Source organism: Mastacembelus armatus, chromosome 21 (assembly GCF_900324485.2).
Source record: "Mastacembelus armatus chromosome 21, fMasArm1.2, whole genome shotgun sequence".
Lineage (NCBI taxonomy): Eukaryota > Metazoa > Chordata > Actinopteri > Synbranchiformes > Mastacembelidae > Mastacembelus > Mastacembelus armatus.
Window position 1 is genome coordinate 27,162,734 of NC_046653.1, and position 131,702 is coordinate 27,294,435.

A 131,702-nucleotide genomic window follows, 5' to 3' on the forward strand; every position below is an offset into this window, starting at 1 on the left:
AAACCTAAAATAAACTGTGTTGTTGCTGTCAGGTAGTTATTTCCTCATCATGGGCTCGTCTGCATCTGCAGAACACACAGTGGGACACACACACACACACCAAACCAACACTGAGGGAACCAGAGTCCAACAGCCTGAGTCTGGTTAATGTTGGATGGACCTTTGTCAGTCATGTTCACTGTAACTGTCCAGGGAGGGGGGTCTGTCTTTGAAATGTGTTTCCTGAAATTTTTCCCTTTTGTCTGATGTTTTTAAAATGAGCTCAACATATTTAGATTTAGTTCAATGCTGCGTTTGTCTGATGTAATAATTTAATATTGGGCCAGTTACCGTCAGACGATGGAACACATGAAAAATTAAGATTTGGTGGTTTCTGCTGGTAGACAATCATTGTCTGACCTGTTGATGTACCTGTGATTAACAAGTGTTTGTTAATGGACAAATTAACCAAAGAAGGATCAGGAATTTGTAGAAACTGACTATGAAACTATCACTGATTTAGCAGGAAAGTGCCATTACATAAATAATAAGATAAGGTAAAGTTTATTCATCCCTCAAGGAAATTCAGGTGGTCGTGTAGTTAAGTATGTCAGTAGTGAGAGTCGTCAGCTGTCATCTGCCTTTGGCTAAGGTGAATGAATGAATAAACAGAAATGAAATAAATTAAATGAAATTATATAAATAAATAAATAAATTGGTAGCAGTTGCTTTAAGGGCTCCTCTAATTATCCCTCAGGCCGTAGTCATTTGTGTAGTGTACCTTAGTATCATTATTGCCAGGAATTTAGCTATTTATACATGTATGTATTTTTATTGAATAAGTCCAATAAACAGTCTGTTCTTATAGTTGTTTATTTTAATATTCAGATGTACTAAATATCATAATCTTGGGGAAATTCATGTTTTTCAAGAATTGGTGTGAGTTTAACTGGTTTTATGGTGAACTTTCAACTAGTTCAAAGCCGAGGTTTGGGCCTTGTCCACTGCCCGGCCACATAACACGGGTCTGCCATTAGATCCTAACGACCCTCAGCTTTGCTCACATCTATTGTTCATCTAATGAGCCTATTCGGGTGTTGGGGTTATAAGGACAAAAGTTTAAAGGTTGCCATTGTGGAATTAGATCTGAAGACAGGATGTTTATGTGAGAGGTCTGTTTCTCCAGCTGACCTCCATAACCTTATGACCCATGATGAACTGAAATTTTATTGCACCCATGTATCCTGTGTCTGGTTTTGTACCCTACTATACAAATAAAGGACTGCTAACTGAAGAGGAGAGGAGAAGGGTGTAAGTCGCATGGGGAGAGAAGAAAGTCTCTTCTCTCCGTTTGCAACTGAGGCGGTTCTCACTTGCGGAGTATATACTCGGTACAAAGTTGTCGTGTGTTTCATTGCTTTCAGGGAAAGAACCATGTCAGTGTAGCGTAAACCTGACATTGGGTCAGGTGCGAAGTGAAACAAACTCAGGACTGTCGGCGTTACGACTCACCCAATTTACATAGCTCACCTAATGAGCCTGTTTGGACTTGCACTGGAGTGAAACCAACCTGAAGGAGAAATTTGAGATCCCATACCAGCTTTTTCTTAGACTGATGAAGGTACTTGGATGAATAGTGAAAAGTATTGAGCTAAAAACTAAAAGTCCAGTTGCCTTGACGGGTCTTGGGAATTTTTCCATCTGACCTACATTATTTTGTGGACTTGGAGAAGGCTTACGATTGGGTTCTCTTGGGAGTCTTGTAGAGGGCACTGCAGGAGTATACAACTCTCACTACACAAGTTCATCCTTGTATAGTGAGAGTTGTGTTTGCATTCTTGGGAAGAAATCAAACACATTCTCAGCCCCTTGTCTGCGATACAGTTTTTGATTTTCAATGTGCAGTCAATTGGTCCTGTGGGCTTCAGCAGACCATAACTTTCAGCAGGTACTGGGGCAGTTTTAAGATGAGGTCAAAGCAAATTATCCATCAATTGATGTTCTAAATCTCACCTATGGCCATAATCTTTGAGTAGTGACTGAAAGAATCAGACTGCAGCTTAATGTGGAAGTAATGAGTTTTGTTTGTGGGGTTATGACATGCAAAGAGTGTTCAGAGTAAAAACAAGAAGCCAGCTGAGGTTGTTCAGGCATCTGATTAGGATATCTCCTATATGACTTTAACTACTTTAACTGGAAGTTGCTTGGGCACGTCCAACTGGTAGCAGGCAGACCCAGAAGGCACCGGAGAGATTACATAAGTCATCTGGCCTGCTAATGACTTGGGATCCCAAGAAAGAGCTGGAAATTGTTTTTGGGGAGAGGGACATTTGTACCGCCTTACTGAACCTGCTGCAGTCCAGGAGAAACAACAAATTGTTCGATAGATGATTTCATAGATAGATATAGCCCAGATTCATCTGCATAGCAGTGGTGATTAATACAGTGCTTCCTAATAACACTAGCTAAGGGAAACATTGTTTAAGGTGAAAAGAATCGGTCCTAGTACAGAATCTTGTGGAACTCCATGACTTATTTTTGTGCGCGTGGAAGGTTCTTCATGAACATGAACAAATTGGAATCTGTCCAATAAATTGGAACCACTTTAATGCTGTTCATTTGATTCCAGTCACATGCTCCAGTTTCTGTAATAAGATCGTTGGTGACTTTTAACTGCTGTTTCTGTGCTATGATGTGCTCTAAGTCCTGATTCAAAATCTTCAAATAGTTCAGTCCTGTGTAAGTGGTCTGATAGCTGCTTAGCAACAGCTTTTTCTAGGATTTTAGAAATAAAAGGCAGGTTGGATATTGGTCTATAATTAGCCAAGACTCCTGAATCAAGACTAGGCTGTTTGAGTAAGGGTTTGATTACTGAAGTCTTATAGGCCTGTGGTACGTAGCCTGATACTAGAGATAAATTTACCAACTCTAATAAAGATGAGTTTATTAATGGCAGGGTGTCTTTAAGCAGTCTAGTCGGGATGGGGTCTAAGAGACACGTTGATGATTTCGATGAAGCAACTACTGATGTAAATTCAGAGAGATCTATGGGAGAGAAGCAGTCTAAACATAACTGAGGTCCTACAGATGATTCAAGAGCTACTGTAGTAGAAGATTCATTTATTGCAGGTATAGGAAGCATCTGCTGAATTTTATCTCTCATAGTTGTGATTTTATTTGTAAAGAAACTCATAAAGTCATCACTGCTGAGAGCTAAGGGAACACTGGGCTCAACAGAGCTGTGACTTTTTGTCAGCCTGGCTACAGTGCTGAAAAGAAACCTGGGATTGTTCTTATTTTCCTCTATTAGTGATGAATAGTATGCAGTTCTGGCTTTACGGAGAGCTTTTTTATATGTTAGTAGACTGTTTTTCCAGGCTAGAAAATATTCCTCTAAGTTTGTGGAACACCACTTCCTTTCCAGCCTTCGTGATGCCTGCTTTAAGGTACGAATATGTAAATTATACCATGGGGCTAGTCTTCTCTGAATCACTAACTTCTTTTTCAGAGGGGCTACAGAATCAAGCGTTTCACACAGTGAGGCTACAGCGCTGTCAACAACATGATCAATTTGGTAGGGAGTGGGATTGAAGCAACTGCCCTCCACTATGTTTATACTTGGCATAGATGTAAATAAAGATGGAATCATTTTCTTAAATTTATTAACAGCGTTGTCAGATAAACATTTGCTGTAGTGGAATTTTCTTCCAAACGCTGCATGATCCATCATTTTAAATTCAAAAGTTATTAAAGAATGATCTGACAAAACAGGATTTGGGGGAAAAACTGTTAGATGTTCAATTTCGATGCCATAGGTCAGAACAAGATCAAGGGTGTGATTGAAACAGTGGGTGGGTTTATTAACGTTTTGAATGAAACCAATTGAATCTAATATAGAATTAAATGCAATGCTGAGACTGTTATTTTCAACATCTACATGAATGTTAAAATCTCCCACTATAATGACTTTATCTGATCTAAGCACTAAATCAGACAGGAAGTCAGGGAATTCAGTTAAAAACTGAGTAAGGGACAGGTGGACGGTACACAATGACAAGTAGAACTGGTTTTTGTGTTTTCCAGTTTGGATGTGAGAGACTAAGAGCGAGGCTCTCAAATGAGTTATAACTGTTCTGAGGATGAAAGTTTAATAATAAGTTTGAGTGGAAGATTGCAGCTACTCCTCCACCTCGACCTGTGCTTCGAGGAACATGATAATTTTTATGACTGGGGGGGGTTGATTCATTCAGACTGACATATTCATCCTGCTGTAACCAGGTTTCAGTAAGATAAAGTAGGTCAATTTGGTGATCAGTTATCAAATCATTTACTAACAGAGACTTAGGTGAAAGAGACCTAATATTTATAATCCATATATGACTGTTCTGTTTTTCTGTTCAATAAGAGGAGTGGTCTTAATTTTTATTAAGTTTTATAACTCCTCTTCTGTTAACTTCTGATTTATTTTATTATTATTTATGTCATTTAAATGTTCCAGGGGCAGACACAGTCTCTATGTGGTTTGAGGGGGGTGGCGGCTCTAAGGAAACTGCAGAGAGGCATTTTAGACTGAGTCTCTGTGTCCCAGTCCCCACCCTGGATTGTCAGGTTTTATGTTAGTTAATAAACTAATTTCAAATTTCTAGAGATGAGAGCTGCTACCAGACCGGGTTTTCACCAGAAAGTGACCGAATTGTCTATCAAGCCCACATCGTTTGCTGGACACCACCTAGACAGCCAGTGACAAAACGACGACATGCAGCTAAACATGTCATCGCTGGTCAGATTGGGAAAATTTCGGAATCCGACATTAATTTGGCAAAGTTACACACTGACTCAACATTAATTTTAGTGACCTCCGATTGGCGTAATCGGGTGTCATTGCTGCCGACGTGAATAATAATTTTTCCATATTTACGGTTAGCCTTAGCCAGCAGCTTCAGATTTGACTCGATGTCGCCCGCTCTGGCCCCAGGAATACATTTGACTATGGTCGCTGGTGTCTCTATTTTCACGTTCCTGACTATGGAATCGCCAATTATCAGAGTCGGTTTTTCAGCGGGTGTGTCGCTGAGCGGGGAAAAATCTATTAGAAACGTGAAGTATGTCAGTAGTGAGAGTCGTCAGCTGTCATCTGCCTTTGGCTAAGGTGAATGAATGTGTTAGGTAAATTCTTTTACCAAATAGACTCAGAGGACGAACTTTGGTAAGATTATATAGAAGTTTTACTTGCAAGGAGTAACAGGGTCATGAGGGTCACTGGCTGCTTCCAGCCCAACACATCAGTCTTCATGGTAACACAAAATGGAGGTGATTTCCCACAGAAAGACAACTGGGCCCTTATCAAACAGTCAAGGTTAGAGCAAACTGTTCTCACTGAGAGCAACAGTTATATTTCCACAATACACAATAGGCCCGATTCAGAAGTGTTTCAGTGGGCCATCTCCGCTCCGTGGTGAGCTCAGTGATGGTCCCGCTGCAATTCACCTACCGACCTGGCATCGGAGTGGAGGACGCCATCATCTTCCTGCTTCACCGTGCTCTGGCACACCTGGAGAAGCCCGGCAGTGCTGTGAGAATTCTGTTCTTTGACTTCTCCAGCCCATTCAACACCATACAGCCGGTGCTTTTAAGGGACAAACTGGAGAAGGCCAGCGTGGACTTTGACCTGTTGGAGTGGATCCTGGACTACCTCACAAACCGACCCCAGTTTGTGAGAGTCCGGGACAGTGTGTCCGACATCCTGACCTGCCGTGTGGAGACCCCCCAGGGGACCGTCCTGGCCTCCATCCTCTTCACCCTCTACACTGCAGACTTCAAACACAACACGGATGGCTGTGTTCTGCAGAAGTTCTCTGACAACTGTGCGATTGTCGGGCTCATCACGGAAGACGATGACGCAGAGTACAGAAGACTGACGCAGGACTTCGTGGACTGGTGTCAGCAGAACCGCCTCCTCTTTTTAGATTGAACTTAAACATTGCCAGAGATGAGGCTTGTCTAACATCATCAGGAAGACTATTCCAGGTTTTAGCTGCATATAACTGAAACGCTGCTTCTCCCTGTTTAGTCCTGAGTCTGGGCACGAGCAGAAGGCCTGTCCCTGATGTTCTCAAAGTTCGAGATGGTTCATATGGCATCAGGATGTCAGAGAAGGACTGCAGTCGCAGCGGTCGTTGAAGGCCAAACCTGGTTTTAAGGGGATTTCAGAAAGGCTGCAGAGAAGAACTTTTGTTTGATCTCAAGGAAATTTTTGCAAACCATGGGATGACTCAGGAAGGGAAGGCAGGGTCTGATGCAGGTTGTGTTCTGCAGGGGGGAGAACTGCTGACCCAGACTAGCAATATCATCAGGTGGCGGAAGGATCATTTTGAGGAACTCCTGAGCCCAATGTACATGTACTCTAATGGTTTTTGGTAGTTGCTGATGTAGTTGAGATACTCATCGGTGGCAAAGATGCTGAAAGCACTGGACATTGTGGGTGTTTCTTGGATGACACACTTCTTCAGTGTCACACAGAACATGGGGACAGTGCATATGGAGTGGCAGACTGGGGTGGGGGTTCCTATCTTTAAAAAAGGGAAGTCAAGGGTTTTTGCCAATCACAAAGGCATCACAGTGCTCACCCTCCCTAGGAAAGCCTATGCAAGGGTGTTGGAAAGGAGGCTCCAATCAATTACTGAAGGAACAATGCAGATTCAACCCTGCCGTTAGTGATACGCGGATGGCGGTTACATTTGTGGGCGCTGCAGATAATCCGCGGGTGAAGTTGGTGAAGTAATAAGAAAATGCATTCTGATTAATTATGGGTGGGTTGTGGGTGGTTGAGATCAATCATTATAACATCATGCTTAAAACAAAGAATTAGAGTAATTAAACTGATGATCTGCTGCAGGTCGAGTGCACAGATCCATATCAGACAAAATTATAGGTGCGGGTGAATAATTTATTTTCAAGCAGCAGATGCAGGCAACATTTTAGTTCATCGGCACATCATTAACTGCCGGTGAAGCAATGGACCAAGTCTTTACCTTTGCTTATGACTGGGTTTCCTTGGGAGTCTTGAAGGGGTCACTGCAGGAGCAAAGGGTACAGGCAGTCTTGCTATGAGTCTTTCATCCTTGTATAACCGGAATGAGAGTAGTATCTGCATTCTTGGGAAAAAATGAAACACATTCCCAACCCCTTGTCTGCGATCCAATTTATGTTCTTCAATGTGCAGATGAGGTCCTGTGGGCTTTAGCAGGCCATGACTTTCAGCAGCTACTAGGGCAGTCTTTGTGACTTAAAGTTGGAATAATGGGTTTTGTTCATAGGGTTCTGATATGGAAAGAGTGCTCGGAGTAAAACTGCTGCTCCTTTGCACCCAAAGAAGCCAGCTGACATGATTCAGGCATCTGTTTAGGATACCTCCTGGATGACTTTTACTGGAGGTTTCCTGGGCACTTCCAAATTGTAGCAGGCAGACCCAGAAGGTCTGCTTATGATGATGGATCCCAAAGGAAGAGCTGGAAATTGTTTCTGGGGAGAGGGACATTTGCAACATCGTACTAAACCTGATGTGATCCAGGAGAAACAGCAGCAAATGTTGGGTAGATGATTTCATAGATAGATATAGCCCAGAGTCATCTGCATAGCAGTGGTAATTAATGCAGTGCTACCTAATAACATTGGCTAAGAGAATCATGTATAAGGTGAACTGAATCGGTCCTAACACAGAACCTTGTGGAACTCCCTGACTAACTTTTGAGTGCATGGAAGGTTCATCATGAACAAATTGGAATCTGCCTGATAAATAAGATTGTAATCAATTTAATACTGTTTCTTTGATTCCAATCACATGCTCCAGTCTCTGTAATAAGATGCTGTGGTCGGTGGTGTCGAAAGCAACACAAGTACAGAGTTGAGTCCATTATCTTAGGATAAAAGATGGTTGTTGGTGACTTTTAACAGTGCTGTTTCTGTACTATAATGTGCTCTAAATCCTGATTGAAGATCTTCAAATAGTTTATTTCTGTGTAAGTGGTTTGATAGCTGCTTAGCAACAGATTTTTCTAGGATTTTAGAAATAAATGGGATATGGAAACGTGACTTATACACTGAAGTGACTTATACACTTTTTTTTTTTTCCTTCAAAAAGGCTGTTTTTGTTGAAGGCAACTCATAGTCTGGAAACCATGGTAGTAGCTGATACTTTATTACAGGATGCATGCGGAAGTAAAATAGATCAAATGGTGCAGTAATCTCAGGCCTCCAGGGTTTGATTAAGTACTTTGGATATCTTTTATGGTGGAGACTTTAATGAGATCCATGGAGGGTAAAGCAAACTAATAAAAACTTTCCACAGCTTTAAACACTTCACTCTCTGAAGGGAGCAGGTCAACACACAAGTGCAGTGAAAGTCATTGGTCAGTGAATGGATAAGATGCTCCAGTACAGGTTGGATGTTGATAACATTGTTATCATGAATGATTATTGGAATAAGATTTTTTCTTTATCTGCTGTGATTATTGAACATTAGTTACAGGCAACATTAATGGAGAATGAATTAAATATTACACATATAAATCTTGATGGTTATGTAGAAGTTCACAAATACAGATATGTTTATTTTTTGCTAATGTTTACTGTTTATATTCTAATAATCTGCTTTAACTCTACTATTGTGTGTCTTATCTGGATTCACAAAAACCTCCATGAGCCTATGTACATTTTCATTGCAGCTTTGTTAATGAACTCTGTTGTTTACAGCACTAATATCTACCCAAAGCTACTGATCGATGTTTTATCTGAAAAACAGATCATATCATATTCAGCCTGTCTTGTTCAATTCTTTACAAATTATTCTTTAGGCAGTGCTGAGTTTTTACTGTTGACAGCCATGTCCTATGACAGGTATGTGTCTATATGTAAACCTCTGCAGTATCCAACTATCATGACAAAAACAAACATCTGTATTTTACTGGTTCTTGCTTGGTTTTTAGCTGCCTGTCATACTGCTGTCCCAACAATACTGAGTGCTGAAACTAAACTGTGTAACTTTACTTGCAAAGGAATCGTGTGTAACAATGCAATTTATGAGCTTCACTGTGTAAGATCAAATATAATATCTGTATATGGTGTAGTTGCTTTAGTAGATCTCCTAATGCTCCCTTTTCTCTTCATAGTTTTCACATACACAAAGATATTTATTATCACGTATCGAAATGGTAGAGAAGTCAGGAGAAAAGCTGCAGAGACCTGTTTACCTCACCTGATGGTTTTAATCAGTTTCTCCTGTTTGAGTGGGTATGATATTGTTATAGCTCGAGTTGAATCCAGTTTTCCAAAAACTGCACGTTTAATAATGACATTACAAACAATTGTGTATCACTCTTTGTTTAATCCACTGATATATGGGCTGAAAATGAAAGAAATTTCTAAACATCTCAACAGGTTGTTCTGTCCAGCCAGAATCATCTGATGCATTAACAGTGAAATAATGATTAACGTGTCTGTTCTCCATAAGTGTCTTTACTGTTTACTACAGACACTCTTTACTTGAGACTGAACAGCACAATGTGTAAATAATAACCAGTAAAAATCATATTTACTGTTCCCAGCTGTGTCTGTCACTGCTGCACATGCTGACACCAGAGAAATTCATTATTTTTCACGTCCAGCTGGGACCTGAATGACCCTGTGTGCCTGGACAAACAGGAGAAGAAAGTTTGAGTGTGTGTGGTGGTCGGTGCTGGAGCATGTCTGATGGTTTTCATGTCAGATGTGGCCTTTGACCATGTTGAAAGGACAGGTTTGTTTGTAACTAAGCATTTCTGACATTTGTGATGAGAAAAAATGTAAAACACAATAAACCTAAAATAAACTGTGTTGTTGCTGTCAGGTAGTTATTTCCTCATCATGGGCTCGTCTGCATCTGCAGAACACACAGTAGGATACAGACCAAACCAGCATTGACACACTCTGGCTGTCTCTCTAAGATGTGAAACCATGGCAAAAAGAAACACATTTACTCTCGTACCAGGGAATGGAGAACAAAAAGGAGAATGTGTCTTGAACACCACTTTATTAAAAGATCATCTATGGTCAAGCTACACAGATTCACCTTTTTCGCCACAGTGTTGAGAAAAGCTATTCTCTTCTGTCGTACACTCATGGAAACAGATGCAGGACTTAATCCTGACTGACTACATCAGATTAAAAATGCTGCTGACCTGATTGTAACACACCTAAAGAGAACAGTCCTTACAGGCCTTCACTGGATACCCTTCAGTTTTAGGACTGATTTTAACACTGTGTGTTGGAGGTTGCATGAACCTTGTGGAAGACATGGATTCATGTCCATATAATCAGACATAATCCACAGTGGGAGCACCTTGGACTACAGTCCAAAGGTCCTAGAGAACAACAACATCGTAACATTTGGATAATGAAATGATCCATTTTTGACACATGCACGTTCTGTGATTATTGTCCCATCGTTCCAGTTTCAGCCCCCAAACCACAGGTGGGAAACACTGAGGAGACCTCTGCTCCAGGCCCAAACTTGTCTTCACTTTGTTGTTGTTGGGATTGAGTTTGCCATGTTACACTTTGTCCAAGCAGGCCATAACCTTGAAGTTATTCTGGACAGTGTTTTTAATTTTTTTAAATTGTTGCAACAAGAAAATACATATATTTGCATAAAACACCAAATGTATCCAATCCCATTTTGATAAAACCTGAAAGTAATTAATTAATGCTACATTTACAACAGATAAGAAATGTGTGATTACATGAGTTACCTATAGACATCATAAATCTCGATTAAATATTTAAATTGATTGAGAGCACTAGAAAAAATGCACAGACCAATTTAAAAAGATCTGTATGTTCAGGAGGATCAATGTAACAATGTTAACTTGATCCATTCATTATCTTTATGTTTATTCCTGTGAAGGCTTGGATGGGACGGGGCTGGAGAGCCCACCCCAGGAGCGTATGATGTTTGAACCCAGAACTTTCTTACTGTGCTAATCTGTGCATCACTGTACCATCCATGTTTATTTGCTGATCTATTATGATGGAATTCTGGTCGGAAATGTTGAGTTTCCAAGGTCTTGGTGGATTTCAGTGGAGAATCTTCAGTGAAACGAGAAAGATGCACTGATTAAAATACAATATGAAAACAATAATCTGGAAACAGACAGGGACAAAATAATTCATCCTCAGTACACGTTGCATTTTTTGATCAATGGAAATTTTTTTTATAATGCTACTCTGCAAACAAGACAAATATTTATCAAAGGTAAACTTTGTTTAAATGAGAACTTCACACTCTTGCACATATTTTTCATTTGGTTCACTGTCCTTTAAAATCAAAGCAAACAAATGTCACTGCACAAACCACACAATCAAAAATATAGCTCAAAATTACAATCGTCACAACATGAATGTCACAGCTGCAATGAAGAAGCCATCTAAGAAGTGCTGGAACGTCTCAGGCAGGTCCAAGAGAACAATCTGGCAGTGCTGGGTTTTAACACAGAACTGCTGGTACTGTGGTTCAGCAATCAGGTGGTCTCAGTCCCCCTGCCAGGGACAGGATCAGCATTCCTGAGCCGTTGTGACAATATGGTAAAGAGCTATGATACAAAAAAGAAATCTGATATATATGAACAATCCCAGTTTGGTTGGTGCTATATTGGTCTTTTGGTTTGCAAATCAGAATTTATCCACTAGGGACCTTGAATATCTGCAACAAATTTCATGTTAGTCTCTCCAGTAATTGTGAAGATATTTCATATATGACTGAATGGAATAATTCATCCTTTCTGCTAATAGTGGTGTGTGTTTGATGACCTGCTTGTGGTGGGTGCATTCAAAGTTAGGCAGGTTTAGAGGGTGTAAGGGTTTTCCCACCTTTGGGAGTATGGAAGTGAAGAGTGAAACACATGTTTCATTAGTAGATCTTCAGGCGAGTTTAATGAGATCCATGGAGGATGAGGACGTGATAAAAAAAAACAACCCATGGATCAGAAGAGTTCTGGACTCTGAATGTGAACATTCACGGCCTGAAGGTAACTGTAAATGAAACAATCTGTTTTAAACACTAATATCAGTTTTATGGATGAATCAAATGCAACGTATATAACTCTTGGTGGGCATGTGGAACTACACAGATACAGATATCTTTATTTTGTGATCATGTTTACAGCATATATTCTAATAATCTGCAGTAATTCTACTATTGTGTGTCTGATAGTGATTCACAAAAACCTCCATGAGCCTATGTACATTTTCATTGCAGCTTTGTTACTGAACTCTGTTCTTTTCAGCACTGCTCTTTACCCAAAGATTCTGTTTGATGTCTTATCTGAAAAACAGATCATATCACATTCAGCCTGTCTCTTTCAGTGGTTTCTCTATTACTCTTTAGGTGCTTCAGAGTTTTTACTGTTGGCAGCCATGTCCTATGACAGGTATGCGTCCATATGTAAACCTCTGCAGTATCGAACTATCATGAGGAAAACTACAGTGAGTATGTTTTTAGGTCTAGCTTGGTGTGTGCCTGCTTGTCAGGTTGCAGTACCAGTTGCAGTGAGTGCCAACGCTAAACTGTGTAACTTTGTAATGAAAGGAATGTTTTGCAACAATTCTGCTTATAAACTTCACTGCGTGAGTTCAAGAGCATTATCTGTGTATGGTGTGGTTGTTTTGTTAAATGTTACAATTGTTCCCATGCTCTTTATATTTTTTACATACACAAAGATATTTATAATCACTTACCAAAGTTGTGGAGAAGTCAGGACAAAAGCTGCTCAGACCTGTTTACCTCACCTGCTGGTTTTGTTCAATTTTTCTTGTTTGGTTACTTATGATGTTCTTATAGTTAAACTAGAAACAGATTTTTCATCAACTGCTCGTTTAATAATGACTTTACAAGTTATACTGTATCACCCTCTCTTTAATCCAATTATATATGGACTAAAAATGAAAGAAATATCCCAAAAACTCAAAATGTTGTTCTGTGAACGCAACCGGAACTGATATATGAACAGTTAAGTAATATTCCATCAATCATCCTGGTATTTTTTTCTTTTATTAATTTTAATCTCAAAATGTTTAATGACATGGTCTGTTGCAGTGACTCAAAAAACTTTGGATTCTTCTGTGTTGAAATGGTAGATTTGTCTTTGTCTCACAGGAACACCCTGTGAGACAAAGCTTGTTTTCAATTTAAGAATCCAACATGCATGTTAATAGTGATGTTAGAAGAAAATATGAATAAAAATGTGACACTATCATAAAAATGGAAATGTTTTACTAAGTAACGCAAAGATTTTCAGATGAAATCATGAATAAAATCATGTTTCATATATATATTTATATGTGTTACAGTGTCATTGTTAGCCCTTAGATGTACAGCATCTTAAAGTAAACAACCATTCTGGTCCCAGTGTAGGTGTGCGGCTGTGGATAAAGTGCTGTAGCCTCCCTGGTGTTTTATTCTACAAATTTTACTAGTCCAACATGAAGCCTGTTGGATTTTCACATTTAATGTCCCCTGTTGGTTTAAGTTTGTAGTAATTTGACTTGTCTGCTTAAAAAATGTTTTATTTGTATTGGCCTAATCTGTAAATTTGTTAGTCTGTAGTTCTCTGAATGACCCCATGATTACAGAGGGGCACCTGTTCCACCCGGTGCTGATTATCAGTAATTGTTAGTGAAATGTTAAAAGGACTCGATCATGAAACCACACTGAAGGCAAAGCTAAAGCATTTGTATATTTCCCCCCTGTGCAACTGTAAGACAGGTTGAACTAAGTTAAAGAAAACATCTGTTTGATTTGGATTTATGTAAATGTTCCATTTTAAGACAATAAGGTCACTTTGAAATTGATGGCAGCAACATGTCTCAAAGGATTGGATCAAAGACGACAAAAAAGCTGGAAAGGTATAGTGGTATTAACAGGGAAGAACTGGAAGATAATCTTTCATCTAATTAGATTAAGGTCAGCAACAGATTGGGTATAAAAAGAGCATCTTAGAGAATCAGTCTCTCAGAAGTAAAGATGTGAAAAGTTGCGTCTACAAATTGTCAAACAACTATCAAGTATCAACATAAAACGGCAAAGACTTTAAATCATCATCTATATTTTACATCATCTACAATACATAATATCATCAAAAGATTCAGAAAATCTCTGTGCTCAAGGGACGAGACAAGACAAGCCCAGTCCATGACGGAGAGTCCTCCAGGAGTTTAGGCCTATAGCAGCATAACTAAGGGATGGTTCAGGGTTACCTGAAGCCAGCCCTAACGATATGCTTTGTCAAAGAGGAAGGTTTTAAATCTGGCCTTAAAAGAATAGAGTGTGTCTGCCTCCTGAACCCAGACTGGGAGCTGGTTCCACAGGAGAGGAGCTTGATAGCTAAAGGCTCTGCCTCCCATTCTACGTTTGGAAACTCTGCACAAGTAGACCTGCACTCTGAAAGCGACGTGGTCTATTGGGATTATGTGGTACTATAAGGTCTTTAAGGTATGAAGGAGCTTGATCATGAGGGGATTTGTATTTGAGAAGAAGGATTTTAAATTCTATTCTGTATTTTACAGGGAGCCAATGAAGAGAAGCTAATATAGGAGAAATATGATCTCTCTTGCTAGTTCCTGTCAGGACTCTGGCTGCAGCATTCTGGAGTAACTGGAGGCTTTTTATGGAGTTACTGGGACATCCAGATAGTAATGAGTTACAGTAATCTAGCCTTGAGGTAACAAATGCATGGACTAGTTTTTCTGCATCATTTTGAGACAGGATGTTTCTAATTTTGGCAATGTTGTGCAGGTGAAAGAAGACAGTTCTAGATATTTATGTGCATGTTAAAGAACATATCTGGAATCAGGAGGACTGGTCTGATTAAACTCTTTCTTTTACATCATGTGAATGGGTGGGTGGGTATGAGTTGTTTACCTGGAGAAGTGCTGGAAAAACTTATACATGCAGGTCCCACCACATACTGTAACTCACAGAGGTTAAGGATTTGTTGCTGATGTCTTGCCCAGCCACCCTGCGAAGGAAGCTCATTTCATCCAATTGTATCCGAGATCTTGAGCTTTTGGTCATGACCCACCTCATGACCATAGGTGAGAGTAGGAATGTAGATTGACCGGTAAACAGAGTTTCGCCTTTTAGCTCAGCTCCTTCTTCTTCCCAGCAGACCGGTAAATTGACCTCGTTGCTGCTGCCAATGCACCGTTCTTCCCTCTCTCATGAACAAGATCCCAAAATACTTAAACTCCTCCAGATGAAGCAGGATCTCTCCCCTGACCTGGAGATGGCAAGTCACCTTCTTCCGGTTGAACAGAACCATGGCCTCAGACTTGGAGGTGCTGATTCTCATCCAAGCTGTTGCAAACCGCCCCCAGTGCACACTGAAGTTCAGGACAACATCATCTGCAAAAAGCAGAGATGAAATCCTGTGTTCCCGGAACTGGACTCCCTCCGGCCCTTAGCTGCACCAGGAAAGTCTGTTTATAAAAATAATGAATAGAACCGGTGAGCACCCTGAAGTAGATATAGAGCTGGTACAGTGTTCAGCGACTGGAACAAAGACTGCATTGTTCTTCCTGGATCCAGGGTTCTACCATTGGCTGGATTCTCCTCTCCAGCACCCTGGCATAGACCTTCCCAGGGAAGCTGAGGAGTGTGATCCCTCAATAGTTGGATAGTCCCTCAATAGTCCCCTTTCTTAAAAAAGAGGGACCACCACCCCGGTCTGTCACTTCAGGGGTACTGTCCCCAGTTGCCATGCGATGTTGCAGAGGTGTGTCAGTCATGACAGCCCAACAACATCCAGAGACTTGATACACTCAGGGTGGATCTCATCCACTCCAGTCATGTGTCGGGGTTATAATTATTATTAGGACCAATTATTTTGCCCACTCTGGTACCTCAAGGTACAAAACAAGGACTTTATTTTAAACAGGGAACCAAATCAAAGCAAGGAAAACCAGAAACAAGAAAACAGGAAACTAGGGGACAAGGAACAAAGATACAGGGCTTGGCGGGGAACACAAGGACACAGGAATCCAAACAAGGGACAAGGCACATGAATTACGGGGACAGGACATGAACACAAGGGGAACAAGACATGAAAGTCCTGGTCACACAAGCATTCGGGGACACACCAGACTCACCAGGAAACATGAACAAAGCAGGGAGGGATGAACAAAGCAGGACTACAGGAAACATGAACATGGGTTACAGGGACAAAGCAGGACTGCAGGAAACATGAACAAGAACTTTACAAGGACAAGATACATCCACTCAGACAAAGGGAAACAAGAATGCAAGACAAGGGCAAGAGTTTCAGGAAAAACACATGCAAGGAAAAAAGGCTACTTAACAGAAATGAGGAAGTCCATGAACAAAAAATCCAAAAGGGAAATCCAGGCATGGGAAAACAAAATGCAAAAACAAACTTGGAAAACACTTGGAAAACACTTGGCAAACAAATGGCAGTTCTTGGCAGTTCTTGGCAGTTCGTGGCAGAGCTGGGCAGAGCTGGGCAGAGCTGGGCAGAGCTGGGCAGAGCTGGGCAGAGCTGGGCAGAGCTGGGCAGAGCTGGGCAGGAATGTAGTCAGATAACCCGGCAAAGACTGGCAGAGAAGGGAGTATATAAACCAAAGGAACTAAACAAGGCACAGTTGAAAACAATTAACTAATTGGGTCAAAGTAAAGAGGAACAGAACAGAACAAAACTAAATCCAGGATGATTCGCCAAAATAAAAGTCCAAAACAGGAAACTGAAAACACGGATCATGACAACTCCTGGTGCCTTGCCACTGAAAAGCTGATGAACTACCTCAGTGACTTCTGTTTGATGGATGGACAGATCAACCTCCAACTCCACAAAGGCAAAGGCAAAGGCAAATTTATTTGTATAGCACCTTTCATACACTACGCAATTCAAACTGCTTTACAAGGCATATAATTACATTAAAAGCATTGAAAAGAGCATTTAAAAGTAAAGACATTTAACATAAAATAAATTTAAATCAAGTAAAGTAAAATAAAACATAAAAGCACATTAAGAAATCAAGGATGAACAATTATTTGAAAGCAGCAGTAAACAACAGAGTTTTCAGTCCTGATTTGAATGAGCTGACAGTTTGAGCAGACCTCAGGTGTTCAGGAAGTTTGTTCCACAAGTGAGGAGCATAGTGACTGAATGCTGCTTCACTTTGTTTGGTTCTGGTTCTGGGAACACACAGTAGACCTGTCCCAGATGACCTGAGGGGTCTGGAAACCTCATAGGGAACCAATATATCTTGAATATATTTTGGTCCACAACCATTTAGTGCTTTATAAACTAGCAATAAGATTTTAAAATCTATACTTTGACTAACGGGAAGCCAGTGTAGTGGTCTGAGAACTGGTGTGATATGGTCCAGTTTCTTGGTGTTTGTAAGGACTCTGGCAGCAGCATTCTGGATTAGCTGCAGCTGCCTGATTGACTTTTTGCTAAGACCTGTGAACAAGCCATTACAATAATCTAACCTACTGAAGATAAATGCATGAACAAGTTTTTCTGCATCTTGTGTAGAAAGAAAACCTTTTATTCTAGCAATGTTTTTCAGGTGGTAATAGGAAGATTTAGTGATGGATTTTATGTGGTTGTTAAAATTCAGGTCTGAGTCAATGATTACACCACGGTTTCTGGCTTGATTTGTAGCTTTCAATGACATGGAGTCAAGGTGAGCAATGACCTTTGACCTTTCATTTTTGGGGCCAAAAACAATCACTTCTGTCTTGTCTGTATTGAGCTGGAGAAAATTCTGGCGCATCCATTCTTTGACTTGATTAATACACTCACATAATGAAATTAGAGGACTATAATCATGAGATGATACTGATATATAAAGTTGGGTGTCATCTGCATAGGTATGGTAGTCAATGTTGTAGTATTCCATAATCTGAGCAAGGGGCAGCATGTAGATATTGAATAAGAGAGGGCCAAGAATAGACCCCTGAGGAACCCCAGGGGCTGCTACCTCTGTGGAAGATGTGTCAGTAGGTTGAGGAGATCCTCAAAGTATTTCTTCCACCGACCTCTGACTGCAGACAATTCCAGAGTAGAGACTATTCCACAGTCCAGGCTGTGCATGAAGGTGAGCCCAACTATCTGTAGTCGGTACTGCTCAACCTCCGGCACAACCACAGGCCTGGCTCCAGGGTGGGGTCCTGGCCTCACCGTACTAGGTGATGTCACGATCCCTGTTTTCATCTTCTTCATAAGGGACCATTGAACTGCTCTTGGTCTGATCCATCAACTAGGACCAGTTTGCCTTGGGAGACCCTACTACGGGCATATAGCCCCCAACAACATAGTTCCTAAGACCATTCAAACACTCAAGCCCCACCACCACGATAAGGTGGCAGTTCAGGGATGGGAGGTTACTTCATGTTTTGGCAATTTTTACACGTCTCTTTTTTTTTTTTTTTTTTTGCTGGATCCTGCCTACTCACTTTGGGTATTTTATTCAAACAGGACTTTTGTGGCTGTCATAACTTTAGTACTTCTCAGTTCCAGCAGTCTTACTATCTGTTTGCTCCTGTATCCTAAATGTATTGTGTTTGGTAACTTTGACTGATTCCTTGTGTTTGTAATTAAAACCTCCTCAACCTTGCTTTTTCCTACCCCTTGGATTTATTGTTTGTCTTGGACTTTTAAGGCTAGACTTAAAACCTTCCTCTTTGACAAAGCGTATAGTTAGGGCTGGCTTCAGGTAACCCTGAACTATCCCTTAGTTATGCTGCTATAGGCTTAAACTGCCCGAGGACCATTGGTGCACTGAGCTCCCCTACCCGAACCTTCCCCTCCCCTCCCTCTTCTCCCCCCTCACATGTATATTCCACCATTGAATGTCACTGACCTTGTGCTCTCTCTCTCCCCTAGTTTGTGCTCTCTCCCTCTCTCACTCTCTCTCTCTGTTCTCTCTGTACCTTCTGCAGGTGTCCCTGGTCCTGGAGCTGTATATCGCTGATGTGCAGTTACTGGTCCCACCAACCTGCAGTGTCTATTTGTTGTTTATTGTTGCTGTTCTTTTCTCTCTGCACTATCCACTCACCCCAACCGGTCGAGGCAGGTGGCCGCCCAAACTGAGCGCGGTTCTGCTGGAGGTTTTTTCTTCCATTAAAGGGAGTTTTTCTTCTCCACTGTCACCAAGTGCTGCTCATAAGGGATTTGTTGGGTTTTTAGTTTTAGTTTTTGTAAAGTGCCTTGAGATGATTTGTATTGTGATTTGGCGCTATACAAATAAAACTGAATTGAATTTTATTGAACTGAATACTTTGGTCACACGTTCTCATTCAGTTTATTAGTAAAGTGTGTCAAAACTTTTGACTGGTAGTGTATGTCTAGGTTCTTTCCCATCCATGTCTGTCAGGGACATGTATCAGGCTCTGGTGTGAACACCCTGAGCTCCTAAACTGCCACCATGCACAGACTGAACTGAAATGTGAAGAACAACAACGTCATTTGTGTACAGTTTCCTCCAAAGCTGCTGGGTTCCCACATGTTCCTTGCAGTTTGGCTCCATTAGAAGCTTCTCCACAAATGTCCAACCAATGTGAAGTGTTCTGGTCTCTCCACTGCCCCCCCTCCTCCACATTGATGTTTCCCACACTGAATGATGACGACAGGCGAAGTGCAGAGGAGGGAGACGTTAAAACAACCACATGTATTCTGATCTGACCGTTCTGACGGCCCTCACACACTCATACATCAGATAGGACTCTAATCTAGGACCAGACATGCAGGTGGCCCAGATCTGGTCTGAGAACATCTGGTCTGGTCTGTTAACGCTGTGGAAAAATCAGGTTTTAGTCACCTTGAGGGTAAAATACTGAAATTGGGCCTTTTCAGTAGGCACTGAAAACACATTAACATTTAGAAGATCAGGTCTCTAGAGTTTGGAGTAAGTTGGTGCAGAGTCTAATGAGATCCATGGGGGTGAGTCCATTTGATAAAAACATTGCACAGACTCAAACCAACCACTGTCCAATCTCTGAGCTTCTGTGCTTGTTAGACCACACAGGTGCATTTCAGGGTCAGTAACAACTACTGAATAAGACGATCTGATGCAGGTTGTATGACACTTGTGAGAAGTTCTGTACATGTTTCACTGACTAACTCTTTGTTTCAGACATCTTTAATGGATAATAACTTAAATGTGACATATTTAACTCTTGATGGTTATGTGGAAGTTCACAAATACAGATATCTTTATTTTGTGATCATGTTTACAGCATATATTCTAATAATCTGCAGTAATTCTACTATTGTGTGTCTGATCGTGATTCACAAAAACCTCCATGAGCCTATGTACATTTTCATTGCAGCTTTGTTACTGAACTCTGTTCTTCTCAGCACTGCTGCCTACCCAAAGATTTTAACTGATGTTTTATCTGAAAAACAGATCATATCATATTCAGCCTGTCTCTTTCAGTGGTTTATCTATTACTTTATATCTGGTTCAGAGATCTATCTGTTGGCAGCCATGTCCTATGACAGGTATGTGTCTATATGTAAACCTCTGCAGTATCCAACTATCATGAGGAAAACAAACATCTGTATTGTCCTTGTTGTAGCTTGGCTTCTGCCTTTTTGTCAGACAGCAGTGCCAGTTGTTATTAGTGCTGATGCTAAACTGTGTAAATTTAATTTCAAAGGAATCATTTGCAGCAGTGCAGTTTTGAAACTTCGATGTGTGAGTTCAATAGTTTTGTATGTAAATGGCTTAGTTGCTTTAGTAAATGCTATAATTCTCCCTGTGCTTTTCATCCTTTTTACCTACATAAGGATATTTATAATCACCTATCGAAGTGGTAGAGAAGTCAGGAGAAAAGCTGCACAGACCTGTTTACCTCACCTGATTGTTCTAATTAATTACACATGTCTTTTTGGATTTGATGTACTTATAGCTCGATTAGAGATTGATTTTCCAGCAATTGTCCGTTTAATAATGACATTACAAATGATTTTGTATCATCCTCTTTTCAATCCAATCATATATGGACTAAAAATGAAAGAAATTTATAAACACCTCAGGAAATTGTTCTGTCCAGGTAAAATAGTCTAATGTACTAACACTGATAACTGTTGTACAGTCATTGTTTAGTTTCAGAATAAAGAAGATGTGAGGCTTTTAAAGGCACTGATTACAAAGATTTATTTCTAAAGCACTAGTACATAGAGCATCATCCAGTTCAACTGTGTAAGTGTGCTTTTTTTAGTTGAGTCCCAAGTACTGTTAAAATATTAAAGTTTGTTTTTAATAATCTAAAAATCTAGCAACCTCTTACAAGGAGTGATGTGATCATTGTCTCTTAGTGTATGTCTAAGGCTTAGTTGCCTCAGTAAATGTTATGATTGTCCCTGTTTTTCATCCTCTTTACCTACATAAGGATATTTATAATCACCTATCGAAGTGGTAGAGAAGTCAGGAGAAAAGCTGCACAGACCTGTTTACCTCACCTGATTGTTTTGGTGCATTTGATGTACTTCTATATCAAATGGAAACTGATTTTCCAAAAATTGTGCATTTAATTATAACACGACAAGCAATTTTGTATCATCCTCTTTTTAATCCAATCATATATGGACTAAAAATGAAAGAAATTTATAAACACCTCAGTACATTACACTATTTTACGTGGACAGAACAATTTCCTAACACTGATAACTGTTGTACAGTCATTGTTTGTTTTAATCATAAAACAGTGATACACTTTTTCTCGGCTGTTAAAAGTTTTTTTTTAATTTAAAAAAAATTTTTTTTGAAAACAGTAGTGCATAGAGTATCATCCATTTCAATGTAAAGGTGTTTCCAGTTTGATTTTAATGAACTACAGCAAAATAGAAACATGTTACCAGTAATGATGTGTCTGAGTGTTTTGTTCATATAGTCAGTAGTTTATTGTGAATATATTTGTCACATGGATGTATAATGACTCTTCGTTCTCTTATAGGGCTATGGCTTATAAAATATTTTATACCGTCTGTCAATGGTAAAAAAAAATCAGACAAAAGACTTTATGTAGATGGGGAATCAATCCCAACAGTGCTGGAGAAGCCAGTCAGTTTAGGCAGCTCTAAATAATAAAGAGCAGGTTTAGGGCCTGAGGCAGCAGGCTATTGATCGTATTCAGAGAACAGACACGTCAGGCCTTCCAGACAAACTCCAACTGTGGTTCCTGCAGTTTGGTCTTTTAGTACAGTTGTTATCGCCCTTGACAATTTATCATGTACCCACCTCGAATGTATAGAGGCTAGAGAGAACATTTAGCCTTACATTAGAAGGTGGCTGGGAGCTCCACGGGCAGCTCTTAGACATGGGGATATTGTAGGGCATGTACAGTAAAGATATGTTGATTTTATTCAAGTACATCACAGGTTGGGTTCTGCAATACAACAGCAACTGACAGGGGGAAACTGGTTGTTGAGGAGATTAGGAGACTGGAACAGGCTGGTAGAAAAGAAATTAACTTGGAGAGACGTGTGGGATATGGAGGCAAAAAGGATTAGCTATAAATTAGGTGCATAGGCCTGAAATGATGAATTGAGTGCTGTCTACCTTTTCAGATCTCCATCTGCTATGTTTAAATTGACATTTTTGATAGCAGTGTAGCTAATGTAGTTCTGTGCCACAGTCCCCTACGTTTCTGTCAAAGTATCATTTCATTATTATACATGGAGTGTATGAACTTATGTTGGTTCATTTTACAATTTCCAATAAAATAAAAATGCAAACAGAATCAGCTGTACAGTCCAGATTATTGTCATGACCAGTGTCTGCTGCTGTGTTCACATCTCAGGCTTTAAGGTCCATATGTTTACAATACCAGTCAATAGTCACCAACGATCTTCTCTTAGCCTCAGATAATGGACTTGTTTCTATACTTGTCCTCCTAGACCTTAGTGCTGCATTCGACACTATCAACCACAGCATCTTATTACAGAGACTGGAGCATGTGACTAGTATCAGAGGAACAGCATTAAAATGGTTCCAATCCTATTTATCGGACAGATTCCAGTTTGTTCATGTCCATGATGAACCTTCCACACGCACAAAAGTTAGTTATGGAGTTCCACAAGGCTCTGTGCTAGGACCGATTCTGTTCACCCTGTACATGCTTCCTTTAGGCTATGTCATTAGGAAGCACTCTATTAATTACCACTGCTATGCAGATGACACTCAGCTGTATCTATCTATGAAACCTGTTAACACAAACCAGTTAACCAGACTTCAAACATGTCTAACTGACATAAAGGCCTGGATGACCAGTAACTTTTTACTTTTAAACTCAGAGAAAACAGAAGTTATTGTATTTGGGCCTAAAAACCTCAGAAATAACTTTTCTAAAATTATAGCTACTTTAGATGGCATAGCCCTGGCCTCCAGCACTATTGTGAAAAAGCTTGGAGTTATTTTTGACCAGGACATGTCCTTTAACTCACACATAAAACAAATCTCTAGAACTGCCTTCTTTCACCTGCACAGCATTGCCAAAATTAGGAACATCCCGTCTCAAAATTATGCAGAAAAACTAGTCTATGCATTTGTTACCTCAAGGCTAGATTACTGTAACTCATTATTATCTGGATGTCCCAGTTACTCTCTGTACTTTTAAGGCTAGACTTATGTTAGAGAAATTAAAATGTTACCCTCAAGTTTATTAATCTGCTTTACTTCAATGTAAGTCAAAAACACTTTTGAGTAGGGCCTGTTACCTCTTGCCTCTTCCTAAGGTCAGTCTGTTCTGACCTTCACTTTCTGATAAGACACTTAGTATCGAAACCCAGATGTTTTGCAGTTCCATGGGAAACTGCCTCCTCTTTCTTCTTCTATCACATGACTGTTTGTATCATAGTATTAAAATGATGTGCTGCCCAGTTAAGGGCCAGTGACCCTCATGCTGTACCAAGGTGCTGTGTGACTGTTACTCCTTGCAAGTAAAACTTCTATATAATCTTACCGAAGTTCGTCCTCTGAGTCTATTTGTTAAAAAGAATTTACCTAACAACTTACAACCTTCCTTTTTGACAAAGCGTATAGTTAGGACTGGCTTCAGGTAACCCTGAACCATCCCTTAGTTATACTGCTGTAGGCGTAGACTGCCCAAGGACCATCAGTGCACTGAGCTCCCCTACCCTAACCCTCCACTCCCTTCCCTTCCCTTCCTCTCTCTTCCTCTCCTCCCCCTGACATGTATATTCCACCATTGAATGTCACTAACCTTGTGCTCTCTCTCTCCCCTATTTTGTGCTCTCTCTCTCTCTCTCTGTTCTCTCTGTACCTTCTGCAGGTGTCCCTGGTCCTGGAGCGTATACCACTGATGTGCAGTTACTGGCCCCATCAACCTGCAGTGTCTATTCATTGTTTACTGTTGTTCTCTCCTCGATCCACTCACCCCAACCGGGTGTTTTTTGTTTTTTTTTGTAAAGTGCCTTGAGATAATTTGTATTGTGATTTGGCGCTATACAAATAAAACTGAATTGAATTTTATTGAACTGAATACTTTGGACACACGTTCTCATTCAGTTTATTGGTAAAGTGTGTCCAAACTTTTGACTGGTAGTGTATGAGGAGAAACAAGCACATGGATTCTGATCTGACCGTTCTGACGGCACTCGCACACTCACACATCAGATAGGAATTGGATCTAGGACCACATATGCAGGTGGCCCAGATCTGGTCTGAGAACATCTAGACTGGTCTGCCAATGCTGTGGAAACATCAAGGCTGAATCACCTGGAGGGTAAAAAAAATCAGATACACTACAGCACATGATTAAACTTTATTTGTATGGCACTTAAACACAACTCAACATTGACCAAAGTGCTTCTATAACACAACAAACAACACAACACTTCCATTAAACAAAGAAACACTGAAGAAAGCACCACAGTAGCAACTAAACACAATACGTCAGTAAATAAACAAAGCCAAACAACTGTGAGGTCTCTGGAGTTGTAAGTTGGTGCAGAGTCTAATGAGATCCATGGGGGCGAGTCCATTTGATAAAAACATTGCACAGACTCAAACCGACCACTGTCCAATCTCTGAGCTTCTGTGCTTGTTAGACCACACAGGTGCATTTCAAGGTCAGTAACAACTACTGAATAAGACGATCTGATGCAGGTTGTATGACACTTGTGAGAAGTTCTGTACATGTTTCACTGACTAACTCTTTGTTTCAGACATCTTTAATGGATATTAACTTAAATGTGACATATTTAACTCTTGATGGTTATGTGGAAGTTCACAAATACAGATATCTTTATTTTGTGATCATGTTTACAGCATATATTCTAATAATCTGCAGTAATTCTACTATTGTGTGTCTGATCGTGATTCACAAAAACCTCCATAAGCCTATGTACATTTTCATTGCAGCTTTGTTACTGAACTCTGTTCTTCTCAGCACTGCTCTTTACCCAAAGATTCTGTTTGATGTTTTATCTGAAAAACAGATCATATCATATTCAGCCTGTCTCTTTCAGTGGTTTATATATTATTCTCTAGGCTGTTCAGAGTTTTTACTGTTGGCAGCCATGGCCTATGACAGGTATGTGTCTATATGTAAACCTCTGCAGTATCTAACTATCATGAGGAAAACAAACATCTGTATTGTCCTGGTTTTAGCTTGGCTTCTGCCTGCTTGTACATTTGCAATTTCAGTTGGGCAGAGTGTTGATATTAAACTCTGTAACTTTGATTACAAAGGAATCATTTGCAGTAGTGCAGTTTTAAAACTTCACTGTGTGATTTCAAGAGTAGTATATATTTATGGCTTGATTGCATTGGTAGATCTTGTAATTCTCCCTGTACTGTTCATCCTTTTTACCTACATAAGGATACTTATAATCACCTATCGAAGTGGTAGAGAAGTCAGGAGAAAAGCTGCACAGACCTGTTTACCTCACCTGATTATTCTAATCAATTATTCATGTCTGTTTGGATTTGATATACTTATAGCTCGACTCGAAACTGATTTTCCAAGAACTTTGCATTTAATAATGTCATTACAAGTAATGTTGTATCACCCTCTTTTTAATCCAATCATATATGGACTAAAAATGAAAGAAATTTATAAACACCTCAGGATATAGTTCTGTCCAGGTAAAATAGTCTAATGTACTAACACTGATAGCTGTTGTTAAGATAACAGTTTTATTGTGTATCATACTAAAACAGTGCTGTGGTTTTTCTTGGCCTTTAAAGGAATTGATTATAAAGTTTGATTTCTAAAACATTTGTACATATAGAATCATCCACATAAACAAAGTAATGCAGTAATAAGTAAACTAATACGTACTGAGGAAGACAACAAAAGTGCATTTTATTCTAACCAGAAGTTTCTTTATGATTTTTCTAATTCTTAATGAACCACAAAATAGAAACTGGTTAACTATAATTATTTGATCATTTTCTCTATGTGGCCCTGTGATGGACTGGTGACCTGTCCAGGGTGTACCCCTGCCTTTTACCCAGAGAGAGCTGGGATAGGCTCCAGCAGATCCCTGTGACCCTGGTTAGGAATAAGGGGGTACAGATGATGGATGGATGGATGGATGGATATGTCTGGGTGTATTGTGTAAACAGTTCATAGTTTATGAAGTAAACATATCATTTTTTGAAATTAACAATCTTGAAAGTAGGAGCACATGTACATCTACTATTTGGCGATGTATGCAGCTGTAATAAGAAAAATAAACAGCTAAACCATCTTCTTGTTTCTGAGCTACCATTGTTATTATTATTATTATTATCATACGTTTTGTCATCTTTTTGTGTTTTTCCTGAAATGTGCAACAGGTTGTTACTGAACGTGTAGTTTGCACGTTCAGTAAAATGTATGACACGTGTTTCAGATTCAGATTCAGATTCAGATCACTTTATTGATCCCTTTAAGGGCAATTCACTGCAGCTATACCTCAGAGCATATCACACACATATATGAGTATATACAAATATGTACATATACAAGCACACATACAAACATTCTGTGTCCGTCCAATTAGTCCAGACAAAATACATCATCCAAAAAATAATCCACTAATACCCTAAAATTTATAACATTTAGTTTGCAAGCCCCAACCCCAACCAAGTTTACTCACTTAAGGGACTGAAGAAACAAGAAAAACACCAGCATCTGAACTTAACAGTTTCGTAGCAGAAGGAATAAAAGAACTTGAAAAACAAATTGTTCTCAAAGATAGACACATAAAAATGTTGTCCTGAGGGCATCAGTGAAAACTTGAAGAGGTTGTTTCCGGATACACCTGAGGAGGCACAAGTCCCTCTGTTTGAGCAGCATGTCGATATTGAATAAGAGAGGACCAAGAATAGACCCTTGAGGAACACCACATTTAATTTCTGTTCGCTCAGACTCATAATTACCAAGTGAGACAAAATAGTCTCTATCTTGTAAGTAAGATTTTAGCCAATTTAACACTGAGCCAGTAACTCCCACGTACGCTTCTAGTCTATCAAGCAGCACATCGTGATCAACTGTGTCAAATGCAGCACTAAGATCCAGTAGTACTAAAACAGAGGTTTTGGATTCATCATTATTCAAATGTAAATCATTTAAAATTTTAATAAGTGCAGTCTCGGTGCTGTGCATTAAAAAGATTGTTTTGCTATACATGATATACTCCTTCGCTGTATGGCAACAGACAATCCGGCAATTTGTGTTCACACGATCCCTGCTATTTAAGCCTAGGTCACCGGTTGACACAAATCAGCCATTAAGCAAAGTCAAATGCAACTTGCCCAAGAACTTCCCGTAGACCCTTCAAAATAAAACCCACAAAACCGGAAATCTAATTTCCGGAACATGACAGTACTCCCCCCTCAAAGGTCGGCTCCTGACGACCCACCCGGCTGGTCCGGGTGAGCCCTATGAAAATCCGTTATCAGGGTCCAGTCCAGGACGTCCCTTCTGGGGACCCAGGAGCGTTCCTCTGGTCCGTAACCTTCCCAGTCCACCAAATATTGAACCCCCCTCCCCCGCTTACGTGATCTCAATAGTCTTCTGACCGTATACACTGGACCGCCGTCAACCATCCTAACCGGTGGAGGAGGCTTAACCGGCGGCGACAGGGGGCTGGAATTCACCGGCTTGATGCGGGACAAATGGAACGTTGGGTGAATCCGCATTGCTGATGGTAGCTTGAGTGTGACCGCTACGGGGTTTATCACTCGTGTGATGCGAAAGGGACCGATGAACCGCGGGTTCAGCTTCGGGGATGCGGACCTCAACGGAATGTCCCGAGTGGACAGCCACACTCGCTATCCCACGCGGTACCTCGGGGCCGCCGCCCGTCTCTTGTCGGCCTGTGAGGAATAGGAAGACACAGACCGGAGGAGTTGTTGTCTGGCCTTACGCCAGGCCAGATGGCAGCGCCGCACAGCCGCTGCCGCCGACGGGACCGAGGTATCCAGGTCCTGATTCTCAAATAAGGGGGGCTGAAAACCGTGCACCACCTGGAACGGGGACAAACCTGTGGACATGGTATAAAATGCTGTTGTGGGCGTACTCCACCCAGACCAGTTTACTCACCCATGACACAGGGTCGTCAGCACATAGAATCCTCAGTCCAGTCTCGAGCTCTTGGTTAAGTCTCTCCGCCTGTCCGTTGGACTGAGGGTGAAAACCGGAAGAGAGGCTCACCGTAATGTTCAGGAGCCTACAGAACTCCTTCCAAAAACGAGCAACAAACTGAGGTCCCCTGTCCGACACGATGTCCTCGGGCAATCCATGGAGCCGAAATGCATGCTCCGCCAGGAGTTGGGCCATGACCGGAGCCGAAGGCAACTGCGGGAGGGGCACAAAGTGGACCATCTTAGAGAACCGGTCCACGACCGTCAATATAGCGGACATACCTCTAGAAACGGGCAAACCAGTCACAAAATCCACCGAGATATGGGACCACGGGCGTCTGGGCATCGGCACCAGGTGTAACAACCCCGCCGGTGGGCGATGTGAAGGCTTGGCCTTGGCGCAGGCAGTGCAGGCGGAGACGTAGTGCCGAACATCAGTCTGCACCATCGGCCACCAGAACCGTTGCGAGATGACCTTCAACGTCCGGTAGAAGCCCGGGTGTACGTGCAGGTGGGAATCGTGACAAAACTCCAGGACCTTAGACCGGAAACGAGCTGAAACAAATAAACAGTTAGTCGGGCATGCACTGGGTCTGATGTTACCTGCAGCCTGGACGATGTCCCGTTCCAGGGAGGTCCTGGCAGCTCCCAGTCGTGCAGGTGCAGGAAGGATGAACTTTGGTTCCTCCACTAGATCTGGGGGAGCGTGAAGTCGGGATAAGGCATCAGCATTACTGTTCTAGGAACCGGGTCTGAAAGACAATGTAAAGTCAAAACGTTCGAAAAATATAGCCCAACGGGCCTGACGTGCATTCAACCTCTTAGCAGACCTCAGGTACTCCAGATTCTTATGATCCGTGAACACCGTAAAAGGGTATTTGGCCCCCTCTAGCCAATGTCTCCACTGTTCTAAGGCTAATTTAACCGCTAGCAGCTCCTTGTTACTCACGTCATAATTGCGTTCCGCATCCGAGAGCTTCCTGGAAAAAAACGCACAAGGGTGAACCTTCGAGTCCTCCGGGTCCTTCTGGGAAATAACTGCGCCCACCCCAGTGTTGGAGGCATCTACCTCCACCACAAACGGTAGATCCGGATTGGGAAACCTGAGGAGCGGTGCAGAGGTGAACAGAGCCTTAAGTCTCTCGAAGGTTTCCTGGGCTTCCACCGACCAGGAAAAGCGGTTCCTGGTGGAGTTCAGCCGATGAAGAGGGGCAGCCACCCCGCTATAATTTCTAATAAATCGTCTGTAAAAGTTAGCAAATCCCAGAAAGCTCTGCAACTGTTTCCGGGAAGTCGGTGTTGGCCAATCCCTTACCGCTCGCACCTTGTCTGGGTCCATGGCGATCTCCCCAGGCTGGATCATGAACCCAAGGAACGTAGTCCTATGGGTGTGGAACTCACACTTCTCTAGCTTGGCGTACAGGCGATTCTGCAGCAGGCGCTGCAAGACTGCCCGTACGTGCTGGATGTGCTCGGTCTCAGAGTTGGAGTAAACAAGTATGTCATCAAGGTACACAAAGACGAACTTGTTCAGCATGTCTCTAAGTACATCATTGACCAGATTCTGGAAAATGGCAGGGGCATTGGTTAACCCAAACGGCATCACCAAGTACTCGTAGTGGCCAGAAGGGGTATTAAAAGCCGTCTTCCACTCATCACCCTCCCGGACCCGAACCAAGTGGTAGGCGTTCCTCAGGTCTAGCTTGGTGAAAATCCTGGCGTCCTGTAAAAGCTCGAAGGCCGACGCCAACAAAGGTAGGGGATACCTATTCTTAATACTAATGTCATTTAAGCCCCTAAAATCTAAGCATGGTCTTAACCCCCTGTCTTTCTTGTCCACAAAAAAGAAACCTTCCGCTGCTGGGGACCGGGAGGGTCTAATAATCCCTGAGGCCAAGGACTCCTGGACGTAACTGTCCATGGCCTCCTTCTCCAACCGGGACAGGGGATACAGACGGCCCTTAGGGGGAACCGTCCCGGGGTAGAGGTCTATAGCACAGTCATAAGGTCTATGGGGAGGGAGAGACATTGCCCTATCTTCATTGAACACTTCTAATAAGTCGTGGTAGTATTCCGGCACCAAGGATAAATCGGGCTTATATAAGGCTTGTGGCTGAGCCGGCACCGTCGTGATAGCATTAAATGAGCAGGTGCTTAGGCACGATGGGTTCCAGCTGAGTACCTTCCCCGAGTTCCAGTACATATGGGGGTTGTGTCTTTGGAGCCACTTGATTCCCAGTACCACCACGGGGCTGGGAGTGTCGATCACATGGAAGGTGGCCATCTCCTGGCGGATGAAGCGTGATCCATGTTCTGGCCGGATTGTTCTGTCATGGTTTGTATACTAGATTGTATGGATCACGGCTCCATCAACAACAAGACCCGGAAGCAGAGTAAAAGTTTTCGACAGTTTTATTTGGAAGAACAGAAAGGAAAGCGTGGAGATGTTCGACAACCTGGAGTGATGACTGTCAGTCCAGGAGAAGAAACTGTAGTAAGTGGTTGCTCCGATGACCAGACCCGGTACCGCCTAGTTGGTCCTCGGAGATGAGTAGTGTCGTCCGTATAGGGCCGCAGAGCAATATCTGGCGGAGTCCTTTTCCCTCGGTGGTCCGACCGATGTCCGAGTAGTGTTGAGACTCAGAAAAAGAAGAAACACACAAGAGATGTGACTACCAATGAGAAAAACAGTACAACTGAAATGGTGACGCACCTGACTCTCCCGGGTAGAGGAGATCACAGTCAGCGCCACACCGCACCCTTCGGGTGTCCTAAAAACAAGTCAGGAAATAATCCGCTTAAGAAAATGCGTCCCCCTCGCCGAGTCAAAATCCTCTCCGTGGAGACAACAGAAACTGAACACACAGAGCTAACTCCTCTGGTGCTGTACCTCCAGTCATTGGTGTAAGCAATCCGGCTGCCGTAAGAAACTGGGGATTCCTCCGATCCTCCCAGTAGTACAGACCGCTTCCCTGCTTACTAAACTCCAATGTCAGTGAGAAAAGTGAAATAGTACCTGCCGTAACTGATGATTCCTCCGATCATTCAGTGGCCAAGATTTCGAGCACATCCCATCATGATATACTCCTTCGCTGTATGGCAACAGACAATCCGGCGATTTGTGTTCACACGATCCCTGCTATTTAAGCCTAGGTCACAGGTGACACAAATCAGCCATTAACCCTCTGGGGTCGACTCACGCGCCGGCGCGTTTTGACGCATCTTTTTCTGATAAGGCCGAAACAAACTTAAATTACTCCGTCAATTCTGATCGTACAGATAAAGGAAGTATATTATTCAAATCTGTAAAGGGTCTAGTTTTAGTGGTATACCATCATAATAACAACAAAACGTTGTGCTTTTTTTAAATAAAGAAAGCTGACAGGGTGTGCTCTCGGACTTTTCTGTCTCTGTCATTTCTCTTCACAGACGCGTAAGTAAAACAACCAGAATCTCAGCGAATACTTGGCTCATAAAAATAAGAATTATATGGCTAGAAAGCTTGAAATGTTTTCTTTTGAGTGAAACAATTCAAGTCAAAAACAAATCATCACTTTTTATTTAATCCGTATGAACGTAAGGAGAAGTCCGTTTTTTCCCGTCTCACCTCATTACAGGTAATGCGACCCCCCCTTGTACTCTGTTCACTGTTCACATGTAAATAATCTCAGGTGAACCAGGTAAATATGTGCACGCCCCCGAGAAATGACACAAAATATCAAACTTCATCATAGAATTTACTCACTTTTTCGGCGCGTTTGGTTGATGGCGCGTTACGCACGTGAAGCGGCGCTCCTTACATTCCACACAGAGACAAACAGAGTAAAAACACTGATTTTAACTCAAATGAGGATCGTTTGGCTCCTCATTGTGTTATATTGTGCTGCACTAATCCGTCCCATCTACATTGACTGAAAGGCTCATTATGCGCGCCTTTGTCTGGACGTTCAGTGCGTCTTTTGTGTTCTCAGGTAAATCACATGACTATTCATCCTCAGACACACCCTCTTGCATATGGCCTTTCTGGACAAAAAGTGTCTTAGAAAATTTAAATCAGTGTATTGTTTACTGTGAATGTGTGAACAAGATGACATTCACAGCACTCTGAAGTAAACACTTTAGCCTACAACATGCTGGTCTCCAAAGTCTTGTGAACCAATGTTCTGTTTGTGTTTTATGGTCTTATTTCAGTGAGTAAAAAATTGTAGTTTTTCACTAACCATGCATAAACACTTTTTTCTCAAAAACACAATAATGTATAAACTTGCTGCTCATATATTATTGTAGCCAATTTTGTGCTGATTACAGTGTTATCAGACTTTAGACATTAATATGTTTAAAAAACACTGAAAAAAGCACAAATGTCAGGACATGTCAAAATTTGTCCAGGCCCCAAAAACCCCCTCAGACCCCAGAGGGTTAAGCAAAGTCAAATGCAACTTGCCCAAGAACTTCCCGTAGACCCTTCAAAATAAAACCCACAACACCGGAAATCTAATTTCCGGAACATGACACTGTGATCAAGGAGATCAAAATGTTCTAGATTCACTGGAGAACAAGGAGGCACAGGTGATATTGTCATGTTCCTAGGACTGCAGCTAGAGATATCTTATCTTTGATATTTTGTCTGTGAAAAAGGCTGCAAAATCATTGCATGACTTTTTGGACAGCAGTTCAGAAGGAACAGATGCTGCTGGGTTTGTGAGTCTGTCTACAACAGAAAACAATGTGCGGGCATTATTACTGTTTCTATTGATAACCTGAAAAATGATTGCCTTGCATTTTTTGTCTGCATATTCTTTTCTGGATTTTAACCACTGATGCATTTCTCCAAGGTGACTTTTTTCTTGCTGACAATACCTTGGTCTTAACTGGGGCAATGGAATCAATAACATCATAATCATAATCATAACTTTAGAGCTGAAACTGCTTACAAGATCATCAACAGGGGCTGATGGCATGGTTGGTGATGGTGCAAAAGCCTGAATGAATAATGCACAGCTCTTCTCATTAATATTCTGCTTTTTGACTACCTCTGTTTCACCTGTGTTCAAAACAGCAGGGGTGGTTGTTTTAAAAAAAACACAGTAATGATTGGAAAGAGCAACATCGATCACCACCACCTCAGAAATATTAAGACCAGTGTGTGTCCCTTGATGTGTGTTGGATCTGTTTCATGCTGAGAAAGCCCAAAGTTGTCCAGGATGTTCAAGAGTTCTTTTGCACTTGCATATTGAGATTATCAACATGAATGTTAAAGTCACCACCTAAAACAATACAATCAAAATCAATGCATACAATAGATAGTAATTTAGCAAACTCGTCAAAAAAATGTGCATTGTACTTTGGGGGTCTATAAATAGTTACAAATATTGCTCGACAGGAGGATTTGGTATGAAGAGCAACATATTCAAAGGAGTCAAACTTTCCATATGATATGTTTTTGCATTTGAGGCTATCACTAAATAAAATAGCAACTCCACCTCCTTTCTTATGTATTCTTGTTTCACTCATGAAACTGAAATTTGGAGGGGTTGATTCAATAAGAACTGCAGCATTATTATCTTGTCCTAACCATGTTTCGATTAAAAACATAAAATCAAGCTTGTGCTTAATAATAAAATCATTGATTAAAAATTATTTGCCTACCAAAGACCTGACATTTAAAAAAGCTAAATTTAGTGTGTTAAAAACATTGTTTTCCCCATGTTCTGGGACATACTGTGGTTGGCAAGGGATACATAAATTTGCAGGATGCGTTGGGTAAGTCTTATTTCTCTGTAGATTTACCAAACTTTTTCTGTTACCTGTTAAAACTGGGATTGAAACAGCTATTTGCATACTGGGCCCCGGCTTTTCCTGGAGAGAGCCATGACTAACAGTATTGCAGCCTGGACCCAGCACATATCAGTTAGAGCTTACTGTGCTGTTATCAGGCTGTGGAGACAAAGAATGATTTTGGTGACGGCGTGGAGGAGGGGTTGGTGGATGCTGCAATTGTGATTGCAGCAGAGCTTGCTGAGGAATCGGTGGGGCATGCCACTTTGAGGGGCTTCTGGGGGTGAAAATGACACTGGGGAGGAGGTCAGTTTGGACCCATTAGTGATGTGCTTCATCAGGTTGGTGATGTTCTTGGTGATGGGCAATGGGATGCCTCAGGAAGATGGTGAACTAGGTAGGGTTTGCAGGGTTGTGGGAAGTGAATCCTCACAGGCAGTGTCTGCTAGTGGAGGGGGTGTGGCCTCCTCATCTTTGCTCTGACTTCTCTCCATGTTAGAGTATTCGGGGGAGAGTGTTGGCTTTGGATGTTTTGATGTTTCTTCATTTTGTTTAGATTCCCGTATCTTGTCCTTGGCAGAGGGAAGATTGTGGCGCAAGAAGAAAAACAGGTTGGAGGTGAAAGCTTTTACTCCTGATTTATTTAGGGACAATCCATCTCCCTTAAAAAGATGCCTGCAATTCCAGAAATGTTTAAAATTGTCAATACAATGTACTGAGTGGACATCACATGCAGTTGAAAGCCATGTGTTCAGTGCTAGTAACCTGCTGAATTTCTCGGTTCCTCCTCTGACTGGTGGTAGAGGTCCACTGATAAAAACTTCTGCATTTAGTGACCTTACTGTGTTTAGCAGATTATTAAAGTCCTTTTTGAGGATTTTGGACTGCTGCTTCACAATCTCATTTGCCCCTGTGTGTAGTACGAGGTTTTTCACAGTTGGGTTTTCTGCAACAATGCTCAGGATTTTGTCAGTAGTGTCAGAGACCATATCTTTTGGGAAATACAGCACTTTTGTGTTGTTACTGCACATCCGTCTCACATCTTTTATGGCAGAGTCGCCCACAATCAGATTCTGAGGCCCTGTTAGCTTTCCTCTTAGTCTTCTGTTGAGTTTTCAGACCTTACCCCTCTCTGTGGATGTGGAGGATTGTCCAAGTGATCAGATCCAGGGTCCTGCAGTAGTGGAGCGAATCTGTTTTGTAGCTGTACAGTTAGTTTCTTAGGAGTTTTGTTGCTCCTTTTCCCTTTAGCTGTTATCCATGGCTGTGCTTTCCTCTGCACAGGAGTTGAGGAGGATGGTAACGCTGGCCAGCCTGTCGCATCACAGATTTCTGGGCGCTGAGTTCTGCCTGTTGCTTGTCCTGATTTAGTCTTTGGCTTTGCTCTGAGAGCGTTCCTGGGAGGACTGATACCAGTAGTTTTATTTACCCGGACACAACCATCCTGTTGCTCGGTCTTGTTAATGCTAGTTAGCTGTATACTAGTATGCTCTTGTCTGCTACTATGGTAGAGTGGTAGAGTAGTGTCCTCTTTCCCAGATAGTCCATTTATCTCCACGTACATCTCTAACCTTGGCACTTTAGTTTCCAGCATAGTGATTTTCTGTAGGAGTTTGCTGTGATCGTCCTCAGGGAAGGGAGGCATGGTAATCGGAGGTTGATCAAAAATTTAAAAAAAAAATAAAATCCTCACTAAAATTCCAAGTGCAGTTAAAAAAGGGGTAAAATAATGTTTAAAAGTGTATTATAAAATCATTGGGTAAGAATGCATGAAATAAAAAGGAATAAAAGCAAAGTAAAACTGGCAGAAGCAGGAGCAAGCAGAAGAGTGTCTGCACTTTTCAGAAGCAGGAAGTATTCTCATATATTCATAAAAATATGTATGTTTGTCAACCACTTCCTTTTTACAACTTTATCAGAGATTTTGAGATACAAGGTCATGGACCGATCTGGTCCTTTGTTGTGTATACTGCTTTGTCACCCACCCATTGCTAATAAGAATATTTTCTTGACTTATTGTGAAAAAAACAATAGGATGCTGATGTGCAGGGATTTTCATGCCCATAAATGTAGGCCTGTGATCTTGGATTCCTTTGATCTGACTCAGTCTGTACAGAGATCTGCACATCATCATGGTCATTTATTGGACTGATTGCTCATGAGTTCTTGAGCTCCACTTACCTGTATATTTGATCATTTTTGAAACTGCTGTTCCACTGTGTTCAAAAAGTCAACATTCGTATACAGTTCACTGTCGCTGTACTATTACTCCCTCATTTTAATGTGTGTGCATAGACCTTGAGGGCAGCCCTGAGGTTTCAGTTTTCTGTTTTGATTCTACATGTTCTTCTGTCTTTGATAATTTTTCTTCTCCTTCCTTCTAATGCAGTAAACACATAATGACGTGACCCCTGGCTAAATGACCACACATGGACAGTTTAGACAGAAGTGTAGGCATCCTGAGTGTTGATGGAAGAAGGAGAGGCCATATGTGTCCATTGAGATAGAAGCTGCATCATGGCAACTGGACTTGTTGAGTCAAAACGTTTCATCCTTCATCTTCAGTCTGAGGGAAGTTGGTTAGAGATTTCAGTTTATCCTCCAGGTTGGTTTCACTTCATACCAGGCCTGAATAGGCTCATTAGGCAAACAATATAAGTGAGCGCAGGTGGGGATTGTTAGGATGCCAACCGTACTTGACTCTAGCCTCAAATGATTAATTCTGTTATTAATCATCGTACTGATATTCTGCCTGATGCAACCACTACTACCTGAGAGAAGTTTCATGGGGATTTTGTTAATAAAGTGAGCTTGGTCAGATTGTCAGTTTGAACATATCTATGAGTTTAATGCCTTTTCATCCTGAATGTAGTTTCCCATAATCTGCTTAAAGATGTAGTCAGACATATGAAGTCGACTTAGTCTTGTTTATACAAGTCCTTGCATGATTTTTTAAAGAGGTTTTTAATACTGTTGGGTTATTCATCCTGGTTGTATTTAATAACTTTTACGCTGTGTGTGCATTTAAAGGATGAGGACCCACACGCAGATACCAAGACAAATAAAAGTTTATCAAAGGTTGTGCTGGATGAGACGAGTAGCATCTAAATCCAGCAGCGAGATGGTCTCTCGAGCAGTGGGGCTGGAACGTGGACCAGGTCACAATGAAGAAGCCCAGCAGGGACACTGTTGGTGAATAGTAAATCCACAGATAAAGGAGCACAGGTGGCAGAGACGAAATAGGCAACCTGTGGAGAAATATGCTCATGTTAGAGAAAGGTAGTCAAATTGGTAGAAAGCCAAGGCGAGACACTACCGTGGAGGTAGACTGACGAACTGGCGGTCTCAATGAGGAAGGCCGAAGCTTTTATGGAGAGGTAAATGAATCTGGGGGCGTGCCATCTCACCTCGCGCACCTGTGAACAATTTTGACATACGAGGACGACAAGACACGTGAGGAAAAAGGGAAATGAGACACAAAAGGAAAAAAGGGAAATGAGATGCCCAGCCGCCTCATGACAATAACTGTCTTACCCTAGGGCTCGTCCCAAGTGCTTTCAAAGATGCTGCAATATCTCAAACAATCAAACCTTGATCCCATGGTTTTAGAAAATTTTTGTCTGATCTCTCAATTACTTTTTTATCCAAAGTTTTAGAAAAATTTGTTCTTCTTCAGCTATAGTATTTTATGGAGTGTAATTCTTAGTCTGGGTTTATAATGTGGCCTTATAATGATGGTTCTCCTAGATCTCACCTCAGCATTTAATACAGTTGTTCCTGATTCAGTGACTTGTACACTGTGACGACCCAATTTACCACCCTCAATTGGGTTTAGTCCTATTTATCTAAGAGGTCCTTCTCTTTCATGATTGGTAATCACTCCTCCTCCGCTACTTCTTTTTCTCGTGTTGTTCCACAAGGCCCTATAGACCCCACTTTCATCAATTTACTTGCTCTGTCTAGGTCGAGTTATTGAAAAATATATTTTCTAATCTCCCCTTTTATTGCTACACCAAGGACTGTCTGTTGTTTTTGTCTCTGTGCGCTCCTGAAGGCACTTCTCTGTCCACTTCATAAAATTTTATTTAAGAGAGCAAAGCTTGGCTGAGTCAAACCTTCTTTGATTTGAATGATAATAAAAATGTGTCATTTACATAATTTGGGTGACCACCAGGGTCTTGTTTCAAATCATCTACCTAACTATTTTTCTTCAAAAGTCTGTCAAGAATCCACCCAGGCTGCAGAAGCAGATACCTTTCTTCCTCTTCGTGTATTCCCTTAGCTACTCTAATCCTGTGTTCTAATTGTGTTCAAGAATACATACTCAGATAATGTGGCAACTGTCTGTGAAGCCCCTTCCTCCTCAACAGGCACAGAGCATATCCAGACCACTACCGAGAGACTGTCATGTTCCCCAACTGGATGCCGACTTGGCATTTAAAACCCTTGGACTATGTCACCAACTTTACATATTATGTGAAGGCACACAACTCTGACATGGTAGCTTGCAGTACAGGGGCCCAGCAGGGCACAGTCTTTGCACCATCCCTCTTCACCCTGTATACTGCAGACTTCAGGTACAGCCCACTGAACTGTTTCATGCAGCCAATATCAGCCAATAATGATGGGGAGTACAGAGGACTGAGCCAGGACTTTGTGGACTGGTGCCTGCGGAACAATCTCCAGACCAGTGCAGAGAATACCAATGAGCTGGTCATGAACTTCCGCAGGCACAGACACCCTTCACCAACCCCAGTGAACATCTAGGGAATGGAAATACAGTGTGTTGAGAGAGTGGACTAATAAGTACCTGGGTGTTCATGTCAACAATAAACTGAACTGGTCAAATAACACAGATGGCCTTTACAAAAAAGTCTTCAAGTTGCAGTACAGGGCCCCAGCAGGAGACAGTTGCTTCATCAATCTCAGACTGATGCTGTCGATGGTCACTCCCAGGTATTTGTACTCCTCCAACACCTCCACATCCCTCCCTAGGATGCAGAGGGGCTTCGAAGCCGTTCCCTTCCTTCTGAAGTCAATCACCATTACTTTGGTCTTGTCCAGATTAAGAAGCAGGTGATTCCCTCCAGCCCATTCCACAAACCTGTCCACCAGCCCCCTGTACTCCTCCTCCTGTTCATCTCATATACACCCAACAACTACAGAGTCATCAGAAAACCTCTGTAAATGACATGACTCTGAGTTGTACTGAAAGTCTGAGGTGTATAAGGTGAACAGGAAAGGAGAAAGCACAGTGCCCTGTGGGGTTCCTACACCACTCATCACCATATCAGACAGGACACCACCCAGCCGTACGAATTGTGGGCTGTCTGTCAGGTATTCAGTGATCCAGGAGACAGTGGACCTGCCAACACCCTTCAACCACAGCTTCTCTCACAGTATTGGAGGCAGGATGGTGTTGAAGACACTGGACAAATGAAAGAAAAAGATTCTCACTGTGCCACCACCGCCATCCAGGTGTGACAAAGCTCGCTGCAGCAGATAGATGACAGCATCACCCACCCCCAGACGTGTCCGATAGGCAAACTGTAGACGGTCAAGAGATGATCTCACCTGTGGCCCAAGGTGGGCCAACACCAACCTCTCCAGCACCTTCATCACATGAGATGTGAGCGCAACTGGACGATAATTGCTGAGGCCAGATGGAGACGACTTCTTGGGTACAGGAACCAGACAAGAGGTCTTCCAGAGAAGCGGCACCTTCTCCAGGCTGTAGACTGAGGTCCCATATTCTGTTTCTGTGGGATCACCATGGGGAGGGGGCGACTACAAGAGCATTAGAGGAGGTGAGGGGAGGTGTGTGGAGGCGGGGGGGTAGAGGAGACAGGGGCAGTCTGAGAGCTAAACCTGTTTAAATAGGTGTTGAGCTCATTAGCTCTCTCTCTGTTACCGGCAGACTGCCTCTCCCCCAAATCCTGTGATCTCCTTCATTCCAGACCACACCTTCCTCATGTTGTTTTGCTGGAGTTTAGTTTCCGGCTTCCTGTTGTAGGAGTCTTTACACTCCCTCACCTTGTCCTGCACCTTTTTGTTGGGGAAACAGTGAACAATCCGTGAGGGCATGACGGTGTCCTCACAGAATTTTATGTAGTCTGTGATGCAGTCCATCGTGCCGTTGATATCCTCCCTGTGGGACTGGCAGAGTGCCTCCTAGTCTGTACACCCAAAGCAATCTTGCAGGGTCTCCTCAGCCTCCAGTGTCCATCTCCTCACACTCCTTTTGGACACAGGCTGCCACTGCACAAGACGACCATACCTTAGTGTGAGCAGGACTAAGTTGTGGTCTGATCTGCCAAGGGGGGGAAGGGCAGTGGCACTGTATGCATCCTGTGAATTTGCATTCAGTAAGTCCAGAGTTTTATTATCCCAAGTGGGGCAGTCCACATACTGGGTGAAATCAGTCAATCCAAATTAACATGATTAAAGTCCCCATTGATAATCATGAAAGCATTTGGGTGCTGCGTCTACAGACAGCAGATGGTGTTGCACATGATGTCAGCAGCGTCATCGGCAACAGCTGATGGGGGGGTGTAACCAGTCATCACAATGGGGGATGTAAACTCCCTCGGCAAATAATAAGGACGTAGCCCGACAGCGTGGCAGTTCGACGTTCGGGCTACAGAGACGTTCCTTGACATGGATATGTCTAGGATTGCACCACTGTTCACTCACATACAGCACAATGCCGCCTCCTTTCATGTTCATGTTAAACTCTAACTTCTAGTGTAACAAGTGAAAATACCACCCACAACAAACAGTTGTACTGCAGCCTCCAAAGTGCAGGTAATAAAGTCTGCAGCTGAAACACAGTTTGCAGTGAGTGTTGACATTCAGACTGAGAGAGGAGGAGGAGACGCTGCTTCAGCTTCCCCTGATTCTTTACTTGACATGGAGGAATGATTATAGTACTGCGCTGCTGCTTGTTGTCATGCTTAGCCTACGTTCTTCATAGGATAGTTCAGACTGTAATTAGTATCATTAGAAATGCGACTCATACACTGAAGTGCTGTATATATTTTTTTCTTTTCAACAAGGCTGTTTTTGCTAAAATCGACTTATACTCCGGTGCGACTTATAGCCAGGAAAATACTGTATATGTTTTTTACTTAGAAAAGGGTGATTTGGATGATGGATCCCTTGGTAAGGAGCGAGGTGTTTGTGGTGTGGACAAGGCACTGCTGGTTGTGAGCTTAGCAAACTTAGCATATGTATATATATATATGATATGTGATAGTACAAAAAAACTACTTCATATAAAGTAATTTATGTTATTGCCCATTCACTATTTATTCCAGCTCCTTCTGCCCTATACTCTTGTATTACTGTATTCTTCTTACAGTTGTTTACAGTTTACAGACGTTTGACTTCCACTATATGTAGATGTTGTATGTTGCTCATTGTTGTTGTATAGTTTTGTATATATTAGGTGTGTACTTTTCCCCACACTAACAACAACAAAACAGAAAGTCACATTTCTCATGAGTGTACTCATGAGAAATAATTTGGACAATAAAGCTGATTGTGACTGTGTCTGTTTTAAGGAAATGGCAATGAACCAATAAAAGCTCATACAGTGTGTGTATAAAAATAAAATAATAATTTGACAGAGACATGTTGCGTTCAATATGTTTTACTGCAACAAACTACAATTACATACACTGCTGTCAAATGTGTCAATTTAACATAGTAGACAGAGCTGAAGAGATGAAGTGACCTCAGTTCATCACTTCAGGCATTTTGCTATAAAGATATAATGCCTGGTACAATAAAGCAGAGCACCACAAAGAACAAAACTATTTTACACAGGTATGTAAATTTATACTCCATGGGTAAACAACAACGGAGTCCTCACTTGTCTGGACACCTGGACCCTCACAGATTGTTTACCTTTCCCATTCATTAATGGGCAGACAGGACAAAACATCTGGAATTATCTGGAATGAGTTTTATGCAGTGCAGAGTTTTATTGGTCCTACACTCTCATCAACTTATTTTTCATAGAAAGTCTGAGACATGGTCAGTATACAGTAGAAAAAGTATCAAAAGCTAAAGAATGATTATACATACATCGATATATTTCCTAAAAACTATGGAAAAATTATGACTGTACAACAGTTATCAGTGCATTAGAGCACATTACATTAGTACATTAGACTATTTTACCTGGACAGAACAATTTCCTGAGCTCTTTATAAATTTCTTTCATTTTTAGTCCATATATGACAGGATTAAAGATAGGATGATAAAAAATTACTTGTAATGTCATTATTAAACGCACAGTTGTTGGAATATCAGTTTCCAGTCGAGCTATAAGTCCATCAAATCCAAATAGAAATGAATAATTGATTAGAACAATCAGGTGAGGTAAACAGGTCTGTGCAGCTTTTCTCCTGACTTCTCTACCACTTCGATAGGTGATTATAAATATCCTTATGTAGGTAAAAAGGATGAAAAGCACAGGGAGGGATACAAGATCTACCAATGCAACAAAACCATGAATATATACTACTCTTGAAATCACACAGTGAAGTTTCAAAACTGTGCTGCTGCAAATAATTCCTCTGTAATTGAAGTTACAAAGTTTAATATTAGCACTCACACCAACTGGCAATGCCGTCTGACAAGCAGGCAGAATCCAAGCTATAACCAGTAAAATACAGATGTTTGTTTTCCTCATGATAGTTGGATACTGCAGAGGTTTACATATAGACACATACCTGTCATAGGCCATGGCTGCCAACAGGAAAAACTCTGAACTGGCTAGAGAATAATATATATGCCACTGAAAGAGACAGGCTGAATATGATATGATCTGTTTTTCAGATAAAACATCAAACAGAATCTTTGGGTAAAGAGCAGTGCTGAGAAGAACAGAGTTCAGTAACAAAGCTGCAATGAAAATGTACATAGGCTCATGGAGGTTTTTGTGAATCACTATCAGACACACAATAGTAGAATTGAAGCAGATTATTAGAATATATGCTGTAAACATGATCACAAAATAAAGATATCTGTACCTGTGAACTTCCACATAACCATCAAGAGTTAAATATGTCACATTTAAGTTATTATCCATTAAAGATGTTTGAAACAAAGAGTTAGTCAGTGAAACATGTACAGAACTTCTCACAAGTGTCATACAACCTGCATCAGATCGTCTTATTCAGTAGTTGTTACTGACCTTGAAATGCACCTGTGTGGTCTAACAAGCACAGAAGCTCAGAGACTGGACAGTGGTCGGTTTGAGTCTGTGCAATGTTTTTATCAAATGGACTCACCCCCATGGATCTCATTAGACTCTGCACCAACTTACAACTCCAGAGACCTCACAGTTGTTTGGCTTTGTTTATTTACTGACGTATTGTGTGTAGTTGCTACTGTGGTGCTTTCTTCAGTGTTTCTTTGTTTAATGGAAGTGTTGTGTTGTTTGTTGTGTTATGGAAGCACTTTGGTCAATGTTGAGTTGTGTTTAAGTGCCATACAAATAAAGTTTAATTGGAATCATATTTACATTATGTGTTGTAGTTTCTCAAATAATATTTTTTATCCACCCAGCTGACTCAGACCTGATGTTTCCACAGTGTGAAACTAATTCAGATGTCAGATCAGATCTGGCCTACTTGCATATGTGGTCCTAGATCCTGCTGAACCCAGTCTGGGTTCAGGAGGCAGACACTCTCTGTACTTTTAAGGCTAGACTTAAAACCTTCCTCTTTGACAAAGCATATAGTTAGGGCTGGCTTCAGGTGAACCTGAACCATCCCTTAGTTATGCTGTTATAGGGTTAGACTGCCCGAGGACCATCGGTGCACTGAGCTCCCCTACCCTAACCCCCCCCTTCTCTCCAACCTCACATGTATATTCCACCATTGCATGTCACTAACCTTGTGCTCTCTCTTTCCCCTAGTTTGTGCTCTCTCCCTGTTCTCTCTCTCTGTTCTCTCTGTACCTTCTGCAGGTGTCCCTGGTCCTGGAGCTGTATATTGCTGATGTGCAGTTACTGGCCCCACCAACCTCCAGTGTCTATTTGTTGTTTATTGTTGCTGTTCTTTTTTCTCTGCTCTATCCACTCACCCCAACCGGTCGAGGCAGATGGCCGCCCAAACTGAGCCCGGTTCTGCTGGAGGTTTTTTCTTCCATTAAAGGGAGTTTTTTCTCTCCACTGTCGCCAAGTGCTGCTCATAAGAGATTTGTTGGGTTTTTGGTTTTTGTAAAGAGCCTTGAGAAGATTTTATTGTGATTTGGCACTATACAAATAAAATTAAATAGAAATTAATTAAATTGAGGATGTGACCTAACCTCAGCATCCTTTTACCAATGCATTCATTGTCCCTCCTCTGAACATTCCAAACCATCTCAATCTGGCACCTGCTGCCTGATATCTCCCACCTCCTAGTTCATATTTGGCACAAAAACACAGAAGATGCATGACCCAAAGACGTGGAATCATAACTTTACAGATCATAAACAACCAATAATCACTAATGGGCAGACAGGACAGAACATCTGGAATGAATTTCATGCTTTGCAGAGTTTTATTATTCCATAGCAGTCACTGTGACAGTCCTACACTCCAACCCACTTTTTTTTTCATAGAATTTCTGAGAAATAATTTTCATACCTGGTCAATGTGTAAAATATTACATAATTTATATCAAATGAGTGAAAGTCAATATAAATCAATCTGAAAATGAGATTCACCATAAACTATATAAACAATACACTCAGAGACAATGATCACGACACCACTGGTAACAGGTTTCTATGATGCTGTAGTTTGTTAACACTAAACTGGAAAATTTTTAATTGACCTTTTGACTAGAATAAAAATGTACCTTTACATTGTAGAAGTGGATCAACCTTTATGAACTAGTGTTTTAGAAACAAATCTTTATATTCAATTTCTTTAAAGGCTAATACCATCTCTGTTTAATTCTGCAACTAAACAATGACTGTACAACAGTTATCAGTGTTAGTACATTAGACTGTTTTACCTGGACAGAACAATTTCCTGAGGTGTTTATGAATTTCTTTCATTTGTAGTCCATATATGATTGGATTAAAAAGAGGATGATATAAAATCATTTGTAATGTCATAATTAAACGCACAGTTGTTGGAAAATCAGTTTCCAGTCGAGCTATAAGTATATCAAATCCAAACAGACATAAATAATTGATTAGAACAATCAGGTGAGGTAAACAGGTCTGTGCAGCTTTTCTCCTGACTTCTCTACCACTTCGATAGGTGATTATAAATATCCTTATGTAGGTAAAAAGGATGAAAAGCACAGGGAGAGTTATAGTATTTACCAAAACAACAAGTCCATATACGTACAAAACTCTTGAACTCACACATCGGAGCTTCAAAACTGCACTGCTACAAATGATTGCTTTGAAATTAAAGTTACACAGTTTAGCATCAGCACTCACTACAATTGGCGTAACTGACTCACAAGCAGATAGAAGCCAAGCTACAACCAGTAAAATACAGATGTTTGTTTTCGTCATGATAGTTGGATACTGCAGAGGTTTACATATAGACACATACCTGTCATAGGACATGGCTGCCAACAGTAAAAACTCTGAACCACCTAAAGAATAAGTTATAAACCACTGAAAGAGACATGCAGGATATGATATGATCTGTTTTTCAGATAAAACATCAAACAAAATCTTTGGGTAAAGAGCAGTGCTGAGAAGAACAGAGTTCAGTAACAAAGCTGCAATGAAAATGTACATAGGCTCATGGAGGTTTTTGTGAATCACTATCAGACACACAATAGTAGAATTACTGCAGATTATTAGAATATATGCTGTAAACATGATCACAAAATAAAGATATCTGTATTTGTGAACTTCCACATAACCATCAAGAGTTAAATATGTCACATTTAAGTTATTATCCATTAAAGATGTCTGAAACAAAGAGTTAGTCAGTGAAACATGTACAGAACTTCTCACAAGTGTCATACAACCTGCATCAGATCGTCTTATTCAGTAGTTGTTACTGACCTTGAAATGCACCTGTGTGGTCTAACAAGCACAGAAGCTCAGAGATTGGACAGTGGTCGGTTTGAGTCTGTGCAATGTTTTTATCAAATGGATTCACCCCCATGGATCTCATTAGACTCTGCACCAACTTACAACTCCAGAGACCTCACAGTTGTTTGGCTTTGTTTATTTACTGACGTATTGTGTTTAGTTGCTACTGTGGTGCTTTCTTCAGTGTTTCTTTGTTTAATGGAAGTGCCTCAGAGCTAGGGGATATCTGGGCCAGCAGCAAAGGATACACAGGCGTTAGGCACAGTGGACCGGTAAGTAAACTGTGAAAAAACACGAGAGGACAAGAAAGTTGCGTCTTAACACAGCGGCATTCAGTTTATTACTCAGATCAGGTCTCTTGAAATTCTGAAAAATATTCAACACTTCACAACTAGTGAAGTTTCCAATGTTTCCTAGTTTCCTAGTTTCCAATGACAGAGTATCAACAAAAATACACGCAGCAATTGTCAAGATACCAGGAAGTCTAAAAGACCAGATTTCACAAGAAAAATACTACAGATTTCCTTGCACTTGAAATATTCATTTGTTATGATTCTTTTCTTGTTTTCATGTAACTCCTGCACATGCACACACGAAAACAACACATGTGCTGAACAAGCAAAATGGCGACTGAACCAAGAATACAACAAACATGGAGAAACATGGTTCCTAAAACATACAATAGACAGCACTGACACGGCATCTCAGTCTGACAGTCTTGAAATATTTTCATACCTGTGAAAAAACACGAGAGGACAAGAAAGTTGCGTCTTAACATAGCGGCATTCAGTTTATTACTGAGCCCTCTTACCAGGGGGAAGTAACTGTCTCGCGTCTTTCACAAGCGCTCAGTGTGCCATCTATTGGCATGGCGGTGTAAGGCCACACAGATATAATGTTTTACATTAGAAAAGTTTTCGTGTTATAAAAAAAATAAAAAAACGGTACACACAAATACACACATATGGGCGTCACTCATAAATAGCATTTTCTCACCCCATTACATGTTGTTTGTTGTGTTATGGAAGCACTTTGGTCAAGGTTGAGTTGTGTTTAAGTGCCATACAAATAAAGTTTCATTGGTTTCATAGAATAACCTTTGTTTGCCCCACAGCAGCAAACAATAGCAAAAAAACATAAAAAGTACAATCTGACAATATTGTACTTATGTATGTTGTATATTTACAATTTTTTAAAGTCTATAGCTTTTGCTTTGAGAATGCTGATGGAGAAGTACAGAGAAGGCCAGAAGGAGCTGCATTGTATCTTTGTAGATTTGGAAAAAGTGTATGACAGGGTGCCGAGATAGGAGCTGTGGTTTTGTATGAGGAAGTCTGGAGTGGCAGAGAAGTATGTTCGAGTGGTGCAGGACATGTATGAGAGCTGTAAAACAGTGGTGAGGTGTGCTGTAGGGGTGACAGAGGAGTTCAAGGTACAGATGGGACTGCACCAAGGATCGGCTTTGAGCCCCTTCTTGTTTGCTGTGGTGATGGACAGGCTGACAGATGAGGTTAGACAGGAATCTCCGTGGACCATGGTGTTTGCAGATGACATTGTCATCTGTAGTGAGAGCAGGGAGCAGGTGGAGGAAAATCTAGAGAGGTGGAGGTTTGCTCTGGAAAGGAGAGGAATGAAGGTTAGCCTCAGTACAACAGAGTACATGTGTGTAAATGAGAAGGACTCAAGTAGAACGGTGAGGTTACAGGTAGTAGAGGTGAGTCTTTGAGCAAATTTATGCCTTCCTGGATTCAAATAGCATATTTGAAAATTTCAGTCTTGTTTTCGCAAGAACCACAGTACAGAAACTGCATTGTTAAACGTGACAATCTTTTAATGAATGCTGATGCTGGTATGTGCTCTTCTCTTGGACCTGCTGTTGGACCTAAGTGCATCTTTTGATACAATTGACCATGTAATTCTTCTTAATAGATTGAAGCACTGGGTGGGCATATCTGGTACAGTTTTAGAGTGGGTTGCATCTTATTTAGATAATAGGAATTTTTGTGTCCAAATCAATAATTTCAGGTCCACTTCCTCCTCCTTGGACTTCGGTGTACCACAGGGTTCTATCCTTGGTCCATTGCTGTTTTCATTGTACATGGACCCCCTGGGTGAAGTCATTCATAGTCATCACATTTCCTTCCATTGTTATGCTGATGACACCCAGTTGTATCTCCCCATTAAGCCTGTGGATCTTAATGCATTGAGTTCATTACAAAATTGTCTGACGGATTTGAAAACTTGGATGTCTGCAAACTTTGTACAGTTGAATGCTAGTAAGACCGAGATTGTTCTTATTGGGCCACAAAATATCACCAACCAAATATTGCCAACACTAGGTGAACTAGCTCAGTATGTTAAACCGGTTGCCAGAAACCTAGGGGTACTATTTGATAGTAAGTTAGGCTTTGGGCACCACTTTACGCAGTTAGTACAGTCCTGTTTCTACCATTTTAGAAACATTGCCAAGATCAGATCTATACTTAATCCGAGTGATCTGGAGACTATTATACATGCATTTATTTCCTCATGTTTGGATTATTGTAACAGCCTGTTTTCTGGCCTTAATCATCATAAACCGTTCAGAATGCAGCTGCCTGACTGTTAACTGCAACAAGAAAATATGATCACATTACACCTACTCTTGCCTTTTTCCACTGGCTCCCAATTAGATTTAGGATTGATTTTAAGATTCTATTAATTACTTACAGAGCCTTAAATGGCATGGCCCCGGCTTATATTATTGAGCTATTAACACGAGCCTTCCCGTAAACTGAGATCCTCTGAGAGTAAACAGCTGGTAGTACCAGTCTCCCGGCTGAATTCTAAAGGTGATAGAACTTATTCTATTATTGCCCTAAGGCTATGGAATGATCTGCCTGAAGATATTAGGTTATCTGAGTCACTTTCTTCTTTTAAATCTCGTTTAAAAACTCATTTGTATCGTATTGCATTTTTATTTTACTTGATAGTTTTATTAATTCTTTTTATGTTGATTGATTTTATGCTCTTTTATTCTTTTATGTTAAGCACGTTGTTCTTTTGATGAAAGGTGCTATATAAATAAAGTTTATTATTATTATTATTATTATTATAAGAACGTGGAGGATTTTAAGTACCAAGGGTCAACAGTCCAGAGCAACAGAGAGTGTGGAAAAGAAGTGAAGAGACGTGTGCAAGCAGGTTGGAACGGGTGGAGGAAAGTGTCAGGTGTGATGTGTGACAAAAGAGTGTCAGCAAGAATGAAAGGAAAGGTGGACAAGACAGTGGTGAGACCAGCAATGTTGTCTGGTTTAGAGACAGTGGCACTGAGACAAAGACAGGAGGCTACAGAGGATACAGAGGATAGGGTTAAATGGAGGCAGATGATTCACTTTGGTGACCCCTGAAACAATTTCAAGTTACACATGTTGGAAACATTACATTGAGATTTTGCTCCATGTTGATCTGGTGACTTGGAAGGCCACTGACGTACACTGAACTCATCATCATGTTCATGAAACCAGTTTGAAAATGCATTGCTGGTACATGATGGTCATATTGAATAACTTCAAGAGTAAACGGGCGTATAGCTGTTCATAATAAAGGGGACATACACAATGTTAGGCAGGTGGTTATAATGCTGTGACTGATCAGTGTACACCAGCTAGTTCTACCTGCCCCTTGTCAGATCACTGAATACATTTTCATGCACATACCAATTTTCTGAAGGTTTGCTCATTGATACATGGCAGAAATAAATGATTGCCTATAATAGGTACATGGAGAGAAGCTTCAGATAGACCATATTGTTGTCTAAACTGTATCCAAATCTTAATTGAATTATTAACTACAGGTTGCAAATCTTGTTCTTGTGGAGTTGCTCAAGGTTCTATTCTTGGTCCTATTCTTTTCTCATTATATTTATTACCACTTGGGTCAATTATAGCCAGGCATAATTTGTCTTTCCACTATTATGCAGATGATCTGCAAATCTATCTACCTTTAAACCCAGAGCAAAATGATTCACAAAATCATTTATTTGACTGTATTAATGACATCAAGTGGTTAAGCCAACATTTTCACACTATCCTCAAGGTACAGCGTAACCGTCAGAAATCTGGGGGTGCTATTTGACAGTTATTTGAAGTTTGATAAACATATTGATAACGAGATGAGTTTTTATGAATTGCTTGTTGGCCAAATCTAAACCCTTTCTGAGTTGTGATGACCTTGAGATAGCCATCCATGCTTTAATCAGTTCCAGACTTGATTACTGCAATGCACTATATGTTGGTGTTTCTCAGTTCTCCCTCAGTTGCACAAACTTTTGTTTGTTTCAGAACAGTACTGAAAGAAACATTTAATAGCACTTAAACACAACTCAACATCAAACAAAGTGCTTCCATAACATAATGAACACACTACACACAATACATCAGTAAATAAACAAAGCCACTGTGAGGAACTGTGAGGTCTCTGGAGTTGTAAGTTGGTGCAGAGTCTAATGAGATCCATGGGGGTGAATCCACTTGATAAAAACATTGCACAGACTCAAACCGACCACTGTCCAATCTCTGAGCTTCTGTGCTTGTTAGACCACACAGGTGCATTTCAGGGTCAGTAACAACTACTGAATAAGACGATCTGATGCAGGTTGTATGACACTTGTGAGAAGTTCTGTACATGTTTCACTGACTAACTCTTTGTTTCAGACATCTTTAATGGATAATAACTTAAATGTGACATATTTAACTCTTGATGGTTATGTGGAAGTTCACAAATACAGATATCTTTATTTTGTGATCATGTTTACAGCATATTTTCTAATAATCTGCTTCAATTCTATTATTGTGTGCCTGATAGTGATTCACAAAAACCTCCATGAGCCTATGTACATTTTCATTGCAGCTTTGTTACTGAACTCTGTTCTTCTCAGCACTGCTCTTTACCCAAAGATTTTGTTTGATGTTTTATCTGAAAAACAGATCATATCATATCCTGCATGTCTCTTTCAGTGGTTTATATATTTTTCTCTGGGCTATTCAGAGTTTTTACTGTTGGCAGCCATGGCCTATGACAGGTATGTATCTATATGTAAACCTCTGCAGTATCGAACTATCATGACAAAAAGAAACATCTGTATTTTACTGGTTGTAGCTTGGATTCTGCCTGCTTGTCAGTTTGCAGCCCCAGTTGTAATCAGTTCTAACATTAAACTCTGTAACTTTAATTACAAAGGAATAATTTGCAGCAGTTCACTTTTGAAACTTCACTGTGTGACGTCAAGAGTACTGTATATATATGGACTGGTTGTTTTGATAAATCTTTTAATTCTGCCTGTACTTTTCATCCTCTTTACCTACATAAGGATATTTATAATCAAGTATCAAAGTGGAAGAGAAGTCAGGAGAAAAGCTGCACAGACCTGTTTACCTCACCTGATTGTTCTAATCAATTATTCATGTCTGTTTGGATTTGATGTACTTATAGCTCGAATGGAGACAAATTTCCCAACAACTGTGCATTTAATAATGTCGTTACAAGTACTTTTGTATCATCCTCTTTTTAATCCAATCATATATGGACTAAAAATGAAAGAAATTTCTAAACACCTCAGGAAATTGTTCTGTCCAGGTAAAATAGTCTAATGTACTAACATCTATAAGAGTCCCATTTTATTTCATCCTAAAAACAGGGCTGTGGTTTTTCTGGGCTTTCAAAAGAAAAATAGTGTCTCATTGTCGTTGCTTGAACCTCCTGCTGTGTAATATCAATTCCATTATAGAGGGTCCCTGGTCCTGTTTTGGATCAGTCAGTTTCTGGATTATCAGTTTTAAAAGCAATAACTCTTTTAAGGGTAAATCTTCTCCATATGGGTTATATGCTTTTAATTTAAATCATATAAATATTTTATTATATATAATGTATTTACAATATATTTTTTTCAATTATCAATTAAGATCATCCAAGTGCAGTAAAGGGAACATACCTAAATCTAATTAGTATGTGAAGATCTCCTCTTAAACGCTTTAAACAGCAGCAGTTCTCTTTGGTTGGACCTGACAGAGTTTCTCCTAGTACTTTGAAGCACCTTGAAGAAACTGCTGTAGTTCTGTAGATTCAGGCTGTCCCAGTGTCTTCTGTCTCTTCATGTAATCCCAGACTCAGACCATGTGCTGCTGGACTCCTGCTTCTTCTTGCTTCTGAAAATAGTTCTTCATGAACTCTAGTGGGTTCTTTATGGGCTTACTTTCCTGCTCAATGAACCAGGAACCAATCGCACACCTGATGGTGTTGTGTGACAAGAATCTAAAACATGAAAACTGCCTAAAATTCTGCACAGTGCTGAATATATAGGTCAGCAGTGTGCTAATAAACCTGCTAGTAGGCTGAGAAGGCTGTTATCACTCATTAATTTCATTAATCCATTGTGCCGTGCTTCACAGCCAATTTGAGTGTTAGTGTAACAATGACATCAAAAACTTTTGAGATGATAATGACCTAGTGAACCTTCCAATAGGTAGGTAGGGGCATTCTGAGCCATAAATATGGTCTCACAAGTAGTGATAATGAATGAAAACACTCCAATCAGTTGCCAGAGTATGTGATTCCCATAATTTTCAGACTCATTTAACCTTTCAGTGACCTCTCATGCCCTATGGATGCTGGAATCCTAAGACCACTCCCATCAGGAAAGAAATGTTTTATCACAGGACAAAGATAATCTCTCAGAAAATCTTAGTATTTCTCTGAAGTGACTCTTTCCTCGAAGGAGACAAGTAGACTCATACCATGCCAGAAAACTTCCCACAACAGCATAAAAGATCCACCACATCTCCTCTAGTCATGTATAAAGGTTTTACCTTCATCACCTGTCTTCATCCACTAGTCTTGCATTATGCATTCCAATTGCACAACAAGAGTCCTTTTGAAAGTAGTCAAAGTTCAAAGATAGAAGGTAAATGTTTGAAACATGCGATATTAGATAATGAAAACAGTGAAAACACATTTGAGTCGGTTTTTACAAAGGTCAAAAATGGACCCTCAGGATCATTTTCCTATCACCGAAAGGACCACAGATCTTAAGCAACGCAAAGAGTTGATGGCCTACTAATGGATGAATGGGGCCTATTGTGTATTGTGGAAATATAATTTTTGCTCTCAGTGAGAACAGTTTTGCTCTAATCTTGACTATTTGATAAGGGCCCAGTTGTCTTTCTGTGGGAAATCACCTCCTTTTGTGTTACCATGAAAACTGATGTGTTGGGCTGCAAGCAGCCAGTGACCCTCATGACCCTGTTACTCCTTGCAAGTAAAACTTCTATATAATCTTACCAAAGTTCGTCCTCTGAGTATATTTGTTAAAAGAATTTACCTAACACATTCATTCACCTTAGCCAAAGGCAGATGACAGCTGACGACTTTCACTACTGACATACTTAACTACACGACTACCTGAATTTCCTTTAGGGATGAATAAAGTTTACCTTATCTTATTATTTATGTAATGGCACTTTCTTGCTAAATTCAGAGCTTTTATCCAACAGTTGATCTGCAACCAGTTTCTCATGGTGTTTCCCTAAAAACGGAAGTTTAGAAATTGGTCTAAAATTAGTAAAATCACGGGGATCTGTTTCTGCTGTCTTTAATAAGTGCCCTATTAGAGAATTTTCAAAATATAAAGGCACAGTGCATGATGAAAGTGAACATTAAAGATGTTGTAGATAACAGGGATTGCTGTATTGAAAACGTCCTTGAAAAATTTAATAGGAATATGTTATGGTTCGGGAGAATTAGGACCAAATAATCGCCAACACTAAACTCAGATTTTAAAAGTTTTATTTCTTTGAATTGTCAGGAAGCAGGGATTATGATAACAAAAAACTCCTCCGACAGAAAAACTCAACAACTCTCATCGGAGGGAAAAAGGCTGATGGTTTAAGTACACAAAAGGAAACGAAAGAACTGAACTCCTCGAGATTCAGAGGCTTAAGTGATGTTCCTTCTTCCCATTACGTTGTCCAAACTAAAGTTCCTTGGAAACCAGATTCCCGAGTGAGAGCGGGAGTCCGCTTGAACAAAAGCTTATTCCTTTTCTTAATGACATGAAGAGTCAAAAAAGCTTACTTGAATCAGCATGATATTTCTCAACAGAGCAGAGTCAGCATAGTTTCTCAGACCTGGATACACAGAGTAATCAGACAATCCGGCAACTTATCTATGGCTGATCATTCACAGTCCGTAAGGATGCAAGCTAGCATTGTCCCCGTAGAGAGCCTGGCCGGCTGGAAGAAAACCTGAAACCTGCACCTGTCCGCTCCCACTGAACTTCTGACCAGGACCGCTCCCGCCCACAATTTTTGTGTCCACTTTGGCCCGCTCCTGTGGACTTTCTCTCAGAGCTTGTGGAAAACGCACACAAATTAACGTACGCACACACACGCCAAATCCCACCTTTCCCACAAAATCTTCTGACCGCCCACTCCCACTCGCAGCAAAGGTCAAACTGCCCGCTCCTGCGACTTTCTTGTTGGGTCCCACAGGAGCCCAAACCCAATGAAGCCCTCTAATTCTAACCTCCCCTTGTTAGAGTTCAGATGCAAGAAATTTTGAACTGTCCAGCTTTAAATCTCAAGTAGCCATTCATGTAGACAATTCAGCATGGTATAGTCTGAGACTCTAACAGGAAGGTACAGCTGCATTTCATTGGCATAGCAGTGAAAAGGAAAGCCATGTTTGCGAATAATATGTCCAAGAGGGAACATGTGCAACTAGAATAGAATTGGTCCCAACACTGACCTTTGTGGGACATAATACTTTACTGAGGTGAAGGATGACACGTAAGTATTAATAAAAACACTGAATCTTATATCTGACAAGTATGAGGAGAATCATTTTTATGTGATACCTGTTATTCCAGCCCAGTGCCTCAGTCTCAATAAAATGCAGCAATCTACTGTATCATAGTCAGCACTGAGATCAAGTAGGATGACAATGGAGCACCAGCATCAGAAGCTAATAAAATGTTATTTGTTGTCATTTGAGTAGGGCAGTACTTATGAAAGCCAGATTGGAATTTATTAAAAATGTTACAATTTGCTGCTGCTAAAAACAAATGTTTAGATCAGAATCAGAAACAGGTTTATTGCCAAATAAGTGAGGGGTTCACATTATAAGGAATTTGTTTTGGTGAGGTGGTGCATACATTGAGCATAGACATGACGAGTTACATATAACATTTAATAAGTGTCCTAAATAAGCAGCATAGATAAAATAAAATAAGTAAGGTGCAGTGAAATAAATACTGTATGTAAACTTTTCTTATTTACAAGGTTAATTTACGCAATATGACTAAGTAGTGCAGTGGGATAAACAGTGCAAAAGTCATCAGGTGGATGACGGAACAAGGTACAGTGACTGTGCTAAAGTGACAGAGCAGAGCAGTGTTGTTTGGTGTTAGCGAGTCTGATGGCAGATGGGAAGAAGCTATTTTTGTGGCGTGAGGTTCTAGTCCGAATGGACCATAACCTCCTGCCTGAGGGAAGTGACAAAGGGTCCGTGTCCAGGGTGGGAAGGATCAGCTGTGATCCTGCCTGCACGCCACAGAATCTTGAAGAGGTACAGGTCATCAATAGATGGGAGGTTGCAGCTGATCACCTTCTCAGCAGAGCGCACAATCTGTCTGTGCTTGTCCCTGGTACTGCCTCCAGCATACCACACGGTGATGGAGGAGGTGAGAATGGATTCGATGATGGCCGTGTAGAACTGAACCATCATCTTGGCTGGCAGCTTGAGTGTTCTCAGCTGCCGCAGGAAGAACATCCTCTGCTGGGCCTTCTTGATGAGGGAGCTGATGGTCGGCTCCCACTTGAGATCCTGGGTGATGGTGGTGCCCATGAAGCGGAAGGAGTCCACTGTGGATATTGGGATGTCTGTCAGGGTGAGGGGTGTTAGTGGAACTGAGACTTTCCAAAAGTCAATGATCATCTCCACTGTTTTCTGGGAATTCAGCTCCAGGTTGTTGTTGCTGCATCAGAATTCCAGACGGTCCACCTCCCTCCAGTAGGCAGACTCATCTCCGTCCGAGATGAGTACGATGAGGGTGGTGTCATCCGCAAATTTAACCATTTAACCAACCTTTAACAGGGAGAAGAGCAGAGGGGAGCACTTTTGTAGTTCTCTCTGTCCCCACTTTTAAATGCCAATTCCTTCTGTAGCCTCAGCTGTCTGAGTGTAGCTGTGAACTAGGGTTTGTCATTGTTGTAACTCATCCTGGTTCGTGTTAGTAAAATACTGTCCTCACAGAACTGTATACAGTGGGTACGGAAAGTATTTAGACCCCTTTAAATTTTTCACTCTTTGTGTCATTGCAGCCATTTGCCAAAATCAAAAAAGTTCATTTTATTTCTCATTAATGTACACTCAGCACCCCATCTTGACAGAAAAAAACAGAAATGTGGAAATTTTTGCAAATTTATTAAAAAAGAAAAACTGAAAAATAGACTGGAAACTGATGTTCGTTTAATTATGACATTACAAATGATTTTATATCATCCTCTTTTCAATCCAATCATATATGGACTACAAATGAGAGAAATTCATAAACACCTCAGGAAATTGTTCTGTCCAGGTAAAATAGTCTAATGTACTAACACTGATAACTGTTGTACAGTCATTGTTTAGTTGCAGAATTAAACAGAGATGGTATTAGCCTTTAAAGAAATTGAATATAAAGATTTGTTTCTAAAACACTAGTTCATAAAGGTTGATTGACTTCTACAATGTAAAGGTACATTTTTATTCTAGTCAAAAGGTCAATTAAAAATTTTGCAGTTTAGTGTTAACAAACTACAGCATCATAGAAACCTGTTACCAGTGGTGTCGTGATCATTGTCTCTGAGTGTATTGTTTATATAGTTTATAGTGAATCTCATTTTCAGATTGATTTATATTGACTTTCACTCATTTGATATGAGTTATGTAATATTTTACATATTGACCATGTGTGAAAATTATTTCTCAGAAATTCTGTGGAAAAAAAGTGGGTTGGAGTGTAGGACTGTCACAGTGACTGCTATGGAATAATAAAACTCTGCAAAGCATGAAATTCATTCCAGATGTTCTGTCCTGTCTGCCCATTAGTGATTATTGGTTGTTTATGATCTGTAAAGTTATGATTCTGCGTCTTTGGGTCATGCATCTTCTGTGTTTTTGTGCCAAATATGAACTAGGAGGTGGGAGATATCAGGCAGCAGGTGCCAGATTGAGATGGTTTGGAATGTTCAGAGGAGGGACAATGAATGCATTGGTAAAAGGATGCTGAGGTTTGGGCGGCCACCTGCCTCGACCAGTTGGGGTGAGTGGATAGAGGAGAGAGAAAAGAACAGCAACAATAAATAACAAATAGACACTGCAGGTTGGTGGGACCAGTAACTGCACATCAGCGATATACAGCTCCAGGACCAGGGACACATGCAGAAGGTACAGAGAGAGAGAGGGAGAGAGCACAAACTAGGGGAGGGAGAGAGAGAGCACAAGGTTAGTGACATTCAATGGTGGAATATACATGTGAGGGGGGAGGAGAGGAAGAGAGGGGAGGGGAAGGGAAGGGAAGGGGGGGGGGATTAGGGTAGGGGAGCTCAGTGCACTGATGGTTCCCAGGCAGTCTAGGCCTATAGCAGCATAACTAAGGGATGGTTCAGGGTTACCTGAAGCCAGCCCTAACTATACGCTTTGTCAAAGAGGAGGTTTTAAGTCTAGCCTTAAAAGTCCAAGACAAACAATAAATCCAAGCGGTAGGAAAAAGCAAGGTCGAGGACTTTTTGATTACAAACACAAGGAATCAGTCAAAGTTACCAAACACAATACATTTAGGATACAGGAGCAAACAGACAGTAAGACTGCTGGAACTGAGAAGTACTAAAGTCATGACAGCCACAACAGTCCTGTTTGAATAAAATAGCCAAAGTGAGTAGGCAGGATCCAGCAAAAAAAAAAAAAAAAACAGACGTGTAAAAATTGCCATCCCTGAACTGCCACCTTATCGTGGTGGAGGGGCTTGAGTGTTCGACTGATCTTAGGAACTATGTTGTTGGGGGCTATATGGCCATTGTAGGTTTCCCAAGGCAAACTGGTCCTAGTTGATGGATCAGACCAAGAGCGGTGCAATGGTCCCTTATGAAGAAGATGAAAACAGGGATCGTAACATCACCTAGTATGGCGAGGCCAGGACCCCACCCTGGAGCCATGCCTGGGGTTGTGCCGGAGGTTGAGCAGTACCGACTACAGATAGTTGGGCTCACCTTCATGGACTATGGAATCAAACTCATTGAGACAGATTAGTCTCTCTTTTCTTCTACTCTGGAATTGTCTGCAGTTAGAGGTCGGTGAAAGAAATACTTTGAGGATCTCCTCAACCCACTGACACATCATCCATAGAGGCAGCAGCCCCTGTGGAGTTGGAGGTTGATCTGCCCATCCATCAAACAGAAGTCACTGAGGTAGTTCAGCAGCTTTTCAGTGGCAAGGCACCAGGAGTTGTCATGATCCGTGTTTTCAGTTTCCTGTTTTGGACTTTTATTTTGCCGAATCATCCTGGATTTAGTTTTGTTCTGTTCTGTTCCTCTTTACTTTGACCCAATTAGTTAATTGTTTTCACCTGTGCCTTGTTTTGTTCCTTTGGTTTATATACTCCCTTGTCTACCACAGTCTTTTCCGGGTTATCTGACTACATTCCTGCTCAGCACTGCCCAGTACTACCCAGCTCTGCCACGAACTGCCAAGAACTGCCATTTGTTTGCCAAGTGTTTTCCAAGTTTGTTTTTGCATTTTGTTTTCCCATGCCTGGATTTCCCTTTTGGATTTTTTGTTCATGGACTTCCTCATTTCTGTTAAGTAGCCTTTTTTCCTTGCATGTGTTTTTCCTGAAACTCTTGCCCTTGTCTTGCATTCTTGTTTCCCTTTGTCTGAGTGGATGTGTCTTGTCCTTGTAATGTTCTTGTTCATGTTTCCTTGTGAGTCTGGTGTGTCCCCGAATGCGTGTGTGACCCAGACCTCCCTGCCTTGTTCATGTTTCCTGGTGAGTCTGGTGTGTCCCCGAATGCGTGTGTGACCCAGACTTTCATGTCTTGTTCCCCTTGTGTTCATGTCCTGTCCCCGTAATTCATGTGCCTTGTCCCTTGTTTGGATTCCCGTGTCCTTGTGTTCCCCGCCAAGCCCTGTATCTTTGTTCCTTGTCCCCTAGTTTCCTGTTTTCTTGTTTCTGGTTTTCCTTGCTTTGTTTTGGTTCTTTGTTTAAAATAAAGTCCTTGTTTTGCATCTTGAGGTACCAGAGTGGGCGAAATCATTGGTCCTAATAATAATTATAACCCTGACACATGACTGGAGTAGATGAGATCCACCCTGAGTATATCAAGTCTCTGGATGTTGTTGGGCTGTCATGACTGACACACCTCTGCAACATCGCATGGCAATTGGGGACAGTAACCCTGAAGTGACAGACCGGGGTGGTGGTCCCTCTTTTTAAGAAAGGGGACTGGAGGGTGTGTTCTAACTATTGAAGGATCACACTCCTCAGCTTCCCTGGGAAGGTCTATGCCAGGGTGCTGGAGAGGAGAATCCAGCCAATGGTAGAACCCTGGATCCAGGAAGAACAATGCGGTCTTTGTTCCAGTCGCTGAACACTGTACCAGCTCTATATCTACTTCAAGGTGTTCACCGGTTCTATTCATTATTTTTATGAACAGACTTTCCTGGTGCAGCTAAGGGCTGGAGGGAGTCCAGTTCGGGGAACACAGGATTTCATCTCTGCTTTTTGCAGATGATGTTGTCCTTTTGGCTCCATCGAGCCATGAACTTCAGTGTGCACTGGGGGCGGTTTGCAACAGCTCGGATGAGAATCAGCACCTCCAAGTCTGAAGCCATGGTTCTCAACGAGAAGAAGGTGGCTTGCCATCTCCAGGTCAGGAGAGAGATCCTGCTTCAGGTGGAGGAGGTTAAGTATTGTCATCTTGTTCATGAGAGAGGGAAGGACGATGCATTGGCAGCAGCAATGAGGTCAATTTACCGGTCTGTCTCATACACACCTACCCATTCACATGATGTAAAAGAAAGAGTTTAATCAGACCAGCCCTCCTGATTCCAGATACAGTGGGTACGAACTTTTTTGATTTTGGCAAATGGCTGCAATGACACAAAGAGTGAAAAATTTAAAGGGGTTCTGAATACTTTCCGTACCCACTGTATGTTCGTTAACATGCACATAAATCTCTAAGATCACTATAACTCATTACTATCTGGATGTCCCAGTAACTCCATAAAAAGCCTCCAGTTAATCCAGAATGCTGCAGCCAGAGTCCTGACAGGAACTAGCAAGACAGATCATATTTCTCCTATATTAGCTTCTCTTCATTGGCTCCCTGTAAAATACAGAATAGAATTTAAAATCCTTCTTCTCACATACAAATCCCTTCATAATCAAGCTCCTTCATACCTTAAAGACCTCATAGTACCATATTATCCCAATAAACCACTTCGCTCTGAGTGCAGGTCTGAGTTTCCAAATGTAGGATGGGAGGCAGAGCCTTTAGCTATCGAGCTCCTCTCCTGTGAAACCAGCTCCCAGTCTGGGTTCAGGAGGCAGACACACTCTATTCTTTTAAGGCCAGATTTAAAACCTTCCTCTTTGACAAAGCATATCGTTAGGGCTGGCTTCAGGTAACCCTGAACCATCCCTTAGTTATGCTGCTATAGGCCTAAACTCCTGGAGGACTCTCCGTCATGGACTGAGCTTGTCTTGTCTCGTCCCTTGAGCACAGAGATTTTCTGAATCTTTTGATGATATTATGTATTGTAGATGATGTAAAATATAGATGATGATTTAAAGTCTTCGCCGTTTTATGTTGATACTTGATAGTTGTTTGACAATTTGTAGACGCAACTTTTCACATCTTTACTTCTGAGAGACTGATTCTCTAAGATGCTCTTTTTATACCCAATCTGTTGCTGACCTTAACCTAATTAGATGAAAGATTATCTTCCAGTTCTTCCCTGTTAATACCACTATACCTTTCCAGCTTTTTTGTCGTCTTTGTTCCAATCCTTTGAGACATGTTGCTGCCATCAATTTCAAAGTGACCTTATTGTCTTAAAATGGAACATTTACATAAATCCAAATCAAACAGATGTTTTCTTTAACTTAGTTCAACCTGTCTTACAGTTGCACAGGGGGGAAATATACAAATGCTTTAGCTTTGCCTTCAGTGTGGTTTCATGATCGAGTCCTTTTAACATTTCACTAACAATTACTGATAATCAGCACCGGGTGGAACAGGTGCCCCTCTGTAATCATGGGGTCATTCAGAGAACTACAGACTAACAAATTTACAGATTAGGCCAATACAAATAAAACATTTTTTAAGCAGACAAGTCAAATTACTACAAACTTAAACCAACAGGGGACATTAAATGTGAAAATCCAACAGGCTTCATGTTGGACTAGTAAAATTTGTAGAATAAAACACCAGGGAGGCTACAGCACTTTATCCACAGCCGCACACCTACACTGGGACCAGAATGGTTGTTTACTTTAAGATGCTGTACATCTAAGGGCTAACAATGACACTGTAACACATATAAATATATATATGAAACATGATTTTATTCATGATTTCATCTGAAAATCTTTGCGTTACTTAGTAAAACATTTCCATTTTTATGATAGTGTCACATTTTTATTCATATTTTCTTCTAACATCACTATTAACATGCATGTTGGATTCTTAAATTGAAAACAAGCTTTGTCTCACAGGGTGTTCCTGTGAGACAAAGACAAATCTACAGTTTCAACACAGAAGAATCAAAAGTTCATGGCTTTTTTGAGTCACTGCAACAGACCATGTCATTAAACATTTTGAGATTAAAATTAATAAAAGAAAAAAATAACAGGATGATTGATGGAATATTACTTAACTGTTCATATATCAGTTCCGGTTGCGTTCACAGAACAACATTTTGAGTTTTTGGGATATTTCTTTCATTTTTAGTCCATATATAATTGGATTAAAGAGAGGGTGATACAGTATAACTTGTAAAGTCATTATTAAACGAGCAGTTGATGAAAAATCTGTTTCTAGTTTAACTATAAGAACATCATAAGTAACCAAACAAGAAAAATTGAACAAAACCAGCAGGTGAGGTAAACAGGTCTGAGCAGCTTTTGTCCTGACTTCTCCACAACTTTGGTAAGTGATTATAAATATCTTTGTGTATGTAAAAATTATAAAGAGCATGGGAACAATTGTAACATTTAACAAAACAACCACACCATACACAGATAATGCTCTTGAACTCACGCAGTGAAGTTTATAAGCAGAATTGTTGCAAAAGATTCCTTTCATTACAAAGTTACACAGTTTAGCGTTGGCACTCACTGCAACTGGTACTGCAACCTGACAAGCAGGCACACACCAAGCTAGACCTAAAAACATACTCACTGTAGTTTTCCTCATGATAGTTGGATACTGCAGAGGTTTACATATGGACACATACCTGTCATAGGACATGGCTGTCAACAGTAAAAACTCTGAACCACTTAAAGAGTAATAGAGAAAACACTGAACAAGACAGGCTGAATATGATATGATCTGTTCTTCAGATAAAAAATCAATGAACAACTTTGGGTAGATATTAGTGCTGTAAACAACAGAGTTCAGTAACAAAGCTGCAATGAAAATGTACATAGGCTCATGGAGGTTTTTGTGAATCACTATCAGACACAATAGTAGAATTACTGCAGATTATTAGAATATATGCTGTAAACATGATCACAAAATAAAGATATCTGTATCTGTGTAGTTCCACATGCCCACCAAGAGTTATATACGTTGCATTTGATTCATCCATAAAACTGATATTAGTGTTTAAAACAGACTGTTTCATTTACAGTTACCTTCAGGCCGTGAATGTTCACATTCAGAGTCCAGAACTCTTCTGATCCATGGGTTGTTTTTTTTTATCACATCCTCATCCTCCATGGATCTCATTAAACTCGCCTGAAGATCTACTAATGAAACATGTGTTTCACTCTTCACTTCCATACTCCCAAAGGTGGGAAAACCCTTACACCCTCTAAACCTGCCTAACTTTGAATGCACCCACCACAAGCAGGTCATCAAACACACACCACTATTAGCAGAAAGGATGAATTATTCCATTCAGTCATATATGAAATATCTTCACAATTACTGGAGAGACTACCACGAAATTTGTTGCAGATATTCAAGGTCCCTAGTGGATAAATTCTGATTTGCAAACCAAAAGACCAATATAGCACCAACCAAACTGGGATTGTTCATATATATCAGATTTCTTTTTTGTATCATAGCTCTTTACCATATTGTCACAACGGCTCAGGAATGCTGATCCTGTCCCTGGCAGGGGGACTGAGATCACCTGATTGCTGAACCACAGTACCAGCAGTTCTGTGTTAAAACCCAGCACTGCCAGATTGTTCTCTTGGACCTGCCTGAGACATTCCAGCACTTCTTAGATGGCTTCTTCATTGCAGCTGTGACATTCATGTTGTGACGATTGTAATTTTGAGCTATATTTTTGATTGTGTGGTTTGTGCAGTGACATTTGTTTGCTTTGATTTTAAAGGACAGTGAACCAAATGAAAAATATGTGCAAGAGTGTGAAGTTCTCATTTAAACAAAGTTTACCTTTGATAAATATTTGTCTTGTTTGCAGAGTAGCATTATAAAAAAAATTTCCATTGATCAAAAAATGCAACGTGTACTGAGGATGAATTATTTTGTCCCTGTCTGTTTCCAGATTATTGTTTTCATATTGTATTTTAATCAGTGCATCTTTCTCGTTTCACTGAAGATTCTCCACTGAAATCCACCAAGACCTTGGAAACTCAACATTTCCGACCAGAATTCCATCAAAATAGATCAGCAAATAAACATGGATGGTACAGTGACGCACAGATTAGCACAGTAAGAAAGTTCTGGGTTCAAACATCATACGCTCCTGGGGTGGGCTCTCCAGCCCCGTCCCATCCAAGCCTTCACAGGAATAAACATAAAGATAATGGATGGATCAAGTTAACATTGTTACATTGATCCTCCTGAACATACAGATCTTTTTAAATTGGTCTGTGCATTTTTTCTAGTGCTCTCAATCAATTTAAATATTTAATCGAGATTTATGATGTCTATAGGTAACTCATGTAATCACACATTTCTTATCTGTTGTAAATGTAGCATTAATTAATTACTTTCAGGTTTTATCAAAATGGGATTGGATACATTTGGTGTTTTATGCAAATATATGTATTTTCTTGTTGCAACAATTTAAAAAAATTCAAAACACTGTCCAGAATAACTTCAAGGTTATGGCCTGCTTGGACAAAGTGTAACATAGCAAACTCAATCCCAACAACAACAAAGTGAAGACAAGTTTGGGCCTGGAGCAGAGGTCTCCTCAGTGTTTCCCACCTGTGGTTTGGGGGCTGAAACTGGAACGATGGGACAATAATCACAGAACGTGCATGTGTCAAAAATGGATAATTTCATTATCCAAATGTTACGATGTTGTTGTTCTCTAGGACCTTTGGACTGTAGTCCAAGGTGCTCCCACTGTGGATTATGTCTGATTATATGGACATGAATCCATGTCTTCCACAAGGTTCATGCAACCTCCTACACACAGTGTTAAAATCAGTCCTAAAACTGAAGGGTATCCAGTGAAGGCCTGTAAGGACTGTTCTCTTTAGGTGTGTTACAATCAGGTCAGCAGCATTTTTAATCTGATGTAGTCAGTCAGGATTAAGTCCTGCATCTGTTTCCATGAGTGTACGACAGAAGAGAATAGCTTTTCTCAACACTGTGGCGAAAAAGGTGAATCTGTGTAGCTTGACCATAGATGAGCTTTTAATTAAGTGGTGTTCAAGACACATTCTCCTTTTTGTTCTCCATTCCCTGGTACAAGAGTAAATGTGTTTCTTTTTGCCATGGTTTCACATCTTAGAGAGACAGCCAGAGTGTGTCAATGCTGGTTTGGTCTGTATCCTACTGTGTGTTCTGCAGATGCAGACGAGCCCATGATGAGGAAATAACTACCTGACAGCAACAACACAGTTTATTTTAGGTTTATTGTGTTTCACATTTTTTCTCATCACAAATGTCAGAAATGCTTAGTTACAAACAAACCTGTCCTTTCAACATGGTCAAAGGCCACATCTGACATGAAAACCATCAGACATGCTCCAGCACCGACCACCACACACACTCAAACTTTCTTCTCCTGTTTGTCCAGGCACACAGGGTCATTCAGGTCCCAGCTGGACGTGAAAAATAATGAATTTCTCTGGTGTCAGCATGTGCAGCAGTGACAGACACAGCTGGGAACAGTAAATATGATTTTTACTGGTTATTATTTACACATTGTGCTGTTCAGTCTCAAATAAAGAGTGTCTGTAGTAAACAGTAAAGACACTTATGGAGAACAGACACGTTAATCATTATTTCACTGTTAATGCATCAGATGATTCTGGCTGGACAGAACAACCTGTTGAGATGTTTAGAAATTTCTTTCATTTTCAGCCCATATATCAGTGGATTAAACAAAGAGTGATACACAATTGTTTGTAAAGTCATTATTAAACGTGCAGTTTTTGGAAAACTGGATTCAACTCGAGCTATAACAATATCATACACACTCAAACAGGAGAAACTGATTAAAACCATCAGGTGAGGTAAACAGGTCTCTGCAGCTTTTCTCCTGACTTCTCTACCACTTCGATAGGCGATTATAAGAATCTTTGTGTACGTGAAAATTATGAAGAGAAAAGGGAGCATTAGGAGATCTACTAAAGCAACTACACCATATACAGATATTATATTTGATCTTACACAGTGAAGCTCATAAATTGCATTGTTACACACGATTCCTTTGAAAGTAAAGTTACACAGTTTAGTTTCAGCACTCAGTATTGTTGGGATTGCAATATGACAGGCAGCTAAAAACCAAGCAAGAACCAGTAAAATACAGATGTTTGTTTTTGTCATGATAGTTGGATACTGCAGAGGTTTACATATAGACACATACCTGTCATAGGACATGGCTGCCAACAGGAAAAACTCTGCACTGCCTAAAGAATAAAATATAAAATACTGAAAGAGACAGGCTGAATATGATATGATCTGTTTTTCAGATAAAACATCAGCTAAAATCTTTGGGTAGATATTAGTGCTGTAAAGAACAGAGTTCAATAACAAAGCTGCAATGAAAATGTACATAGGCTCATGGAGGTTTTGATGATTGAAGATAAGACACACAATAGTAGAATTAAAGCAGATTATTAGAATATATGCTGCAAACATGGTCACAAAATAAACAAATCTATATTTGTGAACTTCCACATACCCATCAAGTGTTATATAAGTTACATTTAATTCAGCATCCATTAATATAGTCAGAAATTAAACAATGAATAATATGAACAAACTGTATGACAGGCATTTAGAAACTAGTCTCACAATGAGAATTTTATACACATTGAATGTGATTGTCTCTTTCAGATACCTGACCTGTAGTTTATGTCCAGATCGGAGAAAGTGAACTTTAGGAGTCTGCAGAAAGACTCTATGAGTCGTCCTCACCCTCTGTGGGTCTCATTAAAATCTCTACAAAAATATTTTCATGTCAACAACGTCTTCAAGCTCTGGAGGCCTGGACTCATTAGATCTTGTGTGTTTACGTCTTGCTTAATTTGGTGACAAACTGCCAGCTGACCACGGATACAGAGGACTGTATCTTGCATTTGCTTTCTCTTTTTCAGAGAGAAGAATAAAAACTCATCTGATTGAAATCATGTTTCTGCTGAGCACTATAAGAGCTTGTCATTACTGAAAGCTGTTTAATGCAAGGTCGTGTTCCCCCAAATTTCTACATCATGCCACTGAGGTGGTCACATGATGCATTTTTATTGGAGGACTGGAAGGTGCTGACTCTCATCCTGGTGCATGTTGAATGTTATGGTCTCATGAAGCCAACTGAACCACATCATCAGCAAAAAAACTGACAAGCAATGCTGAGTTTCCCACCGTTCCCAACCCTAACTCCTATCGCAGTAGGTGGTGGCCCCACATGTGAGTTATTTTTCTGAATGGGCTCTAAAGGTAAAGTCCTGGCAACTAGATGGTCACTGCTGATCTTCCTTCCCAAATCCAGCTCTAGAAATGGGCCAGACTTTCCCTAATCTGAACGAGGTGACACAACTCTAAATAGTCTACTTCCCTGAAGTGTTTCTGAATCACTCTTGGTCTGGGCCCTGCCATGACATGATGCAGACTGGATGGTTAGTGTTTTCTAGCTTTAACCTGATGACTATCCAGGCCCCCTTGAGAGGCTCCAGTGACAACAGCAGTGGAAGTGGGTAGTGTTTATATACTGCAATGTGGTTTAGTCCCCAGTAGTCAGTGCAGGGTCTCAAGCCACTGTCCTTCTGCATGAGGGAAAGCCTTACTACTGCCAGGGGAGGAGGAGGGATGAATTATACCAGCCTCTAGGCCTTCTCAAATGCGTCACAGTCTCTGGTTGGGACAGGAAATAAAGCTTCCTTCTGAGGGGGCATAGTTCCTCGCAGAAGATCAATGGTGTAGTCATACCATCGATGAGTGACTGAACACTCCCTTCAAGTCCCAGTACTCGAGTCAAAGTCTGTAATTCCATGGGGTCTTGGTACAAAGCACGTCTGGCGGCAGCCTGAAGACAGATGACCAGAGTAGTTATATAATGGTTTATCTAGTGGTGGGCACACGAAGGGGGGTTAAAAATTGAGCATATGGTATCATAAATTAATAAAATAATAAAATGATGATACTCTCTCCGCCTACCGGGTGACACTAACTGCTATTGGTAGCGTGACGACATGTAGGCAGTACGTATGAGCGTGTTACGTAGCATCCGGTCCGTGGTATTTAATACCTGCGGGAGGAGCGGAGCAGAACTTTTTTCGGACGTGGCCGATAGTAAAATTAGAGGAAATATACTGATCTTCCCTTCAGGTATGTGGGCCCTTTGTTTGACTGCTTTATTGTGAGTGAGCGCGGGGGTTGAGTGTATTGAAATTATATTATTATATTTGAAAAAAGCTTAAATCCATCAGGTGCTGCTTCGAAAGCATTGGTGGACCGCGAATCGACAGACCAGATGGTTGTTGGAGGTATGTATGCTTTATCTTTTTATTCTACAATGTTTTTATAAAGTTGTATAGGTTTTTCACAGTCTGATACTATGGGTCTATTGAAAATGGTTGTTTCAACAGGTAACGGTGTTGACGGTGAGAATAATATTAATTTAAAGAGAATCAGTGTTTTAGTGCCAGCATCGTTGATAATCTTACTATGTTTTGTGGTGCAGACAGGAACAATCAAGCCCCGTTTTCTAATACCAAAGCGACAGGAGGATGTGATAACTCCCAGTGTACACCAGAGGGATTATGACAGTGAGAGTATGAGAAAAAAATGCATCTCATCACTAATTTTAGTTTGGTAAATATTCATTTATAAATTCTGTGTTTTTAATTGGTATATCTGTGTGTACATCTAGATGATTTTCAGCCTGATAAGAGACTGAGAGGCGCCCTATCATACAGGACCCCTGCAACAGAGAGGAAGAAGGAGGAGAATGGGCAGGAGCAGGAGAATAGTGCTGATGAATCAGGATCTAGGGTTGATGATGAGTACGAGCTGTGGGCCTCAGAGACAGCATCTGCAACACGATTCCTGGAGCATCTGATTTCACCAACACTACTGTGTGAGCAAGAAGATATCACTGCAGCTGTTTCATCTCAAAGTGATGTGGCTACATTATTCCCTACAGTAGACTTTGGCGCTTTGACCAATACAGCGCAAGTCAGGGTTTCACAGAGCCGTCTGAGGGGCTGTGTGAGAGGTCACTATTGCAAACACCCTGTGTGACCCCACCTGTTGATCTATGGGCACGGCTGAAGCTGGGTCGTGTACCTTATGGTGAAATTTTGTCAAGAAAGGGAAAGCATTTGTGCAGTCATAATGACACTTCAGACAATAATGTATGTTTCAGTGTGTGTGTTATCTGTTCAGAAAACCCCTCATTGGGGGATCTGGAAATATTACACCATGCTAAAGAACTACATGAATCTTTAGGTCTCCAGCACACACAGCAGGTGGCTTTTAGTGATGTAACTAGATTCGAAAGAGAATTAGGGGTAAAAATTATAATTTTTCATCATAGTGGTGGTAGAAAATGGCCGCTCTGTTTCCAAACACACAACTCCCCTCATCCACGAACCATCTGGCTGTAGCTACATGATGCCCACTATTATCTGATAATAAACCCTAAGGGTTTTTTGGGAGCCTCATATGTCTGTGAGTACTGTTACAACACCTTTGAGACACCACTGTTACATAATTGTAAACGCAAGTATAATGTTTGCTTCGCAGTATGTGAGCAGTACCCTGGGCCCACTGTCAAATGTTATAAGTGCAGGTGCATTTATAAATCCATGCACTGTTTTCAGAATCACAAATTGCTGGACCCTGATCACCATATGATACCTTGTGCTACTATGAAATATTGTGAGGAGTGTGGAAAAATTTACAGGAGTTGTAAGCAGAGCCCTAGACACAGTGTGCAGCGCCCCACTGCATGCACTGTGGGGCACTCAGAGGAGGCATGGTGCATCAGTGCTAAATACAGCCCCCACCCCTTAAAGAGGCAGAAGAGTAACCCCGTGACAATTATATTCTGTATGACTTTGAAACCAGGTACAGTGATGGGAAGCATGAGGCCAATTATGTCTGTGCCATGGAAATGAATGAGATGAGCGACCCCTACCCATTTTGTTACACTAGTGTTAATTGCGTGGCTGCGTTTGGATGTAATATGTATAAGGGGTACACATTCATTGTTCATAATGCTTCCGGTATTGATAGCTATATAATACTTGAATACTTTGTGATTATGAAGGGCAGCAGAGTAATTCTGATGTACGATGACGATTACAGTCAGCGATGGATTGACTCGTACAGCTTTCTGCCTATGAGCCTGGCTAAAACACCGGCCGCCTTAGACTTTGATGGTATAATGAGGTTAAAGACACACCATTTAAAATGCAGGGTGAGCTGAGCCATTACTGCCACAATGATGTGGAAGTACTGTGGAAGGCCTGCATGATCTACCGCACAGCATTTATGCAGTGTACACAGGTGGACCCTTTTGCTTTCACAACTCTGGCATCAAGCTGTATGGGAGAATTTAAGAAGCTCTTCCTGCCTCATGATACTCTTGCTCTCACATACGGGGCGATGTACATTAAGTGTAATAAAGTATTTTCAGATGTGTCTGTGCAGTAGCTGGAATATCTGGCTTATTCTGAAAAGCGAGTGATTAGACGCGCTCAGAGGGGGTGAACACAAGGTGGGTTCGTACTGGGTGGATGGGTTCGATGTTGCCTCAAACACATGTTTTGAATTTTCTGGCTGTTACTTTTATCGCTGCATCAAGTGTTACCCAGAATCCTCTGCTAATAATGTGGGGCTTTATGCACAGTTTAACAATAAGGTCGAGGCTCTATGGATTCTTCCTGGGCTCACTGTGATTGTGATGTGGGAGTGTGAGTGGAATCAGTTAAAATAGACAAATTCAGCTGTCAAGACATTTCTTGCGGATTACAAGAAACCTGAGCGCCTGAACCCTAGGGATGCGCTTTTCGGCAGCAGGACAAAATCTATGAAACTCCCACATGTGACAGACTGTGCAGTAGGGGAAAAAGTACACTATTATGACTTCACAAGTCTTTATCCAATTGTGCAGGCCAAAAAAGATTATCCGATAGGCCACCCAGAGATAATAGTAGGCAATTTTGCCAGTACTGAAAATTTTTTTGGGCTAGTCTTACCACCTAGAGGGCTGTACCATCCTGTTCTGCCCCACAGCTGCCATCACAAGCTCATGTTCCCTCTCTGCCGGACATGCAGTGAGGAGTTGAATCAGGTCAGTGAGTGAAAGCACAGTGACCATGAGAGGCAGCTGACCGGGACATGGATTTCTTTTGAACTTGAAAAAGCAGTTGAAAAGGGGTATAAGGACCCTTTGCATTAATGAAGTGTGGCATTTTCCAAAAAAGACTGACACTTTGTTCAAAGACTATGTCAAGACATTTCTAAAATGGAAACAAGAGGCATCGGGCTGCCCCAAACACACCAAAACAGAAAAAAAATATGTCGCAGACTATTTTGCTCATGAAGGCATCAGACTAAACCCTGACAAGATAGCTGTCAATAAGACAGTCAGGAGCTGCAACAAGCTACTTCTAAACTCCCTGTGGGGAAGGTTTAGCATGAGAACCAATTTGGGGTCATGTGAGTTGATTACAGAGCCTGAGAGATTCACGCTAATTCAGAGCTAATGTTTAGTGACCATTTTGATGTTAGACAGTTCTGTTTCATCTCCGATGAAATAGCAATGGTTCAGTGGTGCGGTAGATGATGTGAATGTGTTCATTGACGCAGTGACAACAGCTCATGTTGTACGACCTACTGGACAAGTTGCAACAGAGAGTTCCGTACTGTTATACTGATTCTCTTATCTTCACATCTAGACCCGGGGAGTGGACCCCTCCCCTAGGACCATACCTGGGGGAATTGACAGATGAGTTGTGTGGTGAGGACGGTGAGGATGATTTCATCAGAGAGTTTGTGTCAGGTGGACCCAAATGCTATGCTTACCATACGCAGAGAGGGAAGACACAGGTAAAATGTAAAGGGGTAACTCTGAATTCTGCTAACGTGGCTGTTGTGATTCAGGAGTCACTGGTGGGGCTTGTCAAATCATTCGTGGCTGATCAGAAATCAGACCGTCACATCACCAGATCTACCAGGTTGCCCTTTCATCTATTCCCAGGAAATTGAGGAACAAATCAAATGTTTTCCAGGGAGGACACATTCTTGGTGAATCAGAGGGGTCACATGAGTCTACCATTAGAACCTAACGACCCCCACCTGAGCTCACTCCTTTTGTTCACCTAATGAGCCTATTCAGGCCAGGTGTAAAGTGAAACCAACTCAGGAGTATGGGTCTAACGATCTTTACATAGCTAACCTAATGAGCCTATGGCACTAGGGTGTATTGAAACCAACCTGGGAGATAAATTAGAGTTTCCAGACCAGCTTTTTCTCAGATTGATGAAGCCACTTGGATGGGTGGTGAAATATTTCGACTTAAAAAACTGAAAGTCCAGTTGACATGACTCAACCTTTAGATAACTTCCCCTCGACAACTGAGAATCTTCACAGACATTCTGACTAATTGCAGGTGTGTTGTGGGTTGTGGGTGGATGAGATCAATCATTATAACATCATGTTTAAAACAAAGTATTAGAGTAATTGAAGTGATGATTGGCTGTGGGTCGGGTGCAGAGATGTATATGTTATGGGGATGGATTTTTGAGTTCCGGTCTTGGACTTTTATGTTAGTTAGTTTCCTGTTTATCCTGTGTCGATCTTGGGTAGCTTTATGTTCATCAGTAAAGATTAGCTTCACCTGTGTTAATTAGTTCTGTCCCGAGTCTATGTATATCACCTGTTTTTCTTTGTTCAGTGTTGGAGCATTAATGTGTGTATTACCTTTGTCGAGGAGTGTGTTTCGCCTGTTTTTAGTTTTTTGTGCCTGTCCGCCGAGTGGCAGAGATATTTAGTTTGCTTGCCTGAGCCTGGTTGATCCAGGTTTAATAAAGTTTGTGTCCTGCATTTGGGTCCTCTCCTCTCTTCGTTCACCACCACCACAAACACATTCATAACACTATATCAGAGAACATTATAGGTGCGGTTCCAGGAATCAGAACGGGACCCAAGTGCAGATTCAAAAGGTTTTATTTAACACAAAATCACTGGAGAACTTAAAGAGAATGAAGGATCTCCAGGAACGAGCAGGGATTCAGCATGTACAGAGTTCCAGCCGCAGATCACGGAACACCGGCTTTAACCGGGAGGCGAGGGATCTGGAAAAGGGTGAAAAAAAGACCAGGTAAGTAATTAGCAACAAAGTTAAGTATCTCAAACAGAGGGACTTTCCACTACCGCGTGGGTAAATGGACAAACTGGCGCCAAGGTTGTGAAGAACCAGGGCTTTTATGGAAGCAGGTGAAGGTGACTCAAAGGAAAAGAAATGTATATAAGTCACTTCAGTGTATAAATCGCGTTTCCATATCCCATTTATTTCTAAAATCCTTGAAGAAGCTGTTGCTAAGCAGCTATCAAACCACTTACACAGAAATTAACTATTTGAAGATTTTAAATCAGGATTTAGAGTCATCAAAGTACAGAAACAACACTGTTAAAAGTCACCAACGATCATCTTTTAGCCTAAGATAATGGACTCAACTCTGTACTTGTGCTGCTTTTGACACCACCGACCACAGCATCTTATTACAGAGACTGGAGCATGTGATTGGAATCAAAGAAACAGCATTAAATTGATTCCAATCTTATTTATCAGGCAGAATCCAATTTGTTCATGATGAACCTTCCATGCACTCAAAAGTTAGTCAGGGAGTTCCACAAGGTTCTATGCTAGGACCGATTCTGTTCACCTAATATATGTTTCTCCTAGCCAATGTTATTAGGTAGCACTGCATTAATTACCACTGCTATGCAGATGACTCTGGGCTATATCTATCTGTGAAATCATCTACCCAACATTTACTGTTGTTTCTCCTGGATCACAGCAGGTTTAGTAAGATGTTGCAAATGTCCCTCTCCCCAGAAACAGTTTCCAGCTTTGGGATCCATGATCATAAGCCAGTGATTCTCAAACTCTGAGGTGGGGCGTGACGCCGTGACAGGTGAGACGCAGCGAACGGGAGTCTAATTTTGTGTATATCCTAATTCATAATTTTCTTTACTGACAAACACCATACGCGCAAAATAAAACAACCACATACAAAGAAACATGTCATTAAAAAACACAAATAGAGGGAAACAAGAGGAACCATGGTGTGGGAAATAAATGTTTAACATCGGCACTTAATTGTAGCGGACAATAAGCAAACCTTAACACAGCGACGCAATGATTAGTGGGCATAACAATGGATAAATTTGTTACACAGACGCCTAAAACAGCAGGCGACTCCACGCCAGCAGACAAAAACACGACAGACAGTAAGGTAAATCAAGCAAAAAGCCAGCCAAAAAGAAAATACAATGAAGCCATCATTGATAATGGCAGAAATAAATGATTGCCTATAATAGGTACATGGAGAGAAGCTTCGGATAGACCATATTGTTGTCTAAACTGTATCCAAATCTTAATTGAATTATTAACTACAGGTTGCAAATCTTGTTCTTGTGGAGTTGCTCAAGGTTCTATTCTTGGTCCTATTCTTTTCTCATTATATTTATTACCACTTGGGTCAATTATAGCCAGGCATAATTTGTCTTTCCACTGTTATGCAGATGATCTGCAAATCTATCTACCTTTAAACCCAGAGCAAAATGACTCACAAAATCATTTATTTGTGTTACGTGTTTGGAGTGCTGGAGAGAGGAAGGAGAGACAGGACCCAAATGCAGGACAACAAGGCTTTAATAATTCTCCTGGAATTGCCAGGGCTCAGGAAAGAAACATAAACACAACCGGATGTCCCAGTAAACAAATGCTAGCCGGATAGGCGGCGCAGTCTGCCACGTGAGGCATATAACAAAAAACTCACTATCCTCAGACAATCTGCAACCATCTACACATGTCAATGCTTCAGCAGAGAACAAAGGAGTACAGGGAGTACTTATAGAGGCTGAGACAACAGATAAATGAGCACAGGTGAAAATGATCAGTGACAAACGTAAAGCTGCCAGGGACCGATGCAGAGGGGAAAACAGGAAGTCCCTTCAGCATAAAGGTCCCCCGGCAGGAAGTTCCAAAAGGGGACTCATAACAATTTGACTGTATTAATGACATCAAGTGGTTAAGCCAACATTGTCTTTGTTTAAATGAAGATAAAACAGAGGGATTCTGTGATGGCTGGCTTTGGCACACTGTCCTCAAGGTTCAGCGTAACCATCAGAACTCCGGGGGTGCTATTTGACAGTTATTTGAAGTTTGATAAACATATTGATAACAAGATGAGTTTTTATCAATTGCTTGTTGGCCAAACCTAAACCCTTTCTGAGTGGTGATGACCTCGAGATAGCCATCCATGCTTTAATCAGTTCCAGACTTGATTACTGCAATGCAAACATTTAATAGCACTTAAACACAACTCAATATCAAACAAAAGTGCTTCCATTACATAACGAACACACTAAAAACAAAACCAACTGTCAGGTCTCTGGAGTTGTAAGTTGGTGCAGAGTCTAATGAGATCCATGGGGGTGAGTCCATTTGATAAAAACATTGCACAGACTCAAACCAACCACTGTCCAATCTCTGAGCTTCTGTGCTTGTTAGACCACACAGGTGCATTTCAAGGTCAGTAACAACTACTGAATAAGACGATCTGATGCAGGTTGTATGACACTTGTGAGAAGTTCTGTACATGTTTCACTGACTAACTCTTTGTTTCAGACATCTTTAATGGATATTAACTTAAATGTGACATATTTAACTCTTGATGGTTATGTGGAAGTTCACAAATACAGATTTGTTTATTTTGTGATCCTGTTCACAGCGTATATTCTAATAATCTGCTTCAATTCTACTATTGTGTGTCTGATAGTGATTCACAAAAACCTCCATGAGCCTATGTACATTTTAATTGCAGCTTTGTTACTGAATTCTGTTCTTCTCAGCACTGCTCTTTACCCAAAGATTCTGTTTGATGTTTTATCTGAAAAACAGATCATATCATATTCAGCCTGTCTCTTTCAGTGGTTTATATATTATTGTCTAGGCTATTCAGAGTTTTTACTGTTAGCAGCCATGGCCTATGACAGGTATGTGTCTATATGTAAACCTCTGCAGTATCCAACTATCATGACAAAAAAAAATATCTTTATTTTCCTGGTTGTAGCTTGGATTCTGCCTGCTGGTCAGTTTGCAGCCCCAGTTGTAATCAGTTCTAACTTTAAACTCTGTAACTTTAATTACAAAGGAATAATTTGCAGCAGTTTAATTTTGAAACTTCACTGTGTGATGTCAAGAGTAGTATATATATATGGACTGGTTGTTTTGATAAATCTTTTAATTCTGCCTGTGCTTTTCGTCCTCTTTACCTACATAAGGATATTTATAATCACCTATCGAAGTGGTAGAGAAGTCAGGAGAAAAGCTGCACAGACCTGTTTACCTCACCTGATTGTTCTAATCAATTATTCTTGTCTGTTTGGATTTGATATACTTATAGCTCGAATGGAGACAAATTTCCCAACAACTGTGCATTTAATAATGTCGTTACAATTAATTTTGTATCATCCTATTTTTAATCCAATCATATATGGACTAAAAATGAAAGAAATTTCTAAACACCTCAGGAAATTGTTCTGTCCAGGTAAAATAGTCTAATGTACTAACATCTATAAGAGTCCCATTTTATTTCATCCTAAAAACAGGGCTGTAGATTTTCTGGGCTTTCAAAAGAAAAATAGTGTCTCATTGTGGTTTCTTGAACTTCCTGCTGTGTAATATCAATTCCATTATAGAGGGTCCCTGGTCCTGTTTGGGATCAGTCGGTCTCTTGATTATCAGTTTTAAAAGCAATAAATAAGGGTAAATCTTCTCCATATGGGTTATATGCTTTTAATTTAAGTCATATACATATTTTTCTATATATATAATGTATTTACAATATATTTTTTCAATTATCAATTAAGATCATCCAAGTGCAGTAAAGGGAACATACCTAAATCTAATTAGTATGTGAAGATCTCCACTTAAACACTTAAAACAGCAGCAGTTCTCTTTGGTTGGACCTGACAGAGTTTCTCCTAGTACTTTGTAGCACCTTGAAGAAACTGCTGTAGTTCTGTAGATTCAGGCTGTCCCAGTGTCTTCTGTCTCTTCATGTAATCCCAGACTCACACCTCATTGCCCAGATCCGGGCTCTGTGGGGTTCAGACCATCTGCTGCCGGACTCCAGCTTCTTCTTGCTTCTGAAAATAGTTCTTCATGAACTCTAGTGGGTTCTTTATGGGCTTACTTTCCTGCTCAATGAACCAGGAACCAATCGCACACCTGATGGTGTTGTGTGACAAGAATCTAAAACATGAAAACTGCCTAAAATTCTGCACAGTGCTGAATATATAGGTCAGCAGTGGGCTAATAAACCTGCTAGTAGGCTGAGAAGGCTGTTATCATTCATTAATTTCATTAATCCATTGCGCTGTGCTTCACAGCCGATTTGAGTGTTAGTGTAACAATGACAGCAAAAACTGTATAGCAAGATGATAATGACCTACTGAACCTTCCAGTATGGTTCATTGGCATTTTCCTTACAAGAGATACGCAGTCACAATCAACTTTATTGTCCAAATTATCTACAGTTTAAAATTGCATTGCTACTACATGACAGTTAGACTGTATATTTGGAAGACTAAACAGGTGTATAGCTGTGATAATAAAAGGCTCAGTAAAGGTCAACTAACACTAGACATGTTCGCCCTGTACGGTGCCTGAGTGTGATTGCTCCTGTCCCCAACCTTCTCCCCTGCCAGCCTGCACTCTCACTGAACTTGAAACAATCTGGGCCTGAACACACTGATGTCAATACTATACCACTGAAGAGAAGCACTCTGGCAGAGCACATAGTGCAGGTGATATCATCCTGGAATGGCTGTTGCACTCTTCTTCACAGTTTCCCTGTAGACTTTTGCAAATGTCTGTTTCCTTCTTTGTTTGCAGCAGTATGCTACAGAAACACCCATGACAGGTGACTACACACTTAGCATGTACAGACACTAGGTAGTCCATAACGTGGCTGAGTTTGATCATCAAAGCCTAGTTCATCTGACTAGCTCTGTGCAAACTTGCAGAGAGTGACCAATCAGTTAGTGAAGTTGATGTGTTGGAAACATGAAAAAGGGCAGTATAAGGATCTAAGTGACTCTGACAAGGCCCAAGTGTTGATGGCTACATGACAGGGCCAGTGCAGCTCCAGAATAGCAGGAATTGTAGGCTCTTACAAAGGGCATCTGGACTGGTCTGTTCACACTGGGGAAACATCAAGGCGGAATCACCTGGAGGGTAAAAAAAATCTGATACACTACAACACATAATGTAAATATGAGTCCAATTAAACTTTATTTGTATGGCACTTAAACACAACTCAACATTGACCAAAGTGCTTCCATAACACAACAAACAACACAACACTTCCATTAAACAAAGAAACACTGAAGAAAGCACCACAGTAGCAACTAAACACAATACGTCAGTAAATAAACAAAGCCAAACAACTGTGAGGTCTCTGGAGTTGTAAGTTGGTGCAGAGTCTAATGAGATCCATGGGGGTGAGTCCATTTGATAAAAACATTGCACAGACTCAAACCGACCACTGTCCAGTCTCTGAGCTTCTGTGCTTGTTAGACCACACAGGTGCATTTCAAGGTCAGTAACAACTACTGAATAAGACGATCTGATGCAGGTTGTATGACACTTGTGAGAAGTTCTGTACATGTTTCACTGACTAACTCTTTGTTTCAGACATCTTTAATGGATAATAACTTAAATGTGACATATTTAACTCTTGATGGGTATGTGGAAGTTCACAAATACAGATATCTTTATTTTGTGATCATGTTTACAGCATATATTCTAATAATCTGCTTCAATTCTACTATTGTGTGTCTGATAGTGATTCACAAAAACCTCCATAAACCTATGTACATTTTCATTGCAGCTTTGTTACTGAACTCTGTTCTTCTCAGCACTGTTCTTTACCCAAAGATTTTAACTGATGTTTTATCTGAAAAACAGATCATATCATATCCTGCATGTCTCTTTCAGTGGTTTATATATTTCTTTCTGGCCCGTTCAGAGTTTTTACTGTTGGCAGCCATGTCCTATGACAGGTATGTGTCTATATGTAAACCTCTGCAGTATCCAACTATCATGACAAAAAGAAACATCTGTATTTTACTGGTTATAGCTTGGATTCTGCCTGCTTGTCAAACATCAGTGCCAATTTGTATAAGTGCCAATATTAAACTGTGTAACTTTAATTTTAAAGGAGTCATTTGCAGCAGCACAGTTTACAAACTTCACTGTGTGAGTTCAAGATTACTGTATGTATTTGGCTTGGTTACGTTGGTAAATCTTTTAATTCTCCCTGTACTTTTCATCCTTTTTACCTACATAAGGATATTTATAATCAGCTTTCAAAGTGGTAGAGAAGTCAGGAGAAAAGCTGCACAGACCTGTTTACCTCACCTGATTGTTCTAATCAGTTACTCATGTTCGTTTGGATTTGATGGACTTATAGCTCGACTGGAGACAAATTTCCCAACAACTGTTCATTTAATAATGACATTACAAGTGATTTTGTATCATCCTCTTTTCAATCCAATCATATATGGACTAAAAATGAGAGAAATTTATAAACACCTCAGGAAATTGTTCTGTCCAGGTAAAATAGTCTAACACTAACACTGATAACTGTTGTACAGTCATTGTTTAGTGTCAGAATAAAACTGTGGTGTGTTTTATGGGCTTTAAAGAATTTGATTGTGAAGATTTATTTTTAAAACACTAGTGCATTAGAGTATCATCCACAATATAACGGTTTGTTTTATATGAAGTAGTTAGTTGTGTTCAGGACATTATGTGCATTTATACATATCAATATATACAGTGAGCCTGGATTTATATTTGACAATATTGAGTATGATATAATATACATAACAGCAGCATGTATCTAGAATAATAAATAATTGTAGTAGCAATGCATGTATACTATATGTGTTCCTAATAAAGTCCTCAGTGAATGCACAGTATAGTCAGCGGTCACAGGTTTATCTGCAGCTTACTGCCTCACACAAAGAGGGAAACACAGGCATTTGCTTTTAATCAATGTCCAAAGGTGAAATTTGATTCTTAACACATGTCATTGAACACCTGTTTATTTTGGCCTTTCTGCCACTCTCCTTTCATTCCTTGTCCAGCCACCACATGCCTCTGGCTTTCCTTCATGGTCTTGATCAAGTACCAGAAACAGGAACAATTTTTTCATCAGTAGCCTCCATATTTATACCGACCGGCGACAACTCATTCTGTCATTAGATTCATTATCTTGGCTCCTTTCAGGGAGTGGGGTATATTGGACAGCAAGTGAACAGTCAGTTTTCTAAGTTGACAGGTTAGAAGCAGGAAAAAGGGCAGCATAAAGATTTGAGCAACTCTGACAAGTTGTAGTGGTCAGTAGCAACCAAACGTGTTCAAAGAAGGACATCTGGTGAACCAGCAACAGGGTCATGACTGCCCAATTTTCAATGGTGGGCGTGGGGAGCAATGGCTAACCCATCTTGTCTGATCACACAGAAAAGTTGCTGTAACACAAACTGCTAAAAAAATCTTCCTGTTGGTTTATTGTTTCTCTTGGACTGGTTTAATGTCTTTAACCTTCCTTTGGTCTCTCACTTTGCCTCTGTTTATCCCTGACTGGGTTTGTCTGCCCAGAAAAGTAAATGTTGAAATCTCTTGTGCTACAATACATTTGTCAACGAGGAGGACAGAGACCAACCACCCCGAAAAAGGGGCCCTTTTAAAGTGGGTATAAGTTCCCCACCTGACTATTCGAATTTCCTTTCACGTAACCCAAGTGGGAGCAGCAGTCATTCAAGGAACAACCAAAGTCACACTAATCTGATTTATTATATCAACTTAGCCAAAAATATTAAAAATTCAAATAACATAAAAACATATCCGGACAATAAAACCCCCCCAAAGTACTGGACCAATCACAGCGGCTAACAAATCAGACGGGCGATGTCTTCGTCTTCTCGGGTCTGCTCAGTTCCGCATGCAGCCTTTCTTCAAGATCCACGGCGACCTCGGCACACAGACACAAAAGGCAGAATCACTGTCCTTTAACACTTTAGACTCGGCTCCCCACTGTTACGATCCCAGAGTACTACGATCGGTCAGCAATACTCACACATTTGCGGGCAGAGTATACTCTCTGCCCTGCTGACCCAATCTGGCGTTGTGCTCAATACGGCGTCTTCATCGGGTGTCGCTCCGTTTGACACACGGCTCCCTCCGTGTCACGGCGCCTGGTCCGGTATCGGTCACGTTAACTCCTCCGTATCACCCTCAGACGAGTCCCCAACTTCCCGTTTCTTACAGGTCCAGCGATACTCGTCCTAACTCCCGGAACCTCCGACGGCCGACTACCTGTGGGCCTCTCACCGCGTCTCTGTCCCCGTGTGCTCCGCTGTTCCAATGTATCTATCTGAGCCGAATGTTAATCCACCACGCTCCCCATCAGTCACAGGTGCATTCAATTCTCAATCAGAGTACAAGGCCGGAAGTTCACTCAAAACCACACATATACAAAATAAAGCATGCAATAGAAAAATAAAAATCACAACACAATTATACCATGCAATCTGAAAACAATCCAAACACAATCAAAAAAAATGTAAAAGAAAAAACCTTCCCCCTAAAGAGATTTAAATTAAGGTCCATCTAACCTGTGACAAATTATTTATTTGCCACCCTGTTTGCCTGAACCCTGACATGGGGAAAGTGCACAACATTTCTACTTTGCCTTCGGTGATGGACAACAGTGCTGAGGATTCACATATCTTAGCAGTAAGGGCACGCCACAAAAATAAAGTGATTAGCTTAAAGCACTATAACTACATGGTTAGTTGTTTATGCACAGGTGATTCTGGGTGACCAAAGTAAACAATGTCTGAGGCTGTGTTCACATCCCAGGGTTTAAGGTCCTAATGTTTATCTGTTTGTTCTTTCCCATCCATGTCTGTCAGGGACATGTATCAGGCTCTGGTGTGAACACCCTGAGCTCCTAAACTGCCACCATGCACAGACTGAACTGAAATGTGAAGAACAACAATGTAATTTGTGCAGTTTCCTCCAAAGCTGCTGGGTTCCCATATGTTCCTTCCAGTTTGGCTCCATCAGAAGCTTCTCCACAAATGTCCAACCAATGTGAAGCGTCCTGGTCTCTCTGCCCCCCCTCCTCCATGTTGATGTTTCCCACACTGAATGATGACGACAGGTGACATGTGCAGAGGAGGGAGACGTTAAAATGACCACATGGATTCTGATCTGACCGTTCTGACGGCACTCGCACACTCACACATCGGATCTAGGACCAGACCTGCAGGTGGCCCAGATCTGGTCTGACAACATCTGGACTGGTCTGTTCACACTGTCGAAACATCAAGACTGAATCACCTGGAGGGTAAAAAAAAAATTAGATACGCTACAGCACATAATTAAACTTTATTTGTATGGCACTTAAACACAACTCAACATTGACCAAAGTGCTTCCATAACACAACAAACAACACAACACTTCCATTAAACAAAGAAACACTGAAGAAAGCACCACAGTAGCAACTAAACACAATACGTCAGTAAATAAACAAAGCCAAACAACTGTGAGGTCTCTGGAGTTGTAAGTTGGTGCAGAGTCTAATGAGATCCATGGGGGTGAGTCCATTTGATAAAAACATTGCACAGACTCAAACCGACCACTGTCCAGTCTCTGAGCTTCTGTGCTTGTTAGACCACACAGGTGCATTTCAAGGTCAGTAACAACTACTGAATAAGACGATCTGATGCAGGTTGTATGACACTTGTGAGAAGTTCTGTACATGTTTCACTGACTAACTCTTTGTTTCAGACATCTTTAATGGATAATAACTTAAATGTGACATATTTAACTCTTGATGGGTATGTGGAAGTTCACAAATACAGATATCTTTATTTTGTGATCATGTTTACAGCATATATTCTAATAATCTGCTTCAATTCTACTATTGTGTGTCTGATAGTGATTCACAAAAACCTCCATAAACCTATGTACATTTTCATTGCAGCTTTGTTACTGAACTCTGTTCTTCTCAGCACTGTTCTTTACCCAAAGATTTTGTTTGATGTTTTATCTGAAAAACAGATCATATCATATCCTGCATGTCTCTTTCAGTGGTTTATATATTTCTTTCTGGCCCGTTCAGAGTTTTTACTGTTGGCAGCCATGTCCTATGACAGGTATGTGTCTATATGTAAACCTTTGCAGTATCCAACTATCATGACAAAAACAAACATCTGTATTTTCCTGGTTGTAGCTTGGATTCTGCCTGCTTGTACATTTGCAGCCCCAATTGTAATCAGTTCTAATATTAAACTCTGTAACTTTAAATTCAAAGGAATAATTTGCAGCAGTTCAGTTTTGAAACTTCACTGTGTGATGTCAAGAGTAGTATATATATATGGACTGGTTGTTTTGGTAAATCTTTTAATTTTCCCTGTGCTTTTCGTCCTTTTTACCTACATAAGGATATTTATAATCACCTATCGAAGTGGTAGAGAAGTCAGGAGAAAAGCTGCACAGACCTGTTTACCTCACCTGATTGTTCTAATCAATTATTCATGTCTGTTTGGATTTGATATACTTATAGCTCGACTGGAAACTGATTTTCCCACAACTGTGCGTTTAATATTGACGTTACAAGTAATGTTGTATCATCCTCTTTTTAATCCAATCATATATGGACTGAAAATGAAAGAAATTTATAAACACCTCAGGAAATTGTTCTGTCCAGGTTAAACAGTCTAATGTACTGTTGTGGCAAAACCCGTTGGATGAGTAATAAAGAGATACAGATTGTCTTTTTCTGAATATATTTCTTGCAAGAAAGGAGCAAACCAGAATAGAACACAATCGATCAGATTCTTCCCCAGTTGATCAGCTCCTATCAGGCTGAGGCCTCTACTTATACAGACATGCAAAGTAAATGCAAATAATCATTCACATAATCAGATAATTAAGTCTGTTCTTCCCTGTTGTTCTACAAAGTGATTCCCTAATAAGGCTGTATTCTAAAACTCTATATTCTCATTAGACAGTTAACCCTCCATCCTGGGCCTGCTCTGTTATACTGGTCCCTTTATCACACCTGGTGTCCCAAGGAAACTTTCTCCCAGATACTCCTCACCAACATCCTTGAGAACACTGTGTCCCTTAGTGTCAGACTGTACTAGGTCAGGAAGAACATAAACATCACATATGATTATGAAAACACATGAGCCTTAGTGAATCAACCTGGAAATGAAAGGATGTGAAACCTGAAAACCAAGAACACAGTGAGAAACAATAAAAATCGTAATCAGTAACAATAATCAATCATTGAAACTAATTTCTCCATTACAGGACTAACACTGATAACTGTTTTACAGTCATTGTTTAGTCTCAGAAAGAAACAGTAGTGTTGTTTCTCTTGGCTTCCAAAGGATTTGATTATAAAGATTTGTTTCCAAGACACTAGTGCATAGAGTATAATCTACTTCAACAATATCAAGGTGTCTGTCTTTTATTCTAGTCACAAGTTCAAAATGTCTGAAATGATAAACCAAGGTCACTTCATCTCTTCAGCTCTCTGTCTACTATGTTTAAATCAACACACTTGAAAGCAGTGTATGTAATTTCCTCGGTTGGACTTTTACTTTGTTGGGTTGGTACACTTTTTGCTTCCCCTGGTGTTTTTCCATTAGCTTTACTTCCATGTTCTAGTCATGTGAGAATCCTTATGTGTACTTATACCTGTTATTTTCTGCTCCCCAATATTTTCAGGTTTTTGTGTCATATACAGTGCGTTCAGAAAGTATTCAGACCCCTATCACTTTTTTAAAATATTGTTGTTACAGTGTGATACTACAATTGTTTCAAATATTTTTTTCTCATTATTCTACACTCAGTGCCACGTAATGACAGTGAAAACTGAAATTTAGAAAAATTTGTAAAGTTATTAAAAAGTAAAAAAATGAAATATCACATTTAAATAAGTATTCAGACCCTCTGCAACAACACCTGAAAATTAGCTCAGGTGCCTCCCAATACTCTTGATCATTACTGTGATGTTTCTACACCTTGATTGGAGTCCACCTCTGGTAACTTAAATTGGTTGGACATGATTTGAATAGGCACACGCCTGGCAATGCATATCAGAGGAAAAACAAAGTCATGAAGTCAAAGGAACTGCTTGCAGAGCTCAGAGACAGGATTGTTGATAGGCACGGAGCTGGGGAAGGCTACAAAAAAATTCTGCTGCACTGAAGGTTCCCAGGAGCACAGTGGCCGCCATAATACTAGAATGCAAGAACAAGAACCAGATGGTCACTCTCTTACAGATGGTCTATTACAAACCATCACTGCAGCCCTTCACCGATCTCGGCTTTATGTCATAGTGGCTAGATGTTAGCCTGTCCTCAGTGCAAAACACATTAAAGCTGCTTGGAGTTTGCGAGAAAGCACCTGAAGGACTCTCAGACTGTGAGGAACAACATTATCTGGTCTGATGAAACCAAAACTGAACTGTTTGGCCTCAATTCTAAACATTATGTCTGGAGGAAATCAGGTACCTCTGATCAGCTGCCTAGTACCATCCCAACAGTGAAGCATGGTGGAGGCAGCATCATGCTGTGGGTGTGTTTTTCAGCAGCAGGGTCTAGGAGACTGGTCAGAGCTGAGGGAAAGCTGAGTGGAGCAAAGTGCAGAGATATACTCAATGAAAACCTGTTCCCCAGCACTCAGGACCTCAGGATGGGCTGAAGGTACATCTTCCAACATGACTACGACCCTAAATCCACAGCCAAGGAACACAGGAGTGGTGTATGAACTGAAAGAATTTCTCCTGTGCGGATTTCCAATAATTGAACGTGCTTACAGCAGTTTCCTCCAAAGCTGCTGGGTTCCCATATGTTCCTTCCAGATTGGCTCCATCAGAAGCTTCTCCATAATTGTCCAACCAATGTGAAGCGTCCTGGTCTCTCTACTGCCCCCGCTCCTCCATATTAATGTTTCCCACACTGAATGATGACGACAGGTGATATGTGCAGAGGAGAGACACGTTAAAACAACCACATGGACACACGGTGCTCGCACACTCACACATCAGATAGGAATTGGATCTAGGACCACATATGCAGGTGGCCCAGAGCTGGTCTGACAACATCTTGTCTGGTTTGTTCACACTGTGGAAACATCAGGGCTGAGTCACTTGGAAGGAAAAAAGATGGGATTTGAGAAACTACAGTACATAATGTAAATATGAGTCCAGTTCAACTTTATATGTATAGCACTTAAACAGAACTCAGTGCCGACCGAAGTACTTACAGCAAGTAAACACAGTAAATAAACAAAGCCAAATGTAACCCGGTGATAAAAAGAAACAGATAAAAACTAGTAAACACAAGTTCATTAGAACATTAGTATTAGTCAACATTATGAGCAACCAATGATGTTATTTAGTGTGTGATCTCATATTAACCAATAAGGTTAATTGTCCCGCCCTTGAGCCGGAACATCCGGTTTTGCGTGCCTTACGTGGTGTCAGACATTTACGAGCTTCATGCGGTCGAGACACACCGAGCCGGAGAATTTAGTGGATGAAAAAATTGAGCTGAAGGAAGGCTGTGAGCCAACCGAAGCTTGGAACCTACACCATTGTCTGTCTAGAACGTATTCGCCTTGCACTGGTGAGTTACATGTGCAGGAATATAATACGCTAGCTTAGACGCTAATTAGCGATAGCTGCGAATGCCAACTCACACTAGCAACTAGCTAACTCCCATTGAAATTGCTGTTCCCAAGGCTAAAGCCATTTTTATGTGACAATTCCCTTGCGAATTGAATGGTATTTGAATATTTGTTACAGATAGTGTCTTATGATTGTTCTAGACTGTTATATTAGCCACCTTTAATTGTTAATGTTTTGATGGTGCTAATATTTAATGTTTTATTGTAAATACGAACATAATAGAGCACTTTGCTTGCCAGCATTTGGTGAGATTTGAAAGGTGACATGCTGTGTATTTACTATGCACTGTTAAAATTGACGATGTTATTAGTCCATTACCTCACTGAAGCTAATGCTATTGGGTTCTTAATGTGATGGTAATCGCTAATTTTGAATATTGTGAACTTTATGGTTGTACAACGTGTGAACAATTGTAAAATTGCTTTTGAAATTCTTGAGTAGTTTACTATAGGCAATTAGTTTGTAGATGTGATTAAGCTGTGATATTCTGACCTTTTGCACTGGTCAGGTTTTTTTTTGTGTTTGGATCCAAATTGAAGCTACGCGGCACAGCGAAGGATGGACATCTCTCCAGTACTGGATGGCGAGCCCAGCCCAAGGACAAGAACACAGTGGTAGCTAATGACTAACCAGGTTACCGGACATTGGACTGAGAATACTTAACTGACTCTATCAAAAAGAAAAACAACAAAGGGACTGAATTTAGTAATTTTTTAATTTTTTTTGTTTACATGCGCGCTAACTCATGAGTGTTATTTTTGTTGAATGTTGGAATTTTATGTCAATTGAAATGACGACAGTAAAAGTCACATGTTATCCCCTCTGTGTGTTGACTGTTTCATTGCAGTTGCTCACCTTTCGGCTCCCACGAACCTAGATAAATCTGATTGGGCCCACAATCATTTCCTGGTATTGGGTTTATTGGGAAAAATAATTAGAAACACCATAGCACCCAGTTAAAGAGAGTAACAGACATTGAGTACACGCTGTCAAAAGCGGTTACAAATAGTGGCGAGCCAACCAGGAGCCTGGAGTAACTGCGGTGGAGCAACATTTACACACTGAAGAACTGTGGACACCTTGTTAGAATGGATTTTGTTGAAAAATTCGGTGTTAAAATACCGAATGCTGTGATCGTTAGCGGCATCACCGGATCAGAGAAAGATGAGGTTTTTCAGTACTTACAGCAGTATGGTTCTGTAAGTAGGATACTGACCATTGAGGATGACTCGTCGGAGTACAACAACAGTCAGATTGTAGAGTTTAACTCCGGTGTAGCTGTTCAGACATTAGCGCCCACATTGCCTTACCTCTTCCCGTCCAGTGAAAACCCTGATCTTAAATATTGTGTTAGAGCCTTAACAGATGTTTACACACAAACTGTAGGGGGTAGTGTAACTGACACTTACCTTACCGAACTGAAGGGTTTAGCCAAGTTAAGTGGGAAGGGTTTTGAGGATGTGCTGCGGGAGGTCATGTCAAAAATAGAGAAGTCCATTGGGGCTGCTGAGGCAGCTGAACTCAATCCAGTTCCTGAAGCAGAAACTGCTGAATTTACTGAGCCGCTCACAGAGCCTACACAAAGTACAGTTTCCCCTCCGCACCCAGCTCATGCACCTCAACCTCCTAAACTCGTGCAGATTCCACTTGCAAGTGCTATAAGACCAAATCAGAATCCCCTCACTTTGGGTCCAATTGATCTTAACCCACCAGACATTCAACGAATAGTTGTTGAGCATGTTGTTAGAAGTTGAGAAAGGCTTTCTAATGTTCATTCCCCACTGAAGCTGAAACCCTTTTCTGGGAAGATTCCCAGGTCCTACAATGAAGCAGATTATGAGACTTGGCGTTCTCATGTTGAGCTAATGATAGGGGACACTTTGCTTTCTGACTTGGAAAAAACTCGGAAGATCCTTGAGAGTCTTCTTGCTCCAGCTTCAGACGTGGTTAGACCCAGTTAATTATCTGAGCCTTTTGGACTCTGCTTATGACACTGTGGACGATGGTGAGGAACTGCTTGTACGATTTATGAACAATCTACAAAACCCTGGGGAGAAACCCTCTGCTTACCTGCATTGCCTGCAAGTGGCGTTGAACCTTACTGTCCGTAGAGGTGGTATCGAGCACCATGAAATGAACCAACAGCTCCTTAAGCAGTTTTGCAGGGGCTGTTGGGATGAAAATTTGTTAACAGAGCTCCAGTTGGAGTTGAAGAAAAATGATCCACCCACATTTGCAGAATTATTGCTCCTTATTCGCACTGCAGAAAACCGCCAGGAAATAAAAACCACAAGAATGAGAAAACATTTTGTTGCCACAAATCAGAAAGCAGTCTCACATGAACAGACTACCACCGAAACCAATAAAAGTCAAACAGATCCAGAATCACACAGCCTAAATGAGTTAAAAAAACAGGTAGCCGACTTAAAAAGCCAATTGGCTGCAGTCCTGAAACAAGTGAAACCAAGCACACCTAAGAAAAACCTGCCAAAGAAAAGTGAAGCTATAACACCTGACCATGCAAACCCTGAAGTTAGCTTACCTTCACACGGTCATCCTACTACAAGGCCGAAGCCTTGGTATTGTTTCCGCTGTGGAGAGGATGGGCACATTGTTGCCATCTGTGAGGCAGAGCCAAACCCCGAACTTGTGGCAGCCAAACGTAAAGAACTAAGAGTGCGCCAGCAGATATGGGAGAGACAGCATAGCAGCACTTTCCCTTTAAACTAAAACCAGCCTCTGTTGTGGGACAAACAGGGGCAACAGCTGAGCCAACCCGTCCCGCTGAGTCTAAGCCTAGTGTGCCTATCAGAAAGCGTGCTATGTTAAAGGCACATACTAAAACTGACAGTTTTAGACTACCTCAAGGATTGATTGGTACTAAAAGTACTGCACAAGTTCAGATTAATGGCGAATCTGTGCACTGTTTATTAGATACTAGCTCCCAAGTAACTACAGTTCCTCAGTCGTTCTATCAACATCATCTGTCCGCTCAAGAGATAAAACCACTTTTTGAGCTGCTAGAGGTTGAGGGAGCCAATGGTCAATCTGTACCCTACTTGGGCTACATCGAGATGGATGTAATTTTTCCTAAAGATTTCCTAGGCCTCGAAGCTGAAGTGCAGACACTTGCTTTAGTTGTTCCTGACATACGCGCACCTTCCCAATCACTAGTTTTGATTGGGACCAATACACTCGATGTACTTTATGAGCTTTATAGTCAAGCATGCTCTGAAGTGCAGCCAAATACAGCACATGGCTATAGGGCAGTGTTAAAAGTTCTTGAGTTGAGGCACAGGCAGTCCAAAGACAGTAACCTTGGCTTAGTAACCATACACAGCAAAGAACCCCAGTTAGTACCAGCAGGCCACACTGTTGTCCTTGAAAGTTCTGTAGCTGTTGCAGCCAATAATACTGAGAAATCTGTCCTCTTAGAACACCCTTCTGTGTCAGTTTTACCTGGTGGTATCCTAGTAAAGCCATGTCTTGTAGACTTACCTGAAAGATCACCTTATCTGGTACCAGTCGTATTGACAAATGAATCGGAACATGATGTGACAATTCCACAAAAGTGTGTGATTGGAGAAATCAGTGCATTCCAGCGAGTTCTTTCACAAGAACATTCAGTGAGACCGCAGGCACCTCATGTTAGCCAAGAGCCCAGCTTGAATTACAACTTTGACACTTCTCCAATTAGCTCTGAATGGAAAGAGCGCATAACCCAAAAACTCAACAGCATGTCAGAGGTTTTTGCGCAAACTGATCTAGACTTTGGCAGAACAGATCAAGTGAAACATCAGATCAAAATGTCAGACGAAACTCCTTTCAAGCACAAGGCACGTCCCATACACCCAAATGACTTGGAAGCCGTCCGTAAGCATCTACAAGAGCTCCAAGAAGCAGGTGTGATCAGAGAATCCTCTTCTCCCTTTTCTTCGCCCATTGTCGTCGTACGAAAAAAAAATGGTGAAGTCCGCCTCTGTATAGACTACAGAAAGCTTAACCTGCAGACTGTAAAAGATGCTTATGCTCTCCCCAACTTGGAGGAAACGTTTTCCACCCTGAACGGATCGCAGTGGTTTTCCGTCCTCGATTTGAAATCAGGCTACTACCAGATCGAGGTAGAGGAGCTGGACAAACCAAAGACCGCATTCGTATGTCCTATCGGCTTCTGGGAATTCAACAGAATGCCACAAGGCATCACAAACGCCCCAAGCACATTCCAGCGCCTTATGGAAAAATGTATGGGGGACATGAACCTTAAAGAAGTGCTTGTGTTTCTTGATGATATTATTGTGTTCTCCAAAACGCCTGAAGAACATGAGTCCCGCTTAATGAAAGTTCTTAATCGCTTAAGAGAATACGGATTAAAACTCTCCCCCACGAAATGTACATTTTTCCAGACTTCTGTCAGATATCTCGGGCACATAGTATCTCACAAGGGGGTAGAGACCGACCCTGAGAAAGTGAAAGCCCTAAGCACCTGGCCTGTACCCTGTGACCTCAAACAACTCCGTTCATTCTTAGGCTTCTCAGGGTACTACAGGCGATTTATTAAGGACTATTCAAGTATTGTCAAGCCCCTCACCGACTTAACTGCAGGCTATCCACCTTTACGCAAAAGTGCAAAGCTTAAAGCCAAGCCTGTCAAGTATCATGACCCCAGAACACCATTTGGTGACCGATGGACTTCCTCATGTGATGATGCTTTCAAAGCAATAATTGAAAAGCTCAGTACGGCACCTGTCCTGGGTTTTGCTGACCCTAAGTTGCCATACACGCTCCACACTGACGCCAGCACTACAGGGCTAGGAGCTGCACTCTATCAAATCCAAGATGGCCAGACTAGGGTTATAGCTTATGCAAGCCGGGGTTTGTCCAAAAGCGAGTCCCGTTACCCCGCCCATAAATTAGAATTTTTAGCTCTAAAGTGGGCAGTGACGGAGAAATTTGCTGACTATTTATATGGAAACCAGTTTACTGTCATAACAGATAGTAATCCCCTTACATATGTCTTAACTACTGCTAAAATGGATGCTATGAGTTATAGATGGCTAGCTGCTCTGTCTACTTTCAACTTTAAGCTCCAATACCGAGCAGGCAAACTCAACTCAGATGCTGACGGTCTTTCGAGGCGACCACATGGCGAGTTACTCAATGACGCGGTGTCCCAAAAAGAGTGCGACCGCATACAGCAGTTCACCCAGACTCACCTGTCACCGCTAGAAAGTAGTTTAAGTCCCGAGGTAGTGTCTGCCATATGTGATAAGCACCTTGTCAATAGCTCCTACGATGACACCATCCCATTAGTAGCCATGTCTGTAACTGTCATTCCAGATGGTTTTGTCAATGAAAATGAGTGTGGTGGTCTCCCGATCATCCCTCATATGTCCCCAGAGCAACTTAAAAATGAACAGCGATCTGACACCTGTCTGCGAGAAGTCATAGCCCAAATTGAAACTGGAGGAAAAGTTCCACCTACAGTAAGAGCAGAGCTTCCTAATATCAACCTGTTGCTGAGGGAGCTCAGTCGCCTTGAAATCCACAATAGCGTTCTGTACAGAACACGCCAAGAGGGTGGGAATGTCACTTACCAGCTCGTCTTGCCTGAACAGCTTCGTGATACAGTGTTTCGGAGTATTCACAGTGATATGGGCCACTTAGGCATTGAGCGCACTATAGACCTTGCCAGGAGCAGATTTTATTGGCCTCGCATGGCGGTGGACATTGAAACTAAGATCAGAACATGCAGCTGCTGTGTTAGAAGAAAGTCTACCCCAGAAAAAGCTGCTCCACTGGTTAATATAAAGTCCACCAGGCCCCTCGAACTAGTGTGCATGGATTTTCTGTCCATTGAGCCCGATCGAAGCAATACAAAGGATGTGCTCGTCCTAACCAATCACTTCACAAAATATGCAGTGGCCATCCCCACTGCTAATCAACGAGCTCAGACCGTAGCAAAAGCCATCTGGGATAATTTCATAGTGCACTATGGAGTCCCAGAACGGTTACATAGTGACCAAGGACCCGACTTCGAGTCCCACCTCATAAAAGAATTATGTAATATTATGGGATGTCTATTGGTTCAAAGAGACACCCCCACAAGAGCCAACTATTGTCACCAAAGTTTATGAGATCCCAAAATCACAAACTCACCGTCACACGCGAAGCCCAGCTGAAATTCACCTACCCGTAGTCAATCCTGCTGGAAACAACCTACTTGGAAATGACAACTTACCTGGAGAGGAACCTGTAGCCCCTGCTGGAGTGGACATACAATCCTCAATGGATGAGGTACGGTCGACAGATGCAGATGGTTCATGCAGTGAACCCAACTCACCTGATGTACCAGGAGGATGTCAGGGGGATGTCCTTTTGGAAGGAAATCAACCTGAGGATGACCTTATGAACCAGAAACACGATGGAAATCCGCTGAATCTTGAGGAGGAGGCAACTAACACTATAAGGCGCTCAGCAAGAGCTAAAGTCCAACCAGACAGACTCCGATACACTCACCTGGGAAATCTGGTATCCATTGCCCAGTCGTTGTTCCATGGGCTAAGCCTAGCTTTTACCAATGCCTTATCAGAGTCTAATGATGAATTCATGCAGGAAGGGTCTAGCCCTCCTGTTATTTCTGTGCAACCGACCCCATGCAAAGGGACTTGCATGATTCTAAGGGGGGAAAGTGTAACCCAGTGATAAAAAGAAACAGATAAAAACTAGTAAACACAAGTTCATTAGAACATTAGTATTAGTCAACATTATGAGCAACCAATGATGTTATTTAGTGTGTGATCTCATATTAACCAATAAGGTTAATTGTCCCGCCCTTGAGCCGGAACATCCGGTTTTGCGTGCCTTACGTGGTGTCAGACATTTACGAGCTTCATGCGGTCGAGACACACCGAGCCGGAGAATTTAGTGGATGAAAAAATTGAGCTGAAGGAAGGCTGTGAGCCAACCGAAGCTTGGAACCTACACCATTGTCTGTCTAGAACGTATTCGCCTTGCACTGGTGAGTTACATGTGCAGGAATATAATACGCTAGCTTAGACGCTAATTAGCGATAGCTGCGAATGCCAACTCGCACTAGCAACTAGCTAACTCCCATTGAAATTGCTGTTCCCAAGGCTAAAGCCATTTTTATGTGACAATTCCCTTGCGAATTGAATGGTATTTGAATATTTGTTACAGATAGTGTCTTATGATTGTTCTAGACTGTTATATTAGCCACCTTTAATTGTTAATGTTTTGATGGTGCTAATATTTAATGTTTTATTGTAAATACGAACATAATAGAGCACTTTGCTTGCCAGCATTTGGTGAGATTTGAAAGGTGACATGCTGTGTATTTACTATGCACTGTTAAAATTGACGATGTTATTAGTCCATTACCTCACTGAAGCTAATGCTATTGGGTTCTTAATGTGATGGTAATCGCTAATTTTGAATATTGTGAACTTTATGGTTGTACAACGTGTGAACAATTGTAAAATTGCTTTTGAAATTCTTGAGTAGTTTACTATAGGCAATTAGTTTGTAGATGTGATTAAGCTGTGATATTCTGACCTTTTGCACTGGTCAGGTTTTTTTTTTGTGTTTGGATCCAAATTGAAGCTACGCGGCACAGCGAAGGATGGACATCTCTCCAGTACTGGATGGCGAGCCCAGCCCAAGGACAAGAACACAGTGGTAGCTAATGACTAACCAGGTTACCGGACATTGGACTGAGAATACTTAACTGACTCTATCAAAAAGAAAAACAACAAAGGGACTGAATTTAGTAATTTTTTTATTTTTTTTGTTTACATGCGCGCTAACTCATGAGTGTTATTTTTTGTTGAATGTTGGAATTTTATGTCAATTGAAATGACGACAGTAAAAGTCACATGTTATCCCCTCTGTGTGTTGACTGTTTCATTGCAGTTGCTCACCTTTCGGCTCCCACGAACCTAGATAAATCTGATTGGGCCCACAATCATTTCCTGGTATTGGGTTTATTGGGAAAAATAATTAGAAACACCATAGCACCCAGTTAAAGAGAGTAACAGACATTGAGTACACGCTGTCAAAAGCGGTTACACAAACAACTGTGAGGTCTCTGGAGTTGTAAGTTGGTGCAGAGTCTAATGAGATCCATGGGGGTGAGTCCATTTGATAAAAACATTGCACAGACTCAAACCAACCACTGTCCAATCTCTGAGCTTCTGTGCTTGTTAGACCACACAGGTGCATTTCAAGGTCCGTAACAACTACTGAATAAGACGATCTGATGCAGGTTGTATGACACTTGTGAGAAGTTCTGTACATGTTTCACTGACTAACTCTTTGTTTCAGACATCTTTAATGGATAATAACTTAAATGTGACATATTTAACTCTTGATGGTTATGTGGAAGTTCACAAATACAGATATCTTTATTTTGTGATCATGTTTACAGCATATATTCTAATAATCTGCTTCAATTCTACTATTGTGTGTCTGATAGTGATTCACAAAAACCTCCATGAGCCTATGTACATTTTCATTGCAGCTTTGTTACTGAACTCTGTTCTTCTCAGCACTGCTCTTTACCCAAAGATTATGTTTGATGTTTTATCTGAAAAACAGATCATATCATATTCAGCCTGTCTCTTTCAGTGGTTTATGTATTATTCTCTAGCCAGTTCAGAGTTTTTACTGTTGGCAGCCATGTCCTATGACAGGTATGTGTCTATATGTAAACCTCTGCAGTATCCAACTATCATGAGGAAAAGAAACATCTGTATTTTACTGGTCGTAGCTTGGATTCTGCCTGCTTGTGAGACAATAGTGCCAATTTGGATGAGTGCTGATATTAAACTGTGTAATTTTAATTTTAAAGGAATCATCTGCAGCAGCACAGTTTACAAACTTCACTGTGTGAGTTCAAGATTACTGTATGTATATGGCTTGGTTGTTTCAGTCAATCTGGTAATTCTCCCTGTACTTTTCGTCCTTTTTACCTACATAAGGATATTTATAATCACCTATCGAAGTGGTAGAGAAGTCAGGAGAAAAGCTGCACAGACCTGTTTACCTCACCTGATTGTTCTAATTAATTATTCATGTTTATTTGGATTTGATGTACTTATAGCTCGACTGGAGACTGATTTTCCCACAACTGTGCGTTTAATTATGACATTACAAGTGATTTTGTATCATCCTCTTTTTAATCCAATCATATATGGACTAAAAATGAAAGAAATTTATAAACACCTCAGGAAATTGTTCTGTCCAGGTAAAATAGTCTAATGTACTAACACTGATAACTGTTAAGAAAATTTTATTTTGTGTCATGATAAAACAGTGGCATGGTTTCTCTTGGCCTGAAGGATTTGATTATAAAAATTAGTTTCTAAAACAGTAGTGCATAAAGAATCATCCACAGTTTATACAGTAATAAAGATGCTTCAGGAACCAAACTGCATTTTCATGCAACATAGAAACATGTTACCAATAATGTTGTGATTGTTGTCTCTGAATGTATTGTTCTTATAGTCTATGAACAAAATGTGCATTAGGTAACTTTATCTGCTTTCGCAGATCGCTTTTGTGCATTCACTGGGTCCGTTCTTGTGATCAAGCTTTTAGATTATGTCCTGTCCAAGTCCAACCCCCAATATACAACAGAAGCATATTTTCTCCTTTCAATATTAATATTTTAAATGAACACCTCAATAGCAGCATATGTAACTATAGCTCTGTCAATGCATTTATTAATATTATAGTAAAACAAATTTCAATAAAACTATATCCTAGTTTATGTGAAATTATTTAATTTTTATACAAAAAACATTTAACTGTTGATTCTCCTGAAATGTGCAGCTGTTGTTGAAACTCCTTAGAATGCATAATCAGCCTCAGTCATGTTCCCTGAAGTCAATATGCAATCAGAATCAGCTTTAATGCCCAGGTTGTGTGCACATACAAGAATTTTGACTTTTTTTCTGTCTCTGCTCAGTTTCTGCTTGGTAGTTCAAAGCATAAACCCTTAGTTTGGTGACATGTCTTCTCTGCTTTACAAATTGAAAAAAGTTCAAATTTCAAATAAACATTTTCAGATCAAATCATGGAAACCCCATCATACAAAGACTGTAATATATGTGTTACAGTGTCAATCCTCTAAAATATGCACTAAAAACATTTCATTCTTAAAACATTTCATATGCAAGCATTGCCTTGTCCATTTCTCACCAGCTTAAAGAAAACAACCGTACTGTTTCCTTATTTCAGTGTGGTGGTAGTGTTGTATAGCCTCCTACACATTTTATTCTAGAAAAAAACTACTACAGTATGAAACCTGTTGAATATTTACACTTAGTTCCATGTCCCCTATTGCCAGCATTGACCATAACAGTGATTTTTGAAAAAAAAAATTATTGATATCATTTTAATAATAATCAGATAATACAATCATAGCTAATCCAGAGCCAGCAATTATTTATTTGGCATGCCAACAGAGTACAGTAAGTGGCAACACTGCACCTTAATGCCACCTGCCATAAAACTGAAAAGAAAAGAAGCCCCAGTAACTCGCTAGTTAGGTACAATTCATAGTTCATAGTTCAGAATTTTATTGTCCCTATGTACAAAAGGCAAAAATGTGCATACTAGGTCAAGTTTTATGTTCAAATTGAACATAAAATGCTACTAGTCAGTACAGTCAAGACTTGCCAAATACATTGATTGCACTGGGAACAAAAGAAAATCTTTGTCTATTGCTTTTTACACCTGGGGTTAAATGAGTAAATTTTTGCAGTAGACAACGATTATGACAGGATCGTGCTTTTTTGAGGAATTGGTCTGTCATAAACTCTGTCTGATAATGCTGCTGCATACCAATTGTTTTGCCAGCTTCTGGCAAACACACATTTGTCCAACATTCAGTGAAAAACATGTCAAAAGGAGTGAAAACTGTGATCATGAGGAGAAGTTAGAGATCATTTCTTTAACATCCTCACTACTCTAGTTGTGATATCACCACTACAGCCACTGGATGTTTCTCTTCATAGAGACCAATGTAGATTATTTCACTTATTGCAACAAAGATTCAAACAAAATGGGATTTTTTGAAAAGTATAAATGAAATGAAAGTTTAATCGACAGTAGGTTAACCTCATCATCAGTTAGCCTTGGACACCCATGACCCTGTCATCTGTTCACCATTAGTCCTTCCATAGATGACCTTTGGTCGGTATTAACCACTGCAGACCAGGAATACCGAACAAGATCTGTAGCTTGGGAGATGACCTGACCCAATAATCTAGCCACCACACTTTGGCCCCTGTCAGAGCCACTCAGCTCCTTACACGTGGCTGTTTTTCCTGCTTACAATTTATCAATTTTGAGGACTGAATGTTCACCTGCTGCTTAACCCTCTAGGGTCTAAGGGTGTTTTGAGGCCCTGGACAAGTTTTGACATGCCCTGACATTTTTGCTTTTTTAAGTTGCTTTTAAACATAATGGCTAAAGTCTGATAACTGTGATGATTGGCAGCTTCACTTCCTGTTTCATGCTCTTATTTTGAAAAGTCATGCCTGGTTTGGTCACCCACTCATATACAGCCACTTGATTATTTAATTGATTTCACCTGTTCTCTCTCCACTGGTCACAGCATATATTCCTCCCCACAGCCACAGACAAGCTGCCAGATTGTCTGTAATTTACTCAGCCTAGGTGTCTACAGCGAAGTTGGTTCATCTTACACTGATCCGGTCTATGTGGCCTGGTACCCATAAGCTGCCATTCATGAAAACCATTATCTTGTTCTACCCATGCCAAGCTATGTAAGTTTGTTTCTTGTTTCATGATTGGAGAAAGAGGAGTGTTTTTTGCCCAAGAGGAAATGTTTGATCCCAAATTACCCTGCAGTAGGGTGCCATCTTGTATTGAGGTTTTTCCCTCCAAGGATATTTAGTTTTCTCTTTTCTGTTGGAGGTGTTTTCTGTTAATAATTGAAATCTCTGGATTTTCAGAGTTGTGTTGTACCAGGTCACCTGGAAACCTTTAACCTAGGAAACTACGCCACCAGATCTTGCTCTGTGGAACTACAACCTGGACTCCATTTCCCATCTGCCTCGGCTCCTTGGGCATTACCAGATCCAGGCTGGAGTAGCAATCAACCCTCCAATAAGTACTTCAGCTTACATCCCATTTCCTGGGTACTCTATCAGCTGCACTCAATACCATTTCCATAAAGAAAGAATAAAAACTTTTACTTCTGAGTTGTGGTGTTTGGCAATTTACTGGTCCTCATTCCACTTGCTTCATGACAGATAATGTAATCAGCACAAACTGGGCTACAATAATATATGAGCAGCAAATTTATACTTGATTGTGTTTTTGAGAAAACTGTAAGACACTGAAATAAGATGATAAAACACAAACAGAACATTGGTTCACAAGACGTTTAAGAAATGCATCTTGTAAAGTGTTTGCTTTACAATGGCGTGAAAGTCATCTTGTTCACTCATTCACAGAAAACAATACCCTGATTTAAATGTTATAAAACGAAAGTTACGCATGTAACTGCGGTTCTATGAATCCTGAATGACCGCCAGAGGGTGGTGCTGTAAGCACTGAATGTTCCCTTCGCGCATGCGCAGTTCGAGTATTTATACCAACAAAGTCACGTGTGACCCTGGATAACCCCCGGAGGTGATATATTCCGGCGTCATGCAAGGCTCTTTTCCTACATATTCTTCTCGCGAGAACGCGAGGATTCTGAGGGACAAGAGTGCTATGGCGGTCATTCAGGATTCATAGAACCGCAGTTACATGCGTAACTTTCGTTCTATTTCATCCTTTCTGACCGCCAGAGGGCGGTGCTGTAAGCACTGAATGACTTATACCAGCGAAGTCACGAAGAATCCTGAGCATCCCTCTCACGGAGAGGGCCCCCAGGCCTCCGTCCGGAGGACCACATCCAGCGGCTGAGGAGTGACAACATTCAGCCTATAGAACCTGGAAAATGTGTTGGGTGATGTCCATGAAGCCGCAGCACATATATCGGCCAAGGGTACTCCTCTCAAGGCCGCCCATGATGTTGCGACACCTCTAGTGGAGTGGGCTGTCACGCTCTGCGGCAAGGTGCGATTGTCTGCCATGTAGGCATGCGAGATGACCTCGACAATCCAGTGGGAGAGGCGCTGCTTAGAGAGAGCGCGACCCCTCTTAGGTCCCCCATAGCACAGGAACAGCTGGTCAGCTGTTCGTATCGCCGCTGTAGCTGCCATGTATGCCCGCAGTGCGCGTACCGGGCACAGTAATCTCAGCCTGTCCCCACCTGATTCCGGTGGGGGGTCAAACCGCGCAAGCCGTATGGGTTGATTGCGGTGCGAACCAGACAGCACCTTTAGAAGGAAGGCTGTGTTTGGCCACAGCGTAACGCCAGACCCGTCTGGACTCCATCTCAGGCATGTATCACTGACAGATAGGGCATGCAGCTCGCTGACGCGTTTTGCAGAGGTAATGGCCAGCAAAAACGCAGTTTTACAAGATACCCACTTCAGTTCCGCCTGTAACAACGGCTCGAAAGGAGGCGTGCACATGGCCTCCAGTACCAGCGGCAGGTCCCATGCCGGTGCACGTGGGCGTGTCGGAGGGCACAAGCGCCGGGCGCCCTTCAGAAAAAGAGATACCAGTGCGTGACGTCCCACCGTATTGTGGCCCGCCCAAACATGGTGACATGATATTGCAGCCACATAAACTTTCAGGGTAGAGGGGGAACGGCCCCTCTCCAGGAGGGATTGAAGGAAATCCAGGATCGTGGCCACTGGGCAAGATACCGGATCCTCCGCACGCTCAACACACCACTGTGCGAACAGCTTCCACCTGTTCTCATACTGCTGGCGAGTGGACAGTGCCCTGGCGTTCAGGATGGTCTGCCAGACAGGGTCCGAGAGAACTGTCCGCTGCAGTTCGGACCCTGCAGCGGCCAAACCCACAGCTGGAGACGTCGAGGATTGGGGTGCCAGATCCTCCCTCCCAGCTGGGACAGAAGGTCTGCCCTGTGCGGAAGGCACCATGGCCTGCCGCGACAGAGCTCGCACAGCAGTGGGAACCATGGCCGTGCTGGCCAGAAGGGGGCCACCAATGACAGTCTGTGACCCTCCCGAAGAACCCTGTGGAGTGTTGGAACCACAAGGGATAGCGGCGGGAAGGCATACAAAAGGCCCCGGGGCCAGGGATGGGCTAGAGCATCCTGGCCCAGGGGGCCTGTCGGCCCCATCCAGGAAAACCAGAGGGGACAGTGCGTCGACTCCTGCGAGGCAAACAGATCCACCTCCGCCCTGCCGTAGAGGTCCCAGATGTTGTGTACCACCTCCGGGTGGAGACGCCACTCCCCTGGAGGGAGCACCTGCCGAGAGAGGTAGTCTGCGAGCTGGTTCCTCTCTCCTGGTAGGTATATTGCCCGCAGGCTGGCCAGGCGTGGTGCGGCCCACACCAAAAGGTCCCAGGACGCCTTCAGAAGCTGCGCCGACCTGGTCCCCCCTTGATGATTGACGTGATAGACGGTCGAGGTATTGTCCGACCGAATAAGCACGTGTGTTCCCCGTAGGCATGGCAAAAAGTACTCGAGGGCTCGATGCACCGCTCGCAGTTCCAACACATTGATGTGGTCGGTGCGTTCCCTGACAGGCCACTGCCCCTGTGCCGTCCTGTGTTGCCACACCGCTCCCCATCCTGTGGGGCAAGCGTCCGTAGAGACAACTTCTCTCCGCGACACTACAATGCCCATGGGGACCCCCCTGGACATGTAGGCCCTGCTCCGCCAAGGAGCCAGGGCACGAAGGCACCGCCCTGATACCCGGAGCCTCTGCTGCCTGTGGCGCTCTGCATCCAGGTGGAAGCCGTTCAGCCATCTCTGAAGGGGGCGTATGTACAGCAGGCCCAGAGGAACAATCTGCGAGACAGAGGTTAGCTTGCCCAGAAGACGGAGAAACACGATGTAGGGCAGCGACCTGCCCGGCCTGAAGTGGCGGAGCAGGCGAAGAATGTCACCCACCCGAGTCGGGGTTGGGCGAGCCATCATGGAGACTGTGTCCAAGGACATCCCGATGAAGGTCACCGACTGAGAGGGGATCAGACAGCTCTTGTCCGGATTGACCCGGAAGCCTAACCTGGCCACGTGGGACAACAGATGAGCCGTGTCCCGAGTGGCCTGAGCCTGGGATTTGGCGCAGACCAGCCAATCGTCCAGGTATGGTAACAGCCTGATCCCCCAGGCTTGCAAGGGAGCAAGAGCCGCTTTCACACACTGAGTGAACACCCGCGGTGAAAGCGACAGCCCGAATGGGAGCACTCGGAATTGCCAGTGGCGTCCCCGGTATGCGAAGCGGAGAAACCTCCTGTGCAGTGGTGAGATAGGGACGTGGAAGTAAGCGTCCCTGAGGTCTATAGAGGTGAACCAGTCCCCGCTGGCGACGGTCTGCAATACCTCTGTCACTGTCAGCATATGAAACGGCAAAACTTTCAGATACCTGTTGAGCCGTCTTAAGTCTAGAATCGGGCGGAACCCGCCCGTCCTTTTCGGAATGAAAAAATATGGGGAATAGAACCCTCTGGGCTGTGACAGAGGGTCTACTGCCTCGATCGCCCCTTTGGCGAGGAGGGCAGAGAGCTCCTGGTCCAATGCCAGGGCTTTTGCCGGGTCTCCAATGATGGTCATTTTGACCCGGTTCGAAACGGGGGGCCGGCGTCGGAACTGCAACTTGTACCCATGAGTCAAGGTGGCAACCACCCATGGGTCCGACGTGAGGGCAGCCCAACAGTTGAGGTGCTGTTGGGTGAAGCTCCCGACCGCCGGCCCGGACGTTTCATCCCCTGCGACGGGGAGGACGCTGGGCCCAAGGCTGTTCTGGCCCAGTACGGGCTTGCTCCCGAAAGCCCCTGCCCACCCTCAGCGCCCGCTGGTGCTGGTAAGGACCAGTAGCATGGTGGGTCCTACGCGGCAGCCGGGTCCTCGGAGCTGCTGCCCGAATTCTGAATGTAGGTGGGGGCGCCATGGGTCTACTGAGGCTCGACAACTGCTGTCTGGTCTCCTGAGCCTGAATGGTGCGCTCCAGCGCTGCCGATGCAGCTGACCCAAACAAGTGTCCCGGTTCCACAGGGACACTACGGAGGACATTGCGACACTGGCACAGTCAGAGCTGACTGTGCCAGCCATATCTGACGCCGAGTCTGGACAAGAAACGACATCATCCTACCCAGCTCACGGGTTAAGAGGGCAAAAGTCTGTAATGCCGCATCGCTGAATGCCGTAGCGGAAGCCGCATCTGTGGTGTCCGACAAGGAGGCCGATAAGGCAAACATCAGGTGCGCTAGTGAGTTTCCCAGACGGCCAGCACGCGCACCAGCATCATAGGCCCTTGTCACCAGGTCGTCCGTGACCCGGCATTGGGGCCGCGGGCACCGGACAGTGGGGCGCAGGGCCTCCTCAGGTGTCACAATGAGGGAGGCCACCGCTGGCTCTACCGCTGGCATGTGTGCCAAGCCAGCCTCTGCTGCATTGTGCATGAATGCTAGGACTCGACCATCTGCTGAAAGCCGAGACCTGGCTCTTGGGTCCCGCCAGCAGGTATGTAGCTCCTCCAGATATTCTCTGAAAGGGGGAACAACAAAGGCCGTAGGAGGCCGCCCACGCCTGAAGAAGGCACTCTGCGGGTTCGGGTCCACCTGCTGTGGGATCTCTATATTCAAGCACCCCAGCGCCATGCGCATGAGGTCTTGCATTGAAGTGTCCCCTGTGGTACTCGCCGAGCTGTGACCAGAGGATACCGAACTCGGGCCTGAAGTCTGAGAGGGCCCTTCCTCAGCATCATCCGTAAACTGGGAAGCTGAGGCAGCCAATGAGAGGACATCTTCCTCCGGGGCCCAACTGGGCCCAGGCGGAGAGGGTGGCACTACCACCGCTGCTGGTGGGTCTGCGTGTTGAGTCAAGAACGCAGATCTCATCTCCGCTAATTCTGCTGACAGCCTGTCAACTCTCGAGGAAAGCCCACGTCCGATCCTTGCCCTCTTCCTAGGGGGGGCCGTTGTCACCGCGGGCTCCGCCAGGCGCCTTGACCGCCGAGGGGGCCCTAGCGCCACTCGTCCTGAGGGGGGGAGGTCACCCTCATCCCCCGGTGTCAGCAGTGCCAACCTGGCTACCCTCTGTGCCCGAGGCAAGTAGCTGCAGTTCATGCACGGGTTGTCAGACAACCCTTCCCTCAAGTGATCCGGGCCGAGGCAGGCCGGGCAGAGGTCGTGCCCATCGTCCGGCTGAAGCCTGGCACCACAGTTCACACAGCAGTGAGCCCCCTCCATGCTGAGAGGCTTTGCCCCAGTACCAAAGGGCTGATACGCCCCTGATGCTGCAACCGCCGCCCAGGGGAGTAATCCAAGTGCCAGAAACTGGGAGCGCGAACGCTGCCGTCACCAGTAGCAGCTGAGAGTGTTGACTGTATGTCTCCCCTTTTTTTTTTTTTTTTTTTTTATTTCAAAGAAAAAACCCGACACAGCGTCCCACCCGCAAGGTAGAGACGATGCAGCGAACGCTGCCGTCACCAATGGCGGCTGAGGTGAGTGCACTGCCCTCCTTTTCTTGTTGTTTTCACAAAGAAAACAGGTACAACAACTCACCCGCAGGGGAGAAATGATGCAGCAAAAGCCGATGTGGGAGCGGGGAGCACGAACGCTGCCGCCGCCAATAAAGGCTGAAGGCGGGTGTACTTCCGTCCTGTTCTTGTTGTTTTCACAAAGAAAACAGGTACAACAACTCACCCGCAGGGGAGAAATGATGTAGCAAAGCCAATGTGGGAGCAGGGAGCGCGAACGCTGCCGTCACCAATAGAGGCTGAAAGCGGGTGCACTGCCGTCCTTTTCTTGTTGTTTTCACAGAAAGAGCAGGTACCACAACTCACCTGCAGGAGAGAAATGATGTGGCAAAGCCGATGTGGGAGCGGGGAGCGCGAACGCTGCCGTCACCAGTAGAGGCCCGTTTCTTTTGTTTTGTTTTTTGTTTTTGTTATATTATAATATAATTAGGAAACTAGCTACATCGTCCCGACCAGTGGAGAAACGATGCAGCCAAAGGAAAAAATGGGAGAGGGGAGCGCGAACGCTGCCGTCACCAGTAGAGGTCGGAGATACTGTCTGTCCGTCCCTCCTCTTGTCTCGTTTTTCTCTGTCTTGTTATATTATTATATGATTAGGAAGCAGCTACATCATCCCGACCGCAATGGAGAGACGATGCAGCAAAAGGAAAGAATGGGAGAGGGGAGCGCGAACGCTGCCGTCACCAGCAGAGGCTACAGGCGTAGCGTCGTTAAAGAAAAACAACTGCGGCGGTTTAGCCGCAGCGGAAAACACAAGTAAATGTCCTTGATATTGGCCAATGAAACACCGCTATGGCGGCAGAGCAATCAAACTATGCAGCCGACAGTCAGTGGGAGAGGGGAGGGGAGACGCTACCGTCACCACCAGCACTGCAATAGCACTAACGAAAAACAACCACGGCGTTGTCACCGAGGCGGACACACAATGCGTCCGATGCCGAGAGAAAAAGAAACAATGGGAGAGGGGAGCGCGAACGCCACCGTCACCAACAAATTCGGCACTCCAAAAGAAAGCAACTTTTGCTGCTGCGGTGCACCCACAGCAAAAGAGCGTACAATTATTACCTCCCGGGTAATGCAACAACGGGAAGATCCCGAATCCACAGTCGCAGCCCCTGGAGGGCGATTCCGCTTCTCCGACCACTCGAGTCACGGGGCTCCCAGCAACTGGTAAGGAATGTGCCGCTTGCAAAGCAATTGGCCACCATGCGAACCGCGCGCGAGAAGAAAAGAGGAAAAGAGCCTTGGATGACGCCGGAATATATCACCTCCGGGGGTCATCCAGGGTCACACGTGACTTTGTTGGTATAAATACTCGAACTGCGCATGCGCGAAGGGAACATTCAGTGCTTACAGCACCGCCCTCTGGCGGTCAGAAAGGATGAAATAGAACACTTTTTCTTTAGAAAAGGCATATGCAAGAAGGTGTGTCTAAGCATGAATAGTCATGTGATTTACCTGAGATGACAAAGACCCGCATAATGAGCCTTTCAGTCAGGAATGTGGCAATGTAAATGCAATGCATAAGCAAACTTTCATCATCTGAGTCACGTTTTTCTGCTGACAAAGTAAACTCTTCGTTAGTGTCTGGAACATCCAAAATGCTTTTTCACTCGCGTAACGTGCCATCATCCAAACACAGAAAAATTGGGAAATTCTATGATGAAGCTTGACGTTTTATGTCATTTCTCGGGGGCTTGTACATAATTACCTGGCTCACCTCAGATTATTTCCATATGAACAGTGCGCTCAATGCGAGGTGGGATCACATTAGCTATACTGAGGTGAGACAGGAAAAACCGTACCGCTCCTTACGTTCATATGGATTAATTAAAAAGTGATGATTTGTTTTTGAATTGAATTGTTTCATTGTAGTTCATTCAGTGTATACAAATAAAACTAGACCCTTTACAGATATTAATGATATATTGCTCTTATCAGTACGATCAGAACTGACGGAGTGATTTAAGTTTGTTTCAGCGTTATCAGGAGAAGATGCCACAAAATGCGCCAACGCGTTTGACAACCCCTGAGGGTATACCCAACATGCTGGCAGGTGCCAGATTAACAAGATAATCACTTTATCTGTCAGTGGCCATAATGTTATGGCTGATTGATGTAAGGGGTGTATAAACAGAGAGGACATATTTTTATATATATATTGTTTGTTATATATTGTTTGAAATTGTATGACACCCATCATTGTAAGATTTTTCTTAGAATTTTGTCACTAGGAGCTATACTCTTTGTACTAGGGATGTTTATAAATACAGCTGCAGATCGGGGAACACGTATGCAAATGGACCAGATCTGATCTGAGAACATCTGATTTGTTTTGGAACTTTTGGAAGACACTGAATTTGGGCCTTTTCAGCAGGCAATGGAAACACAGTATAACATTTAGAACATCAGGTCTCTAGAGTTTGGAGTTGTAAGTTGGTGCAGAGTCTAATGAGATCCATGGGGGTGAGTCCATTTGATAAAAACATTGCACAGACTCAAACCGACCACTGTCCAATCTCTGAGCTTCTGTGCTTGTTAGACCACACAGGTGCATTTCAAGGTCAGTAACAACTACTGAATAAGACGATCTGATGCAGGTTGTATGACACTTGTGAGAAGTTCTGTACATGTTTCACTGACTAACTCTTTGTTTCAGACATCTTTAATGGATATTAACTTAAATGTGACATATTTAACTCTTGATGGTTATGTGGAAGTTCACAAATACAGATTTGTTTATTTTGTGATCATGTTTACAGCATTTATTCTAATAATCTGCAGTAATTCTACTATTGTGTGTCTGATAGTGATTCACAAAAACCTCCATGAACCTATGTACATTTTCATTGCAGCTTTGTTACTGAACTCTGTTCTTCTCAGCACTTCTCTTTACCCAAAGATTCTGTTTGATATTTTATCTGAAAAACAGATCATATCATATTCAGCCTGTCTCTTTCAGTGGTTTATTTATTATTCTCTAGGCTGTTCAGAGTTTTTACTGTTGGCAGCCATGGCCTATGACAGGTATGTGTCTATATGTAAACCTCTGCAGTATCCAACTATCATGAGGAAAACAAACATCTGTATTTTACTGGTTGTAGCTTGGATTCTTCCTATTTGTCAGACAGCAGTGCCAGTTGGTTTGAGTTCTAATACTAAACTGTGTAACTTTAATTTCAAAGGAATAATTTGCAGCAGTGCAGTTTTAAAGCTGCACTGTGTGAGTTCAAGATTACTGTATGTTTATGGCTTAGTTGCGTTGGTAAATCTCATAATTCTCCCTGTGCTTTTCATCTTTTTTACCTACATAAGGATATTTATAATCACCTATCGAAGTGGTAGAGAAGTCAGGAGAAAAGCCGCACAGACCTGTTTACCTCACCTGATTGTTCTAATCAATTATTCATGTTTGATTGGATTTGATATACTTATAGCTCGAGTGGAAACTGATTTTCCAACAACTGTGCGTTTAATTATGTCATTACAAGTGATTTTGTATCATCCTCTTTTCAATCCAATCATATATGGACTAAAAATGAGAGAAATTTATAAACACCTCAGGAAATTGTTCTGTCCAGGTAAAACAGTCTAATGTACTAACACTGATAACTGTTGTACAGTCATTGTTTAGTGTCAAAATAAAACAGAGATGTGGTATTAGCCTTTAAAGGAATTGAATAAAAAGATTTGTTTCTAAAACACTAGAGCAGAGAAACATTCACTCCAACAATGTAAAGGCAAACTTTTATTCTAGTCTAATGTTCAAACAATTTTTTCCAGTTTGGTGAAAATTACTTACAGCAAAATAGAAGCGTATTACCAGCTGTGATGTGATCATTTACTCACTATGCTTTGTTTAGATAGTTTTTCAGTTCATAGTGAATATATTTGTTAGACTTATACTGACTTTGAGTCTTTTGATATGGTATATGCAACATTTGTATATTCACCATGTATGCAAGCTATTTCTCACACCTTCTATGGAAAAAGAAATGAGTCAGAGTGTAGGAATGTCACAGTGACTGCTATGGAATAATAAAACTCTGCAAAGCATGAAATTCATTCCAGATGTTCTGTCCTGTCTTCCCATTAGTGAAGTGGAAAGGTATCACAATCTGTGAGGGTCCAGGTGTTGAGATAAGAGAGGACTCTTGGTTTGTTGCACTTCCTAAGGAGACGTGCAATTGAAAAGGACATGGTGTTGTTTAGTGTTAGTGTCCATCCAATGCATGGCCAGCTGTATTTACACGACTTGAATTGGCCTATTTCCTGGTTACAAGAAATTATTTAAACCCTCAAGCTGCCGTACTGGTGTTATTCCTCTTAAATGCTAATTTTTTAATTCTAATGACTGTAGCTGATCCGTGGGATTGTTCCTGCAGATATCCAAATATCCAGATATCACAAATATCTGTAATTCTTTATGGATTTTTTTCATGGCAATATATAATTTTTCACACATTTTAACGCTAAATTATTAAACACAATATAATTTACTAATTTAGGTCACTAATGTATTTACTAATAATGTATTAAGTTGAGTATTAAATGAAATTAAAGTGTTTTGGGAACATATTTAGGGTTTCTCATATTTAGAGGCCTTTTTTTTTAACCACAAAATTTGTGGTTTTTCCCATTTCACAGGTGCTAAAGAAACATAACCCCAATGAATTTCGGGGGTTTACTGTATTACAAAATATTGTGGAAAAAATGTGTAATATATTAAATATAAATCCGTGTTTGTGATTTAGAAAAAAAAAAAAAAAACCCTGCAGCAGCTGAACTTGGGGCGAACTAAACACAGCCCAGTCAGTGACAGTACAGCCAATAAACACTTTCAGATATGTACATAGCAATAGAAATTCAGCCAATCAGTGTTGGCTAATTTGACGCCTAGAGGGCAATGATTTTACTGCCCAGAGCAGAGTTGATTGGTATTTTGTCAATTGTTATTGACAGTGATGGACGCCGGTACCCGAGAGTCGCAACTTCAGCTTTCACCCAGTTCAGTAAAATGTCTTCTTCAAAATCCATTTGAAAGAAGAACTTTGGTGGAGAAATTACAGGCTAAAGAACTTGGTCCAGGTCAACGTGACATCATAATCAAACAAACTAGCAATAAACGTAAAACGCATGTGATTGGTACAGCAGGAAGGCTTGGCTAGCTAACTCTGCGTTTTGTTTCCCTTGCTTACTTTCTAAAACGGGAGGGACAGACAGACTGTGACAGGAATTAGGGACGTTAAACATTTATCTGAAAAAATTAATAAACATGAATGTAGAGCACATAGCTATCCGTGCTTGCAAGTTAACATCACCACTAACTCGATGAAGGCCGCAGAATTGCAGTGGAAAAACACAACTTATAGCAATATTATCTTAACAGATTAAATTGATCTGTATCCTTGAGTATGTATCTTATATATATATATATATATATCTTATATATATATATATATATATATATGTATCTTATATATATATACACATTTCAAATGAGCGATAGAAACACAGGAGTCATACCGGCTCGGATGTCGCCCGAGTCAACAAGGTCCGCATCAGGTGCTAGTGAACCAGGGTAACCTGATGAAAAATGGGCTACTGGAACAAGACACTCGTGGATGAGGGCTGAGAATAGAAAACTGTTGGAATGCTACTACATGAGTAACCCCAGCGATGAAGAGGATGTGGGACCTATGGAAACTTCGAAACTCACCATCTAGACTAGTGCTGAAACAACTAGTAGCTCAGTGTTCCAACGTCTGCAAACAGCAACTGCTATCACAACTAGAGATCGAAGAGATACAACACAAATGCTACAGCAAGGGGGACCCAGGCCGCAAGGTCAAGGGGGAAACAATACCCCCCCCCCCCCGAGATTGGGTAACAAGCCCCATAAACAAGCGCCCACACGCTCAACACAAGACGAGCTGACTTGAGATTGAAAATTGAGAGTAAGATGGACACCTGGAACCTCCGTAGATGGTTACCAAGACCCTCTGAAAGTCTACTGGAAAATATCAATGCGGCATTACAAATAAATCCGTACTGTTACCATCACTGAGACCAACAAGTTGATATACACCACGGCAACAGTGATCCTTTGTGTAATGGCCAAACATTTTAATGTTGACATTAAATAACTGCTGAACATTTCGAAGACCATGAGTTACATTACTGCCCTGCAGTTCTTCTTTAATTGTATTGGGATGGACTAAGTAAATTTGGCACAGCCGCACAAAAAACGCTTTTCACCAGCCACCACTGGTTTAGAGCAGTCAGCAGCATGGACTTTGAAATCACCTGTAAACTAGTGGCCCTGGATGGTTAGATATGTTGGTGAAATATTCAGGGTGACGAAAGAGGATAACTTGTATCTTACGAGGATCTACCACAGAGGCCATATCCTTAAAGCTTCTAAGATTCCTCTCAGAGAGCTCCTAACTTTGCTTAAAAACTTTTGTAACCACTTCATCTCAGTGAAGGTGGGGCAGACCCCATTCCTATGTATGACGTTTTTTTAATATTGCAGTATAGAAACTCACAGAAAGGAAACCAGAATTCTTTCTGATCACTTTATTGAGGACCCATCCCATCAGGCAGACAGTACAGAACAATGTTGCATGTGCAATGCACTGCTTTTCTTCACTGCCTTTTATAATTATACAACCCATACACAATGTATTACCACCCCCTACTGGACAAATCTCAATGTATCCTCTTCACATACCACCTAAATTACTCTTGGTATTCATTTTGGTCCATACACAAAATCTCTGGTATACACAAGATCTCCAACTTGAAAATATCGGGGTTTCACATGTTGATCATGATACATTTTCTGAACTTGATTCATTGCCATTTTTCTAGTGAAATCAGGATGTATTTTATCCAAAGTGCAGTGCAATTTCCTTCCCATCAGCATTTCTGCAGGAGACAATCCAGTTGTAGACTGGCATCCATAGCATCCAATAATTGAAGAGGGCTCTATTTAATTTAGTCTCAAGAGTGTCCCCACACCTGTTTTTCATGAGAATAAAACTTTGGACTGCTCACTCTGGATGAAGGGTGATAAGGTGCAGAAGTAATTCTATTCCTAGACATGAATTCTTTACTGGCGCCACTCACGAAACATTGGGTATTATCAAATACCATCATTTCAGGAATGCCAAGGAATTTCAGTTCAATTCAGCCAAAACCAAACAAAGTTTTACCCTGTTCCAGGGATATATTCTAGGACCATAATAAGATTCATCAGACTCAACTTGTGAATGAGTGATATCAGGAGCATTAGGAAACATTGGCCACAACAAAGTCCTGACCTTAACCACACTGAAAGTCTTCTGGAAATAAACATCATGATGTTATCAGGTTGGCAAAAACATGCCACAGTGAATGAGCACCATAATCAACATCAGTCACTGTAGGATGAGCCTCTGTTGCAACACCTGGCGAGTGACATGCCCCCTCAGGTTTTTGGTCTCTAGAAACATTTTCACAACTAACAAGCAGCTCTGTCTCCAGAGTTTGATGAGGTTGTTGACATGGTAGCAGGTCTTGATGAGATGTCTACTGAACTCCATGGAGGATGAAGCAACCTGATAAAACACTGTACAGTCATGATCAGTTCACTTTCTAGAGTCACAGTGTGTTTTAAGGCCACGTAACTGTCAAGTGTAAAGTCTTTCCAGTCAATTCAGTCTTCAGAGTGAGTTTTCTTTTATCTAATATTACTCACATTAGTCTGTTTTATTATCTGCCTGTTTTGTTCACCCAGATGTTTAATACATTTAATGGATGATGAATGTGACATATTTAACTTTTGATGGTTATGTAGAAATGGACAAATACAGATTTGTTTATTTTGTGATCATGTTTACAGCATATATTCTAATAATCTGCAGTAATTCTACTATTGTGTGTCTGATAGTGATTCACAAAAACCTCCATGAGCCTATGTACATTTTCATTGCAGCTTTGTTAATGAACTCTGTTCTTCTCAGCACAGTTATCTATCCAAAGTTATTGATTGACTTTTTATCTGAACAGCAGATCATATCTTTTCAAGCCTGTGTGTTTCAGTTTCATATGTATTACTCTGTTGGAGGTTCAGAGTTTTTACTGTTGGCAGCCATGTCCTATGACAGGTATGTGTCTATATGTAAACCTCTGCAGTATCCAACTATCATGACAAAAACTGCTGTCATTAGGTTTTTAGTTTTAGCTTGGACTGTGCCCGCTTGTCAGATTGCAGTGCCAACTGGAATGATGGCCAGTGAAAAATTCTGTAGCTATGTGTTACAAGGAATCTTTTGCAACAATATAATGTACAGACTTCAGTGTGTAATTTCAGTAACTCGTATTATACGTGACTCCATCATACTATTCAATGTTGCAATTCTTCCAATGTTTTTCATCCTTTTTACCTACATAAGGATATTTATAATCACCTATCGAAGTGGTAGAGAAGTCAGGAGAAAAGCTGCACAGACCTGTTTACCTCACTTGATTGTTCTGATCAATTTTTCCTGTTTGTGTTCATATGATGTTATTATAGTTGGAGTAGAATCACATATTCCAAAGATTGCAAATATAATAATGACTTTGCAAGTGATTTTGTATAGCCCTCTCTTTAATCCAGTCATATATGGACTAAAAATGAAAGAAATTTCTAAACACCTGAAGAAATTGTTCTACTGTTCCCTATTATAATTCTGTAATATATATAATAATGAATGAACACTGATATCTAACCAGTTTCTTCTGTAATATACAGATTTCACTTATCGCTGAATGTTAAATGTAACAACATTAAAGAGCATCAACAACATAATGATGCTAAAACCTGTCATTCAAGTATCCAATAATATATTTTTATTCTAAACTCTCTATCTCTCACACACAAACATAGAAACACAGCCACCACTGAGGTGATGTCCTCAGGGTTTCTATAACTGACTAATAATTATCCTCCTTTGTCATGGGTTAGCCACAGGTTGTTTTTCTGCATCTTCCAATGTTGTGTGTTTTGGAGTCCAGTCAGAACCTGCCCACAGTGGATCTGTGTTTACAGCCATATGTTACTGGAAAGGTGGAAAAAATCTGAAGATGCAGCATGGTAGAAACTGTCTTTGGAGGTTTTCAAAATGTTGGCACTGGAAAAGCTGTAAAGCCCACATGTGTGCAGTACAGACAGTGCAGGGTTGATGCTGAGCAAGGTGCAAAAGAAATTAGTGTGGAATATTTAGAATATGTGTGATTTTTATTATCCTGCTCGCACCAATGAAGTCAATCAGTAAAAAATAAGACAAAAATCACTTAGACCAGCACAATATCTTTGAGATATATAAATCTGGGTTTAGAGCATTCAACAGCATGGACTTTGCTTTTCTTAGATTGTTATTTTGATCAAATGTTTTAATTTAATGAAACAAAGTGCAAAAACACAGAGACAGATGGTTAAGATACTCAACAGGTTTATTACAGGCAGCTCAGTGGAGGTCAGTGTGAGCACAGAAAAGGTTGGCAACGTAGAACAACTAATAATCACTCTTCTAAATATAAAAACAAGTGAAGTCAAGTTAGACAGAGGGAAGGAAACAGAGGGAATGATAATAAAATAAGTGGTGAAAAATCATGACCCTTTGATACAGTTGATCACAAATTGCACCTAAACAACTGTATAAAACCATTGGTGGGCTGCTTGAAAGATATTTTCTACATTTAAAGGAAAACTGAGCTTATAATCCTTGATCCCAGTGGTCCACACAGATCCCAGTGGTCCACACAGAACTGTCTCCTTGGTTGGACCAGCTCAGGAGAGATGGGGAGCTTACACCTGTTAGCCGCCGTTGTGATGATGCCCAGGAGCTCTTGTAACAGCTGAGCCATGGCCGGCAGAGGTGTAGAAGAGGCCGGCGTAGGGCGCTCAGCTAGCATGCTAGCGGCAGACATTTGCACTGGCTCCTCAGAGTGGAAGGGGTGGGGCGGGGAGCCGTCCAGCGGGAGTCATGGCAGCAGACGGAGGAACTAGCGAATCATTTGAGCTCATCTGGTGGTGCCGCTCGGCCTATTGCATACAAGACTGTTTCAGCACTGGTTTATCTGACTGAGGCTTGTGGGGGTTTTGCACCAGATCAAAGGGTCACTTGGATATTGACTTAAACCATTTGTTGTATGTAGTTTTGTCTGTTTTATTGGGTTAGTGTTTTAGGGTAGAGGGTTGTAAATAACTGCCAACAATTTGTTTTCTTTGATGGTAATAAGGCTGAAGATAGGTACCTGAACAAACATGTGGGGTCTATTCAAGATTAGTCCACCCCTTTCTTGTCAAACATATATAAACCTGAGTACTGTAACACAAAGTCAGACAATGCTTAGAGAAGTCTTCTCTCCATGCACATGAAATTAAACATGAGATGATTCATCACACTTGTGTTTTTTCCTGAGAATTAGCAACACTCAGCTTACAGAAATTTCTACGACAGGCTCAACCCAGTACATCACTAGCGGCACATACTATCCTTTTCCCCATCAGTGGGCCCGGATCTGCTTTACTGGGAAAACCCCTGTGCATTCCATCGAATCACGTGTTCACGGATGCTTCCCTGTCTGGTCAGGGAGGGACGTGCCTCTACCGGACAGTAAACAGGGAGTGGACAATCAGGGAGGCGGTGCATATAAACGAAATAGAGCTGCTCACAGTATGGAAAGTTCTCCACCACTTCTCTCCACTGTTGAGGTGTCGCAATGTTCTGGTCTGAACAGACAACACGACAGCTGCGGTATATATCAACCGGCAAGGGGGGTTATGCTCGTCGCGTCTCCTCTCCCTCACTCGTCTCCTGTTGCTTTGGACTCACATGCATCTTCTTTCCGTGAAAGCAGTGCACATTGCAGGAGACTGCATCTTGGCTGCAGACATCGTGTCACATGGTGGTCCTCACCCAGGGCATTGGCGTCTCCATCTGAGTTTGGTGGCTCAGATATGGAGCCATTCAGACACGTGGTAGTGGATCTTTTCGCAGCTCGCGACAACGTGCACTGCGACCTGGGGGTTATTCTATGTGCGAAGGACAACCCTCTGCTTGGAGGTAGACGCCTTCGCTCATGGGTCATGGCCCTGTTCAAAGTCAAAGTCAAAGTCAAAGAAGCTTTAGGGCACACGCCCTACAAAGTGAAGCGAAACAACGTTCCTCCTAGACCAGAGGTGCTACACAAAACGCAGACAAGTGCAGTGACGCAGACAGACATAGAGCTATGACAGAAACTAAAATTAAACTAAGAAAAAAATTAAACTATACTTAAGGTGCATTTTAAGAACTTAAACAACAGAAGTGCACAGGAAGACAGGGCAGGACAAGACAGTGCAGACAACATATAGGCCGACTTTGTGCAAAGAAAAGCAGTGAATGTGCCACAGTCATGGTAAGTGGTAGACAATGTGCAAAGAACAATATGTGCGTCATTGCAGATATTAAATTGACAAGTGTAAACAGGGTTAATATAAATATAAATGTAAAATGGCATGTGCGTGTGTGTGTGTCCAGTTCAGCTCAGTTCTCTGTTGAGATGCCTGATTGCCTGAGGGAAGAAACTGTTTAACAGTCTGGTTGTGCGGGTGTGATTGCTTCGGTACCTCTTTCCGGATGGCAGAAGGGTGAAGAGTGTGTGTGAGGGGTGCGTGGAATCACCCACAATGCTGTTAGCTTTGCGGATGCAGCGTGTGGAGTAAATGTCTGTGATAGAGGGAAGAGAGACTCTGATGATCTTCTCTGCTGTCCTCACTATACGCTGAAGGGTCTTGCGGTCTGGGATGGTGCAATTCCCAAACCAGGAAGTGATGCAGCTGCTCAGGATGCTCTCGATGGTCCCTCTGTAGAAGGTGGACAGGATGGACGGTGGAAGATGAGCCTTCCTCGGCCTTCGCAGGAAGTAGAGACGCTGCTGGGCTTTCCTGGTGATGGAGCTGGTGTTGAGTGACCAGGTGAGATCCTCCGCCAGGTGAACACCAAGGAATTTAGTGCTCTTGACGATCTCCACGATGGACCCGTCGCTGTTCAGTGGAGAATGGTCACTCCTTGTTCTTCTGAAATCAACAACCATCTCTTTGGTCTTGTCGACGTTCAGAGACAGGTTATTAACTTTGCACCAGGCTGCTAGTTGTTGCACCTCGTCTCTATATGCTGACTCATTGTTCTTGCTGATGAGACCCACCACGGTTGTGTCATCGGTGAACTTGATGATATGATTAGAGCTGTGCTTTGTTACACAGTCATGAGTCAGCAGATTGAACAGCAGTGGACTGAGCACACAGCCCCGGGGAGCTCCAGTGTTTAATGTGGTGGTGCTGAAGATGCTGTATCCGATCCGGACTGACTGAGGTCTTCCAGTCAGGAAATCCAGGATCCAGTTGCAGAGGGAGGTGTTGATGCCTAGCAGACTCAGCTTCTTGATCAGGTGCTGAGGAATGATCGTGTTGAATGCTGAACTGAAGTCAATGAACAGCATTTGTAGGTAAGTGTCTTTATTGTCCAGGTGTGTGAGGGCCAGATGGAGGGTTGTGCTGATGGCATCGTCTGTGGAGCGATTTGGACGATACGCAAACTGCATGGGGTCAAGTGTAGGTGGCAGCAGGTTCTTGATGTGCCTCATGACGAGCCTCTCGAAGCACTTCATGATGATGGGTGTGAGTGCGACGGGATGGTAGTCATTGAGACAGGACACTGGAGACTTCTTTGGCACGGGGATGATGGTGGTTGACTTTAGGCACGTGGGGACGACGGCACTGCTCAGGGAGATATTGAAGATGTCTGTGAAGACATCCACTAGCTGTTCTGCACACTCCCTGAGCACTCTGCCAGGAATGTTGTCTGGTCCAGCAGCTTTCTGTGGATTGACTCTGCATAGAGTTTTCCTCACGTCAGCCGTGGTGAGACAGAGCACCTCGTCCTCTGAAGAAGGGATGGTCTCCCTCGCTCCCTCCCTCGCTGTCACGTTGTTACGTGCCTCAAACCGGGCGTAGAAGCTGTTCAGCACAGCTGGAAGGGAGGCATCACTGTCACAGGCAGGTGGTGCTGGCCTGTAGTTGGTGAGGGATTGGATGCCTTGCCACATGCGCCGAGTGTCGCTGCTGCACTGGAAGTGGCCGTGGATTCTCTGGGAGTGTGCCCGCTTTGCCTCTTTAATGGCTCGAGACAGTTTAGCCCTTGCTGTTCTTAGGGCATCCTTGTCTCCAGCTGTGAAGGCAGAGTCTCTGGATCTTAGCAGCGCGCACACCTTTGGGGTCATCTACGGCTTCTGGTTGGAGCGTATGGTGATGGACTTGGAGACGGTCACGTCATCGATGCACTTCGCGATGTAGCCGGACACTGATGCCGTGTATTCCTCCAAGTCAGTAGAGTCGTCGTTGGTTGCAGCCTCCCTAAACATGTCCCAGTCAGTGCATTCAAAACAGTCCTGAATAGCAGAGATGGCTCCTGATGGCCAGGTTTTAACCTGTTTCAGAACCGGTTTAGAGCGTCTGACGAGTGGTCTGTATGCTGGAATCAACATAACAGAGATGTGGTCTGAGTAGCCGAGGTGGGGGCGGGGCTCCGCACGATACGCGCCGGGAATGTTTGTGTAAACAACATCCAGCGTGTTCACCCCTCTCGTAGCAAAGTCCACATGCTGATGGAATTTAGGGAGCACTGTTCTGAGATTTGCATCATTGAAATCTCCGGCGATGATGAACAGTCCGTCGGGGTGAGCATTCTGCAGCTCGCTAATAGCTTCGTACAGCTCACCCAGAGCCTCCTTAGCATTAGCGCTGGGGGGAATGTACACTCCAACAATGAAAGTGGTAGTGAATTCCGGGGTAAATAAAAAGGTCTGCATCTAACAGTCGCAAACTCCACTAGCGATGAACAGTAGCTAGAAACAAGCACAGAGTCCTTACACCATTCCGTATTGATGTAAACACACATACCACCACCGCGGGTCTTTCCACACAGAGCTACATTTCTGTCAGCACGAAACATGGTCAGCTCGGCTAGCTGAATGGCGGCGTCCGGAACTCTGTCGCTGAGCCACGTCTCCGTGAAAACAAAGGCGCAGCAGTTTCTGTACTCACGCCGTGTAGTTCGCTGGAGTTGGATGTAGTCCAGTTTATTGTCCAGGGAGCAGACATTAGACAGAAGTATGGAGGGGAGTGCCGGCCGGCTAGGGTTTGTTTTCAGCCTAGCACGAACACCTGCCCTATTTCCGCGCTTCCGCTTTCTCGCGCACCGCTTCCATCGACTCTTCTCCCGGCCACCGGCATCAGGCGACGCTGAGGGGTTGGGGCCTGGTCTTCGTAGCAGGCCAAGATCATGGAGCTCCTTCCGTAGGTCATCGTGCACATTGTCTGGTGCACGATTCCCATACTCTAGTAGTGTCTGGCGGTCGTACACATGAACACCGTTGTGTCTGGTGTCCATATGCCCTGAAAGTCGGGCTATTTCGGGACAAGCGCACCATTTTCGGTCCGGAGTGGCCACTGCGTGCTGCTGCCGCGCCGCCATCATAAAATCCATCAGCGTTACCTGCTCTGTGCATTTCCCCCAATCACCCTAATCCCTCAGCTGCTGGCGGATCTGCAAGTGATTCTCATAGCTCCGGACCAGCCCGGAGCGTCGTGGTTTCCCCTTCTGCAGCGCATGCTGGCATCTTCCTCTTGGAGGGAGGATGCTATGTCACAGGCAGGGGGTGTGATAGTCAGCCCTCCGGTAATAGGACAGCCCCTGTGGTTCTGGGTTTTCCCCCAGCGTTGTTGCCATCATACAAGAGGCGCGTGCCCAGTCCACTACAGCATTGTATGGGGCTAAATGGGCCACGTTTGAGAGATGGTGCATGGAGAACGGCGTTTCTTCCGTTGCATGCCCTCTGTCCGCGACTCTGTCTTTTCTCCAGTTGTTACTGGAGACAAACTTGGCATTTAGTGCCATTAAAACATATGCTGCGATTATTTCCTCATGCCATGAGGGGTTCGGCGACAGATCGGTGTTCAGTCACCCACTCACAAAGCTGTGCTCAGGCAGCACCCCATCGCACGTCCCCTGGCTCTGCAATAGGACCTTGCTGTGGTTTTACGTGCACTCACAGACACTTTGTTCGAGCTGTTACAGCAGGTCCCTCTCCGTTTTTTATTGGGAAAAACTTCCATTCTGTTGGCATTAGCCTCCGCAAAGAGGGTTAGCAATCTGTCGGCTCTATCAGTATCCCTGGAGTGTCTTCAGATCAGGGAGGATCGCAGTGCGGCAGTTCTGCATCCTAATCCTTCATACATGTAAGTAAGCAGTAAGCCTGTACAATGGTTTCCCCTAGCGTTGGGCATAGTGCTTTGGGCAGGGAGCCTCTGGTTGGCATCCATGCACACTTCACTAAAGGAGTGTCATCCTCCATGGCTCTCCTGCACAGGTTGTCAGTGGAAGACATTTGCGCGGCAGCCTCATGGGCTCCTCGTCTTCCTTCGTGCATTTCTGTTTGCGAGATGTTGCAAGCTCATCCCTCTTTTACGCTGTCCGGGAGCCTCCCAGTCGTAATTAGGCTGGCAAGCCCGGGAGGTGTGTTTTGTTACACGGATGTGGGACAGTTTTCAGTTTTATATGAAATCAGTGCTTATGCATCCCACATGGTGCTTGCATCTCTAGGGGTGTGGTGGTTACTCAAATTTACTTTATTTTCTGGACTGTTCCTTGGTTGCTGGGCCCAGTGAGGCATAGCAATAGCCCAGAGGGCTGTGCACCAATGAGAAAGAACATTGGTTACATATCATAACCCAAGATTCTGTGAATTGGGTGCAGCCCTCTGGGCTGTGGGCCCCACTGGTCCCTGGAGCTGGCTGAAGAAAAGACAGCTTCGTTTCTTGGTTTGGGCGAGGGGCGCCCCACAGCCGGTGGGGATAAACGAATTTCTTTTCAGTGCGCAGGCGAGAAGAGGGGATATGACCCATAGCAATAGTCCAGAGGGCTGTGCCCAGTTCACAGAATTTTGGGTTACGATATGTAAGAAACGATCTGCGTTACTGGAAAAGTGTAAAAAATTGAAGATGCAGAAGGATAGACTTTTTCTAAATGTTGGCACTTGAGCTGCTTTTCCTATCTCTGTGCATTAAATAATACTTTGGACATCATTTTGCATAATCCTGTCTTTACTACAATCATATATCGTCTAAGAATGAAAGTGATTTACAAACACCTTGGGAGGTTCATTTGTCCATGTTAAATACTCAAATTGTCATTATCCCTGCACACTTCCAGGTCTGGACTTTTATTTTGAAGCCACTTCCTGTCCCCCTAGTCCTTCCCTTAGCCTCAGTATATGGACTATTTTCATCAGCCCAATAATTAACATCACCTGTGTCTTGTTATTCCCCTTAGTTCAGCCTTAAAAACTCCAGCCACCTTCCAGTCAGTGCTAGATCTGAATGCTTCTCTGACCTCAGTAGTGTTTCCCCAGATGATTTTCCTTCCTGTTTACTTTCCTTTTATTTCTTTCATTTCTAACCCCAGTATTACTGCTCCCAGTGATCCTAAGCCACCTGTGTTTCCCCTGTGTTCTGGGTCATCCCCTGCTTCAGCCAAAAATCCTGCTGCTCCTGATCATCACACTACTACTCTGCTTTCCCCCTGAGGAGCTATACCTATTTCTCTGAGCTTGCCCTCCTCCTTGTCCCAACTCAGTGATCAGTTTTCCTATTGTTCCCCCTGTTCTCCAGAACCTGCCTACCTCTGTCCAGTTCTTCACTCACTTTGAGCTTCACTAACTTTGTGCTCTCTCCCTCTTTCTCTGTTCTCTCTCTGTACCTTCTGCAGGTGTCCCTGGTCCTGGAGCTGTATATTGCTGATGTGCAGTTACTGGTCCTACCAACCTGCAGTGTCTATTTGTTGTTTATTGTTGCTGTTCTTTTCTCTCTCCTCTATCCACTCACCCCAACCGGTCGAGGCAGATGGCCGCCCAAACTGAGCCCGGTTCTGCTGGAGGTTTTTTCTTCCATTAAAGGGAGTTTTTCCTCTCCACTGTTGCCATAGTGCTGCTCTTAAGGGATTTGTGGGGTTGCCCCACCACTCCCCCTGCAGCCTCGCCGTAATCATGCCCACCACCACAACCACTTTTCTGTTGTTGATAGTCTGGGGAAAATACACATATAATAAATATAGACTGTGAAAATATATAAAATGTAACAATTAACAACATACAATGATTATATAAAGTCCATAGGTGTCCCACAAGGGTCCATCTTAGGTCCTTTGCTCTTCACACTCCCATCAGTTTTTGTTTGCAGATGCATGCATGATACTGTAGTTTATGTTCATGGCAGTAGTATCTCCCAAGTGGCTGAAAAGCTAACACAGACACTTTTATTTCTGTAAAGCACTTTGAATTACTCTTTGTATGAATTGTGCTATATAAATAAACTTGCCTTGCCTTGACACAGTAACAGGTTCACATTACAGCTCGTGTCTACAGCTAAACATATCAAAAACAGTGGCAATGTTTTTCACCAAGGCAAACACTAGATCCAGCGTTGAACCAGATATTTGCATATAGTATAAGCTTTCACTTCAGGGGGAAAAAAGTCCTATTTTTGTATATTTTACCCTACACACATGTAAGGTGTCCAGTAGAAGTGAACTGTGAACAGATCTGAGGTTATGAGTGTACTAACTGTGTGATCACTCTGCTGATGGAAGATTGTGACAGACCCAAGTCATCACTGCTGCATTGTTGCATTTTGATACCAAATATCTTTGAGTTGTGATGAATTTCATTTCTGTCATTGTGGCATGTTTTAAGGGGATTTCAGGTAGTCTTGTAGTCAAAGTAGTCAATAACAGAAATTAGTTCATCTGTAATAAGATCTACTGCAAGTAGATCTACTGAAAGTCTTCCGGAAATAAACGTCATGATTTTATCAGGTTGGCAAAAACATGCCACAGTGAATGAGCACCATAATCAACACCAGTCACTGTAGGATGAGCCTCTGTTGCAACACCTGGTGAGTGAGATGCCCCCTCAGGTTTTTGGTCTCTAGAAACATTTTCACAACTAACAAGCAGCTCTGTCTCCAGAGTTTGACAAAGTTGACATGGTAGCAGGTCTTGATGAGATGTCTACTGAACTCCATGGAGGATGAAGCAACCTGATAAAACACTGTACAGTCATGATCAGTTCACTTTCTAGAGTCACAGTGTGTTTTAAGGCCACGTAACTGTCAAGTGTAAAGTCAGTTCAGTCTTCAGAGTGAGTTTTCTTTTATCTAATATTACTCACATTAGTCTGTTTTATTATCTGCCTGTTTTGTTCACCCAGATGTTTAATACATTTAATGGATGATGAATGTGACATATTTAACTTTTGATGCATATGTGGAACTGGACAAATACAGATATCTTTATTTTGTGAATATTTTTATAGTATATATTCTAATAATCTGCTGTAACGCTACTATTGTGTGTCTAATAGTGATTCACAAAAACCTCCATGAGCCTATGTACATTTTCATTGCAGCTTTGTTAATGAACTCTGTTCTTTTCAGCACAGTTATCTATCCAAAGTTATTGATTGACTTTTTATCTGAACAGCAGATCATATCTTTTCAAGCCTGTGTGTTTCAGTTTCATATGTATTACTCTGTTGGAGGTTCAGAGTTTTTACTGTTGGCAGCCATGTCCTATGACAGGTATGTGTCTATATGTAAACCTCTGCAGTATCCAACTATCATGACAAAAACTGCTGTCATTAGGTTTTTAGTTTTAGCTTGGACTGTGCCCACTTGTCAGGTTGCAGTGTCAACTGGAATGATGGCCAGTGAAAAATTCTGTAGCTATGTGTTACAAGGAATTTTTTGCAACAATATAATGTACAGACTTCAGTGTGTAATTTCATTAACTCATGTTATACGTGACTCCATCATACTATTCAATGTTGCAATTCTTCCAATGTTTTTCATCCTTTTTACCTACATAAGGATATTTATAATCACCTATCGAAGTGGTAGAGAAGTCAGGAGAAAAGCTGCACAGACCTGTTTACCTCACCTGATTGTTCTAATCAACTTTTCCTGTTTGTGTTCATATGATGTTATTATAGTTGGAGTAGAATCACATATTCCAAAGATTGCAAATATAATAATGACTTTGCAAGTGATTTTGTATAGCCCTCTCTTTAATCCAGTCATATATGGACTAAAAATGAAAGAAATTTCTAAACACCTGAAGAAATTGTTCTACTGTTCCCTATTATAATTCTGTAATATATATAATAATGAATGAACACTGATATCTAACCAGTTTCTTCTGTAATATACAGATTTCACTTATCGCTGAATGTTAAATGTAACAACATTAAAGAGCATCAACAACATAATGATGCTAAAATCTGTCATTCAAGTATCCAATAATATATTTTTATTCTAAATTTGTTGCTCTGAAGTAACTGTTGTTCGAACTCTCTATCTCTCACACACAAACATACAAACACAGCCACCACCGAGGTGATGTCCTCAGTGTTTCTACAACTGACTAATAATTATCCTCCTTTGTCATGGGTTAGCCACAGGTTGTTTTTCTGCATCTTCCAATGTTGTGTCCAGAATGGGAATCTGTGAGTTTTGGAGTCCAGTCAGAACCTGCCCACAGTGGATCTGTGTTTACAGCCATATGTTACTGGAAAGGTGGAAAACATCTGGAGCTGCAGCATGGTAGAAACTGTCTTTGGAGGTTTTCAAAATGTTGGCACTGGAAAAGCTGTAAAGCCCACATGTGTGCAGTACAGACAGTGCAGGGGTGATGCTGAGCAAGGTGCAAAAGAAATTAGTGTGGAATATTTAGAATATTTGTGATTTTATTATCCTGCTCGCACCAATGAAGTCAATCAGTAAAAAATAATACAAAAATCACTTAGACCAGTACAATATCTTTGAGATATATAAATCTGGGTTTAGAGCATTCAACAGCATGGACTTTGCTTTTCTTAGATTGTTATTTTGATCAAATTTAATGAACCAAAGTGCAAAAACACAGAGACAGATGGTTAAGATACTCAACAAGAAATAACACAAAAATCAAAAAAAAGTCAACAATAGATTCAACAATTATTTGAAGCGTTTCAATCAGGATTTAGAGCACATCATAGTACAAAAACAGCACTGTTAAAAGTCACCAACGATCTTCTCTTAGCCTCAAATAATGGACTTCTTTCTATACTTCTAGACCTCAGTGCTGCATTTGACACTATTGAGCACAACATCTTATTACAGAGACTGGAGCATGTGACTGGTATCAGAGGAAAAGCGTTAAAATGGTTCCAATCCTATTTATCAAACAGATTCCAGTTTGTTCATGTCCATGATGAACCTTCTATACGAACAAAAATTAGTTATGGAGTTCCACAAGGCTCTATGCTAGGACCAATTCTGTTCACCTTGTACATGCTTCCTTTAGGCAATGTCATTAGGAAGCACTCTATTAATTACCACTGCTATGCAGAAGAGACTCAGCTGTATCTATCAATGAAACCTGTTAACACAAACCAGTTAACCAGACTTCAAGCATGTCTAACTGACATAAAGGCCTGGATGACCAGTAACTTTCCACTTTTAAATTCAGAGAAAACAGAAGTCATTGTATTTGGGCCTAAAAACCTCAGAAATAACTTTTCTAAAATTATAGCTACTTTAGATGGCATAGCCCTGGCCTCCAGCACTACTGTAAAAAACCTTGGAGTTATTTTTGACCAGGACATGTCCTTTAACTCACACATAAAAGAAGTCTCTAGAACTGCCTTCCTTCACCTGCGCAACATTGCCAAAATTAGGAACATCCTGTCTCAAAATGATGCAGAAAAACTAGTCCATGCATTTGTTACCTCAGGCTAGATTACTGTGACTCATTACTATCTGGATGTCCCAGTATCTCCATAAAAAGCCTCCAATTATTCCAGAATGCTTCAGGCAGAGTCCTGACAGGAACTAGCAAGATAGATCATATTTCTCCTATATTTTAGCTTCTCTTCATTGGCTCCCTGTAAAATATAGAATAGAATTTAAAATCCTTCTTCTAAAATACAAATCCCTTCATGATCAAGCTCCTTTATACCTTAAAGACCTCATAAGGCAAAGGCAAATTTATTTGTATAGCACCTTTCATACACTACGCAATTCAAAGTGCTTTACAAGGCATATAATTACATTAAAAGCATTGAAAAGAGCATTTAAAAATAAAGACATTTAACATCAAATAAATGTAAATGAAATAAAGTAAATTAAAATAAGATGTGAAAGCACATTAAGAAAACAAGGATGAACAATTATTTGAAGGACCAGTAAACAACAGAGTTTTCAGTCCTGATTTGAATGAGCTGACAGTTGGAGCAGACCTCAGGTGTTCAGGAAGTTTGTTCCACAAGTGAGGAGCATAGTGACTAAATGCTGCTTCACTTTGTTTGGTTCTGGTTCTGGGAACACACAATAGACCTGTCCCAGATGACCTGAGGGGTCTGGAAACCTCATAGGGAACTAATATATCTTGAATATATTTTGGTCCACAACCATTTAGTGCTTTATAAACTAGCAATAAGATTTTAAAATCTATCCTTTGACTAATGGGAAGCCAGTGTAGTGATCTAAGAACTGGTGTGATATGGTCCAGTTTCTTGGTGTTTGTAAGGACTCTGGCAGCAGCATTCTGGATTAGCTGCAGCTGCCTGATTGACTTTTTGCTAAGACCTGTGAACAAGCCATTACAATAATCTAACCTACTGAAGATAAATGCGTGAACAAGTTTTTCTGCATCTTGTGTAGAAAGAAAACCTTTTATTCTAGCAATGTTTTTCAGGTGGTAATAGGAAGATTTAGTGATGGATTTTATGTGGTTGTTAAAATTCAGGTCTGAGTCAATGATTACACCAAGGTTTCTGGCTTGATTTGTAGCTTTCAATGACATGGAGTCAAGGTGAGCAATGACCTTTGACCTTTCATTTTTGGGGCCAAAAACAATCACTTCTGTCTTGTCTGTATTGAGCTGGAGAAAATTCTGGCGCATCCATTCTTTGACTTGATTAATACACTCACATAATGAAATTAGAGGACTATAATCATGAGATGATACTGATATATAAAGTTGGGTGTCATCTGCATAGGTATGGTAGTCAGTGTTGTAGTATTCCATAATCTGAGCAAGGGGCAGCATGTAGATATTGAATAAGAGAGGACCAAGAATAGACCCCTGAGGAACCCCACATTTCATTTTTGTTCGCTCAGACTCATAGTTACCAAGTGAGACAAAATAGTCTCTATCTTGTAAGTAAGATTTTAGCCAATTTAACACTGAGCCAGTAACTCCCACCCATGTTTCTAGTCTATCAAGCAGCACATCATGATCAACTGTGTCAAATGCAGCACTGAGATCCAGTAGTACTAAAACAGAGGTTTTGGATTCATCATTATTTAAATGTAAATCATTTAAAATTTTAATAAGTGCAATCTCGGTGCTGTGGTGTGCGCAAAATCCGGACTGAAGTGCATTAAAAAGATTGTTTTGCACCATAAATCTGTGAATTTGTTGAGAAACTACTTTTTCAATTATTTTTCCCAAAAATGGAAGATTTGATATTGGCCTGTAGTTACTTACTGCTGAAGCATCTAGATTAGGCTTTTTAAGAAGAGGTTTTTATAACAGCAGTTTTTAAGGCCTGGGGAAACTGCCCTGACTGAAGAGAACTATTGACAATCTGCAATACATCTGGAGCTAAGCTATTAAAAACATTTTTAAAATAATTTGTTGGTAAAATATCAAGGCAGCATGATGTAGATTTTAATTGTAGAAGCGTTTCTGCCAGAGCTCTGTGATCAAGGAGATCAAAATGTTCTAGATTCACTGGAGAACAAGGAGGCACAATTGATATTGTCATGTTCCTAGGACTGCAGCTAGAGATAGTTTGTCTTATCTTTGATATTTTGTCTGTAAAAAAGGCTGCAAAATAATTGCATGACTTTTTGGACAGCAGTTTCAGAAGGAAGAGAGGGTGCTGGGTTTGTGAGTCTGTCTACAACAGAAAACAATGTGCGGGCATTATTGCTGTTTCTATTGATAACCTCTGAGAAAAATGATTGCCTTGCATTTTTTAGTTTTTGGTTATAGTTGTGAAGACTCTCTTTGTACAAGTCGAAATGAACGTGGAGTTTGGTTTTTCGCCACTTGCGTTCTGCTTGTCTGCATATTCTTTTCTGAATTTTAACCACTGTGGCTTTTCTCCAAGGTGACTTTGACTTTTTTCTTGCTGACAATACCTTGGTCCTAATTGGGGCAATGGAATCAATAACAGTCATAACTTTGGAACTGAAACTGTTTACAAGATCATCAACAGGGGCTGATGGCATGGTTGGTGATGGTGCAAAAGCCTGAATGAATAATGCACAGCTCTTCTCATTAATATTCCGCTTTTTGACTACCTCTGTTTCACCTGTGTTCAAAACAGCAGGGGTGGTTGTTTTAAAAAAACACAGTAATGATCAGAAAGAGCAACATCAGTCACCACCACCTCAGAAATATTAAGACCGTTAGAGATTATTAGATCCAGTATGTGTCCCTTGATGTGTGTTGGATCTGTTACATGCTGAGAAAGCCCAAAGTTGTCCAGGATGTTCAAGAGTTCATTTGCACTTGCATCATTGAGATTATCAACATGAATGTTAAAGTCACCCACTAAAACAATACAATCAAAATCAATGCATACAATAGATAGTAATTTAGCAAACTCGTCAAAAAAATGTGCATTGTACTTTGGGGGTCTATAAATAGTTACAAATATTGCTCGACAGGAGGATTTGGTATGAAGAGCAACATATTCAAAGGAGTCAAACTTTCCATATGATATGTTTTTGCATTTGAGGCTATCACTAAATAAAATAGCAACTCCACCTCCTTTCTTATGTATTCTTGTTTCACTCATGAAACTGAAATTTGGAGGGGTTGATTCAATAAGAACTGCAGCATTATTATCTTGTCCTAACTATGTTTCTGTCATGGCTGATGTGAGGCGTGGTGTTGGATCTTGGTTCCCCACACAGAACACTCAGGAACGAAGTCAAATGTACCACAAAAATAGTTTATTTATGCCCAAAAGTCAATGGCAGAAATAATCCAGAGGTTATGGCCGGCACTGGTGCTTAAAAGGAATAGTTCAGGAGATGGCGCTGTGGTCCTCCCTGGTACTAGTGCAGCAATATCAGACACGACCCTCTATCCCTGGTCCACCGAACCGTCCTCTCCAATTCTTGGAGTAAGACACAACAACAAAGAAAGGAAAAGAAGTTAGTGAAAAACTCCAGAGGTTGACGAGTAACACACCTGATCCTTCTGGTTGAGGGTCGGGTGCCGTCCAAGCCTTGGCTGGGTGTCCAACCGTCAGCGGTTTTCCCGGGTCTCTCCTACTCTCTGGCGTGAGCCCACAGGAGATCCTGACCACCTTCCACTTGGCGTCAAGTCGAGCAAGTGCTTGCACAGGGTCGAGAACCGAAACTCACAGTGGGATGGCAACAGACAACCTGGCAGCTAGTTGCTACCCGGGGTCTGCTTTTTAAGCAGTGAAAAGACTTCCAGGTGAAAATCATTAACTAATGAGTCAGTGTGCTGCAACTGTGGCATTGCAGAATCCTGTTGACCTTTCAGAATAAAACTCCCCCATCGGAAGTTTTAGTCCGGGACGTCACAGTTTCGGTTAAAAATATAAAATCAAGCTTGTGCTTAATAATAAAATCATTGATTAAAAATGATTTGCCTATCAAAGACCTGACATTTAAAAGAGCTAAATTTAGTGTGTTAAAAACATTGTTTTCCCCATGTTCTGGGACATACTGGGGTTGGCAAGGGATACATAAATTTGCAGAATGTGTTGGGTAAATCTTATTTCTCTGTAGATTTACCAAACTTTTTCTGTTACCTATCAAAACTGGGATTGAAACAGCTATTTGCATATTGGGCCCCGGCTTTTCCTGGAGAGAGCCATGACTAACAGTATTGCAGCCTGGACCCAGCACATATCAGTTAGAGCTTACTGTGCTGTTATCAGGCTGTGGAGACAAAGAATGATTTTGGTGACGGCGTGGAGGAGGGGTTGGTGGATGCTGCAGTTGTGATGATTGCAGCAGAGCTTGCTGAGGAATTGGTGGGGCATGTCGCTTTGAGGGGCTTCTGGGGGTGAAAATGACACTGGGGGAGGAGGTCAGTTTGGGCCCAGTAGTGATGTGCTTCATCAGGTTGGCGAGGTTCTTGGTGATGGGGAATGGGAAGATGGTGAACTAGGTAGGGTTTGCGGGGGTTGTGGGAAGTGAATCCTCACAGACAGTGTCTGCTGGTGGAGGGGGGTGTGGCCTCCTCATCTTTGCTCTGACTTCTCTCCATGTTAGAGCATTCGAGGGGGAGTGTTGGCTTTGGATGTTTGGATGTTTCTTCATTTTGTTTAGATTCCCGTATCTTGTCCTGGTGAAAGCTTTTACTCCTGATTTATTTAGAGACAATCCGTCTCCCTTAAAAAGATGCCTGCGATCCCAGAAATGGTTAAAATTATCAATAAAATGTACTGAGTGGACATCACATGCAGTTCAAAGCCATGTGTTCAGTGCTAGTAACCTGCTGAATTTCTCAGTTCCTCCTCTGACTGGTGGTAGAGGTCCACTGATAAAAACTTCTGCATTTAGCGACCTTACTGTGTTTAGCAGATTATTAAATTCCTTTTTGAGGATTTCGGACTGCTGCTTCACAATATCATTTGCCCCTGTGTGTAGAACGAGGTTTTTCAGAGTTGGATTTTCTGCAACAATGCTCAGGATTTTGTCAGTAGTGTCAGAGACCATATCTTTTGGGAAATACAGCACTTTTGTGTTGTTACTGCACATCCGTCTCACATCTTTTATGGCCAAGTCGCCCACAATCAGAGTCTGAGGCCCTGTTAGCTTTCCTCTTAGTTTTCTGTCTTCTGTTGAGTTTTCAGACCTTACTCCTCTCTGTGGATGTGGAGGATTGTCCAAGTGATCAGATGATGATCCAGGGTCCTGCAGTAGTGGAGCGAATGTATTTTGTAGCTGTGCAGTTAGTTCCTTAGGAGTTTTGTTGCTCCTTTTCCCTTTAGCTGTTATCCATGGCTGTGCTTTCCTCTGCACAGGAGTTGAGGAGGATGGTAACGCTGGCCAGCCTGTCGCATCACAGATTTCTGGGCGCTGAGTTCTGCCTGTTGCTTGTCCTGATTTAGTCTTTGGCTTTGCTCCGAGAGCGTTCCAGGGAGGACTGATACCAGTAGTTTTATTTACCCGGACATAGTACCATATTATCCCAATAGACCACTTCGCTCTCAGAGTGCAGGTCTACTTGTGGTTCCCAGTGTTTCCAAAAGCAGAATGGGAGGCAGAGTCTTTAGTTATCAAGCTCCTTTCCTGTGGAACCAGCTCCCAGCCTGGGTTCAGGAGGCAGACACTCTCTGTACTTTTAAGGCTAGACTTAAAACCTTCCTCTTTGACAAAGCATATAGTTAGGGCTGGTTTCAGGTCAACCCTGAACCATCCCTTAGTTATGTTGCTATAGGCCTAGACTGCCCGAGGACCATTGGTGGTCTGAGCTCCCCTACCCTAACCCTCCCTTCCCCTCCCCCCTCTTCCTCTCCTCCCTCCTCACATGTATATTCCACCATTGAATGTTACTAACCTCTGTACCTTCTGCAGGTGTCCCTGGTCCTGGAGCTGTATATTGCTGATGTGCAGTTACTGGTCCCACCAACCTGCAGTGTCTATTTGTTGTTTATTGTTGCTGTTCTTTTCTCTCTCCTCTATCCACTCACCCCA

The 131,702-nt window shown here is 41.9% G+C and overlaps 13 protein-coding genes and 1 pseudogene across 13 annotated transcripts; 10 read left to right on the forward strand and 4 right to left on the reverse strand.

Moving 5' to 3' along the window:
* Positions 1-8,515: 8,515 nt before the first annotated feature.
* LOC113123915 (olfactory receptor 142-like) lies at positions 8,516-9,442 on the forward strand. The gene has a single exon (XM_026296291.1). The coding sequence runs from the start codon at positions 8,516-8,518 to the stop codon at positions 9,440-9,442; it is 927 nt and encodes a 308-aa protein (XP_026152076.1).
* A 2,639-nt stretch (positions 9,443-12,081) lies between these two features.
* Positions 12,082-13,008, forward strand: LOC113123214 (olfactory receptor 6N2-like). The gene has a single exon (XM_026295034.1). It carries the CDS (start codon positions 12,085-12,087, stop codon positions 13,006-13,008), a length of 924 nt encoding a protein of 307 aa, XP_026150819.1. The 5' UTR covers positions 12,082-12,084.
* Positions 13,009-20,175: 7,167 nt separating this feature from the next.
* On the forward strand, positions 20,176-21,090 carry LOC113123885 (olfactory receptor 11A1-like; the record flags this gene model as incomplete). The annotated part of the gene is made up of 1 exon (XM_026296245.1): positions 20,176-21,090. A coding segment is annotated over exon 1 (915 nt), but the record flags the coding sequence as incomplete, so codon positions are not given.
* Positions 21,091-25,232: 4,142 nt separating this feature from the next.
* Positions 25,233-26,135, forward strand: LOC113123883 (olfactory receptor 11A1-like). Its single transcript, XM_026296242.1, has one exon. It carries the CDS (start codon positions 25,233-25,235, stop codon positions 26,133-26,135), a length of 903 nt encoding a protein of 300 aa, XP_026152027.1.
* A 16,445-nt stretch (positions 26,136-42,580) lies between these two features.
* Positions 42,581-43,507, reverse strand: LOC113123215 (olfactory receptor 11A1-like). The gene has a single exon (XM_026295035.1). The coding sequence runs from the start codon at positions 43,505-43,507 to the stop codon at positions 42,581-42,583; it is 927 nt and encodes a 308-aa protein (XP_026150820.1).
* A 1,919-nt stretch (positions 43,508-45,426) lies between these two features.
* On the reverse strand, positions 45,427-46,338 carry LOC113123886 (olfactory receptor 11A1-like; the record flags this gene model as incomplete). The annotated part of the gene is made up of 1 exon (XM_026296246.1): positions 45,427-46,338. A coding segment is annotated over exon 1 (912 nt), but the record flags the coding sequence as incomplete, so codon positions are not given.
* A 4,838-nt stretch (positions 46,339-51,176) lies between these two features.
* LOC113123216 (olfactory receptor 11A1-like) lies at positions 51,177-52,103 on the forward strand. Its single transcript, XM_026295036.1, has one exon. The coding sequence runs from the start codon at positions 51,177-51,179 to the stop codon at positions 52,101-52,103; it is 927 nt and encodes a 308-aa protein (XP_026150821.1).
* Positions 52,104-62,435: 10,332 nt separating this feature from the next.
* Positions 62,436-63,357, reverse strand: LOC113123217 (olfactory receptor 13C2-like; annotated as a pseudogene).
* Positions 63,358-65,999: 2,642 nt separating this feature from the next.
* Positions 66,000-66,929, reverse strand: LOC113123836 (olfactory receptor 11A1-like). Its single transcript, XM_026296151.1, has one exon. The coding sequence runs from the start codon at positions 66,924-66,926 to the stop codon at positions 66,000-66,002; it is 927 nt and encodes a 308-aa protein (XP_026151936.1). The 5' UTR covers positions 66,927-66,929.
* A 9,145-nt stretch (positions 66,930-76,074) lies between these two features.
* Positions 76,075-77,001, forward strand: LOC113123218 (olfactory receptor 11A1-like). The gene has a single exon (XM_026295038.1). The coding sequence runs from the start codon at positions 76,075-76,077 to the stop codon at positions 76,999-77,001; it is 927 nt and encodes a 308-aa protein (XP_026150823.1).
* A 2,145-nt stretch (positions 77,002-79,146) lies between these two features.
* LOC113123895 (olfactory receptor 11A1-like) lies at positions 79,147-80,061 on the forward strand (the record flags this gene model as incomplete). The annotated part of the gene is made up of 1 exon (XM_026296259.1): positions 79,147-80,061. A coding segment is annotated over exon 1 (915 nt), but the record flags the coding sequence as incomplete, so codon positions are not given.
* Positions 80,062-83,314: 3,253 nt separating this feature from the next.
* LOC113123872 (olfactory receptor 11A1-like) lies at positions 83,315-84,232 on the forward strand. Its single transcript, XM_026296204.1, has one exon. The coding sequence runs from the start codon at positions 83,315-83,317 to the stop codon at positions 84,230-84,232; it is 918 nt and encodes a 305-aa protein (XP_026151989.1).
* An 11,338-nt stretch (positions 84,233-95,570) lies between these two features.
* On the forward strand, positions 95,571-96,485 carry LOC113123701 (olfactory receptor 11A1-like; the record flags this gene model as incomplete). Its single annotated transcript, XM_026295939.1, has 1 exon — positions 95,571-96,485. A coding segment is annotated over exon 1 (915 nt), but the record flags the coding sequence as incomplete, so codon positions are not given.
* Positions 96,486-107,510: 11,025 nt separating this feature from the next.
* On the forward strand, positions 107,511-108,422 carry LOC113123802 (olfactory receptor 11A1-like; the record flags this gene model as incomplete). Its single annotated transcript, XM_026296102.1, has 1 exon — positions 107,511-108,422. A coding segment is annotated over exon 1 (912 nt), but the record flags the coding sequence as incomplete, so codon positions are not given.
* Positions 108,423-131,702: the final 23,280 nt, after the last annotated feature.

What these genes read in the sequence shown, in the direction of transcription:
- LOC113123836 (XM_026296151.1), bottom strand. Translation starts at nt 66,926, where the DNA reads ATGGATGCTGAATTAAATGTAACTTATATAACACTTGATGGGTATGTG.
- LOC113123218 (XM_026295038.1), top strand. Translation starts at nt 76,075, where the DNA reads ATGGATATTAACTTAAATGTGACATATTTAACTCTTGATGGTTATGTG.
- LOC113123214 (XM_026295034.1), top strand. Translation starts at nt 12,085, where the DNA reads ATGGATGAATCAAATGCAACGTATATAACTCTTGGTGGGCATGTGGAA.
- LOC113123215 (XM_026295035.1), bottom strand. Translation starts at nt 43,507, where the DNA reads ATGGATAATAACTTAAATGTGACATATTTAACTCTTGATGGTTATGTG.
- LOC113123883 (XM_026296242.1), top strand. Translation starts at nt 25,233, where the DNA reads ATGGATATTAACTTAAATGTGACATATTTAACTCTTGATGGTTATGTG.
- LOC113123915 (XM_026296291.1), top strand. Translation starts at nt 8,516, where the DNA reads ATGGAGAATGAATTAAATATTACACATATAAATCTTGATGGTTATGTA.
- LOC113123216 (XM_026295036.1), top strand. Translation starts at nt 51,177, where the DNA reads ATGGATAATAACTTAAATGTGACATATTTAACTCTTGATGGTTATGTG.
- LOC113123872 (XM_026296204.1), top strand. Translation starts at nt 83,315, where the DNA reads ATGGATAATAACTTAAATGTGACATATTTAACTCTTGATGGGTATGTG.